Genomic DNA, 128,550 nt, shown 5'->3' with positions numbered 1-128,550 from the left:
GGAGTGATTTATATTCTCTCAAATAAGATGTCGAGTTGTAGTACTTAGAGATCGAATTCACAGGGAGCTAAGGAACCAATTAGATCTAAGAGTTATATGATTAAGCTAGGCTAATAGTTTATAAAGCAGTAAATAAATATAACAAAGAAGTAAATAAAGCAGTAAAAAAGTTGAACAAGACAATTGTTCAGCTTGGCAGAAAGTTGTTTGATGGAAGAATGGTTGCTAGATCTAGGGTTTCTATTCAGGTAATCAGGATTATAATGATATAGAGGCTAATTGTTGCTTGCAAGATATTATAGAACTCAACTGGGAGTACAAATCTAATAACTTCCGATGTATAGATAGTCTAGTATCCAGATCTTGGATCTCAACTCTCGTTTATTGATCACAAGAAAGTGTCGATCGATTATTCTATAGGAATATCGATCGATACACCTTTCACAATATCGATCGATTAATCTATTGGATCATCTTAAACAATATAAAACCAAAACAAATGGAGCTCCAAGAGGACTCTGATGGAGTTCCTCCCTTCTCTCCTCACTTAGATCTAGAATTAAAGAAAGCTTAAAGAGCGTGTAGCCGTCAACAATGGCTTATAAATAACATAAATAGGATTTCTGGTCGTCCAAGGGTACTCTGTTAATTTGGGATTGCTTCTGCGCTTCAGCGGTCATAAAATATGCTCAGCCCCTATTCTGGCATCACTGTCGACCGACACCAATGCTGTAACGTCGAATGACAGTCCTTCATCTCCTCGACAGCTTCCTCTCGCGAGGCAGACTGACCACTCTTCAGTAAAACGGGCATAACTTCTGCTACAGGATGCTGATTGACCTAAAACCAACGGAATTGGAAAGCTAACTCAAATCTATATCTTGTGGCAAAATATGGCTCAATCTAACAGTGGGAAGGTCTCCATCCATAGCTAAATATCTGACGCGTCTGTGCAGTTCTGCACCTCAAAAGGCTCTAAAATCACCATATTTCTCCAGAACGTACCTGAACCTGTAAATACTCTAGATAGAATCTATATAATAGTAATTAGTTATGAAAACACCTATATACCATGACCAATAATGGGTAAAATCCATGGTATATCAACTCCCCAAGACTTACCCTTTTGCTTGTCCTCAAGCAAAACAGGCGGACAGTCTCTCTGTAAGAGGTTTGAAAACAGCAGGGACTCCGGACTCACATGATTTAAAACTTAGAATCATCACCTCTGCAATATTGCAATCCACATCTAAGAAGTTCTAATCACAAAAGCACATTATACCATATCCTAGCTTAGCAACCAAATTCACCTAGCCAACAACTTAGCAAATTCTGTCTGACATTCCCCTCTTCCAACCTCATTTCTTAACATAAATAAAAGTGCAGACTTTACCTTAAGAGTATCAATCACATGATGCAAGGATTTTCAAACAAGTATCTGGATCTGCAGGTAAAAGTTAGTTCCTATCTTTTCTCTCTACTAATTGCTCTCTTTAGTCAAAGTATGCTTCCATTGCAGGATCATTGACCAAGATTGGACAGGCTTCCATGAATCAAGCCTTAGTGGTGGTTGCCACCAAGTCCTGTTCACTTCTTTTTGACCTATAACCAAGAATTCATGTGAATCGAACCTTGATGATTGCCGCCACCAAGTCCCGTTCGAATTTTTTTTGTTGGAATCCTTATGAAGCAAGCCTTAATGGTTGTAGCCACCAAGTCTTGTTCGGATTCCACCTAACTAACACCTATTATATATATTTTTTTTTATATATTTTTTCTTCTTTTTTTTTTTTTTTTTTTTTGAAAATAAATATCTCTACCTATAAATCTAGGGTCGAAATAGAGAGAGAAAATGTGATAAATCTACACAAGGTTTTACCTTCCAAACTTGTTTGAAGAATCCGATCCCATGGATACCAAGCCTCAAGACAAGCAGTTGTGTCAAGTTTAGTGTTGGAGGTCAGCTTTGGTTCCTTCAAACAATCTCAGCAAGTGTGAATAGTTGACAGGTTGATCCACTTTAGTATCTTTAGTACTATCTGCAATCAGTAAGTCTAGAATGATGCTAAAGAGTGGTTAGATAATAAGCAAAAATCTAATAAGTTCATTATCCCCTTCTTGACTCAATAAAACTCTTTTGAAAACATTTTTATAAGACTCATGAACACACGAATATCAGTAAACATCCTCCAGACTTAAATTACACTGTCCCCAGTGTATATCTAGTCGGAGTTATGGTGAGAAATAATCATAAGTACATAATTTAACAAGTAAGAACGATGACCTGCTCATTGTCGATCGACACAATGAACTGACAATTGAACGTTGTTGATGAAGTGTTGTCGACTGATAGCGACATGGTCTCATCGGTCGATGGCTAGAGCAATCATTCGACACAATGAAGAGACAATCGATCATTGGATCCAAAGTGTTGTCGATCGATATAGAGCTGGTCTCATCGATCGATGTGCTGAGGAATCGTCTACTCAGATATCTTTTTTTTTTTTTTAATTTCTCAATAGCTAACTAAAACACAATATTAGTAGAACTTCCCCCAGACTTAAACAACACTGTGACCAGTGTTATACAGTCTAAGATTGGTGGGAAAATAAATCATAAGGACAATATTAACAAGGTTTCGCAAGTATATCTGCCATTGATGTGAGTATCAATAAACACAGTTAAGTGGCGATCGATACATGTGATGCTCTGTCGATCGATACGCTGGCCAATCGTCGATCAATACTGGTTCAGAACTCATGGACCTTGGATCATTTTTTCTTTTTACCTAACATAAATAAAACACTACAAGTCAGTAAATAATAAAACCATTTATCTAAATAATTTTTTTTTTCCTGATGAACAGTGTTCTGCTACAGTAACACTACTACAGTAACTCCAGATTTTCTGCTACAGTGTCGATCGATTTGTTTGCTACAGTGTCGATCGATTTCCTTGCTACAGTGTCGATCGATACTACAGTGCGATTGCTACAGTGCGATTGCTACAGTGCCGTCGTTACTGTTCATCCGTCATTTTTTTTTTTTGACCTGCAATAAATAAAAACTTTAATCAGTAACAATCTAAACTAAACTGAAAGAAATTACCTAATACTGGGAGGCAACCCACTCAGCGCTTTGTTATAGTCATTTAGCTTGACTTTAGAGATCTGATTTAGTCCGGATGAGGATGAGAACTCGCTCCAAAATAAGTCTCAATTTCTACTATCTGAAGCTTTATCATTCTTGTGTGAAAGCCTCCTCCATAAACTTTTCTCCTTTGTCTATCATCTCAGCAATAAAGAGTGCTCGAAGCTTTGCAAATGGCTGTGAGAAGCATCTTCTGCGCACACTGAATTTCCTGACACCATCTGAGAAGCGAGGAATCAATGATAACTGAGAATCACCCATGATCCTTTTTCTCTTCTTCCAATTCCTCCTCTTCTTTCCCCCAGATTTGTCTGATCGCGTGGTGGTATCTCCATCCCTAAGATTTCCACACACATCGAATTCCTTCTGCTCTGATACACGTCCAGTGTCGATCAATGGTGAAGTGGTAATGTCGATCGACTCCGGTTTGTTGGTGTCGTTCGATGGTATCTGGTCGGTGTTGATCGATGCTGCTTCTGCTGGGCTCTTATCGACTTCATCTCTAAATCGCAACCCTCTATGAGAAGCTTCTATGTGCTGATGATCATCCAAAACCTCAATGTAAGAACTGAACTGCATACTTCTATTGGGTGGAATAGGAGATTCAGCTTTAAATACTGCGCATGGAACCACAATCTTCACAGGGTCATTTATCCTCTTCACTCTTTTGTAAAACCCATCAGCTTCTTCTGCGCAGATAAGTGGTCTCAGATGTTTGGAGTCAGCATTGTGTGAAGCCTCAGACTCGTGCACTCTTTCCTCAACTTGTTCCAGCTCGACTATGTAACCGTCCTGTTCGTCCAACAATGGGTGTCGATCGATGCAATCGGGTGGGTGTCGATCGATGCAATCGGGTGGGTATCGATCGATGATGGAGTGTGGGTGTAGATCGATGCTATCTGATGATTGTCGATCGATGATATAGGGTGGGCATTGATCGATGATGTGGGGTGGTTGTCAATCGATCCCATCAGGTTGGTGTCGATCGATGCTAGCCTTTGGTGAAGTTTCTAGATCTCCTCTCGAAGTATGTTGATCATCATCAAGCTTCTTCTTCGAATTCTGATCCATATCTTCAAGTCATTCCTCCAGCTCCAAAAAGTCTTCCATAATGACTTCTCTACTCGAATCCAAGTCTTCAAGCTTTTCTCCATCCTCCAACTCCAAGAACTCTTCTAGCTCCAAGAAATCTTCCATGGTGATTTCTCTGTCTCCATCTGAGGTAGGATCACAACTTGATATATCAATGCTCTTATGTGTCGAGTCTGTGATGTCCTGAGGACAACTCGAACTTTTTGGGATTTCAAGTGGTATCGATCGATGACAAAAGTTCTTTTCGATAGCTGCTGAGGTTTTGTTGATCGTTTCTGAGTTCGTAACGTCGATCGACGTTGAGGTTGTACCGTTGGTAGACGTTGAGGTCGTACTGTCGACCGATGTTAAGGTTGTAACGCTGGTAGACGTTGAGGTCGTGCTGTCGATCGACGTTGAGGTCGTGCCGTCGGTCGACATTGAGGTCGTGCCGTCGGTCGACGTTAAGGTCGTGTCTTCAGTACCAGCTTCCTCTACTCTGCTCAGCTCTCCAATTCCATGATGTTCATCCCTTTTTGCAATAATGTCGTCGAGCAGCTGTATTGGAATCATATACTCCTCATATAACGATGCCAAGAACCTGTCCCATTTATCATTTTTCTCCTTTTCTCGAGTTGCTTCAACATCATCAAGAAATTTGTAAAGGAATGCTCTTTCAATGTCCTCCCAGCTGGTTGGAGATCCTGGCTGTAATTGACTAAACCAGCTGAATGTATCCCTAGAGATAGAATAGGGGAAGATCTTGCAGAGCATGTGGTATTCAGACACTTCATTCTACTCAATCCTTGACACGAGATCCTCAAGCTCTTCGTTGTGGTTTCTAGAATCTTGGTGAGGAAGACCCTGGAAGGGGTCTTGACCTACCCAATCATACCACTCTCGGCTCAGGTCAAAGTCATTCATCTCAGCAACAGCAATCACATCAAGGATCACAGCACCCTGAGCATTAATCAATTGTCCTGCGCTGTTGCGAGTGTGACCTTCTTCGTCTCTTATCATCTCATTCTCGTCAACTTCAAATATTAGCACTTCGATCTTCTCTGTCTCCCCGAAAGTGGTGTCGTTTTTCCCCGGATGAACAGTATCAGGATGAACAGTGCTAGGATGAACAAAGTCACAGTAAACAGTGACGAGATGAACAGTGTTCCGATGAACAGTGTTGAGATGAACAGTGTTGGGATGAACAGTGTCATGATGAATAGTGTCAGTCAACGCATGATAAACAGTGTCGATAGAAGCGAGATGAACAGTGTCGATCGACACGGGATGAACAGTGTCGATCGACGGGAGATGAATAGTACCTCGATGAACAGTACCGGGATGAACAGTGTTGTCAGACACAAGTTGGATAGTGTTGTTCGATGCTTTGTTCACGCTGTCGATCGATGTTGCTTTGAGGGTGTCGATCGATGCTTCCCTCGTAGACTTCCGGATCGTGCGTGAATCAGCAAGCTCCTTCTTTGAAGAACCCAGAAATCATCTTTTCATTGTTGTTCCCGGTACTAAGATGTATGTACCTGAAACAGAAGAAAAACATTTATTAGTTTTTTTAGAACAATAGTAAAACCTAGACTAAATCTAACTAAACAAGATCTAATGGCGATCAAAACTCAAATTACCCTAATGAGTGATTTATACTCTATCAAATAAGAGGTCGAGTTGTAGTACTTAGGGATCGAATTCACAGGGAGCTAGGGAACCAATTAGATCTAATAGTTATATGATTAAGCTAGGTTAATAGTTTATAAAGCAGTAAATAAATATAGCAAAACACTAAAAAAGCAGTAAACAAGTTGAACAAGACAATTGTTCAGCTTGGCAGAGAGTTGTTTGATGGAAGGATGGTTGCTAGATCTAGGGTTTCTATTCAGGTAATCATGATTATAATGATATAGAGGCTAATTGTTGCTTGCAAGATATTATAGAACTCAACTGGGAGTACAAATCTAACAACTTCCGTTGTATAGACATTCTAATATCCAGATTTTGGATCTCAACTCTCTTTTATTGATCACAAGAAAGTGTCGATCGATTATTCTATAGGAATATCGATCGATACACCTTTCACAATATCGATCGATTAATCTATTGGATCATCGATCCATATCGCTTCTAGCAAGCTTTACGATCAGGTTGAATATGAGTTCACTAGGGTTCTTAAATCAACTCTTGTATGTTTCTAGCAATCCTAGCTCAATAGAATTTAGTTCAGAGAAAAAACCAAGCGTTCGCAATTGTGCCTGATGATTCTAAGATCAGGGTTCTAGTTCATGACTCTAGAACACAAGCAGTTGGAACAATCCTATGATGAATATCACAACTTAGTTGTTCTATATTTTGGGCTAATTCTTCATAACCTATCTGACCCTAAACCTAACAGGTAGATCTATTCACACATGAAGTTTGTCACAGAAATCATAGATGAATAAATGAAAAGCATAAATAATATAAAGCCAAAACCAAAACCAATGGAGATCCAGGAGGACTCTGATGGAGTTCCTCCCTTCTCTCCTCACTTAGAACTAGAATTAAAGAAAGCTTAAAGAGCGTGTAGCCGTCAACAATGGCTTATAAATAACATAAATAGGGTTTCTTGTCGTGCAAGGGTATTCTGTTAATTTGGGATTGCTTCTGGGCTTCAGCAGTCATAAAATATGCTCAGCCCCTATTCTGGCATCACTGTCGACCGACACCAATGCTGTAACGTCGATCGACAGTCCTTCATCTTCTCGACAGCTTCCTCTCGCGAGGCAGACTGACCACTCTTCAGTAAAACGGGCATAACTTCTGTTACAGGATGCTGATTGACCTCAAACCAACGGAATTGGAAAGTTAACTCAAAGATATATATTTTGTCAAACTATGGGCTCAATCTAACGGTGGAAAGGTATCCATCTATAGCTAAATATCTGACGCGTCTGTGCAGTTCTGCACCTCAAAAGGCTCCAAAATCACAATATTTCTCCAGAACGTACCTGAACCTATAAATACTCTAGACAGACTCTATATAATAGTAATTAGTTATGAAAACACCTATATACCAATGGCTAATTATGGGTAAAATCCATGGTATATCAATCAGGACTATAACTGATCAGAACAAGCTGAGAAAAACGAAGTAGGAAGATGTTGTGGTCAAATATAAGCCAAAGCTTGAGAGTGAGTATGGGGAGAAATGAAAACGTACATAGATGTAAATTTTTAATGAGTGCTTTGTTAAGGTGCTTTAAGAGACATCAGAAGCATTCTCCTTCTCAGCTCAATGGACTAGTTTGACACCAGAACACTAAACAAGGTTCATGCACGGTTTTGGGGACCCAATACTATGTTCTGATCATGGTGAAAATCAATATATACTGATACAGTAATGGCTGAGGTGTGTGTATGGAATAAATGGCGAGAAGCTCATTCAGAAGAAACTTGATCTGATCCAAGTAAAAGGGAGAAACTGCTTGCTTTAAGTGTTGCTTACAGTGAGCTACTTCTAAGGCACATGAAGGACTTGCGACACTTTGTATTCAATCCAGGAGAAGAAATGTGTTGTGTGAAAAACAGGAACCAACTCGTGATAAAAAGAGCAAGGAGTTTGGTTTTGAGTGATCATGGTTCTATTATCTTACAAGGCTCGGATTTGAAAACAAATCCTTTTGAAAGGATAGAGAATGATGCAATCCTGATCAGCTTCATACTTAAGGACATGAAGTAAATGCAGGAAGAAGATAAGCAATGGATCATGTCACGACCTAATGGGATTATTGGAGAGCTTATTGGCATGATTCATGAGGTACTGGACCAAGAAAAGGTTATGGACCTTAATGCAGCCTTAATCAAGCACGGACTGACTTTGGACAACCATGGAAGACCATTGAGAAACCGTCTTGATCAGGAAATGGGCTGGACAAACCTGAATAAACAGAAAATGGAGTGGTTAAGCAGACATGATCGAGAAATAGGGTGGTCTAGCCGAAATGTTCGAGAAATGGTTTGGAAATTGAAGATGAATATCCAGAGCTGGAAATGGAGCAACAAGACGATTTTAATAAACCAAATTGGCTTGAGGAGCAACTTGTTCAGATCAAATTTGAAGTGGAACGAGCCCAATAAGGAGTTGGTCGAAAGAGGCATTTATCGGCCTAAAAAATGGAAGGACAAGCCAGCTTGATTATGATTAACCTAAAAAGATTAGCCATGACCATTATGGTCTATGTTAAGTGTATTTGGTTTTATTATTTATGTAAACCTATTAAAATTAATAATTTGGCGTTCTAAACCCACTAAGAGTCGGTTCGGTTATTTTTAACCAATTAGAAATAGAATTAAGAATAGGTTTTCTTTAAACCCCCTTGGTTTAGGATTATGGTTTTCGATAGAAATTTTAAGCATCAGCACCACGCCCATGTATCTTAAACCATTATGGCTTGAGATAACACTATCTCTTTTCTTCACAAGTGGTGAACGTGTTTGTATTTTAAAATTGGCTACTTATAAAATATATACCAGGATAAGACATGCGCCTTGTGCAAGATGAATTTATATGAAAATTATTAATGAAATATCGTATAGAAAAATAAAATTTATATTCTTGATCGAATAAATATTTTTGGCCCTTAAAGAATTTTTTTTAAATTTTTTTTGTTAATTACATAATTTGTTTACTGATGAGCTGATCTCATTTTGAAAAATAATTTATGTCAAAAAATCACTTATCACATAAGAACCTAACGTTAGGCCGAAGAATCTCAGACATCTCAGTTTTATATCATGATTTAACAATTTAAAATTTAATTATGGTTATGAAAAGTTTACGTTCACGTGCCAATCATATATATATTCAATATTTTTCTTATTTTTGTGTCATTTTTTTCATTTTGTTTTTGCTCAATATAAATATTGATTTTTTAGTTTATTCTCATTTCGTTATTTTGTTTTGGCATGAGATTAAGAAAATGTGTAAGATTTAAAATTATTTTCGAGATACATACTTATGTTAAGATCCGCGCCTTGAGCAGAATAAATATTTTATATTTTATATTTTATATTTATTACTTATTTTATGTTTTTCTGCAGATTATGAAATAATAAAATAATAATAATATATTAAATAATTAAGAAATCAATTACTATTATGTAATAAATTGGCATCCGCATATAAATCAAACGACCGCTCTTGTTTATTCACAATCATTTTAGGGTAAATAAATCAAAACAATCAATCTTACCTATCATATATAATATATAATTAAATTTAAATGATATTAACATAGATATATATTATACTTTTACTATAGATATTTATTAAATGAGGTTTCTACTCATATGATTTTATGATTATTTGCATATTTGTGTAACAAAATTTTACACCAACGATTTTTTTAAATGTGGAATGTTTAGTGGTTTCAATAATTTATAATCATTTAAATGAAACAATGAAGATTTTAAAATTAAAATATTAACTTTTCAATATATGTTCAACGCAGATATCAAAATATAAATATGTATTTTCATATGATGTATAGTTTAATTTACACGATATGAAGTATATATATATATTAACATAAGCACCTATTAAAATAAAATTATTTATTCATATGATTTTATAATCATTATATCTTATTGTAGAAAAAAAAATTGAAGCTTGATCAAAAAAGTTTATGTGGACTTTTAACATTTTTAATAATTTATACTCGTTTTGATAAATTCAAAATACAACATATGCAAAAAAAAACTAAATTTTTATTATATGATTATTGTAATTGTGTAATTTATTTTAATAATAAATAATTAAACGAAAATGATAGAAAGTATACAGATTGTTAGCAAATCTTTATTATTTAAAATAATTAATTGTCTTATATATCTTATTCACATTAGGTAATTCCATCGGTTTTATTTAAGAGTAGAATATATAATAATTTCAATTTGATAAATGAATGGTCTATAATGGACATACTATATAATATAACATTCCCTAACAATTTAATTTTGGATTAACAAAATTCTTAATTGATTCTCAATCTGCCACGTAAGCAAAATTAACATTCAAATTACGTGACAACTCAGCATGACGTTTTTTTAATTAATATAAACTACATGTTATAACTTTTAAAATGTTTCTATATTAATATATAGGGGATTATATATATAATTTGTATTTTAAAAATTAAATGTGTAAATAATTTAAATAACTAATTTAATCAACCTAAAATTAGACAAAATTACAAATCATAAATACCCTGACCACCTAATTTTAACTTGAAACCTAATTAATCTAGCCACCTAGTTTTAGTTACAACCTAACTAGCTAATCTTAGATCTACCGAACTAAATTAATTACATTCTTATTAAAAAGCAAAATTTTAAGGCAGGGGGATAGCGATACAAAGTGCCTAATAATGAAGTCACAATTGATCAAAGAAAAAAATGAAGTCACTATAAATCATAACGATTTGGTTTTTCACTTTTAACTTGTAAACCTGAGCTAAATTTATTATATTGGCTTATTTCATTGTTGATATTTAACATCTACGGAATTCAAATTCCAAACTTGATTTCTTTTTTTTTGGAGAAAATATTCCAAACTAGATTTGTATTGTAATAACATTACAGATGTATAGCTGATACTAGATTAAATATTTAGATTTGATAGATGATTATATGGTATTAGATGAATATCATGACTAAGCATTAATTACTGTCCAGTTGAGGTTTACAGCAAAGTATGAATTTAGGGGTTTAACTCCACGTTTTTTAATATTATAATTTGTATCAAATTTATGACGCTTGTGTGTTTTTCTAGTTTTGGAATTTATTTGTTTTCTCTCATTATTTTTATCTACTTATCATGTCCTTATTTTTGTTGCTCAATGAAATAAACTTAGTATTTTCTGAACCTTTATGTACTTTCTATTATCAAGAAACTTGTGACAAAGTAATAGCGAATTTGGCCTGTGTTCAAAAACGCGGACCCCTAGCCAATTAGTCGACCGCATAGGCGCTCGGCGTAAGAGCTCCGTGGCAATTAAGCCCAAATCGATTTGTTTAAACTGATCACGTGTATAGGCTGTAATTAATTGATTTAAAAATGATTTTTAACCTATTAATAATAAAATTTCACAACTTTATGACAAATTTCTGGACCTTTCTGAAAACCCAATTCCTGAAATAAAATAGGAAAAATCCCCTATATATCAAAAGAGAAACATTTTAAAAGTTATAACCTTTAGTTTGTACTAATTAAAAAAGTGTCATGCTGAGTTGTCACGTAATTGAAATGCTAATTTTGCTTACGTGGCGGCTTGAGAATCAATTGAGAATTTTGTTAGTACAAAATTAAATTGCTAGGGAATGTTGTATTATATAGTATGTCTATTATGGACCATTCATTTATCAAATTGAAATTATTATATATTTTTTCCTTAAATAAAACTTACGGAATTATCAAATGTTATTAAAATATATACGGTAATTAATGATGTTAAATAATAAAGATTTGCTAACAATCTGTATACTTTCTATCGTTTTTGTTTAATTATTTATTATTTAAAAAAATTACACAATTACATTAATCATATAATAAAAATTAATTTTTTTTTGTATAAGTTGTATTTTGAATGTTTCAAAACGAGTATAAATTACTAAAACTGTTAAAAGTCTCACATAAACTTTTGTGAACAAGGTTTAAATTTTTTTTCTATAATAAGATACAATGATTATAAATTCATATGAATTATATATATATATATATATATATAAAATTTATATCGTTTAAATTAAACTATACAATATGAAAATACATACTTATATTTTGATATCGGCGTTGAACATATATTGAAAAGTTAATATTTTAATTTTGAAATCTTCATTATTTTTTTAAAATGATTATAAATTATTGAAACCACTAAACATTCCACATTAAAAAAATCATTGTTGTAAACTTTTGTTACACAAATATGCAAATAATCATAAAATCATATGAGTAGAAATCTCATTTAATAAATATTCATATTAAAAGTATACTACATATCTACGTTAATAACATTTAAATTTAATTATATATCATATACGATAGATAAAATTGATTGTTTTGATTTAGTTACCCTAAAATGATTGTGAATAAACAAGAGCGGTCGTTTAATTTATATGTGAATACCAATTTATCACATAATAATAACTGATATTTTAGTTATTTAATATATAATTATTTATTTTGCACAAGGCGCAGATCTTAATCTAAGTATGTATCTCTTTAATAATTTTAAATCTTAAACATTTTCTAAATCTCAGGCCAAAACAAAATAACGAAATGAGAATAAACTCAAAAATCAATATCTATATCGAGTAATAACCAAAATGAAAAAAACGACACCAAAATGAGAAAATATTGAAGATAGATAGGGTTAGCACATGAACGTAAACTTCTCATAACCATAATTAACTTTTAAATTCATAAATCATGATATAAAACCGAGCTGACATAGTTCATTGTAACCAAATAGTAGGCCTGAGATTCTTCAGGCTAAACGTTAGGTTCTTATGCGATAAGTAATTTTTTGACCTAAAATATTTTTAAAAGTGGGATTAGCTTATCAATAACAAATGATGTAATTAACAAAAAAGTTTTAAAAAAAAAATGTTTAAGGGCCAAAAATATTAATTTAATCAATAATATAAATTTATTTTTTTATACAATATTTATTAAATAATTTTCATATAAATTCACTCTGCGCAAAGCGAATGTCTTATCATAATTTGTTATAACAAATTATAGAGCATTTCATGTACAACTCATGTTTCTCTTTACCAATGTGGAACTTTTTTTAACCTTTTAGATTTTTGACTTTTTCTCGTGTTAAAAAAATTGCTAAGAGATTGGTTGGTAACAGAGTTTGGTGGGCTGACTGCTTAACTATCAATTACAGAAAAATAGAAGCTCTCAGAACATCATTAGTGGTAGGGATTCTTCCCATAATATCTAACCAAAAAAAGTTAGTATAATACAAATTTTTAACTAAATTTTAAAATTCAATGGCATTTAACCAATATAATAAAGACAAATGGTATAGGATTTAAAAGTTCTTTTACGAGCGTTCTTCGTTATTTCTCTTTACTATTCATTAGAGATCGTTATCCGCACCAAGGCGCGGAATTTTTGCATTTTAATCTATTTTTGTCTCTTGCTTACTAATCTAACATTCAGTTTTTCAATGCATTTTATCTTCACCATCTCATTTTGTCTTGTTTACATTTGTTTTCACGTTCTGTCGTTTGATTTGTCTTAGTTTTGGCTTGTGTAATAACTTAACCCTGCTCATTCTTCTTTCATTCTTTATTGATCGATATTTTTATCTCGCTTAGCTCTGTGTTGCCACTAATTTGCTCGAATCATTTTTCATCATCTGCTTCATATTCTTTTCATATTCATTAACTATTGTCTCCAATCTTTTTAAATCCTAAAAATCCTACATGTTCTTTTGTTTATTAAATCACATATTAAATATTGTTGAAACTGTTTATTTATTCTAATAAATCCTTACGATTATAACTAAGATGATATGGATAAAAGACTGATTATAATTTAGTTGAAATGAAAGTCTAAAGTAGAAGTTATTAAACTTGCAATCCTTCTTTTTGTCATCCAAGATAGCTTTAGTCAAATTAATTATATTGATTTAGAAAATCCATAAGCTATTTCAATCTCAAACAACCAAAAACAGGCGCATTTGTTATTGACGCTGCGGCGGGTTTCCTTTACTATAAACATAATTGCTTGTCACAACTGTTAATAAACCCAAATGTGTTTACAAAAGCTACCCATATAAGAGTTTCATACTCATTTCTCTTTCTCTAGTCATCTCCTATCTTAGTAGCTATCATAATACAATCATCAAACAAAGGACAAATCTCTTGGTTCCATATAGAATATGCAAAAGGACTGTTTTCTGCAGACTCCATGATCACTGAGTATTATAAATATCAAACTCTGTCTATGGTCTATTTATATGTTGAGGAAATGCCTCGAAATGTAGCTTCCAAATAATGATTTCCAGGTCAACACATTGCATGTTAACCTCCACAATGGGATCAGTGGATCTGCAGATACCGCTACATGTCGAGTCGAACGCAGCTACACATATGTTCCCTGCTTGTGCCTTTCATTCACAATCTGCAATTCTCCCAAGAACCAGAATCAATGTTAAATGAGGTAAAAGTTTTAGAGTCACAACAGACTTTGTATAGCCAAGCCCAATAAACCACGCACCCAACGTAACATCTCCACTTGCCTATTTGTGCAGAAAATGACTTGATCATTATATAGTAGCACCGAGAAGTTAGATGGAGAATGAGGTATGAATGCAAAGTAGACAAAACAGTTAAAATCTTACTGATTATAGGAAATATAAGAAATCAATTCTCTTGAAATGACGTATAACTGTCCAATAGCGTGACAGAAGTACTTGTTCCTATTCTCACCAAACTTCCAATTCTAAATGTATATATAAATCTATTAGAGTTATTGTCAGCGCTCTGTTGCTATATTTGTTAGCTAAAATAATCCATCCAACATAATAGGAAAAAGAAACCAACGAAATTGTAAAGCTAACCATCAGCTGAGATGCTTTTGTTGTCCTGACACATTGCAAGCTTAGTGATTTCACTGTCAAAAGCAACAAACTAAGCAGTCATATACATCCGAGACATTTATTTACAAACGGTTGCTAGCACAGAAAAAACATATTATTATGTTACGGATGATAAGTTTGATGCATAAATACAATTTAGATTTTTTTTAACGGAACATTTGTACCTACTGAATTACCTTAAGACATCCACTGCATTGTGATTTTGACATGTTAAAGCTGAGAATTAACATTGGAGCTTGCGTTAGCATTTGGAACATGAAATATAGCACCATTAATTTCCAGTGTTAATTCCATTGACAATAGATGTGCAAAAACCCTCTGCTAGTAAGGTAATCGTGATTAGTAATTCTTTACATCTTAGTGTCGTACAACTTCAAAACGATAGACACTTATAATCGACGGCTCTCAAAGATGGACCGCAAACCATCTAATGATATGCTTACCTCGTCGTATAAGTAATCCATGTCACTTCCCTCCCACGGGTAACGTTGCTGGTGCAGATCAATTCCCTCCACCTCTTCCTCATCATTAGGATGCTCTGCAATATATCTTCTGTAAGGTTCAAATTTATGTCGCTAGAATTATCAAAGAAAGAAATATAAAGTACCCTCCAAATCTTCAGGAGCATCGACATTTTCTTTATTCAATGATCTTCATTCAACCTAACAACCATCAAAATAAAAAGAATGTGAGGCACATAATCTTCAAAATCCAAGTTTAATGAATGGAAAAAAAATTCAGGAAGACAGAAAATGTCAAACACTCACTGGCTTCTTCTTCTATTACTTTTTGGCTCCCGTGAATGAACTGTCAAAGCCATCATTATTTGCAGAAAAAAAAGATTAAACAAAGCAACTGATGAAAAGAAACAAATATGTTTCACAACACATAAACTCTTCTTGAACAATCAGGCAACAGATAGTATGTCTCCCGTGTGACTCAGCTGAGTCCTCGATAGCATCTTGAACGACAAATGTCTTCTTCTTCTTCTTGGTTAGATTAAAGGGTGCAAGATAAGGATGACCAAAGAAAATTAAAACCACACAATCATGATTTATCAGGCAAAATAAAATAACCGATTATGAATTTATTAAAGATGGGGAGATGTAGAGACCAAAGAACAAAAACTGATTCATGAAACTCAAAGAGCCAATCTGTGTTTCTTAGATGAGTCATGAACCGATGATTAAAAATTGAAAGCCCTAAACTTCCACTGAAGAGAACGATTACAGACCAAAGAAGTTTATTGGGCTTTTTTTATAACGAATCTCATTTCAAAACGTGAGTTATAAAGTATTTATTAAATCATTAGATAAAATAAATAAGTGTGGGTCCCACAGAGAAAACCGAAGAAGCAAAGGTTTCCGACCTTCATAAATATATATTTGTTTTAGCCATCAATGTACAAAGAATCCTTTAGCTCAGTGGTATAAATGTTGTTTTTTAGGTATCAATAACCCGGGTCTGAGTCACAGACTTGACACTTTTTCACACTTTTTAAAAGTGGGATCCACATATTGCTGACGTGTCGTATCAGGAGTGATGCAACTGCCCTATTATAACGTAGATTTATTATCATTAATTTAATATTAAAAAATATATTGAGATACTATTGCTGCGCATGGCTTACCTGATATGCTCCATATCATAACGCTATCTTGTTGAGCTTTTAAAATCCCCTATATATTATTTGAGAAACATTACAACTTCTTTTTGTAGCCACGTGTCATCAATAAGATGATTCTTAGAATCATTAGAGAAATATGTTGGTCCATTTAATTATATAATAAACTTTTTATTAAACTAACAATAAATTCATTATTAATGTACTTTATTATTTCCTTAAATAAAATTTACGGAATTGCCTAATGTGGCTAAAGTATATATGACAATTAATGATTTTGAATAATAAAGATTTGATAAAAAATAGTGTATCTTCTATCATATTTGTTTAATATTAAACTATTAAATAAATTAAACAACCACAATAACCATATAATAAAAAATTTAGATTTTTCTGTATATGTTATATTTTGAATTTTAAAAAACGACTATAAATTACTAAAACTGTTAAAAGTCTCACATTCAAATGATTACAAAATTATATAAGTAAAAAGTATAATTTAATTAATTATTAAGATTAATATATATATATATATATAATTTTAAATTAAACTATAAACCATATAAAATACATAAATCTTTTAGTTTCAAAATTTACTTTGAACAATTTTTTGGTAAAAATTTTAAACGAACATTAACAGTTTATTTTTTTAAAAAATTATAAATTATTAAAACTATTAATCCCACAATTAAAATTTTATTATCAGTAATTTAATTTTTTTTCTATAAAAGATACAAATGATAAAAAAAAACTATATGAGTAGAAATCATCATTTAATAGACATTAATTTTAAAAATATACTATGTATGTTAGTATCATTTAAATTTAATTACAAATCCTATCAAATATTAAAAGAATATTTTTTAGATTAATAAAATTGATTTATATGTTCACACCAATTTAATTATATATTTAATAGTTGGTGACTTTTAATTATTCAATATATATTTATTATTTCGTAATATGTAAAAACATTTAATACATAAAATAATTTTTATATATAATATTTATTCCGCGCAAGGCGCGGATATTAACATAGTGAGCTTTTAAAAGAGCATTTAACCTATTAATCTATAACTATGAATCTACTCTTATATACTTGAATACAAACTGTAAAGATAATAACACAAGATATTCTAACCTAATCTTCACTACGTCTAACTTTATTATATATTTAGGTTATTAACAAAAGTTTTTTCTTCCACCAAAAAAAGCCGTCAGTGAATAAAAGCAAAGTATGTGCTTTTTTTATCTCGTTGAAATTTACCCTTGAATTTGTGTTTTTCAACATGCGTAAGAATTTTTTATATTGTAAAATAATGTTTCTAATTTAATGTTGCGCACATATATTATACATGTTGTTTCATGTTTTATGATAAATAGTGTTCATATGAATACTTCAGTTTTTCATTCTTTTTTATATTTTAAAATACATACTTATATATTCTAGTATTTGTGTAACTTATTAGAACCAGAAAAATGTCAGAGTCTGCAAGATGTTACCTAACCGAATTTTTTTTTTTGTCAACCATATATTAGACCACTAAAGGGCCAAATATTACAAGTGCATACAAAGCCATTTAACCCAATTTTTAAACGTCATCGTTTTTCTTTGTTTTTATTAGTTATTTTAATTATTATTATATCTATTTTAATAACTTGATATTTTAAATGTTACAGCTTTACCAATCATATAACTGCATTATAATTTATATAACATACTGATTCTACTACATACTACTTCGGCTGCCTACTCATATTGTTTCTACCAATCAAGGTCTTAGGTTTTTTATTGGTCTAGTTTTGTTAATATTATAAATAAAATTTAATAAATCTAAAAGGACTGGTTATGGTAATACTACATATCATATAATATGTTTGTGAAGTCAATTTAATTTGCGTTTCAATTATATGACAATCACATATGCTAAAAATTAACTTTTGTCAAACCGATAAATATAAATTTCAATAATAACATACAAAAAACTATTACATTCTAATATATTTATCTTATATATTTAATTTAAATAATAAATAAAATAAATAATAATTAAATTAATGTCCAAGTACTCTCTAGTTAATCTTTAAATTTTGTTAATTATCTAGCCTCACACCGGCCGCCCAACTCACATCTACCGTAATTCCAAACATTGGATTTTCGCATTCTTTGCTAAGTCAATACCAAAAGACATCATATGTGTATATGTCAAGGAAATTTATATTGTTACTTATCTACAATAATATTTTTTGGGAAATTTGGTGAAATTACAAAAAAAAAAGAAACCAGAATTAAATTTCTAGAAAGAGAGCAGAGAAAGATTAACTAGAATGCAAGAGGATTTTTGTTACTGTTTAATTTAGGTTTCTTTCATTATAGAGTGCAGCGTCCTATTTATTCACGCTCATAGAATCTTACTATATATTAATTGAGAAGTCATTTACGTGATTTTTGCTTAGGTGTAAATCATATGTAATGTGTAAGAAAAATGTTATAATATAATTGGCATAGTTTTTAATTTTATTTATTTTAATAAAGTCTATAAAGGCAATTCTAAAACCAATTAAGATTAGTAGCCAAACAATCCATATAATTTTACACATAAGCATTTATAGTAGATAATTGTATCAATTATAGAAAGTCAAGATAATATTTATCATTTTTTTCTTCATTAAATCATTTATTATAAATTATATATTTTAAAGTAATTTATAAAAGAAATATAATTACGTTATTTTGTCACGCCCCCAATCCTGAATAGGATTGTCGGAAGAGCCATGGTTCGAGGAAACGTACCAGCCGATCTTAGGACCTTAAGGAAAGCGTTCCATGGCCAAGATAGAAGGTTAAGGATGTCAGGATGCTGGGACTTAATCTTATGAAAGACAGAAGTCAGCTAGGACGAGTAAGACGGTAGCTGGACGAAGTGAACGAGTAGCTCGACCAGCTCAACGAAGCTAGGTTCAGTTCACTCCAGCTCGGCCAGTACTAAGTCAGCTCCACTAGCTGGACTACTAGCTCACTCAGTTGGGTCAGCTGGGAGCCAGCTCATCTCAACTAGACGGACTGTTCGGGTTACGGGCCGATGGTCCGGGTCAGTGGTGGGCCGTGAGGTCCGGCCATGAGGCCATGGGCTGTTGGGTCTTTGGACAAGGCCGTGGGCTAAGTCTAGAAGGATTTGGGAATGGTTTGGGCTTATGTCCGACCCAAACCCAATCGGTTTAGGCGATGGGATGCAAGTGGCCGAGAGGGCACAACCCTTGGCCGAAGGTGCCCATTCGCTACAAGTCAAGCCTGTTCGTGGGGCAAGGCTTACCCCTTCGTTTTCTATAAATATAGGGTCCCCTCTGTCGATTTCATTATCCAATTCCAGAGTAAAAATAATCATAGAAATCGTAGAGAGAGAGAAAGAGAAAGAGAGAGAGAGTTACGGTCAAGAGAAAGGCCGAGTGTGGTGGTGTTTGGTTCCGGCGACTCTGATCGTTTTGGTAACTGACTCCGATCAAGAATGGGAGATCAAGACAAGGAGAAGAACATGGAGAACCCAGACGTGGTTCATAAGGTATGTAATGGGCCGTGGCTCCATCAATCCGAACAGACGGTCCTTGTGATTGCACCGCAGCTCTGGTCGGTTCATTAGTCCCATCCGATTCTCCTTATCTATTTCAATCCGTTCTCTTCTCTTCTTTCGGGATATACACGAAAGTTTGTGATGGTTGAGTCCAAGGGATGCGTCCCAAGGCTTAGGCCGATCATAACCAAACCGCTAACCTAGACGCCTGGTCGGTTAGGCAGATGGTTCGAATCGCACCATAGACTGGGCGGTTGGTCTGAACGGTTGGGAATATACCAAAAGGCACGAGGTGCAAAAGGTCACGTGTTTCCAAAGGTTGTGAGTTGCCAAAGGGTGTAAGTGACCAAAAGGTACGAGATGCCCAAAGGTTACGAACATCAAGAGGTACGAGGACCAAGAGGTACCAATGACCGAAGGGGTGCATGTTCCAAACGGTGTCTGTTGATGCAGGTTCTGTCCGATCCTTATGGATTAGTCTATGACTTGTTAAGTCAAGATAAGTACACGGTTTATCTAAGCCAGGGTATGAGTCGCATGGTTTGACCGGTTGCTAAGCCTTCCGGATTGGGATTGAGGCTTACTCGGCCATATGGATCCAGGCCCAAGGCCGGATCAGGTAAGGAAGTCCATTGGGCCTTCGAGCCGAACTTCATTGGCCGGTCAAACCTAGATTCTGTCCAGATAGACGAACTGGTCTTTGGGGCGATCCGGATCTGTTTGTGTGTCTGATTTATTATTTTGGAACTGTCTATCTGTTCTAGGGCATGGGTGGTTGGTTGATTGACTTAGGATATGGTAGACAGGTTCATACTATCTGTGATTATATTGATTGAGGTTTATCTAAGTTCTAGGAACCAAGCCAAGCATTGTAGAATCGATCCGTTCTATCTTCGGTTATGATTAATGCTTATCTGGGTGTGGTTTCAGGAACTAAGGATGGTTCTGGTCAAGCCAAGGAGCCGTGAAGGCTCGGTCAGTGAGAGGCTGTGTAGCATGTGGTTAGATGATGCTAGGGAAGAACTAGTTATTGTCTATGAAACTGTTAAGAAGTTGTGTATCGGATCTCATGTTTCTAAGTAATACAAAGTTAACAAATTTTCATTCCGCTGTACTATCTGGTCGATTGTTATGAACCTCATATTCGAATATGACTTAGTAAATAAAAGACTTAAAATGAACCAAACAAGCAAAGACATTAATAAGTAAGCATTCGGATCCAGTTGGGTCGAGAGGCCAGGATCGGGTCTTACAATTTTCTTCTTAAAAACTAGTGTTAAGAAGTGTTATTTTCCTATATAGTTCATAATATATGTATATAAAACATAATGTTAACTATTAATGCATTATAAAACGGGTTTATAAGTTACTACGGGGAGTGTCCGCGCTTCGCGCAAAATATTATTTTATTGTTGTTAAGTATGATTTTTTGGATGATGTAATTATGTGGTAAGTTTTTATTTTTGAAAAGTATTATTTGTTGTTTTAATGTGTTATGTAATAATAGGTGATGGATAGGTTAATATATTATTTTTTTTCAATAATGTGTTGTTGTGTGTATATTAGTACTTATTAGTGGTGAAGTGAGCTTCTGATGTAAAGCATATTAAATTTCAATAACTTTGCATTCATACATTTGTTAATTTTAAGATTAACGATTTCAGCTTCAAAATTGTATTTTATTTTTTCACATTATTCTTTGAAGTTGTTTTTTGCCCTCTCTCCATACTTTGACCTTGAGCAATCACCATCTATGTATTTCGTTTTTCTTTCCGGTGTGCGGTGTTTCTCACTATCACCGGAAAAAGACTCACCTCTGTGCTCTTGTTTTTCCTCGTTTTCTTCTCCTGTGAGATTATCTGTTATTTGTTGTAGATCAGGTTTATAATTTTCCAGTTGTGCGGTTATTTCTCACGGTGTTGTAGGTTGATCTGGTCAATACTGGCCCTCTTCTTCCTTAGATTTTGGCTAATGATAGGAACTACATCTCCTTGGGTTGGGTCGATCTCACCATTTTGGGTCTTCTCTTTTCTCTTCTTTTGTACCGAATCCTACATATGAGAGAGAACGACAATGTTTGGCTCGCCGCTTTCCTCTGTGAATCTGGTTTCTCTCATTCATATGGCTGATTATTACCTGCATAAAATGGAGTCCCGCTGAAGATAAACCCTATCCAAATAGACTTGATGAAAGGTACTATTTCCATTATACACCTAATACTCTAACACATTAAAAAATGTATAAATTGATAATATTGAAAACGCTATTTTAACTAACCAGTCAAAATAATATCATCTTTTATATTTTTTAAAAACATATAGTAATTTAGTTTATTATATTTGTAAATATATATGTTAAAAAATAATGATAGTAATTTTACAAATAAGATCATTTGAGTTCCTATGATGTAAATTTTAGGAGGCACAAAATCGAATGGAAATTACATTTAAAATATAATGCGATTGTAAGGAATATATAAAATGGAAAGACGAAACAGTTGAAAAAATGTTCTCGTACCAAAGAGTTAAAATAATATCTGCTAAACCTTGATCCGCGCAACCGCGCGGATATATATATATATATATATTTAGTTTTTAGTTTATAATACATGATGAATTTTCAATAGTTAGTCGTATAACATTGAGTAATTTAGTGTGTGTGTTTACAATCTGTTTTATTACCGATATTTAGTATCAAATAAATAAATTAAAAAATATAAATAAAGAGAGTTATGTATTTGCATAAGATATATAGAAAACAAATTTTTGAAATTAAAATATGAAGAAAGAGAGAAGTATGAGTTAGTATGGTTTACGAAATTGATTTATGATTCAACAATAATTTTTTTGAAGAATATTTTATTTATGCAACTTCTATTGTAAGATATAAAAATGTGGATTAAGATTTGTTTAAAAAAAATGAAAGTATCAGTTATATTTAAATAGTTTCTAATTAGATATGGTCTTAATTTTATAAGAAAAATATAATCAATATAAATAATCAATATTTATATTTGTTATTTCAACAATATATAAAAATTGGTTGGCATAATTATTTTTCGAAATCTATGAGTTAGTTATAGTTAGATTTGGGTATATTAAATAATCGATATAAATGATGATTGACCCCCAAGTTAAAGGGCCAAAAATATTATGCCGACCAATTTTATATATTTTTGAAATAACTAATATAAACTAGATCTTGACCCGCACAACCGTACGGGTGTTATTTTTTATTTTTTATACTTCACAATTATGGTTATTCATATGTTTTGATCGTTTGTAAATTATATGCATTGATGAAATGTGTTATTGATGTTTAAACAACTAAGTCTAAATAAATCATTTGTAATTTGGAGTTTTTTTAACTTTACCATTTTCAAGTATATTTGATTATGAAGCATACAATTTGGATAATTTTTATATTAATACATATATGCTAATAAAGACACAATTTTCATAGTTTAGAATTTGATATTTTTTATATAGATCATAATTTATTTGGTGATAATGTAAGTAATATATTTAAATTGTTTATGACAATATCAAAGTTATATATTTATAATTTACTGTTTCAAATTATCCAGTGGTAACTCTGTATTAAAACATGAAGACTAATTAATACCTTAACTCTCAATTTAACATTAAATTAGATATTTTACTAAAGGTATACTTGTATTTTAGACTTAGTCATACGTATATGTTAATCAGATTATTTGTATGATTTAAATTTTTAACTCAATAACCTACACTAAATCTAATTCATAAAGTTCCACTTCATTTCAATTATTATATAAAAAATTGTAGAAATTATTATTTCTTATTCTATAAACAAAAAATAAATTAGTATTCATTTATAATAATATTTAATATTAACTACGAATTTTACTATTTAATAGTAACTTTTTAAATAAATAAAGATACTTAAATGAAAATGAAAATTTATTAAAATGTATTATTAAAATGTAATCTTAAAAAGATACTTAAAATATCTTTTTAGATATTTTATTTTAAAATTTTAAAATAATATGCTAGCTAGAGTATATTTAATAATAACTAAGTTAGTTTTAGAAAAAATAAAGGAATTCAAATAAATGTAGTGGTCCAACATTGTTATTAATTAAACTTTGAATTCTTGATTTTATGAGTGATTTTTATATTCTTACATTTAAATATTTTTTCCGAGTATATTTATATTAAAATTATTTAACATATTTTGTTTTAAATGAATTAAACTTTAATTTACATATATTAAATAAAGTTATTTGTTAATATTCTTTTAAAATAAAATATGCAAAGTTTGGAAACCATAATTCTATAGCTAAGATATTTTTTTACGATACCAAAATTTTGAAATTTTGCCAAAATCAAATTTTCAAAAATATTTATTTTTCCGTTAAAAAGTGATGAATGTTTACCATACATGTAAGTTGACTTTGGTGTATTGATTTATAAGCACACTATTTTGGAATTGGTTTACTTAAATAATGAATTGCTTGTGGTTATGTTCCTTTGTGCAGAGACTTCAGATATGATTGATAACATATAAATTTACATAATGTTGAACTTCTAGACCGCTCTCTGAGCTTCTTTCATTATTCTCAGTCACAAATCCAAACCCACGACTCTGGTCGGTTTTCCTATATATTATATATATCTCTTGAACTAAACAAATGTAAAAAGAAAGAATATTCAAAACCAAAAGTATGAAAGTTCCATCTAATGTTAACATATATAGATATATTCAATCCACATAATTCTAAACACTGCAATAACTATTTCAAACCAGAGATGCTCCGACTGTCCCGACTTTCTCAAAGAGCATAGCTAAAGCCTGGTTGTCAACATCGTAAGCCAAATTTTCAACGAACAGCTTTGCTTCTTCCAGTGGCTCCAGGAACTCGCCACCTTCACTCACATCTCCTTCCTCATTTGAAAACGTTGCTTTTGGGTCAATTATCTCCTCAACATGTAAATATGTTAGCTGATAAAAACTGTGGCTAAAGTTACCATTCATTGTCATTTTTGTAGCCTTTCTTCCCTGCTGGGCCATCACTTGAGCTATTGAACATTGGTGAAGTTTCAAATTTTGAACGTACAGAACCATAACCAAATCAGAAGACATCATGATTGTCTCCACAAGTTAGAATCAAAGAAAAAAAAAACAAAAAATGTTTCCTGGTGGAGCCTCCAACTCATGATTGTTGAGAAGGAGATTATCATGCTCTTTCTCACGCCTCTCATCTCGAGGAAGAAAGATAGCTCTTCATCTTCCTCTGTCATCATAGAAGCCCTAAGCTGTTGTCTTTGCCTCTGCTGAATATCCAGCAATAGAGACTCATGTGCCCTAAAGGTTCAATTCATCTCTCAACCAAATTTACAGAACACAAAGAGTCCTATCTCTTATTCCTTTGTTTTAAAATCTTCATTGATTGAAGAATTTAATTTTTCTTCTACCTGATCAATGGATTTCAAATTGATTTTCTTCAATCCATCTGCCTCCCATCCCATGGCAACATTTTCGCCTCTGGAAATATGAATCCCGTGAACTATTTTCTTTTGTACATCTCGGGCATTAGTTATAGGTTAAACCAGTTAATAGACTGATTATTGATTAATGTAATTAATTGGAATTGATTAATGATTAGTGATAGTTTACTTTCTAAGGAATGGTCCATTTTAAAATATCACACATGAAAGAAGTCATGACTTCTGTTTTAATATATAACTAGATTTTGACCCGCCCTTCGAAGGGCGGGTATATTTTTGTTCTAATTTTTTTTTGAAACATTTAATTTTTATATTTATGTTTTAATCATATTTGTGTTTTTTTGTAATCATATTTGTGTTTAATCTTAAATTAATTTCATTTAAATTTTGGTAGAAGTATTAAATATGTCAAGTTGCATAACTACACACTGTGCTATATGTATTTTAAAATTATTTTTAAACTTTATTCCTGTAACATATTATATTTTCTTAATAGTTACCTAACATAATTAGTCAAAAATATTCGTATAAATTTTTTTTTGGAATCGACCGGAAAATCAAGTCTTGTACTCAATTAGACATGAACTATATACCCGGATAATTTTTAAAATTTTATATTCAAAAACCAATATTAAATCCAACCCGTCCCAACCCACTCTGAAGAACGAACATTTTTTTTGAAAAATGTGAAAAAAATAATTTTAATTTATTCTATTAAATACATATATATATATACATTGTAAGTATATTAATTGTATACGTTTAGGGCCAGTGTATTAATTTCATTTTTAACATTTTCATTTTTTTTTAAAACTGTTTTATAAATTTAATTTAATTATTATGCCAAATTCTTGTGTAAGTATTAAGAAAGTTTATTCTTTACACCAATCCATATTATTTTATAATAAAAATGCGTATTTTTTAGTTTTGAAAACTTATTTTATTATTTTTAAAAACTTTTTATTTCTATAAATTGCAAGTTTCATTTTTTGTACTTTATTACATCTATACATTTATTGTTTGGATTTTTGATTATATAACAAAAATAATTTTAATTTTACCAGACTTGCGAAGTGGATTTATATCATTTGCTTCCAATGTAAAATGTGTTGTTTAAATGAGCCAGTGAAAAGCTATTCATTATTTAATGAAATATGAAGTTGGGTTCGCTAAACAGCCAAAAATTTGTCCAACTTTAGGTCAATTTATACTCTTTCCGTTTTGATTTAATTATCGTTGCAAGGAAAAATTTTCTTTTCAAAATTATTGTTGTTTATAGTTTCAATGCAAAATTTATAAATAAGATTCTCTACTTTATTTTTCTATTGGTTGAAATATGATTAGGTGTATAAGTAATCGTGTTTTTATTTTAGAAATTTACAAAATCATATGTTTCTTTAATCTGTATGTATAAACTTAAAACGACAAATAAAATGAAACGGAGAGAATATATCTTTTCCATTATGATGTTCGCATTAAAAGAAAATAGAAAAGTCAAATCATTAAAAAGTCTTCTTCTTTCTCTCTCCATGTAAACTTAATTCAGCCGCTCTTTCTTTATTCTTTTTAGTTTTCTCATCATTTTTTCTTCATAGTTCTTAAATTTATAAAAAAACCACAAACAATTAAGAACAAAAAAGATTTTACACAAACTAACACTATACATAATTTTTTCAACATTTTGTGTTTTTAACTGATTAGAAAGAAGTCACGAAGAACTACCCCCGTCAAAGATCTCTACACTGAGAATAAAATATAATTTTTACAAAATCTGCATTGGTTAATTAAACAAAACAATTTTAAAATGAAATAAATAAATTATAAGTTCTCATAGATGATAGTTATCAAAAAATGGAAGTTATGAGGGTTCCTAGAATATAGGAAAAAAAGAAGAGGTCACGTAAGAGGAAGAAATATGTAGATTTAGATGTAGTTATAAAAGAGTTGGTTTATTTTTTTTTTAAAGTAGGTTATGGGAAAAAATTGTTGTTGGACTGAATCTATATCAATTGGTCACACTGCTATTTTAATAGAATAGATATATTGTTACCAAAAATAATAAGTAATATTGCTGGATTTAAAGGATTTGGTTTACGTATATTTTGGATTCCAAATCTGTTGGTTACCTGATATGTATTGATGTGGAAAAAGATGAGGATTTAAAACAGCATTTTAAAATAGTAGTTGTTTATGTTGAAAGATATTTTTTATTATATTTGGAAATCTATATTATTAAAAGATGAGGATCTAAAAAAGATGTATATTGATAATCATTAAATCATACTAATATTGATTGCAAGTAGCTATCGTGTGAAACTTTTGTTTGTACAAAATGTGAGGATGAGGGTCTAAAAAGATGTATATTTTTAAGGATTGTATAAATTATAATTTCAAATATTTCGTTGATTGACCGCAAGGTATGACATTGGATGATTAGTGAAAATCATTGTTTATCATGATAATTAAGGTGTATACAGATAGTCAAAGTATGAAAGAGGTATTTTATATAACAATTGTTAAGTTGTTTATCCTTAAATGTGAGACATGGATATATCTGGTTGGTATGGAGTTAACGAAAACATAATATATAAGTATTTATATTGATCTTTTGAATTTTGTTATATACCGTGAATTTTTTTTGTATGGAAATGACAGAGATAATTGATTGTTAAGCAATGGAATAACTATAATAAGAAAGTATATATAAGGGTGATGTCGATTGTTTTTGTTTGGCAAGTATAAATTTAATTTCGGATAAATCAATTAATAATCCATTAAAGACAAAGAATCCATAAATATAGCTTTAATTAATACATCAGTGGCATGAAAGTGTAAATATATTGAAAAATTAAGGGGTAATCTAAACTTTGTACTCTTTTTTTAATAGATTAGATGGTTATAGTTTATATATTTAATAGGTACATTAAAGATATGACATTGAAGATATTTTGTTTTGATTAATAGAATATATTCGATTTTAAGTTTGTATTTATTGTGATATCCTCGTACGTTTTTGGTTGATTTTGGTTAAATGACATTAAGTTTCGAAGTTGTACTTAACCATTATGTAATCACTTGATTTAATGACATTAAATTTAAATTTGATTAAGGAAAACTTTTTAATCTAACTGGAATAGACGAGCAATAAAATATGTAGTTTAATTTAATTCTAATAAGTTGAAAAAATTTAAGGGTATTTTTAATGGATATTTTTTTTTTAATAATATAGAAGATTTATGCTCAACTTTAAATCAGTTTATTAGTATGACGGGAAAACCAAATCGAAAACCTAAAATAAAACCACGATATCTTGCAAACTGAAACTTATTTTGGAGGATTTTGAGGAGAGAAGATTATTTAAAGAGTCTACCATAAGTAACAGTTGCTGCACATGTGCACTTGAGCTGAAATCTTGCAAAAATATCTGAATCTCAACGTAACAAAACTTTCTTCCCAATTATCTTTTTATTGTTAAAATATAGGAAAATTGCGATAGATAACTATGAAATTTTTTTATTAGGCATATTGTGGTAGATAATTATGGAAATTCATAATGGCGATATTGTCCTTCTGTAACCGGTCACATATTGGAAGGGAAGAGTCAACGCAATGGCGATTTTGCTTCTGGGTTTTCGAGTATGTGTGTTGTAATTATTTTTGAACCCAATATTTTTTTTTAAATTTTAAAGTTGTATGCCAACTATTTAGTACATACACAGCTTTTTGACACGTAACGTGTTCTAGAAATATATAGCCTCATCTATTTAAATATTGGCTTAATTAACAATATTCATTGTTTTAGTATTTCTATATTAACCAAATTTAAACATATTTAAGTAGGATGTACTGTGTTATGGGAGGTGCTTTCGGTTTATAGTTTTTTGTTCTATTTTTACTTTTTAGTAACCGAACAAAATTGAACCTTTAAATTTATCTCACTTTCTAATACCAATCAAAGTGTCATTTAGATTATTAAATAAAAAAATATTAAATTAGAGAAAAATAGTTGAAAAAAAAAAAATGACGTCAATTTTAACGATGTTTATGCCGCCAGCTAAACTCTAAACCCTAAATTTTAAATCATAAATTCAAGATTCTAAACTCTATACTCAAATTCTAGAACTTAAACCCAAACCATATACCGTAAACCCAAATCATAAACCTTAAATCCAAACCATATATCCTAAACCCAAATCCTAGACCCTAATCCCAAACCGTAAACCTTAAATCCAAATCATATACCCTAAACCCAAATTCTATACCCTAAACTCAAACCCTAAACCCAAATCCTAAACCCTAAATCCAAATCGTAAATCATAAACCCAAACCCTATAGCGTTTAAGTTTAGGGTTTTGTTTTAGGATTTACAGTTTGGATTTAGGGTTTAAGATTTAGGTTTAGGGTATATAGTTTGAGTTTAGAGTTTATGGTTTGGGTTTATGGTTTAGGATTTAGGTTTAGGGTATACTTTGTGGGTTTATGATCTAGGATTTAGGTTTAGGGTATAAAGTTTGATTTTAGATTCTAGAGTTTGAGTTTAAGATTTAGGATCTAAAGTTTAAGATTTAAGATTTAGGGTTTAGCTGGCCGCGTTATCATCGTTAAAATTGGAGTCATTCGTTTTTTCAGCTATTTTTTTTTAATTTAATATTTTTTTATTTAATAATCTACGTGACACTTTTATTCGTCCTATAAGATAAGGTGAATTTAAAGGTTCACCCTTTTGGTGTTCTGGTAGTTTACCAATTAATATTTGCCATTAATTAACTTTTCTAAAATGTTTTACTTAGTCCGGTTAAATAGTTAAGAACATATTTTTAAAAAACTTACATACTAAAATGTAACAATCTGGTTTACTTTCTATGCAACCGAATATATTTTGATTTCTGGTTACGTATTAAAATACATATGGGAATTGGTGGTGGATAACCACAAAACCAAATTTAATTAGGTACATGTCCATGATCCTCTTGATTTTTCATAATGCTAGTAGTAACCTTGTTCGAAGTTGCCGATAGACGCATGCACAGGTCTGACACTCCCGTCTTTACTTTTAAGAATTTTTATGCACACACCTAAATTAGTTATGGATTGTTTTTGAAACGTATGCTAATTCTATAAACTCAACTTCATTTATTCTAATAACTCAATTTGGTCATGTACAATATTTTTCACATGGAATTTAAGATAATTAATTTTGTCCACCAAATAAAACCAGTTTAATTTTACAAAAGTAGGATGTAAGAAAAAATGATCGGATATTAAAGTTATATATTTTTCAATACCAAAAAATTGTTAATTTACCTAATCACACAAATAAATACATAATTCTACATGAAGATCACAATCGTGTCTTAGACACTAAATCCTAAACACAATAATTTAAATCTTTGGGTAAATCATAACCGCTATGGTTTAGGATTTCTAAAAAAGTCTAGGATTTAATGTTTAGGGGTTAGTGCTTTTAAGATTTTGTATTTAATGTTAATGATTTATGGTTTATGATTTATCAAAGAGTTTAAAGTTAACCCATGGATTTAGCGTTTAGGATTTAGCGGCTGCCGGCTAGTGTTTTGCTGACGGCGTTAACAATGGTAAAAAAAATAAAAAAAATAAAAACTATACAAATAAAGAAAAAAAAAGTTGTAAAAAACGGCATATTTTTAAAAAACTTGCATTTTAAAATGTAACAATCCGATTTCCTTCCTAAGCGTAAATTAATTATGGATTTTTTTAAACGTAATCTAACCCTACAAAATCTACTTCATTTATTCTAGTAACTCAATTTGGCATTGTACAATTTTTCGCATGCAATTTTGGATACTTAATTTTGTCCACCGAAAAAAAAAACCAGATAACTTTTACAAAATTAAGATTGAAGAAATGATTGTCGGATATTAAATATATATTTTTCAATACAAAAAAATTGTAAATTTACCTAGTTACACAAAGAAATACATAAATCTACATGAAGATCACAAACTCGTCTTATAGACTACATCCCAAACACTAAAATATGCTTTAAGATTTCTTTAAAAGTTTATGATTTAAGGTTTAGTGTTTTTAATATTTAGTGTTTAATATTTATGATTTATGGTTTAGAATTTCTGCAAAGGTTAATCCGAAGGTTTAGGTTTAGTGTTTAGGATTTAGGGTCTAGTGTTTTCTGGAGGCGTTAACAATGTAAAAACAAAGTTATTAAAATAAAAAGGGTAAAAATAAAATTATACTAGTTGCCAAATGAATTTTTTTTTATTAAATATTCTTAACCCTGTCAGCAACACACTAAATTTTAAATCCTAAACACTAAATCATAAACACTAATATCTAAGGTTTAGAGTTTATGGTTTATATTTGGGTTTAGGATAATGATTAGGGTTTAGAGTTTCTGGTTTATATTTGGATTTAGGGTTTAATAATTATACTTGGTTTTATGGTTTATGGTTTATATTTGGATTTAAGATTTATGGTTTATATTTGAGTTTAGGATTTACTAATTAGAGTACAGTGGTTATACAAGTTTAGTAGGCTTCAAAAATATAGCCCATGTCTTATGTTCAAAAAAATAAAAATAATATATATATATAGCCCATGTCTTATCTTTATCTGGTTAGAAGGAGACATAGGGTTTTAATTTATTTTTTGAATGTTTGATAGTTGCCCACGTAAGATAACATGATACTATGACATGATATTATGACATTTTGTAATTCCACATTATTCCATATGTAGATGTCGTTGTCTAAATACATGCGTGTGGCAAAAGATGACAAAATGAGTGGCTACGGGAAAAAGAACAATGATTCTAAACGCTGCGCAAGGATATGTTAATCATTTTAGCGAGTTGTTAAAAATTCGACATAAATTCGGAATATACGCTGGACTTAGTTTTAATAAGCTTTTAGTCTTAAATATACAAAAAATTCATCAAATACCAAGTTAGATCATATATCACAACTGTTGTTTCTTCAATCACATCTAATACAAAAACAAAACCTACTTCTCAATTTTTCTGTTGCCACTAGAAAAATCTTTGCCACATGACCTACATCTCAATTTGTCTGAAAATCATGGATCACATAGCAAACCATACTCATAGCCTACTCATTTGAGTTTCGTTTCAGTGGTGTATATGTTGTTGGATTGTCCATTCTTTCCCAAGCTAAATCAACAATAAACATCATTACGAGACAAAAACATGTAAAACGTGAAATGATTATTAACATGGCTCAGGAAAACACTTCCAAAGTTTTGATTGCTAACATACAAACATCACTACAGTACAATCTATATTAATAAAGCACAGTTTTTTCTCATCTTAGCCCTCCACGTCCCTTTTTAGGTGTGGGCATTTGTTGACACGTGTCGGTATTTAATTGGTTGCGTTTTTTTCTTTTCTTATTCGGTTTGGGCTCCGGCGAATGTGATGTCTATTTAATTTTTATTTCGCGGCCCATTTTGGAGCCCGTTCATATGAACTGACGGAGCCTAGGGTTTTCCCGTATCGTCTTCGTCTTCGTCTTCTACCTTCTCATCCTCGACCGCGAGACGCAGAGATTCGAGCCTGTTCAATATCCCTAACGCCTCCAATTTCAATAACTCTGCAAGTTAACTCCACCTCACCCCTTTTAATCCACTCCTTCCACTTGAATTGCTCAATCAATACACCTCTTCGTATTCCACCGTACCCGGCTTAATCCTCAGCTATAAATACGACATCTCACCATCTTACGATGCACACCTCAAATCAGACGAAATTTAGAAGTAAACTCTTTTCTCGCAACCGATTTCGATGGCGTACACTCTTCTTAACGACTTGAGAGCCGACCGATGCTCCAATACCGTCAAGGTCCGTCTGCTGAGGCTTTGGGAGGCTAGGAATATCAACAAGGGCGGGGAGCTTATGAGTGTTGACATGTTGCTCATCGATGAGAATGTAAGATCCGCCTTTATCTTCTAAAACCTCTTTATAGTTTTATTTTCTATAGATTCTAATGTTTTATCTTCATTGCTCCATCAGTCTACTGTTGTTCACGGATCTGTCTCTGCCCTTCTCCAGCTTAGGTTCAGACCACGTATGACCGAAGGCTCTGTATACACACTAAGCGGCTTCGATGTGACGCGTAGCAGCCCGAAATATCGGCTATCTGATGCGCCAGTTGCCATTCGTTTCAATGATGGCACCTTATTTGAAAAGCTAGCAATGATAGCTCAGACGATACCGACGGAGCACTTCCGTTTCCGACCGTACGACCAGATACTTGAACTAGCAAACACTGGCAGACAACTCCCTGGTATAATAATTTTGTTATTTTATTATGGTCGTTGTTTACTTATGCCATGCTCTAACGTGTTTCCAATCCATAATATGTCAGACATAATGGGAGAGTTTTGTGCAATTAGGAGCACAATAACTGACCGTATCCCTGGGCTCAGCGCGTAATGCTTAACTTGCGTCTTGGAAGGTATTGTCAATCTTCTGAATTCCATTTGTTATACTTTAAAACTATTACGTATCACTGACTTACTTTCTAACATCGTTTATGTGAAGGGATACTACTGTCTGTGTTAGTATCTTTGACTCCTTGGCCCTTGCATTCCATAGCAAGCTCGATGGGTACGGAAGAGAGCCAAGGTTCGTTGTTGTAACAGCCGTGAATCCTAAGTTGGTTTCGGGTAAGATTGCGTGCTATCATGTAGTTGATAATTTTTTTTGTTTGGTTGCCATCAACTTATACACACTCCCATGTGTTTTGGCAGGAAAGTTATATTTGAATGGCACTTCTGCGGCACGTATTTGTTTTTTACTCCGAAACTGCTGTAGGAGCAGATGCATTTGCCAGGCAAGCATCCTTTCACTTATTTGATAACGCAAATTTGACTATTTTGCTATTGATTTGTCATAAGCGTTTACATGTTATTATCCTTGCAAATTGCCAAGTGGTGATACAGACCAGTCAGGGTCTTCATCAAAGGTGGTTCACGCACAAAAGATTGAACCCATGACGGTTTCTGAGCTTAACTAATTTATTATCACGGCCGATCCTCAGGTTTTTTTGTTTACATGTTCTTAATTTTACTCCTTCTTAGACTGCACTTAAGATTGTGAGTTTCTCTTGACTTGACAGATAATTGAGTTTCTCTGTACGGCCAAGATGACTGAGATTCATCTTGATGAGGGTTGGTGTTACATTGGCTGCTCCACTTGCTCCAAGAAACTCATCCGAGAGGAGACTTCATTCAAATGCGTCCCATGCAATGAAACCAATGCTGTGGCTAAAGTCAAATAAATTATTTTCGCTTTGTGCTTCTGGGTGGTGGTAAAAAAGTACTAAAATTCATTCCAATCTGACAGGTATCGTGTGATTCTCTCCGTGTCAGATGGCACTGGTGCAGCAGCTTTCCTTGGTTTTGATGAAGAGGTTGCTAGCCTGACTCATGTTCTTGCTTCTGATGCTGCACAGATCGTGGTATGCCCGCTAATCAGCCTCTACGTCTTGAGCGTGTAATCTATTTTTGTATACTTAATTTATGTATATTTTTCCTTCACATTGCAGGGGATAGCTACTAATGGCCAAGTTGACATCGACCTACCTCGCTCACTCGCTAATCTGGTGGGGAGCACCTACACTTTTCAGCTCAGGTTAAAGGACTTCAATTTTGGTCCAAATCACCGAACCTTTACCATATCTCACATTTTCCCCGCACGTGATCTTGCGCCAAAGCCAAATTTTTCTGTTAGTGTACTTGAGTTCTCCTTATTTGTAAGTAGTGCTTATATATAGATCTGATATAAAACTTTGGGGTGTTGCTAGCAGGAGGGTGGCGAAGTTACCGATCAAGCTCTCCCCCAATCTGTGGCACCAGGATCAGATGTCAGAGCTGGTATCACAAACAATGTTGCAGATCAACTCACCGAAGCTGATGGTGCACGTCTAGCACATGAAGCAGTAGCATCGGGTGAAGACGCTGGGGAAGCAACTGCACGTAAGAAAGCACGTGTGGAATGAGTACTAGCTTGGAACCCAAACAACCACGATTAGACTATGTCATTCTCTGGTTTTTTTTTTCCTATCTGGATTTGCTTTTAGTTCCTTTAATTTCTGGTTTTTTTTTAAAGTCTTTGCTATGTCGTTTTTTCCAAATATTTCTTAATGAAAATACTATGGGTCGTGGTTGTCCTAATTCCTATTTCTCATGCGCCTTGCAGTAATTCTATTTTTCCTTAATTTTATCATGGTTATTATTATAGATTCAGTTATGTTAAGTTTGAACAAGCTAACTTCACCAGTGTATGAACCATCATCATTCATTTTTTTGGGAGTTCTAATGTAAAAGCATATATTAACCAAGTTAAAACATTTATTTACGTAAAATAATAAAGTTTTCTTTTAGAGTTAGTGTACACGGGAATACCATGTTCGCCCTAGAAGAAACCTCCCAAGCCCGAGTCCCGATGTACGCCGCTTGGATGGATCTCCTCTACTCCTCCACCTCCGCCTAGCTCTCCACCACGTGAAGCAGCTCCTCCCTTTCCTCGTGATGATGATGGTGACTGCTCCTCTCTGTCTGCTGTTCAGGCCTCCTCCTGACCCACCACCGTGCAAGTTCCTCCCCTTGGCTTCCCTCTCTCTCGTCACTCCGCCGGAACCACCAGATCCTCCGGATGTACCCGCCGTCGTTGCTCTTCTTCGCTGCCTCAACACCTCTTCCAGTCTCTTTCCTCTGGCGATGACTCAAAACCCAGATCTGGATTTCCTAAGTTTGACGCATGAGTCTCGAGGCCGTGACGTTCCCTTCTTGTTATTTGGGGTTTCATCAGCCGTCTGTGGCTGTCTCTTCTCCATACCATCTACTCAAGCTTTTACCCAGATCTCAACTCTAAAGCCTCCATCTAGGATGGCGACAAAGAATGGTGGTGGTGGTGGTTCCCCTGTGTCCGCTAGTGACACTTCATTAACCTACGGGTTTCTTTCTCCTGTGATATACAGGTTTGTGTTTGGGTGTGTCGACTGGCCTTCAATCAGTTCTTGTTTCGACCTCCCTACCACTCCTTCGTGTAAGGTTTTTCAGGGTCATCTTAGCTCCTTTTACTCTGCTAATATAGAATATTGACAGTTATTTGTGTGGGTGACATTGGAACTGAGGTATAGGACTTTAGTTGGTGATATACCGATGGATTTAGTTTTATTAGGTTCTACCTTTGCGACCTCTAGTAGAATTTATATCGCCTTGGCGCGATCGTCTGCAGTATGCAGTTCTTGTACGGGTTCCATGACGGATGTTGGTGTTGGGCTTGTGTATCTCTCTTCTTTGTGGCAGGTGGAAGAGAAGTTCATTGTCATCTTCAGGCCGTGGAATATGGATGTGGCGGGTTATGGTTTCCCGCTTGTTCCTCAGTTGAATCAGTCTTCTTTCCTAATATTTCCTCCTATATGGAGTGAATTGGATGAACATGTTTCGTTGGTATTGCAAGGATCTTCCTCCCATCGAATGCTCTCTGCGTATGGTGCAGTGTGTGTGGTCCTACGGGTTACACTAGATGCGATCTTTGAAGAAGCTTATGACATTGTTGTGATACAATTTCATATGATTTTTTTTTTATGATTTGTATCGCCATTTTATCCCTTATGTTATTGTTGTTGTCTGCTTGGCTGTTAATAGCCCCTTTGTATCCTCCTCCTCTGTTGGAGCTTAGACATATTTAAGATTAATGTAAGTATGGTTTGATCAAAAAAAAAAAAACATTTATTTACGTTATATTGCATGGTAAAAAAAACTATTAAAAAGTGCCCTCAAATTGGGTGTTAAATTTAGTCTCTCTTTCCTCCTAGCACATTGGGAAAAATAACTATAAGTGATGGGAAGATCCAACTAAACCTTAAAATGATAACATGTAATTACCTTGACCAGCTACTTTCCACGGCATCATTTAGGACCTAATGGGGATAAATTTTCCAAAAAGTTAAAAATGATTGGGTTTGTGCTAGGGGTTATTCATGTATTTAAAATTAAACAAAATTTAGACTAAGTTTGCATTGTAGAGTCATATATTACAAAATTAAAACATTAACATATAAATAAATCCATTACAAAAGTGACTTCAGAGGGGGTATTAAAATTTTCCTCCCTTTCCTCCTAGGTCAGTGGAAAAAATTAATAAGCGTGATGGAAAGATCCAAGTGAACCTAAGAGGATTGCATGTATAAACATTGACCAGCGAATTTCCACAGCCTCTTCCAAGACCTAATGACAAGTACTTTATGTGAAGAACATTTGACAACATTTAAGCTTTCACATACTTAATATTTCCGTTCTCTCTTGCTACTATATGATTAATATTAATATTAATATTATGTTAAATTAAATTAGAACAGTAACAATTGTATGCTGCCTATACGTCTCCCATTAATAAAAAACTACACGCACATCTTCAATACAATGCACATAGCATGAAACAGCCGTTACTAACAAACCTCATAATTTTCTCTGTAGCTTCGTTTCAGACTCTGCATCTTTGATTTCTGAAATATAATAAAAAAACTTTGAGTACATCTGCATTGCAAGAAGTCATGGTTAAGTCCCCAGTACCAGAAACAGATAAAGGACCTTTAAGGAGATCAAGGAGAACAGAAAGTGTTCCTCTACTATCCACATCATCATCATCAACTGCAACTAAAAGAAGCCGGAAAAAAAAAGTAAGTCGTAGCGAGACACTAATTTACACATACTTATATATTTTGACGACTTCTTCAAGTTATTTACTCTCTGTTTCATCAGTATCTGATGAACGCCAGCCTTGGTTGAAAGAGCAATTTCTACCACTCACACCCCCAACTTTGCTCGGATGCAGACGAGACGTAGATCGTATTAAAGGTATAGCACCCCTAATTCTGAGACTTATTTATCAAGTCAGATCTAATGTGTTGGCTCTGACTTTTTCCGAGGCGATTACATTCTCAGAAACTAATGGGCGGCTTGCCCGACAGAACCGAAGAAACATCCGCGCAAGAAAGAGAAACAACGCACTACAACAAGAGATACAGCACAACGCAGACACTATCTTAGCTGTTCAAAATAACACTATAAATTATGCAGCTAGAACATCCATAATTTAATTATAATTCGTAACTCACCTTGCATTATTAATTTGAATTATAGATAACAGAAGGATAGCTCGGGCTCTGCGGATGGAGAGACTAATCAACAAGAGAGTAGCCACTACAAAAAAATGTAAGCTCTTCGTTAAGACTTTATAATTGCAGTCAGTTTACAAAGCGTCTTGAGCTACTACGGTCTTTCTATCACTAATATCATACTTTAACATTTCTAAAAGCAGCATTAGTGTGTACGAGTGGAAGCCGACCAGGTATGAATCAAACAATCTATGCATATGAAATTAACAATATATGTTGCCAATAAAACTTTCTGAACTGAACTGGCAGGGAGGTACCGGCGCCCAGTTGTAAACAAGTGGGAGTTAGCGACATGCCCGGACTGTCAAGCAATTGTCTGGAATGCAGAAGCTGTTCGTTCAAGAGACACGAAACTCACCCAGAAGGTTCAGCATATGTTGTCAGCAAGGGCGTGTAAAGCTACCACCTAGACGACAACCACCTTCACCTCTGAAAGAACTTCTCCAAAAATCAAGCTTCAAAATTATGATCCGAGTTGCTAATGGAATGTTAGCCTTCACATCCATGGGTGGCCAAATTGACAACTCTGTTACTAACACTCCTGGACCCTTTTCATTTAGACTTCATGGGCAAACTCACCACAGAATATGTTCTCTATTCCCACCAGAGGGAAAACCTCCGCAGTTCTCACAGCTTTACATAGTCGACACAGACAATGAACTGGCAAACAGAAAGAAGGCATTCAGCAAGGGTACATCCGCTCTAACAGTAGATGATAATGTGATGGCTGGTTTGATCAAAATGTTGGATGAACATAATCCACTCGCCAAGACTTTCAGACATGCACGAGACCGTATCTTATCTGGTGACACGGTTGAATTCAGTGTAACTTTAGTGAATCAGAAACATCGAGGACGCCAATATGACTTGCCAACTGCAGGTGAGATAGGTGGTTTGTACGTTGGCGACTTCACGGCTGACTCTGCAGGTAAAGATTTAGTGCTCGAGTACAAGTCATCTAAGCTGCAACGGATCAGTGATTTACACCCTCTGTACATGAGTTTTCAGTACCCGCTGCTGTTCCCATACGGATACGATGAGCGCATACCTTATCAAACCTCTGAAAACTCGAAAATAAAACGAGAATATATGACCATGAGAGAGTACTACGCTCATCAGATCCAGACAAGACCATCCGAGGGTATGACAATCATTTTCTCTGGAAAATTGCTTCATCAGTATATTGTGGATGCTTTCACTGCGACCGAGCAGGAAAGATTGCGCTTCATTAGACTTAATCAAAAACAACTGAGAGCTGATTTATATCAAAACGTCTGCAATGCTATGGAAAGTGGAGATACAGATGCTAGAAAAACTGGAAAAAAAGTCATTCTACCTTCTTCTTTCACATCAAGCCCTCGATATATGTCTGAGAAATATCAAGATGCCATGGCTATTTGTCGTTGGTATGGTAATCCCAATTTGTTCATCACATTCACAGCAAACCCAAATTGGGTTGAAGTGAAGGAACACCTAGAAGTTTACGGAGGTGACTCACCGAACAATAGGCCAGACCTTGAATGCAAGGTTTTTAAACTCAAGTTGGAAGAGCTCATGTCAGACTTCAAGAAAGGCGTCTTTTTCCCCAAACCAGCTGCAGGCAAGTTGACACTATACAATTTTAAGCACTTCAATCTAAACATACAAAACTAATTTATTAATCCATCATCTTACGTTTATACTCATTGCCTTATACAGTGGTCTACACAATTGAGTTCCAGAAGCGCGGCCTCCCACACGCGCATATCCTTCTTTGGTTCGAGGGGTTTAAAGGAGAAGACACAGCTGAAGTCATTGATAAATATATATCAGCCGAACTACCTGACAAGGAAACAGACAAAGAGGGTTTCGAGTTAGTTTAGTGACACATGATCCATGGGCCTTGTGGCAACCAGCGACCTCTATCACCATGTATGGAGAAAGGAGAATGCACGAAGAACTACCCCAAACCATACTCAAGCCATACAAAGATCGACAAATCAGGTTTTGTTGTTTACAAGAGGCGCGTTAATAGCAGAGCCTCTGTTTTCAAAGGTGATATAGAGTTGGATAGTCGATACGTGGTGCCTCATAACCTCTCTATCATCAGAAAATACAAAGCACACATCAATATTGAGTGGTGCTGCAAGACAGGTGCTATCAAGTACCTCTTCAAATACATAACTAAAGGGGTTGACCGAGCTATGGCTCTACTTGAGCATACTGGTAGTCAAGACAGAGCAGAGCTAGAGAAAAAGAAAGAACACCTAGAGATGGATGAGATTGATAGATATCTGGAGTGTCGGTACATCTCAGCATGTGAAGCATCGTGGCGTCTGTTTTCTTTCCACATTCACCACAACCAGCCTTCTGTTATGAAACTCACATTGCATCTACCAGGCAAGCATAGGTTGGTTTACGATCAGGATAAAAGCTTAGAGGAAGTTCTGTCACAGGAGGATATTGAGAAGACAATGTTGACAGCATATTTTGTGGCAAACCAGAGGTATGAAGAAGCAAGGGAACTCACGTACATCCAGTTTGCTGAACACTTTGTGTACCACAGTGACATAAAAACTTGGACACCACGGAAACAAGGGACAGCTATAGGCAGACTCATCTATGTACATCCAACTGCAGGAGACAAGTACTATCTCAGAATCCTTCTCAACGTGGTCAAAGGCGCTTTCGGTTATGATGACCTCTACACAGTAGGTGGTACGAAATTTAAGGAGTTTCGTGATGCTTGCTATGCGCGTGGTTTACTAGACGACGATAAGGAATGGCATGATGCAATAGTTGAACCCTCACACTAGGCAACAGGTCGCCAACTAAGGAGCTTATTCGTCCTTTTCTTGCTCTACTGTGAAGTTGGAAACCCACTGAAACTAACCTGGAAGATTTTGGCTGAAGATATTCTATATATGAAACAGAGAGAATTCAACTTTCCGGGTTTTATTCTTCAAGATCAGCAGCTGCAAGAATATACATTGATAGAGATCGAGCGGCTCCTCAAAGAGAATGGCAAATCTTTAGCTGATTTCGCTGGAATGCCTAAGCCAAACCCAAGTGTTCTTAAGGAAATCTCAAACACTGTTTTGCGCCAAGAGCTGAATTATGACACTGAGAAAGAAGCTATTGAGCATGAGAGTCTGTTTAGCACCATGAATGAAGATCAAAAAACCGTTTACAGTGCTGTGGTTGACTCCGTTTAGAAACAATCTGGTCAGTTGTTCTTTGTCTATGGTGGTGGAGGGACTGGAAAAACTTTCTTATACAGGACAATTATAGCAAAACTGAGATCAGTTGGTAAGGTTGTCATCCCTGTTGCATCAGCAGGCATTGCAGCTTTACTACTACCAGGAGGTAGAACAGATCACTCCCGTTTCAAACTTCCTATAAATTTAACGGATCAGACAGTGTGTGAGATAACGCCTAGCTCTATGTTAGCGAGTCTTCTTTCAAAGACTGACTTAATCATATGGGACGAGCCCCCTATGGCTCACCGCCAGGCATTTGAAACTCTGGATCGCACACTTAGAGACTTACAATCTCTACAAGATCCATCAGCAGCTAATAAACCTTTCGGAGGGAAAACGGTTGTCCTTGGTGGTGATTTTGGGCAAATTTTGCCGGTTATACCTCTTGGCTCTAGACAAGACATAGTTAAAGCCTCGATCAGCAAGTCATACCTCTGGCCATTTGCTGAGGTTTATACTTTAACCATCAACATGAGACTGAGACAAGCTGACAAGGACTTTGCAGAATGGATTTTAAAAGTTGGTAATGGAACTGCACCCACCGTGAGGACAGAAGGAAGAAGTCATGAGGATGGCGAGCAGGTTATAATAGGAGATGAATTCATGTTACCAAGATCTGATCATCTTCACAAGTCTATATCAGATGCTGCGTACCCAGATTTTGTTAAGAACTACTTGAACCGGACGTACTTACCAGAGCGAGCTATCTTGGCTCCAACAAACGCCAGTGCCCATGAAATAAACTCATACCTTCTGTCTAAGGTACCTTCTCTAGAAAGAGAATTCTTGAGCTCAGACAGTGTTGCTTTTGAGAGTACACCCGAAGATGACTGGACCAATAACTACACTCAGGAGTACTTATACTCACTTGAGTTTCCAGGTTTGCCGCCACATAAACTGTCTGAAGGTTGGTTCTCCAGTTATGATGCTGCGTAACCTGAGCCAGAAAAATGGGCTATGCAATGGAACACAGATGATGATTTCACGTCTGGGACACAGAGTTCTACAGGCTGAGCTTCTAACAGGTACTCATGTCGGAGATAGTGTATTGATTCCAAGGATTCAGCTGTCCCCAACCGACACTATCTATCCTTTCACGTTTCGAAGAAGACAGTATCCAATAAAGCTGTGTTATGCGATGACTATTAATAAGAGTCAGGGTCAGAGCCTGAAGCAGGTAGCTCTCTATCTCCCAAGACCTGTTTTCAGTCACGGGCAACTGTATGTTGCTCTCTCGCGAGTCACATCACCGGAGGGTCTTAAAATAGTAGATGATACAGAGGGTGCAACTAGAAAAGATGTTGTGACAAATATTGTTCACAAAGAGATTTTTGGTAATCTCAAGACACGTAAGTCACATACTAGCCTTCTCTAATAATAAAAGATCTATCCAATTACCAATAGATAGCAACCTTAAATCGACTTTGTTCATTTCAGGTACCCCATACCAGATGTTCATGTACCCTAAGACAGCAGCACTGTTAGAGAATCGGTGGAGTTACAATAGAGATTTTATTTTGATACAATGTCAACCGCTTTTAGATGTTTAAGAACAATGACTGCTCATACCTTGCTTCATAATTCTTTCATATGTTAATGCCCTGCTACTCAGTCAGAAATGTTCTGCTTCAAGTAGAATATAAAATGAAAATATTAAAACATTCAGATGCTAAACAATCCCTTCTAAATTAAGTTTGTCACATGATTCATTCAGTTAATGCCTTGTCAAGCACGCAAGGCAACGTTGCTGTAGTATGTATTCAGACTTTTCGTTTAGTAAAGCATTTAAACGCAACGACAATAAGAGTTAAAAGAAAACTAAGAAATTTAAAAGAAAAGAACAAAAAAAAAAAAGAAAAACAAAGTAGTATGAGTACAACAATACAAATAATGGATTTTACAACCTGAACAAATTATTTAATGGCTTTATTTACTTTATAATATGTAAAACAACCCGATAATATCATAAAATACAACACACTATAAACAAAAAAAATTACACACCACTATTATTCCTTACTCTATAGCATAACTATAAAAACAATGCATTAATAAATCAAATCAAATCCTCAATACTTAAGCACCAGTCTAAACCATCTTCTGCATCAAAAAATAGAAAAAATATAAAAGAAAACCGTATTCCAAATGCATCAAAAGTTTAGCATTAAACTCCAACACCCACTATGTTTTCATTGCTTATTCGCTTTAAAAGCAATTAAAAAATAAACAATCGGTTACAGACTTACAGTCATGGAATTCAAAAGGCACCAGAAAGATATCGTTACACGATAAAGCTATCGACGTCTGGACCTAAAAACAAATAATCTCTCAAACATAGCAGCAATGTCTACTCAAAACAGTTTATCTCTAATAGAATCTCTACCCCAGGAACTCCTTGCTGAAATTCTTGCCCGGGTTGCTTCATCTTCCGTTGAAGATATAAGCCACTGCTTACAGGGGCGGATCCAGCCACATAACTAGTATGGGGCACACATCATATAAAATGTTTAAATCAAGGGAATTTACATAAATTGTATGTTAACTATTGAAGGAAAACAAAATTTTGCGTGGGGCACTTGCCACACCTATGGCCTTCCTGCGTCCGCCCCTGACTGCTTAACGGTCTCACGCACAATTTCTTCGGCCGTGCAAGATGATCATGTCATCAAACGTCTCAACCTACGTCCACAGACAATGAATCCCATGCTAACGTTTCATCGTTATCAGCATCTTATGGTGAAAGCTATCAACAGCGACATTCCAGCTGCTCACTACACTGAAGGTATCAAGCAGTTCTTCACCTATGACAACAGGACCATTTGGTTACTTCACCTAAAGAAATCAGCTGAAGGTTCCTATGACAATGGTGCCTATCTTTATAGCATCCTTATGTCATGCATGGAAACATTGAAGAAGGTAAAACTATATTACGTACCCTTGGGTGGGAGGCAAGCAGACGTCGAACTAATTGTTGGGGGTGGATTTACATCTTCCCTCAAAGTCCATTTAGACAACAAAATTAGGCCCATCTTACCATGAAACCCTACATCTCTCTTCTATAAATAAGGAACTATCTCCCTTTGAGAAGGGGTCTTTTTCTCTCCATTTTACACTTAGAACACTTCTTACAAAGAGTTTATGGATTCTTAGATTTACTTTACACTTGTATTCATACTTGTAATACAATCTTAGATCAATAAACTCTTTTGATGTTCATTTTTCATTTGATTTCAATGTTGATTTCTCTTAAACCTCAAGAATCTAAGGAATCTATTTCTTAAATTCTTCATTGTATGAATCCGACAAACACACCATTTTCGGTTTAAACAGTTGGCGCTAGAAGGAGGGGGTCCAAAGAAAATATCATCAAAGCAAATCAAACTTGGGAGAAATTCCTAGATCTGTACTCGTCGGTTTCCATTCATTCGATCTTGGCCTAAAATAACCTAGGATGTTTGGGCTCAAAGAAAAAGAGTAAAAGAAGCCCAAATGAGATCCAACAAGTTAGAGAATCACCCGGTCCTCATGATTCCCTAAGGCGGAACCCCGACGACGGTGCCGCACACAAACGGTGGCAATCTGCTCCAAGTCATCAACCTAAGCGGCGGAGGCATTATCGGCGTCTTTTGGTTCGGTAAGAAGAGAACCGAGTTAAGATTTGGTTCATACAAGACCCAAAAGTCTCGACTTTTTTCTTTGGATTTATTTCTCTCGGTGGAATGAAACGGGAGGAGTCGGCCGAAACTGTGGAAGAAAGAAGCGAGCGAGACAGGAGACGACGACGTCGATACCTAGGCTGAGACTCTCCATGGATTGCTCGAGTAAAGCTAAATAGCTGACGTCTGAAGAAGAAGACGATGTCAGAGCGATCTCAAGAGATGAAACTGGTTTGATTCTCGAGAGATGAAAGCTGGCCGAGATCAAGTCTTCAGCTTTGACGACCAAGCCACACACGAACAGATCTGCTCCAAATCGTGAAAGCCGATGGTGAAGAACCTAAACGGCGGAGGAGTATCTCGCCATCTTGTCGCACGACGAGGAGCCTTCGGGGATTCTCATCAGCTTACGGTCTCATCCTTCTGCTCATGAAGATACTGCAGCGCTGCTTCAGTCTGGGTCCGCCGGTGAAGCTCTCAGGACTGCTCGAGCTTCTTCCAGTCCATGAAATACAATTTTTCGAGATGCCTAAGATAGACTGGGTTTGTCGAAGTCAAGCCAGAGCCTTGGAAGGTCATCGGGATCTCGTGGCCACAGGAGAAGATGATGACAGAGATCAACGACGTCGGAGCCGCTACTTTCTGGTACGAAACATTGAGAAGGACGATCATAACCGTTATGATACGCTTGCGACCAAGGTCAAGTCTCTGCTCGATCCGTTAGCTCCTTGCAAGTTCTCCCATCCGGTTTGGATCAAGACTTCGATGCTCTCATCTCCTATGCGTCTTCTTCTCGTCAAAGCTCGAGGCTTGAACTCGCAAAAACCACCTCATCACAAGCTTGCTGTCTCGGCACGAGCTCCTCTCAACTCTCTCTCGCCCTATCTCTTCTTTGGAAGATGTTGCTAGCTCGGTGACGATCTGGGAAGTGAAGTGAGGTCGTCTCTGTTGATGTTCGTGGAGATGTCTGTGAGTAGCTGACCACTTTCTCCACAAAGGAAACAGCTTCACTCTGTTCTTCAGACAGAACCCATTAACAAGAGACCATATTGCCGAATAATTCAACACTTGAGCTCACTACCGAGTTCTATATGTTTTGGGAGTTAAGTGAAGCACAGTTCACACCAAGATAAGCTCGGGGACAGCAAGGCTTTGTTACTTGCGAATATGCCGCAACCGGCGCAATCTTCACAAGAACAAAAACGAGATGGAAATGGTGAGACGTTGCCGATAAGGAAGCTCGTGCCCAGTAATGGAAGAGGCTTTGATGGAGGAAGACGTGTTCTGGATTTAGTCTTTTGTGGAGGATTCCGGTGAAGCCATCTCTGCATCATAAGAATACAAGACAAAAGAAGTTGTTACAACAAGAACGAGGTCTTGAAATGATGTCCACGACAATTCCTTCACCAAAGATACAAACCAGCTTCAACTCGTCACGTACATCCACCTCTTCACGCTAAAGATAAGCTCTCTTATTAAATTACCACATGCTTTAATGACTTTTAAATTACACACATGTGTTAGACATTATAGCTTTGGTTAGTTATTAAACAACTCTAAGCTGCTCACTCTTATAACTTTTATGAGATGACTCTTGTAATTGCTTTGCTGTTGGTGGACAATTATTATATGATCACATTCATTTGAGAGCACTAAGCAAAAACAAGTTCGATAGCTTGCATATTAATTATGCAACAGTTGGTTGTTTCTTTTCGCTTATATTAATCATGATCATGCTTTTTGCTGTGAACCAGAGTTGATTAGATCACTGAGCCAAAGAGAATCAACAAGTGACTGCTACTATCATGTCCTCATGCTTCGAATGGCGAGCGAGCTTGTCGGAAGCGGTACAAGCGGCACCAACGTCATCATGGCCTGACGAACACACAAGCCAACAACTTGCTCGGCACACACGATCTCAGCACGAGACTTCGGGTTGGTAATAGTTCGGTAAACTTGTATCCTAGGCACGAGTTTAAATTGAACTTGCTTGTTACTAGGTACGAATTTGCAGTCGACTCGTTTATCGTTAGACACGAGTTTACAAAAACTCGTCTTTGGCTAGGCATGAGTTTACAAAAACTCTCCTTCTACTAGGCACGAGCTCTCAGTAAACTCGCCTTTGTCTCAGCATGAGTTTAGTAAACTCGTCTTTCGCTAAGTACGAGCTTAAAGCAAATTCGCCTTTTATTAGGCACAAGTTCAAAGTAAACTCGCCTAAATCGTCATAGGCATAAATTTGTCCAATTGATTGTCTAATAAACTCTATTCGTAAAATTCATAGAGATCGACTTCATATCTCTCTACGAACTTAGGTGGGGGGGGCTTACTGTTGGGGGTGAATTTACATCTTCCCTCAAGGTCCATCAGACAACAAAATTAGACTCATCTTACCATGAAACCCTACATCTCTCTTCTATAAATAAGGAACTATCTCCTTATGAGAAGGGGTTTTTTTCTTTCCATTTTACACTTGGAACACTTCTTACAAAAAGTTTATGGATTCTTAGATTTACTTTACACTTGTATTCATACTTGTAATACAATCTTAAATCAATAAACTCTTTTGATGTTCATTTTTCATTTGATTTCAATGTTGATTTCTCTTAAACCTCAAGAATCTAAGGAATCTATTTCTTAAATTCTTCATTGTATGAATCCGACAAACACACCATTTTCGGTTCAAACACTAATCGTGCCTGGAGAGAAGTGAAGAGATCAATGAGGTTTGTTTTTGTCATTGTGAAGCCTGAGCAACTTTGAAGAACAACCAGCCACTGCTCAACTGCCACAAGAACGACAAGGACAACATCTGTCCAAGCTGTTTCCACTACAAGATGATGCGGAAATTCATCGGATTCGTTAGGCAAAATATCTAAGAAGGACTAAATCAGAATCAAGTGTGTAAAGCAGCTACGGGCGAACCACTATCAACGTTGCGCACATGCGAGACTGGACTTAGTTCGTTTTAGACATTTCCATTTCTTTTCCAGCTTTTGATTACATTTCGAATTATGTTAAGTTTTTTTTTAAAATAAACCACTTTCTCATTTTACGATACTCGGAACTAATATTAAAAGCCACACCAACACAAATATCCCATACGCTAAATCGATGTTAAAAAAAAAAAGAAAAAAAAATCCCAAACGTTAAACCAGCAAAAACCAGCACAAAAACCAAATCGATTCAATAAAATGCTAAACTTAACCATCACAAATCAGCCCATGCAAAGCTCAAAAGACTCAGTCAAACCAAGCTATTTAAAATTCCTAGAGGACGATAGCTAGAGATCGTACTGGTCGGGAGCGAGAGGAAATCGGATGGGAACCATCCCCACTAAACAAATATTGATGATAATGAACGAAACCCTAGCTCCGGCGAATATTCTCAGATCGGTCTTCTTCTTCTCCTTCTCCACACCGATGATATGACTGCAATTGGAAAAAAAAATTGCTTTGTTTGTCACATACGTTCGACGACGTCGTCCACAAATGGTAAGTCACAAATATTCTCCACCATTCCTTTTGGGCTCAATACAGGCTACTAATGATACAACCTCGACCCAAATAAAATACGAAATTTAGTTGTGTATTTCTATACAATCTCAAAAGAAATAAATATGTAAGTATGGTACGCTTAAAATATGTTGTTACTGATGTGTAACCAAATTGACTTTCCTAAATAATATTACAAAACGATCAATCATACATAAAACGTCCTAATTATATAATGCATCAAATTAGGGATTCCCCGTAATCATTACATTAACTCGACGAATATTTCATCAAATCAACTCAATTTACCCGAGAAAAAATTCAAAAAATCACACATAATAACTCTACAAAGATCTAAAACCCTAGCCTACTTTAGCTATAAAAGATCAATCAACGCAACCACAAATTCATAGAAAACCAAAAAAACTTCTCAAGTTTTCCGATGGCAAAAAAAAGATCTCTCTCAAAGCTTGAATTAATGCCAATTTTCATCCAGATACAAATAATTCTCTTTCTAGCAAAAGACTCAATCGAAGCATTCCACAATGTCCTCACAGCATTCCCTGGTCTTGGCACAGCTGCGAAAAGCCCCTTGGTCTTAAAACACCTTAATCTCCAATTTCTTACCGTGCAATCATTGTCATCGCTTAACATGTACCAAAATCTGATGAACCTTTGCGTTTCTGCCGGTAACTTGGAGGCGCATTACTTACGTGGAATGCAAGAATATTTTCAAAAAGAGAACATAGCTGATGGGTTGGCACATCTCCAGATCACAGCCCAAGGTTTGTATGATAATGCTATTTACCTTTATGGTATAATAATGTTATCTAGAGGAGATCCGGCAATCGGAAAACCACTATTGGATTGGATGGAGAGAAAACAAAGCACGATCCGACGCTTGCTGGCAAAGCATCAAAACATCTATCCATGGAGTAAGAGTCAAAAGGTTTGAGATTTGCATCACAACTTATAAGGCCACAAGCCCTACAATAAATTGTCACAGAAACAACATTGCTATCCGATGTGAGACATGTTATTATTTTAAGCAAATGAAAACAATTGTTTTTCATTAGATAAACAAATAATGTAACTGCTGCATACCCTATATCGACTCCAATATTATAGTTTTAATAAAGTGTCCCTTACTAAAACATCGTTTCCTTATGCGAACGGATCAATGATACAGATTTCTACATTTATTTTCATCTTAACTTTGTAGCTCTATGCTCACGAGCTGAAAGGAACTCTGAAGCAAACACTGGGTATCCACAAAGAAGGAGGAATGGGCATGTACCTCGGACTCCAAGAAAAGATATGTGGCTCTAAGCGACAAGTCTTTGCCTTCGTACGAGATCGACTAAATGAACGGATTAACTCTTGGTCAGCAAAATTCCTCTCCAAAGGAGGGAAAGAAGTCCTTTTGAAATCTGTAGCTCAAGCGTTGCCTACGTATGTGATGTCATGTTTCATCCTACCCAAAGATATCATCAAGAAACTACAAGGAGCAATAGCAAAATTTTGGTGGAGTACAAAAGCAAATAACCGCGGGTTACATTGGATAGCTTGGGAAAAAATCTGCAAACCATATGACCAGGGTGGCCTAGGCTTCAGAGACTTGAGCGACTTTAATCTGGCTTTACTGACCAAGCAGTTATGGAGATTGCTACAACATCCCACATGGTGCGGCCCTGGATAGGCTGTCTAGTCCCTGAATCACTTGAAGGGGCGTGGGTGAAAGGATCAAGAGATTGTAGGTTTCTTGGATGGCGGATGGACTTCACCTTCGAGCTATGGATTGCTCAGAGGTTGTTTAAGCTACTCCTGAGACACATGGGCGTCCTGCTTGATGTCTAGGATGGATCACAGAAGATTAACTCTCCCTTAGTGTGATATAAACGTTCACCACTTGTGAACAAAGGAGACAGTGTCGTCTCAAGACTGGTTTGCACCAAAAAGAAGTTTATTGATAAAAAGAATGATTGAAAGTTACATGGACGTGGTGCTGCTGTTTAAAAGCATAAAACATAAAACCCTAAGCCTAAACCAATGTGGTTTAGGAAAACCAAAACCAAATCCTATTGCTAATTGATTTAAAACACCAAACCGACTCTTAATGGGTTTATAAAGCCCAAAACCTCTTCCTAATGAGTTTACATAAATAATAAAACCAAATACACTTAAAATAGACCATAATGGTCGTGCATAATCATATTGGGCCAATCATAAACCAAGCTGGCTTGTCCTTCCACTTTTTGGGCCGATAAAGGCCTTTTTCGAACAACTCTTTCTTGGGCTCGATCCATCTTGTTCCAGGTCCGACCAAGCTGCTCCTTATGCTCATTTGGATGATAAAGGTCCTCATCATGTTCCAGTTCCTGCTCTGGTTCTCAATCTTCCATTTCCAACTCAATTCTCGCATATGTCGGTTTGACCAGTCCATTTCTCGATCAGACTGAATCTCCCATTCCATTTCCTGTCTAACCAGCTTCATCCTATCCATTTCCTTGTCAATCAGGGTTGTCACAGGTCGTCCATGATTGTTTAAAGTCAGTCCAAGCTTTATAAAGGCCACATCAAGGCCCATAGCCTCCAGTACCTCATGGATCAAGCCTTTTAGCTTTCCATAAAGCTCATCAGGTCGTGTCAAGATCCATTTCCTAGCTCCTTCTCTCCTTGACTTCATGTTCTTTAGTATAGAGCTGATCAGGGTCACACCACCACATCTCTCCTTGCAAGAGTTTTAAAGAGCAGATACTATCGACATACGAACCCTATGGAGGTGAAAACCTCTAACTCCCCATCTTTTGGGTGGAAAAGTATCATGGCAGCCAAAGACCTCCTATCAGAAGGCTTAAGAAGAAGGATTGGATCAGGATATAATACTCGAGTATGGTCGGAAAATTGGATTCCGACGATCCCACCACGACAACCCAAGGACAATGGCAGCCATCGAGATCACGACCTGTTCGTCAACCAGCTGATTGATCAATCCTCGAAGACGTGGAAGCTGGATAACCTTCTTTCCCTGTTCGATCCTGGGGATATCCCGTTAATACGGAGCTTACGACCCAGCCATAACTTCAGTGATGATGGATTTTGCTGGATCTATACGAAATCAGGGGCTTATACAGTAAAATCAGGGTACAAACTTGCAGGCCAAATAAAGGAAAGGAAGAGAGGAGGTACGAGGCCAGGAACCTAGTCTGAACGGTCTAAAAGAACATTTTTGGCTTCTAAAAGCACCTAGGTAGATCCAGCACTTCCTATGGCAGGCTATCTCGGATAGTATCGCAGCATCTAGCTGACTAGTGGACCGACATTGTGGCCAAGATCGCGCATGCCTGAGATGTGGTAACGAGAACGAAACAGTAAACCACATTTTGTTTACCTGCCCCCCAGCATTACAAACTTGGGCCTTATCGTCGATTCCATCAGCTCCGGGACTGTTCCCGAGTAACTCCTTATATGAGAATTTCGATTATCTCCTCTGTCGAGCAAAACGGAATGGAGCGACCAATACGATGCTTGCGTGCTTCCCATGGATCGCCTGGTTTATATGGAAAGCAAGAAACGAGAAAGTCTTTAATGGGAAAGACATTCTACCGCCAGATACGGTGAATCACTCAATGTAAGAAGCCGACGAATGGAAAGTGGCACAAGTGATACAACAGATAGCGCCAACGACGGAGACCTCGGAAGCTAGAGGAGACGACCAGAGCAAGCCATGCTTACCAAGATGCCAAGTGGACGCATCCTGGATGGCAAACTCCGACGTCTTTGGAGGTGGTTTGGTGATGGAGACAGAGCCGGAGAAACACTTATACGGCTCGACCGGGAAGGAGCAGGTCCTCTCCCCCCTGCATGCGGAGTTCTCGTCCCTCTTATGTGCAATGATGTACTCCTTGCATCTGGGATTCATGTCAATGAATTTTGAATCAGACTGCCTCCAAATGGTTAATCTGATCAACGATGAAGAAGAATGGCCATCTCTGGTCTCGGAATGGAATGAATTCGTTCATTTACGCTCCTATTTTACTGGTTTTTCACTTTCTTATATTTCTCGAAAATCAAATGTAAGAGCCGATCTCCTTGCAAAGGGGTTCGTGCTCAGAACCGAAACTTTTCCCATGTAAACGCTCTGAAACCGGTATGGTTGGCTCCAAAGGCTAACTTGTTTGGATCATCTTAATAAAATCATGGAGTTTGCTGTCAAAAAAAAAAAAACTTTGTAACTCTATGCTTTGTCTCCACCTTTATTTTGCATTTCCATCTAATCCCACAACTTTTTACAACAATAACTTATCTATTTTGAGATTTCCGAATAGATAAAATAAAAAAAAAAACCAAAAAAACAATGAGATAAATTCCAACATACAAACTTATGTAACACCCGTCTCATCCTCTCCCGGGAACGGTGTGCTACTAACCGAAAAATACCAAATTAAACCGATTTATAAAACCGAATAAAATGTCAAACCTTTTAATCAAATAATTTTCAAATAAAACAAGTTTATAATTTAAAACCAAATACATTAAATCAAAAAGTTAATTAAAACCGAAATAAAATACAACGATCCCAAGACACCAATCCGTCCACATATCCAACTACTCGTCATGTTCACCTGCAAGGAGAAGAAAGAGGGGTGAGTAACAGGGGAGTTACTCCGTGACGTATGAGATGCTAAACCGCAAACCACTGACTCAGTACATAGCACTACAACTATGTACGCATAGCTATAGCATGAAACAAACACAATGTCTAATACACCACATAAAACATCCAGTGCGCTGATAGTACATGCTACTCTATGCACCCTGCATTTCCTCATAAGGATATATGTATATCTCCAGGCGTACAATACTCCATCTCTGTACTTCCAGAATCTTCGCGTCGGCGACTGACACAAACATCTTTGTACCCCCGCAATCTCACTGCTCGTCGGCGGCTTACACAAACGTCTTTGTGCACCCGCAATCACACTGCTCGTCGGCGGCTTACACAAACGTCTTTGTGCACCCGCAATCCACACAAACAGACTTATGTATTTATATACATATATATATATAGCAGTTTTAACATCACTCAACTCATTCAACCGTTGAATCCTCTATTATCCTATTTCTGGTTTAACAATCAATAATAATAATAAATAAACAAGACTCTCAAACAGACTCGATTCACATAGACGGATCATGGTTTGAAACTAGACTTTCCATAATAGTAGTACTAAACTAGCTCGAGATTTAACGGAATAGCCCTCACCTTAGCCAATTATGTAGAACCAAAACCAAATCCGACAATAAACGGAATGACTTGATCAGCAAGAAAGCTAGGGTTTCGCCCTGGATCTCGACTGCTCACCAAAGGTACACCAGATCGAAAAAGAACATATAAGAACAAGAGACATGATTAAAATATAATAGATCTAGGGTTTAATTATGAAACTTGCTACACAAGCAATTAATTATAACACATTAAAACCTTTTTGTTCACGTTCTCCAAATCACATTGGATATGTGACGTCAACGGATCAGCGTCTATGGTTCTCAGACAGCACGGCTCACATCCCGTAACCAAGAGATCAAGTGTTGTGTGTTGATGGTCGGTGGTGGCGGTGACACTATACGGCTCCGGTTACAATTGACTCCTCTCCACGTCTTATGGCACTATGCACTTTCCGGCAACATGACTACATCTCTGGTGGTGATGACATGGTTCTCCGGTTACAGTGGCTGACATGGATAGATGGAGAGAAAGCATACATGAGAGCTAAGGAAGAGAATGATATCGTCGATGGTTCTTTGCGGCTAGGTTAGATCGAAGAAGATGCACACATTTTATATATACACGTATGCGGTTTGGTTAAACCAAAAAGGAATATAACTGGTTTGGTCCAAATTAATTAAAGAGAAAAATCAAGCCTGATCCGGTTAAGAGAACTGGGTCGTTACAATTCTTCCCCACTTAACCAGAATTCGTCCCGAATTTCAATATGGAACCCGAGAAAAACTTCAACGGCTACGAAAGAATTAATAACAAGAGATAAAAACATACAATGGAAACGAATTGAACTTCGCCTTCTCCTGCGAACATAAAAGAGTTAGATAAGCTAATAACTACCCGAGTGATACTAAAGAAGGGTGTCATCTTTTTTTATTTTTTATTTTTGAAATTTTTCTTATCCCCGTAAATATTAAAATTTACTGAAATCCGAGTCCCATTAATCGCCGTCCCGGGTCAGAGCCGGGACGGAACCCCGCTCTGATACCAAAATGTAACACCCGTCTCATCCTCTCTCGGGAACGGTGTGGTACTAACCGAAAAATACCAAATTAAACTGATTTATAAAACCGAATAAAATGTCAAACCTTTTAATCAAATAATTTCCAAATAAAACAAGTTTATAATTTAAAACCAAATACATTAAATCGAAAAGTTAATTAAAACCGAAATAAAATACAACGATCCCAAGACACCAATCCGTCCACATATCCAACTACACGTCATGTTCACTTGCAAGGAGAAGAAAGAGGGGTGAGTAACAGGGGAGTTACTCCGTGAGGTATGGGATGCTAAACCGCAAACCACTGACTCAGTACATAGCACTACGACTATGTAGGCATAGTTCTAGCATGAAACAAACACAATGTCTAATACACCACATAAAACATCCAGTGCGCTGATAGTACATGCTACTCTGTGCACCCCGCATTTCCTCATAAGGATATATGTATATCTCCAGGCGTACAATAGTCCATCTCTGTACTCCCAGAATCTGCGCGTCGGCGACTGACACAAACGTCTTTGTATCCCCGCAATCTCATTGCTCGTTGGCGGCTTAAACAAACGTCTTTGTGCACCCGCAATCACACTGCTCGTCGGCGTCTTACACAAACGTCTTTGTGCACCCGCAATCACACTGCTCGTCGTCGGCTTACACAAACGTCTTTGTGCACCCGCAATCCACACAAATGGACTTATATATTTATATACATATATATATATATATAGCAGTTCTAACATCACTCAACTCATTCAACCGTTGAATCCTCTATTATCCTATTTCCGGCTTAACAAGCAATAATAATAATAAACAAACAAGACTCTCAAACAGACTCGGTTCACGTAGACGGATCAAGTTTCGAAACTAAACTTTCCATAATAGTAGTACTAAACTAGCTCGAGATTTAACGGAATAGCCCTCACCTTAGCCAATTAGGTAGAACCAGAACCAAATCCGACAATAAACGAAATGACTTGATCAGCAAGAAAGCTAGGGTTTCGCCATGGATCTCGACTTCTCACCAAGGGTACACCAGATCGAAAAAGAACATATAAGAACAAGAGACATGATTAAAATATAATAGATCTAGAGTTTAATTATGAAACTTGCTACACAAGCAATTAATTATAACACATTAAAACCTTTTTGTTCACGTTCTCCAAATCGCATTGGATATGTGACGTCAACGGATCAGCGTCTATGGTTCTCAGACAGCACGGCTCACATCCCATAACCAAGAGATCAAGTGTTGTGTGTTGATGGTGGTGGCGGTGACACTATACGGCTCCGGTTACAATTGACTCCTCTCCACGTCTTATGGCACTATGCCATTTCCGGCAACATGACTACATCTCTGGTGTTGATGACATGGTTCTCCGGTGACAGTGGCTGACTTGGGTAGATGGAGAGAAAGCATACATGAGAGCTAAGGAAGAGAATGATATCGTCGATGGTTCTTTGCGGCTAGGTTAGATCGAAGAAGATGCACACGTTTTATATATACATGTATGCGGTTTGGTTAAACCAAAAAGGAATATAACTGGTTTGGTCCAAATTAATTAAGAGAAAAATCAAGCCTGATCCGGTTAAGAGAACCGGGTCGTTACAACTTATTCCTGATCCGGTTAAGAGAACCGGGTCGTTACAACTTATCTATAGCCTAAGCACATCATACAAACTTATCTCATGTTCACCTTACAACTCTATTAATTCCATAGCAAAATATAAATTACAACAATCATATTCATAAGTAATAGTTGTGGATTAAAAAAAAATATATATTAACCATTGTTAATAACTCCATTCAAAATACATGTAACGTCAAAATCCAGAGCCGTGCTTCAAGTGTATCCAAAAAGGCTTTCGCCTAGGGCCCCCAAAATATATAGTTTTTTTAGGGCCCCAAATTTCCAAAAATTATTAGTAGTATATTGGTTTAAGTTTGCCATTTATTATTCAATACAAGTTCAATTATCTACATTGCTTTTTTAAAAAATGAGTATTTTATTTTATTGTCAATTTTCCAAATTGAAAAAAGGAATATATGTTTTATATGTCAAACTCCTAAATAAAAAGGAAAAAGTGCAGTTATACTTAATATATTTGGTTCGTATATATTACTAAGTATTCTACGTGCAATGTTCACATCAATCTTTCTCAAGCAAGCACACACGTCTTCTTTCTTGGTTCTCAATCCTGTGCTACAGGTGTCTCTTATATTATCATCAGTTTTGTTAAAGTGGTGAATTTTTTTATTTTTTTATTTTTTTAGTTTTCAGTCTTTGTTGATTTAAGTTTAATTATTAATTTCAGAAAATATGCCTCCAACGAGATCATGTGCATCAGGAGCCAAGAAAAGACAAAAAAAAGACAGAGTTGATGCATTGGTGAAATCAATGCAAGGTTCTATGGACAGATTTCTTGTAAAATCAGCAAATCTTAATGAATCCGGTAGAAGTGGTGATGAGTTTGATGATCCAATGGAAGATGAGAATGAAATAAATGATGAGGATGTCAATGAAGAAGATAAGGAGGTTGAAGATGATGTTACTGATGTCACTGAAGAGGATGATAATCTAAGTGAAAAGGAGAATGAAGACGTGAATGATCAAGTTCAAGATAATACTGATATGGGTAGAATCTTAGATATCTATGATCCTGGAAATTGGGGACAAGTCAAACCTGCATTAAAACTTGTTATGGTTGAAAAAGGTCCTGCTCAAAGACTACCGAGTGATTTTATCTTTCCAAGAGAGAAAGCAAGTGGTCGACATTTTTCTCATGCATACTATACACGATCTTTGAGTAATGGAAAGAAGCAAGACAGACGTTGGCTAGTTTACTCAAAAACATTAGATAAAATCTTTTGTATTTGCTGTAAATTGTTCACTCACAATCAAAGTCACTTGGTATCTAAAGGATTCAATGATTGGAAAAATATTTTGGAAAGGTTAAGGCATCACGAGACAAGCCACGAGCATATCAAATGCATGAGCCAGTGGATGGAATTAGAATTGAGGCTGCAGAAAAACCAAACAATTGATAAGCATATTCAAGAAGAACTCAGCAAAGAGAGGAATCATTGGAAAGATGTGATGGTCAGAATTTTTTCATTGGTAAAAACTCTTGCTAAACAAAATTTGGCATTCCGTGGGAGAAAGGAAAAGCTAAAAGTAGATGGTAATGGAAATTTCTTAAGTTTTATTGACTCAATGGCTGAGTGGGATCCGGTAATGAGAGAACATGTTAGAAGGTTTGAAGATGGGGAATCTCGTTATCACTATCTCAGTAACAGAATTCAGAATGAGTTGATAGGAATGATTGCTGATAAGATCAAGGGTATGATCATAAAAAAGATTCAAAGTGCCAAGTATTTTTCAGTCATTGTTGACTGTACTCCAGATATTAGTCATCATGAACAGATGACTCTTATCCTTCGATGTGTTGATGTTTCATCTGCAGCTTCAGCTAAGATAGAAGAATTTTTTCTCACATTCTTGATAGTTAATGATACATCTGGAGAAGGGCTTTTCCGTGAGATTCAGAATGTATTGGTTTCTCTAGATTTAAATATTGATGATGTGAGGGGACAAGGATATGATAATGGATCCAATATGAAGGGAAAACATAAAGGAGTACAAAAAAGGTTTATTGATGTTAATCCACGTGCATTTTATACACCGTGTGGGTGTCACAGTCTTAATCTTGCTCTTTGTGATATGGCAAGCACTTCTGAAAAAGCTAGTTCATTCTTTGGGATAATTCAGCGTATTTATCGCGTCTTTGCATCTTCAACGAAGCAGTGGAAAATTTTAGAAGATATGGTGGGAGGTTTGACAGTTAAATCTTTATCGAAAACACGGTGGGAAAGTCATGTTGAATGTGTCAAGGCAATAAGGTTTCAAGCTCCAAAGATAAGAGATGCTTTAATTTATATAGCAGAGACTACTAAGGATCCGACAACAAAAAGCGATGCTGAGTGTCTTGTTACAAGCGAGACACATGGGATTGGAAATTATGAATTCTTGTTGTCTATGGTGATTTGGTACAAACTGTTATTTGCTGTTAACACCGTAAGCAAGAGTTTGCAGTCAGAAAAAATGAACATTGAAGGTGCTGTTTCCCAGTTGGAAGGACTTCTTTCTTTTTTTCGGAATTATAGAGAGAGAGGCTTTGAAAGTGCAAAAACAGATGTTAAAAAAATTGCAGAAGCTATGGAGATTGAAGCCACATTCCCAACACAGAAAAAGCGTGTCATCAAAAGGAAAAGGTTCTTTGATGAGGAACCAGAGTTAGTTGATGAGTCTGTAGATCTATCTCCGGAAGAGAGCTTCAGAACTTCTTATTTCCTCCAAGTCATGGATCAAGCTCTTTATTCTCTTGAAACAAGGTTTGAGCAATTTCAGAAGTATGAACAAACATTTGGTTTTCTCTTTGATTTGGAGAAACTGAAATCAGCGAGTGAAGATAGTTTGATGGCATCTTGTACCAATCTTGAAGCAGCTTTAAAGCATGTACATCATTCTGATGTTATTGGGGATGATTTGTGTTTTGAACTGATGGTTCTAAAAGAGGCATTGCCACAAGATTACAAGAGACCTCTTGAAGTTTTGAACTTCTTGAAAGGAAGGGAAGAGTGTTATCCAAACTCATGGATTGCTTATCAAATATTATTGACGATTCCAGTTTCTGTCGCCACTGCTGAAAGAAGCTTTTCCAAGTTAAAGCTAATAAAGTCTTATCTTCGATCAACCATCATAAGAAAGGTTAAATGGTCTAGCAATTATATCGATCGAGAGAGAATTAGTTAGGAATCTAGATTATGATAATTTGATTAAAGAGTTTATTGAAAAAGAGGGAAGAAAAATTTTGTCTTAGTTTTTTAAAGTTATTGTCTTAATATTTTTTTTTTCAAATATATATTGTACTATGATAAAAAAAAATTTATAAAGGGGCCCCATTTTTATATTCGCCTCAGGCCCCATTAAACCTTCGCACGGCTCTGTCAAAATCATTTAACCAAATACATTTATATGTCCAATTATGGCTACCACTAACTCCATGAAACAATTATAAGCGTTACAATCCAATAACTTTATGAAAACCAAACAACACACTTTCTCCTTGGTGCTATATAAACAAATGCCCAAAGCAAGCAACGTACGGAAACATCCTTAGAAAAAAACAAAACCCTACAATTTTTCATCATTTCCATGAATCCAAAACAACCTATTATGCTTACACTTGAGTCCATGCCTGAAGACATGCATCTTTTAATTGTTTCGAAAGTAAGCTCCACCTCCCCCATCGACTACTTCAATACAATCATCACCTGCAAAAGCCTCGGCTTCAGTTCTGAGAACTTCTCTGTTGCCAACGATCTCAACCTCTCGCGTTTGGTAAAGAAGCCTGCTCTAGCTAACAAGTACAAAACGTTGGTGGAAACCTGCATCAAAGCCAACAATGTTGATGCTCACTTTGTTAAAGGTATGCTTGAATACTTCCAATCTCAAAATCAGATCCTAGGTCAACATCACATCCACACAGCCTCAGAGGGTGGTCACCTCCAAGGAAGGTATGTTTATGGGGTTCTTCTGATGGCCATCGGCCAGACTGAGAAAGGGGTTAAAATAATCAACAAAAGCAAGGTATTTCAGTGGTGGTAGATTGCATTGCAAATTTCCAGCGGTCTCTGGAACACCCTCTTCTTCACATGAAGGATATCTATGTGAGCTCAATTCTTAAGATGTGGCCAGATCTGAACTGCCATTCTCAAGAGGAAGTGGACAACACAGTCTGCGCCAACTGTTTCCACTTCTTTTTGCTGACCAAGTTCTACAAGATGATGCTGGGTTTCAATGATCTCCAGGATTAAGTAACTTGCTATCACCAAACGTTTTTGGCGTTTACATTTTCATGTTCCCCGTTACCTTTTAATTTCTCATTTCCGGTTTGTGGTACAAGTTAAAGATTTATGTTGATCTTAAATTTGTAACCGTTGCTTTGTTCTAGTTTCCCTCTTAATTTAAAAAAAAAAAAAATTAACAAAATAAAGCTTCATAGCTCCAACACAATAAAACTATATTTTTTCCCATGCAATGAAATTTGAATGCTTATCACAATCGATTAAAAACAATAACTTCGTTTTTGCTTGACATACAAGCTAATACTCACGCAACTTTACCTAATAAAAAACCACACATATCCACCAGACTTTTCCACATAGAACGAAGACCTTAACCACAACGCACACAACTAACTACAGACACTCCTAACTACTACGTACAAGAACACAAAGATTTTGATGTTTCAATCGAATAAAATATCCGAAACCGGCGCGTAATGCCCCTAGTTTCCATTAAAGTAAAGATCCATTATCCTTAATAAAATTCTTTACTGAACTATAAAGACAACACTAGCAACTTTACAAAAAAAAAAAGAGAGGTGTTTTTTTGAACCTTCTTACGGACACTCTAGGGCAGGTGATGAGAACCAAGATAATATAGCAAAAAGCTTGGTGTGTGATATACGACAAAGCTCTAAATCAAGATTTAAGTTTTAGTCAAAACAAAAAAAAAGCTAACAATAAAAAGGATACGAAACTGAAAAAGCTTCAATAACTTAAATCATCAACAAAGCTTCCACTAAACGTCAACGAACTTCGCTTACAACCTTTATCAGCTCTTGATTCACTCTGAACATCAAACCTTAACAAGCTTCACTAACAACCAAGCTTTGGTAAGAGATTATTACCGTGAAATGACTTCAGTAAGGGTGGAAATGATGATCAGACATGTATGAGCTCTTGATTCACTCTGCCTCACTTTCGATTAACAACAAAAATCACAAATGAGAATTAGGTTTCCAAGTAGGGGTGTTCAATCCGGATATCGGTTCGGTTTCGGTTCATTTTTTTCGGTTTTTCGGTTAGTAAAATATAACTACCATTCTAAATCTATTAACCATTCAATCTATTAAAAAAAAAAAATAGTTAAGTGAAAGTTATATTTTTAAAAACAAGATATTTGAGAAATGAAAAATTTAATTTTTTTTTCAAAATCTAAATATCCGAACCCGATCCGAAATAACCGAACCCGAACTAAAAATACCCGAACCCGACCCGAAGTACAGAAATATCCGAACGGGTTCTATACCTCTATACCTCTATACCCGACCCGAACCCGAACGAGTACCCAAACGCCCACCCCTAATTTAGTATAAGATTCCACTTTACCTAGACGCAGGAGGAAAATGTTACCCAAAGGCCATGAAATGTTTAGGCATGAGGAGAAGGTCAGGATCCTTCTGTAAAAAGGAGGAAATTCTTCTTGGATTAATTATATCCAAAATTTCCCTTTATCTTCTAATTTCATGAGTGAATTCGGAAGATAACATGTGCCTTACGGTAGACCGGAATCATACATTTACAGAAAGTTTGTGGGCGGGGTGAGAAGGACATCCCTGATTATCTGGGAATGAACTGTAAGGAAATCAGGTAGGAGATGCTCTATTGAGAATGTAATAAAAGGACATAAACAAAGACAAAGAAATGGTCGAAGAGAAAATGGTCGAGGTATGGCCACGAAAATGGCCAATGGATGGACAAATAAGGAAATTCGATCCAAAACGGTTTTGATGAGCAATCATGATTCTAATGGGTGAATAAATATGGATAAAGAATTAGAATTAGTTTGGCACAAGTAAATACTGCATGAAGTAGAATGGCCAGTAGAGGATTAAAGATTTTAGAAAATTCAAGAAGCACCGGGAAGCCAAAAATAGAAATGGAAGTGTTCGAGAATGAGAATTCAAAGTCCAAAGGACAAAGGGCTTCAGAAAGTATTGGTTCTGGAGTACACATTGAATCGGTCAGATTATCAATTGCATTGGTCGAGAAATTGCTTCTTCGATATTGGAAACAATTGTGAAACGCTAGAATGGAAGGACTGCAAGTGATGTCGAGAGAATAACCAAATAGCATGGTATGGAAGGCCAAGTGATGTTAAGCTGATCTAAAGGTGCTTCAGTTTTAAGTTTAATTTTGAAAGAAAAATGGTTTGGGAAGATTCTTGGAGAAGATTCTTCAGGAAATTTAACGGGTCGAGTTTTATTGATCACTAGAGCATGAGTACCATGTATTTGTTCAGAAACCGTAGTTCTAGCTGTATGCATTTCTATAGTCGAAAGTGAACAATAATTGATCCTTTCTTTTAGGGTTTAGTCAACCCATTTATAGGTCTTTGTAGTTGAAATCTAAGTTAGTATCTTGAAATATATAAAGATCTTTTTTAGTACAAATTTTTAATTTTATCCGGAGGCGGGAGAAAACGTGACCCAAAAACGTTATTAAACTAGTCGTAATAATAATTTAGAAAAGTTCTTTTTATCATAAATTTAAGGTATTTATGTTTTTTTTTATCTTTTAAATGTAAATTTAAAAAGTGATATCAAACTTAAAGTAAAATTGAAATACAAATGAATCAAAGTCATATATATCAATTTCATGCTTGATGAAAACTAATGTTTTTTTCTCAACCATCTTTGTAATGGTCACATGCCGAACATAACTTCAGACTTTGAATTTAACCATGCCATCTTTGAATGCCCACCAGCCTTACAGACATGGGTCTTAGCAGCAACCCCACCATTGGCTTTTCCCAATGCAAGCCAATACACAAATATAGACTATCTATTCTGGCGAAAATGATTTTGAAGATCCTGAACTGGATAGAGATCTATATCCTTGAATTATTTGGTACATTTTGAAAGCGAGAAATGAAAAGTTATTCAGAGGGATAGATATGGGCTCATTGGAAACTGTCTGACACGCTGAGTCATAGTGTCATGCTTGGTTTGAAGCTAATCAGAAACAGGAAGAACCACCAACAGAAATACAACATCATGTAAATGTATCAATCTCTGAGAGATGTGTGATAGATGGTTCATGGACACATGACGCACTCTTCAGTGGTTATGGATGGACATGGATAAACTCTAGAGGAGAAACTCAATTATTGGGAGCAAGAAACCAACGTAGAAGAATCTCACCACTTCACTCGGAGCTCGAGGTCCTTTCATGGGCAATGGAGTGCATGCTACATATATCACGTGTCAGACTTTTGGCACCTATTCACTACAAGAAAACACAAATTTAACGACGGCCAAAATCGTCGTTATTTCCTCGGAAAAGAAGGCTTACGAGGAAATGGCGATGAAAGACGTTTCGTCGTTATATGATTGTTGTAAGAGAAGATTCGTCGCCATTTCCTCGTTAATTAGCGAGGTTATATTTTCCTCGTAAAGAAGAATTAAGTTTTCGTCGTAAAGACCACGTGGGGTTTCCACGTAACGCGGTCGTTGTGCTTCCTCGTAAGAAACTCGTAAATGATTCGTCGTAAAAGACCCGCAAAAATCTCTAAATAAATTCGTCGTAATAAAAACGTAAGGAACACGGAAAAAATTCGTCGTAATAGAATCGTAACTAAATCCACGTAAAATCCTCGTTAATTGTTCCTCGATATTTCGTCGTTAATTTTCCTCGTTAATACATCGGGAATTAGCGACGCAATTACTTTGTTTTCTATTTACTGAATTTATAAATAAAAATTATATTTATTTAATTTATTAATAAAATTTTAATTGAAATTAAATCGAATAGAAAATTTTTTTTTGGCCGAATTAAAATGAAATTATATAATATATAAATAAGTTTTGAATTTTAAAATACAATAACAAAAAAAAAAACTAATGCTGCATTGCCGCGTCGTAGAATTCCTCGCTCCTTCTCGAGAGATCTTCCTCGTTGACTTGCACGGATGTCTCGCCTGGAATGGGGTTTTGTTGTCTCATGGTCCTGAACATGGCCTCCCATTCCGGATTTGTGGCCGCTATGACGTCCAAAAGTTCTCGAGACCAGTCATACGAGCTGTGAACGACGATTTTGTCGAGGCCAACTCGTTTTGTGTCGACGACAGCTGATGTTGTGTCGTCTCCAACACGTCGCGCAGCTGAGAGACTTCATCATCCCGTCTCTGGCCATAAGAGGAAGTCGCTCTCGGAACATCGTTGACGGAACCAATCCCCAACACACGTCCCTTTTTCTTGGGAGCGACCTTAAAAAACAATAAAATATATATTAAAATTTAAATTTTAAAGTAAAATGGAATTAATAAAAAATTTATATAAAATTTACCTCCTCGTAAATTCTATCCACTTCTATTGTGGATAAGACGACGGGTGATCCGTCGGCGGACTCCTGCGCCAGCTGGGTCTCACGCTCGTCAATACGAGCTGCCACATCATTGTAGATCTTCTCAGACTTCTCATCTACAAATGCGCCCGCCTTGTTCTTGTGGGTCCGATCGAAAAGTTCCATAAGAGTCGGTAAACGTCCCAACTCCTTGGCCTAAAAATAGTTAAGAAAGTTTTTATTATATATATATATATATATATTAAAAATCAAAAAGTTAAATATTTAAATTACGTACCATTTCCAAACGGACGCGAGCGTGTGGCTTTTGGCCCGTACTATGTTGCATCGCCCTGTGGCCGTGCTCATCTACCGAATTACGGGAGGCGGAGCAAGACTGGGCGACTCTCATGGCATCAGGATCCCTCCAGTAACGGATGAGGCCATCCCACACGTCCGTGGTGATGGTTGTGGGTTTGCCCCGCTCATAGCCCTTCACGATCCAGTCACCCTTCCAGTTGGAGACCGTGTCCAACAAACGTTTCTTCGCCTTGTCGATAAACTCTTTCCGCACCTTCTCAGTGACCCCCATGGACCAATTAAATTTTTGCTGCAAAAAAAAAAAAAATATTAATAATTAGTTTAGAAAAATAAAATTTAAAAAAATATAAATCAGGAATAAATTGTAAAAACTTACAGCGTAAATCTTGAACCACGTCCTTCTGATGTAGATCGGAGTGGATTTCCAGTTGGGATGTGCCATGGAGAAGTAACCTTTAATCGTCTCGGTTACTTCTGTTGCATGGTAGTTATCAACCCCAAACCTGGAAAAAAAAAACAAATTCAAAGTTTTAAATATTTATTTAAGTCACAAATGAATTTTAAAAAATAAATGTAACATACATACCAAAGTGTTCCTTCAGGTCGGTCGGGGTCTATGATCGGTAAGCCTTCTCTGCCTGGCAAACCGAGAATGTCCTCAACAGTGTACTGAGAGTAAGGACAACTCGCTGGCACCATCAAATCAGCATGAACCTGATGGGCGGGCATCTGAGGAGGCACATGAGGAGCTGGCATCGGAGGAGGAGCTACCGGAGGAGGCACATGAGGAACTGATGGCGATGCCGTAGAAGAAGGCGAGACTCTCTGAGAAGATTGAGTCTCGGGGACGGTCTCCTGCTGACCCGAAGAACCGGGAGCTGAAGAAGAACCGGGAAGTGAAGGCGGGTCTAACCGACTACCCGGTGGACCGAACATCTGCGAGTAGTGAGCACTACGCTGGTGTCTACGAATAGTCTGCAAAATTTAAATTTCTAAATTAAAGTCAAGAGTAAATAAAAAATTATGAACAGTATTAACTACTTAATTAATAAAATGAGGAAACCTAAATTTTGTAAACTAATTTCGTAAACTAAATTCCCTAAACTAACCACCTAATCTAAATTCCCTAAACTACTTAGAGAGGAAAGAGAGTTACCATGTTGAGAGGAAATGGAGAGGCTGTAGAGAGGAATTAGAGAGGAAATGAAGAGGGCTGCGGTTTCGCCTATATATAGGATTAGTGTTCGTCGAAAATTCGTCTCAAAATAACGAGGAAAGACAGAGGCCCGTCTTTCGTTTTGTCGCAAGGCCCAAGAAAATTAACGAGGATATACAGAGGCCCGTCTTTTATTTAACGTCGTTCTTGCGATGATTTTTGTTTTATCATCGATTTTACGTGGGCCCGTCTTTCGTTTCGTCGCAAGGCCCAAGCAAATTAACGAGGATATACAGAGGCCCGTGTTTTATTTAACGTCGTTCTTGCGACGATTTTTGTTTTTATCATCGATTTTACGTGCAAATAGCGAGGCTTTTTTTGCTAACCCCTAAAATCTTAAACCCCAAACCTCAAACCCTATCTTTCTTATCTCCAAACCTCAAACCCTATCTTTCTTATATTTCTTATCTAATACTTCATATATTTCTAACCCTTTAACTTCAATATATATATTTTTTTGAATTTGAAAGGTTTAATACGTTGGAAAACAATTTTACAAATTTTGAATTTGACGTATCACACAACAAATCAAACACACGCTACAAATCATATATGAAAGGTTTAAAAACCAAAAAAAAAAGAGAAGAAGATATTTGAATACAAATGATGTAGATTTATGTGGGCTACACTTACGTATCTCGTCATATGTGTTTCCAATATCTTTCTTCTCTTCTTTTTTTAAGTTTATATAAAATTGAAAATTAATTTTTTTTTTAGTTTATATGAAGTAGGATGGGGAGTTTTAGGGTTTGCACATTTGGGGTTTAGGGATTTGGGTTTCATTTTAGTTTAGGGTTTATATTTACCGACGAATTAACGACGAAAAGTAAAATAAAAAAGCTAACCTCGCTCAACGAGGCTCTTACGACGTTTTGGTCTTACGTGGAATAAGCGAGGTCCGCTTTTTTAATTATAAATCGTCGCTTAGTCCACGTAAGTTACGAGGCTCTTACGACGTTTACTGTTACCGTGGAATATGCGAGGTAAGGTATTATTAATCGTCGTAAAATTCCCGTGAGATAACGTGGAAAGTACGACGACTGTCTCTAAACCCCTAAAACGAAACCCCAAATCCCAAACCACATCTTCTTTATCTTCTACTTCATATATCAAACACTTCTATCCTTTAACCTCAAGCAATTCATTCTAATCCATACCGAAAATTATAAAAACACAATTCCTTTACTTATAATTAATGTCGATATCTTATTTATAAATAAACTCCCATTATCTTTAATTATATATAATAAATCAAACTCATACAAATATGAAATACATTAATCGGATTCATCGACATTCTCGTCATCACTTGAAACATCATCATTTACATGAAACTCGTCTTCAACAGCTTCCTCCGTGGGATCTTTGGTAAGATCTTCATACTCGTGATTATGCGGATCAATGAGAAGGATGTCATCAATTTCTTGTTCCGGCAAGTCCAACCTCGATTTTATGTTGTCTTTTGTCTTCCCTGGGACATTCAATATTGTATTCATGATGTTCTCAAAGAAATTCTTCTCTATATGCATCACATCAAGGTTGTGGCGCATAAGAAGATCCTTCCAATATGGTAACTCCCAAAATATACTCTTCTTGTGCCAGTTGTGATGAACACCGTAAGAATCAGGCATATTACGAGGGACATGCCAATTACCACCCCAGCGAACTGTTTCGTTAGCTCCGTAGTAGTCGATTTGCGCTTCAATTTGTTCTCCAATTAGATATGGAGGAGGAGTGTCTCTCACAACCTTTTTGTGCCTAAACAAATTCTTGTTTCTTCGGTACGGATGGCCAACTGGAAGAAATCGACGGTGACAATCGAACCAACTTGTCTTTCTACCATTCTTCAGTTGAAATGCATCTGTCGTTCCATTACAATATGGACAAGCTAATCTCCCATGTGTAGTCCATCCAGACAACATCCCATAGGCAGGAAAGTCACTTATGGTCCACAAAAGTAGCTCGCATCGTAAAATTCTTCTTCGTTGAGCAGTCATACGTCCTCACCCCTGTTGACCACAAATCCTTCAACTCTTTTATCAGTGGTTGTAGGAAAACATCAAGTGACCTTTTTGGATGCTTCGGACCGGGTATTAATATGGTCAAGAATAAAAACTCCTGTTGCATGCACATCTCCGGTGGCAGGTTGTATGGCGTAAGAAAGACAGGCCACAATGAATATTGTCTCCCTGACATTCCAAATGGACTAAATCCATCTGTGCATAATCCGAGGTACACATTCCGGCTATTGCTAGCGAAATTCGGATGTACTTTGTTAAAATGTTTCCAGGCTCTTGCATCTGATGGATGAGTCATCTCACCATCCGTCTGAGTATGCTCGGCATGCCACCTCATCTTTCCAGCAGTCAGCTCCGATTGGTACAATCTTTTCAATCTATCTGTAATTGGTAGGTACCACATCCTTTGGTACGGTACCCTATTACGTCCCCTTCCTTGCGGCTTGAATCGTGGTTTCTTGCAGAATCGACATTCTTCCAACTTCTCATCATCTCCCCAGTAGATCATGCAGTTGTCGATGCAAACATCTATCATCTCCGAAGGCAACCCAAGACTATAAACCAGTTTCTGAATCTCATAATAAGAATCAGCAGACTCATTGTCTTCCGGCAAATACTCTTTAAATAAATCTGCCCATTCGTTCATGCAACTTTCAGGTAGATTGTGATCAGTTTTAATATTCATCATTCTAGCAGCCAATGACAATTTAGAGAGACCTTCTCTACAACCACTGTAAAGTGGTTGATTTGCCGCATCTAACATTTCATAAAAGTTTTTTGAATCTATGTTAGGTTCTTCATCTTCATCATCATGAGCTACGAATGCATCAGTTACCATATCATGAACCCTATCATAATCTACCATCGGCTGATCCTCCTGATGGTAACTATGTGCATTATGCAATTGATGATCAACCGGTTCTTCTTGAAAGTTGCTATTACTACTACTAGCTTCATTCTGATCATAACTATAACCTTCTCCATGTTGAAACCAGATATAATAATTTGGCGTGAAACCTCTATTTACTAAATGCTTCCAAACATTTTCACGATTTGCCAACTTTGAATTGTTACATTTCCTACAAGGACAGAATATTTTACCGCTTTCTTGGGCGAGCGGTGTAGAATCTGCTTGATGCATAAAACGCTCCAACCCAGCAAGATATTCTTTCGTCACTCTCCCGTTAGCATCTCTATGCATATACATCCACCTCCGCAACTCGAAAATATTTCCCAAGCCCGACATTTTTTTCACGTTTTTTTTCTTGTTGGTGTGCTTAAAATTATGTTCAAACCTCCATATATATAGAAAATTTTCGAATCTGGTAGTTGAATTTTGCTAGGAATTTACGACGAAAATTAGGTTGGTGGCAAAAAAAACGTGTTAAGTTGGTGGATTTCTCGTTCTTTCCTCGTAAGTTATTTCCTCGTAAAAATCATGCTAAAATTACGACGAATTTGCGACGAAACACATTTTTCTCGGAAAAACCACGTCAACTTACGACGATTCTACGAGGAAAAGCTTTACTCGGTATTTTACAAGGCCATTACGAGGAAACTTTATTTCCTCGCAAATTCATCGTTAAGTCATCGTAATTTCACGAGGAATAGTTTTCCTCGTTAAATTTCCTTGCTAAAACTGTGTTTTCTTGTAGTGATTGTAAATACCTAGTCTTGATGATTTAAGATCCAGGAGCATGGCTTAACTTTTCCACTGAATGAAGGAGATGGTGAAGATGAAGAGTATATTCATTGAGTTATTACTTATATTCCTCATAAGGAAAATATATCGTTTGATTCATTAGTTAAGATAGAAAGATCCGGACCTGTACTACCTTGGTTATTTTGTTCCAGTTTAGTTTTTCAGGTCTCCTCAAATGTGAGTAATAAAGTAGTCGTTTGAAGAGAAAAAACACTTGGGTACTTTAAAACTAAAAGAAGGAAAAATAGATGTGTTAGAAAAATCAATAACCAGAAAGTTCATGGCTCCAGATTTGTAGTGATGAACGTAATCCGGTCTTTTCTCCCTTGATATGTATACAAGATGAGGGACTTCTTTCTCGTCTCCTACACCTCCCTTATTCTCCCATACGACCTTCACATACACACATAAAACAAGATTTGGATATAGTATGCTAACGTAACTAAAGTTCTTTAATATATGTAATTATGTATTATACCTTAACTATAGTTGAATGATTATTTTGTTTTGCGTTTGAGAAGGTTTCCAATTCATCGTCCCCGTCCAACAAGTGGGAATCTCCGGTGGAATCTTCAACTTTCCGCCTTAACTTCTCGTACTCCCTCTTAATATTCATTACAAAAAACATAGAAAGACATTAACAAAAGGACAAATCTCCAAAATAGCACATTTCTAAGTTTATATCACAAAAATAGCACTCAAAAACTAAAATGACCAAAATAGCACTTTTCTAGGTTTATCCTTTGAAAATTTTAATTTTTTTATTTTTCAAAATTTGAAATCTTATCCCCAAAACCTCATTTCTCAACTCTAAACCCTAAACCGTAAACTCTAAACCCTAAACCCTAAACCATAAACCCTAAACCCTAAACTCTAAACCCTAAACCCTAAACTCTAAACCCTAAACCCTAAACCCTAAAATCTAAACCCTAAACCCTAAACTCTAAACCCTAAACCCTAAACCTTAAATCCTAAACCCCACTCTTTAACTCTAAACCCTAAGTTTGTGACTTTTGATAAAACATTAAGTGCTATTTTTGTGACTTTTGACCTTGAGTGCTAGTTTGGGAACATAAACTTGATTTAGTGCTATTTTTGTCTTTTTCTCTTAACAAAACATTAAAACGTTTTACGGATAGCACTAATATATTAAAACTTGGTGATCCGCATGTGCTCATGCATGAATATAATTATTTATAATAATTAATTTTTAATTTTATTTTTAATTTAAATAAATAATAATTTATAATTATTATATATAATTTATATTAATTATATTATGTTGTTTTGATTAGATATATGGTTTTATATATGTAACTAGTCGATTTAGTCATTGTATATTAGATTGGATTTACTTCTTTAAATTCAACCATGATATTTTTTTTGTTTTAAATAGATTAAAATTTTTATAAAATTTGATGTAATTTATTCAGGTTATGTAAAACATATTTTCTTAGAATCATATAGACAAAATAAACTAAAGTGTTAATATACTAAAATTACACAAAGATAACATTTTGAAATCTCATGCATATATAGTTTACAAAAGAAACAAATTGTAAAAATTATTTATTTTATTATTTTTATTTAGTAATATGTTTTGAGGTATCCCCGTAATATATATGTATAAAATAAATAATTTTTCTTGTAAAATAATATGTTTTATTTTAGTTAAACCTTTGATTTTGGATATAAAAAATGGATTAGCCCAGTTATTTATTTCGTGAGTATATTGAGTATATTTTGATAATATTTTTCTTCATATCAAGATTATTTTTGTAACAATTTTTTAGTTAGACCTTTAATTTTGGATATAAGAAATTGGATTATTTCAGTTACTAAATTTTAGCTACATATATTACATCAGATTAAAGTATAATTTCTTTTTACTGAACCAAACGATATTGATTTTATTTATTGTATTAGCTCAGCTTTTCTTCTTAGATGCATAAGTATATTTTAATAATATATTTTTAATATTAAGATTATTTTTTGTTCACTTCCCTTTTAAAATTTATAAATATTTTCTTTTTATTATATATGTTAATTGTAAAAAATTAAAAAAATGAAAATAAATTAACATCTAATCTTTTTATTATATATGTTAGATTAGATGTAATATTTTTAATTCATTAAAGATACATCCGTAATTAACCATCGTAAGAATTTATGTGAGCGCGACACATAGGAAACTGACTTCTCAAATGATATTATAGATATCGCTTCTTAACTCTATAAATATATTTTTATATTATATATGTTAATAGGAAAAAATTAAAAAAGAAACTAATTAAAATCTAATTAACAGAAACAAATAAATAAAAATGAATTTTTTAATAAAGGTAATTAAATTAGATGTAATATTTTAATCTTAATACATCCGTAATCATGTATCATAAGAATTGATGTGAGCGCGATACGTAAAAAACTAATTTCTGAAATAATATTATAAAGATATAGTTACTTTGTATTTTCATGTGAACGTGTAAATTTGGATACAGAAAAAAAATATATTACAAACCCTAAGTAATCAGAATTTTGACAAACTTTCGAACCGGGTTTCACATTTTTTGAGATTCAAAACCATCTCATCGATTTTTTGGTGTCTTTCTGTGTTTGTTTAGCTGTCAAGTAAAATCCAATTTTTAACCCAATATATCGGCAAGAAAAATGGGTTAAGAAAAATGGTAAAATCCAATTTTTAACCCAATAACCCGGTCTGATTTAATTCTCCTTTTTTGTTTTAAAACAAACTCATATGCGAACTAAAACAACCACACTCATTACCTTCGTCATTTTCCAGTCTTTACTGAACTCTGAATCGTATGCTGCGACCAAAGGGTTTAAGAAATATCTAAAAGGAGCTCTAACTCTAACGTTGTATTAACGCAAACACATAATCTAAAACACAATAGTGTAATGAAAGAGACAGGATGATTTAACGAAGGTTTCTCTCTCCTAAGGCGAAAAAGGGCGATAAAGAGCGATTTAGGTTTCCGGAGCTTTTTCGCCGTTAGTTGGCCTTACGCCGGCTAGCGAGAAGGCATTCCTAAGCGTTTTTCTCCCGCAAGATGAATCCAGTTACTTCTCCTTCGTCGAGCTCCCCTATTGACCCGGGTGGGGCCAGCCCAACGAAAATCTCAGATCGCGAAAGTCGTCTCCTTAACCGCGATCTAGAGATGAAGCTCCAATCTCCGTCGGTCCCAACGGCGATACCAGCTGCTAAGGTTCCCTCTTATGCGGCGAGGTTCAAGTCTTCGTTGCGGAACCTTCGCAAGATTCAAGCTCCGTCCTTTCTGGAAGACGGTACTCCAGTGGTGCAAGCCCCGGAATCTGTACCTCTTCAAACGTCGGAGTTGTGGAAAGATCATGTGGTGGCTCATTTCCATGGTCGTCGACCCTCGGCATCAAAGATTATCACGGACCTCAACCCAGTTTGGGGGAAGTTCGGGAGCATCACGGTCCGTACGGTGTCCGAAACTTGTGTTTTGATCTACATTCCATCGGTTCGGACGAGAGAGTGGGTGTTGCAGGTTGGGTATTGGCAGGCTGATAGATGTGCCTTCTCGGTGTATCCTTGGACTGCTGATGGGAACTTATCTGTGCAGGAACTTCTCTTTGCTCCGACGTGGGTAGTTTTAAAGAATGTGCCACCTCAGTTGTATTCTTTGGATGGTATCAGTGTTGTTGCTAGCGGCATAGGAGATCCGCTCCACACTGAGAAGTCTCGGTTAGATCCTTACCACTTTGGAGATACGAAAGTCAAGGTGGAGATTGATTTATCCAAAGCTCCTCCAGAGGTGGTAGAGGTTAGAGATACTCAAGGCAATTCTGTTAGGATTAATATTGAGTATCCAAGCCTCCCCCCGAAGTGTATAAACTGTGGGAAGTATGGTCATTTGATCAATCGGTGTCATAAACCTTGGATGAAGAGACCTCAGGTCCAGAAGAAAGAGAAGGTGGTCAGTGTTGTGAAGTCCGGTGAGGAACTCCCCTTATCAGCATTGCAGCAGGGAGATGTGACAGAAGTTCAAGGAGTGGATTGTAAGGGAGTGAGTAATCGTGCTCGTTCGAGGTCTCGTAGAAGATCTCTGTCAAGAGCTAGAGCTAGAGCAAGGGCTCTGAGCTCTCCTCCGGAAGGCACTGAAGTCGGTACAATTAGAACTCATCTAGGTGAGGAGTCAATGGTAGCGTTGAAAGGGTTAGAGGAAGTGGGTAAGTCTTTGGAAGTTAAGGTTCTGAATATGGAGGAGGAGACAGTAATGGAGGTAATCTCAGGGTTAAAGGAAGAGTCTATTTTGGAGGAAGGTGAGATTGAGGATAAGAGTTCGAAGTGGAGCCAGGAGGGTTCCTTTGAGACAAGAGAGGATGATTCAGTGTGGTTTACTAAACACTCGAAGAACTTTCGACGTGCTATGAGACAGCAGGAGCTTTGGAAAGCTTCCGGAGCAGTTGGTACTCCACCAAAGTCATCTAAGTTTCTTATTCGGGGTTCATCCTCGGGTAGGAAGCTAAGATAATAATACCTGGTTTCTCCAAATTTGTATATATGAAGATATTTAGCTGGAATATTTTAGGCATTAACGGAAGTGGTCGTCAGAGGGTGGTTAGTAGTTGGTTGCAGAGTTTGGGTTCTTCAGTTGGAGCCCTTCTTGAAACACATGTACATGAAGAAAATTTTCTTAGTGTTTTGGGGGAGGTGGCTTCAGGGTGGAGATTCGAGAGTAATTATTCAGAAGTCGCAGGAGGAAGAATTTGGTTTCTATGGAGACCGTCGTTATCAGTGGTGGTATATTTGAAATCTGATCAGTTTATCTTGTGTGGGGTGATCGATCCGGCGACAGGAATGGAGTGTACAGTGGCCTTTGTGTATGCTCACAATACAGAGGCTGAACGGCGTAACTTGTGGAGAGATCTAGTCACTTTATCTAGCAATCATTTGGTGGCTGAGTCGCCATTTATAGTAATGGGGGACTTCAATCAAATAGTGACGGCAGCAGAGCATTATTCTCTGCTTCCCTATGATCTACCGGTTAGAGGTATGGAGGAGTTTCAGGAGTGTTTGCAGCAGAGTAATCTTTCAGACTTGGATATCAGGGGAACGTTCTTCTCATGGTCCAACAAACGACCAGAAGACCCAATTCTCAGGAAGTTGGATAGAGTATTGTGTAATGAGAAGTGGAGGGAGAGATACCTGGAGTCGGTTAGTATTTTTGAAGCTCCGGGAGATTCTGATCATTCGCCAGCAGTGGTAGAATTCTCCTCAGTCAATCATATAAGGAAATGTAGCTTCAAGTATTTTTCCTTCATCTCGTCGTATCCAAGGTATTTGGCTTAGATATTAAAGTCTTGGGAAGAGCCAATACCGGTGGGTTCAAAACTGTTTTCCTTGGGGCAGAGACTTAAGAAGGTGAAAGCTACTTGTAGAAAGCTGAATAAAGAGGGATTTGGGAATATACAACAGAAAGCTAAAGACGCTCTTAACTCTTTGAAAGAGATTCAATTACAGTTGCTAAATTTGCCCACAGACGCTTTATTCCGTCAAGAGTTTGTGGCTCGTAAGAAATGGAAGCTTCTTGAAACAGCGCAGGAGATCTTCTATAGTAGGAAGGCAAGAGTGAGGTGGTTGGACTGTGGAGATGCGAATACTAAGTTCTTCTATAAAGTTGTGGTGGCTCATCAGATGAGGAACTGCATTAGTTATCTAATGGATGTAGGAGGTCACAGGGTTTTTAATCAGCTACAAATCAAAGAAATGGTGGTGGCTTACTTCCAGAATTTACTTGGATCTGAAGAAGGGGTGTTGCAGGACATTGCAGTAGAAGAGTTGAGAGGGCTACTCTCGTACAGATGCCCTCAAGAGGTTGCATATCAGCTTATCTCAATTCCAACTGAGGCAGATATCAAGTCAACCTTTTTGCCATGCCTAAGAATAAAGCTCCAGGCCCGGATGGATACTCAGTGGAATTCTTTTGGGAGACGTGGGAGATTGTTGGAGTAGATGCGATCGATGCGATAAGAGAGTTCTTTACAGCAGGTAGACTACTATGACAGTTCAATACCACTGCTATTTCGCTTATTCCTAAGGTGGTGGGAGCGGATAATTTGTCTCAGTTTCGACCTATTTCGCTATGCTCAACTATTTATAAAGTAATGGCTAGGCTGTTAAAGAAGAAGTTGAAGTTGTGTGTTTCAGAGATAGTTCAGAGGAATCAGGTTGGCTTTGTTCAAGAGAGGTTGTTGTGCGAGAACGTCCTATTAGCGACAGAGCTAGTTAAGGATTTTAATGACCAAGGACCTACGAGTAAAGGCTGTCTTAAGATTGATATCTCAAAGGCATATGACAACCTCAATTGGAAATTTCTTCTTAAGGTCTTAACTGCACTTGAGCTGCCTGAGAGGTTCATAGAAAGGATAAAAGAATGCATCTATACTCCCTCTTATAGCATTGCCTTCAATGGAGAGTTACAGGGTTTCTTTCCGGGAAAGAAAGGACTCCGACAAGGAGACCCCATTTCGTCTCTCTTGTTTGTGATAGCGATGGATGTGCTCTCGAAGATGTTGGACAGAGGAGCCACAGAAGGAAGATTTGGGTTACATCCAGAATGCAAGGAGCCGTTGATTACTCATCTCAGCTTTGCCGATGATGTGTTGATCTTCTTTGATGGATCTGTAGAATCTCTCAGAGGCATTCTGTAAATTCTGGAGGAGTTTCGAATGATCTCGGGGTTGAAGATAAATAGACAAAAGTCAGAGCTACTGTTGGATGGGGGCAGTTCTAGTAGATGCCAGGAGATGGCGAATGAGTTGGGTATTGCTCAAGGAGCTCTGCCTTTAAAGTATCTGGGAGTGCCTATATCTCCGAAGAAGATGACTCGCTCGGATTTTCAGGCGCTTCTGGACAAGATAGCAGCTAGATTTAATTCTTGGACGGTGAAGCATCTATCGTTTGCTGGGAGGTTCCAGTTAATTCAAGCAGTAATCTACTCGACCATATCCTTTTGGGCTTCTATGTTCATCATTCCGGTGGAGTGTGTGGGTATTTTGGAGCGTATGTGTGGGGTCTTTCTATGGAGTGGTGCTCCCAATTCAGCTAGAGGTGCAAAGATTAAGTGGGACTCAGTATGTACTCCTAGAGAAGCTGGTGGTTTGGGTTTGAGGTGACTAGCAGATTGGAACAAAGTGTTGGGACTGAAGCTGATATGATTGATATTTACTGCAGGAGGCTCACTATGGGTCTCGTGGGTGCGGAGGCATTTGATTGGAGGTCAGAACTTCTGGGTTTTGGATCCGGCAAGGAGAGGAAGTTGGATTTGGCGTTCCATTTGTAAGCTAAGGCAGCTGGCGAGACCTATGGTTTTATGTGAAGTTGGCTCAGGGACTACTGCTAGTTTTTGGTATGATAACTGGTCCTCTGTGGGTCCTCTGATCGACTTGGTAGGAGAAAGAGGGCCGCAGGTGTCGGGACTTAATATAGAGGCAGTGGTGGCAGATGCCCTTACTACTGATGGCTGGTGGTTGGATCGAAGCAGAAGTAGGAGCCCACTGATTTCCTTACTGAAGGCGTGTCTGCCTAATGCACAGGAGTTCATTAGCTCTGAAGTGGAGGATAAGTACGTATGGTTCCCGGAGCCTGGGAGGGGTACATGACATTTCTCAGCAAGTGAAACGTGGAGAGTTTTGTATCCTTGCCCAGTAGAAGTGTTCTGGCATAAGGCAGTCTGGTTCTCAGGAAGAATTCCGAAGCATGCCTTTATTTCTTGGGTTGCCGCAAGAGACAGGATGGTTACGAGGGATAGGTTGTTGAGATGGGGTTTGAATGTGCCCTCTAACTGTGTGCTTTGCGTTGGAAATCAAGAAAATCGACAGCATCTATTTTTCGATTGTGCGTTTAGTAACCAGGTCTGGAACTATTTTGTATCACGATTACAGCTTAACCCCCTCCCCCCCCCCCCCCCCCCCCAAAGTGGTTTTGAGGTGGTTAGTTGAGGTGGTTAGTTGCTCCGTCGAGAGACAGCAATGTAACCTTGATGATTAGACTCATTTTTCAGGCAGTTGTATATTTGGTGTGGAAAGAAAGGAACAAGAGAATTCACTCAGCATTGGAGAAGCCGCCATGTACTCTTATTGGAGAAATTCAGCAGATAGTGAGACTCAGATTGGATTCTCTGACCCGTAGACAGATTATTCCTCCGGGACAGAACTCAATGCTGGCAACATGGTTCTTGTTCTTTGATTTTTGAAGTAGAAGCTCTTGGTGGAGTTAGGAGTTAAGTTAAGAGTAGTGGTTTTGGTTTTTGTCGGGCCTGTTAGTTCTCTTTATTTTGCAGGGCCTTCCCTGTCATTTTGTATAAAGTTAAGATGAATAAAGATCCAGTTAAAAAAAAAAGAAAAAAAAAAACTCTAACGTTGTATTTCTTGCAGAAGGGACCCCAAATCTTGGCGAACTTAGAAGTTTCCTTGAGAGAGAAGTAAGTGAGAGGTGAACATCCATCGTCCGACACATAACACGCTAGCTTATTCGCTGGATAATTCAAAGCTAACAGCGAAAGCACGGTGTTCGCAACGATTATTGGCGGTTCTCTAACAGGATTGGCGGTGGGCACGAACATATCTTACATATCTACCGAAGGAAGGTCACAAATCCTGAAATTAAGAATTGGTAGGCCTGTCAAAATAAATAAAAAGACAATACATACATGAATACTATTTCTTGATAGAGAAACTGAGAGCTAAGTCGTAGCTAGTTAGGCTGTTAGGGTGATACAAATTTAATGAGAATATTGATTTTTACGAACAATAATTTCCGGAAATATAAGTTACTAATTAAATAATAAATTTTGACACTCTGATAATTTATTATTGCACATAAATTTGTATAAACTCGTACATATAAATACGTATATACGAGAATGACTTGCATTTCGGTGGTCTCCCTTCTCACAGATGACTCCCAGAGCTCAAATGTTTGATTCTCTGTCTGCACAGAGGTACTATTACTCTCCAAAAAAGTTCTAAAATTTTTTTTTCGGATTTGAAGCACCGCTTGCGCTGGAGTCTAGTCACTATAAAAAGTTTACCTTAAACAGTAATTGTGCCGAAAAATATGTATATACATAATAAAAATCTACTTAACCGGGACTTCTAACTCTGGTGGTAAAAGGCTCACAGCTTTGAATTTCGTCTTCTTGATTCGAAACCCGACCACTGGGGATTTATATGCGTACCCTCCAGCGCCCGAGACCGAAAACCGTTTACAGTGAATCACATGGTGACGTTCTGGCAGTGTCCTTGCTCGCTTCGGTTTCTAGTCTGGACCACTTCGGCGAGGACTGGACACTCGGTTATTAAAAAAAAAAAAAAAAATCTACTTTCCAATAAGCCAAATGTGGGTTTATTGGATAGTCGGTATTAAGAAACAAAGTTTTGTCACGTGTATATACATTTTTCTTTTGTGAAACAGAGTCCAAATCTCACGCCGAACTAGACAGATGATGACGCGCGTATGTGTGGGGAACCACATATGACCTCTACCGATACACAATATATCATATATATTTCAACTCACTACTATATGTATCTATATATATACTAGTGAAAAAATTGACAAATTTCTAATGTAGAACTTTTATAAACTTTTATAAAAGTTCTGTCACAAAGGAAAAATGTTTCTGGACCATATTAGTATATGTTTTTTGGTCCATTTCCTTGATCGCGAATTTGTTTTTGACAACGAAATATTTGTTTCAAAACGATTTGAATTATTCTTGGGTTCACCCCTAGGACGAACTTCTAGGTTTATCCCTAGGATGAACCTCTAGGTTCACCAACCAATAGGATTTCGTTATTTCAAATTCGATATCTTAAAAAAAAAGAAACAAAATATTCTCAAGTTATATTATGTTTTTAAAACAAAAAGGTAAAAACTAAATAAAAAATAATTGTAGTTACAAAAAAAAATTAAAAAAAAAAGATTCAAACATCGTCAGCAAAACAATAAAATCTAAACCCTAAATCCTAAACCCTAAACTCTTGGATAAACCCTAAATCTTTGGATAAATCAAAAACACTAAACACTAAATCCTAAACCCTTGAGTGTTTTAGTGTTTAGTGTTTTTGATTTAGAGTTTAAAATTTATCCGAGGTTTTAGGGTTTACTCAAAGGTTAAAGGTTTATGATTTATGGATTAGGATTTTGTGTTTTGCTGACGATGTTAGAAATATTTTTTTAAAAATATTTCTTTTGTAACTACTATTATGTTTATTTTTATTTTTGTACTTTTTTATTTTAAAAACATAATATAACTTGACAATATTTTTTTTATTTTTTTAAAATATATCGAATATAAAAATAAGACAATTTTATTAGTTGGTGAAGTTAGAGATTCATCCTACGGGATGAACCCAAAAATAAATCAGACGACATGCGTTCTATTTGTTCGCCCAATATATCCCTGTTTGAAAATGCGGACGCCTAGCCGCGTAATCGTCCGCGTTTACGTGAAACGTGAGGCAGCCGTTGCGAGTTAGCTCAACTCGGTGACATTATACGGGGCTCCGATTTTATTCCGAGTAGCGTGTTAAATTTGATAAAGCGGCCGCCTAATGGATAATACAGTTGGTTCAAAAATCGTTTATTATGTGAGTTTTGATGTTTTGGCCCATTTTTTTTGGTCCATTTAGATAAAACATTAAAACCTTATCGTGTCCCGAGAGTAAATTTGGGTTTCTTTTTCTGCCATTTTCACACGGAAGTCTTCTGGTCAATGATTTTGCAATTGACTTTTAAATGTGTTTTTCTAGATGATTTACGTGGAAGCCGTGCATTTTTGTTTGTTAAAACAAAAATTCGAGACGACTTCCATGTAAGTCAAATCGTCTAAGGTAAACAGGTTAGTTTTGCATTTGACCGGATTGTGTCAGAAATTTAACTTTTCCTGGAAGAATTACATGTAAGTCGTCCAGTAGAAAATTAAAAAATCAATATTTTGTTATATATAGACGACTTCTATATAAGTCGTCTCAGGTTAGTTTTGCAATTGAAAAATAGAACAAGAAAAATTATTTTTGTCTAGAAGTCGTCCATCAGACGACTTACACGGAAGTCGTCCATGATTTTACTCCGAGATTCTGGTCAAACCTTGGTTATCTTGGACGACTTCTATGTAAGTCGTCGGACGGACGACTTCCGCGTAAGTCGTCTAGAAAAAATAATATTTTTTGTTTTATTTTTTAATTGCAAAACTAACCTGAGACGACTTACATGGAAGTCGTCTAGGTTAAACAAACTATTGATTTTTTAATTTTCTACTGGAAGAATTATGTGTAAGTCGCCCAGGAAAAGTCAAATTTCTGACACAATCTGGTCAAATGCAAAACTAACCCGTTTTCTCTAGATGACTTACATGGAAGTTGTTTCAAATTTTTTTTTTAACAAACAAAGATGGACGACTTTCATGTAAGTCGTCTAGGTTAAAATCAATTGCAAAACTAACCTAAATGGACGACTTGCTAGAAGTCTACCAGACGACCTCCGTGGAAGTCGTCTGCGTCAATGTTTAATAAACTTTCATTTTCTCTAAAACTCTAAAGACTTTTTAATTTTTTTTGTTAATTCATGTATATAGTCAATATTGGGGCTACTGAATTAAATTTATAACTTAATTGGTGACATTTATGAGGTTACCAACATTCATGCTTAGTAAAGTTTCTTGCTAATTGAGAAGACTTTAAGATATATTTATAACGTGGAAGTCTTCTACGTTAGTTTTTGTAAATTTGTCAAGTAATTTTAAGATATGTTTATTTAATTTTCAAAAGTCTTAAGTAACTTCAAGAATATCAAGTAACATGTTTTAATGTGTCTTCTTAGATCATAAGATATACTTTTTACTTATGTATCTAATGAAAGTGTTCTATCTTTGAACTTATGTAATGTTTTATCTTTTGTGAATTTGACTAAGTTTTCTTGAGAATTCTTCTCCCTTAGTATAATAAATTTGATTAGTTTTTTTGTGTTATTGTGTTTTGCTATTGAAGTTGTATCAATAACTTCAATTATGTCAAGTAATTTTGGCAAGATAATATTGTTGAAAATTAACATATTTACCAAAATTTTTCATTAATCTCTTCAAATTTACAAAAAAAGTCACAACTAAAGTAGTACACATGCAAATCACACCATAAACAAAACTATTATAGATCATTCCTCTACAAAGAGAAACTTAGACTTCACTTGATATGGAAGAAGACTCCGTCAGAAGACTTCCTGGAAGTCGTCTGGAAGACTTCTTTGAAGTCGTTTGGAAGACTTCCTGGAAGTCGTCTGGAAGACTTCCTGGAAGTCGTCTGGAAGACTTTAGCACATTATATTTTAGAAGACTTCTGGGAAGACTTCCCATAAGTCTTCCAAAGTCTGATCCAGATCTGAAAAACATGTATATCAGACCCATATCTAAAAAACCTGCATATCATATAATAAAACGTTCAAATGGTTTAAAAACAGAGAAAATATGTGAAAAGTTAGATAGGTATACTTTTATAGAACACACAAAGTACATATCCAAGTGGAAGATGAGAACCATCTGATTAAAAACCTGCAACAAAAAGATAGATTAGTGAGAAAGACATGAGATAAAAAAATGAAAAATTCATATAAAATTTACTGTTTTCGAGTCAAAGAAGTTACAGTGGGTTTGGAGAGTTTTAGTTTGGGAAAAAGGTATGAACTTTATGCAATAGGAAGTTACCAAATGAAGAAAAATCAGACATAAAAATTTATCAAAACGATCAAATCTGTTATGAAAGGGAGACATGAGAGAAGACTCCGCCAGAAGACTTCCTGGAAGTCGTTTGGAAGACTTCGTGGAAGTCGTCTGGAAGGTTTCTAGCCCAGAAGTCTTTTAGATCTGAAAAACCTGCATATCCAAATCCAGATCTGAAAAACCTGCATATCCAAAAATGTTCAAATGGCTTAAAAACAGAGAAAATGAGTGGAAGATTAGATAGATCTACCTTTATAGAACACACAAATATACATATCTAAAATTAATAGATTTACCTTTGAATGAGTGGAAGATGAGAACCATGTGATGAAAAACCTGCAAAACAAGATAAATTAGTGAGAAAGACATGAGAAAAAACAATAAATTGATATAAAGTTTGATGTTTATAAGTTCAAAGAGATTAGAGAGAGGTCGGAGAGTTTTAAAATGAGGAACATTACATTTTTGTTGCAGCCATTTGAGAGGAGGAGAGAGAATGTGTAAATTTTTCTTTATATATGGAGACAAAAAATCCAATTAGGTTAAATATTTTTGATTCAGAAGACTTCAATATTTTTAGCGGGAAACTAAAATACTTTTAACGGGAAACTAAAATACTTTTAGCGGGAAACTAAAATAGAAGACTTCATAGACGACTTCATAGACGACTTGCCTGTTAGTCGTTTAGACCCTAAACATAACCTCTAAACTAAATTAACTAACTAAATACTTCAAAAAAAAAAAATTAAACTTAAAAAGTGTTTAATATACACATAAATAAACACATATAGATAAAAATTTAATTTTTCAAAAAAACATTTAAGCTTTCCAAAATCTAACCCTAAGAATACATACAATACTACAATATATGTTGCCAAACCCTAAACCAAAGAATATCATGATTAACTACTTTCACTCATCTATGTTGAAAACTATTCAATTTTATTATATATTAATTTACATCACTTAAAATTGTTTATAATTACATGATTTTAATTTTTCACTTGTCAAAATATTTTTTAAACAATTTATAAATTATTTTTAAGATCAACAACACCAGACGACTTACCTGGAAGTCGTCCAGACGCCTTTCAGTGTCTCAGAAGACTCAAACGACTTACCGGAGCTATATTCATAAAAATGAGTTCTATTTTTTTGTTTGGTCAAAGGGGGTTGAGTGTCTTTTCACAAGGCTTTTAGATTAGTTTTGCATTTGATTCAAGTTTGGGTATATGCTTGCATTTCAAATCAAGTTTTGAGTCATATTTGGCAAATTCCCCTAATTTTTTTTATAATTATTTTACTACTTCATTATTTATTAATTAAAAGACTATACTGATAAAATATTTTTTTTCTAAACCAATTATTATTTATGTTTTCATTTTAGCATTCTTACATAAATTTCTTTGTACATTATGTTCATTATTAATAGTTTATATAACTTTTTTTAACTTCTTTATGAAAAGATATTTTTAAGATAACAACACAATATGTATATGAATTATCTTCTTATTTTTAAATATATTATTTAGATTTTGGATAGTTCTTGTTATTATTATTAATTTTAATTACTTATCTAATACAAATAATTTAAATTCATTTGTATTTTTATAGGTAATTTATATATTTTACTCATTAAAGGTATCAACGATATTAACCACTCTAACTTTTAACGTGATAGCTCGAATGCGAAAAATCACTTTTCAAACAATATTATAGATTTGAAAATTTAATCTATTTAATTTATCTTAAGTAAATAAACACAAAACTAAATTTATTAAAACACACACACAAAAAACTAAATATATATATTTGCGTTTCGCAATAAATATTTTAGTTGAACGATGGTATGATTCATTACATTAAATAATAATTTGAAAATTTATCTATTTAATTTATCTTAAGTGAATAAGAAAAACACTAAATTTATTAAAACATATATATATATATATATATACATATATTTAAAATAAATATATTCTATTTTGTTAAAAAAGTAACTTTAATTTTTGGAAAGTAATTAAATTTAAATCAAATTTGAAATAAAAAATATCAGTTTTAAATTAATTTTCAGTGAATGGGGCAGAAAATCTCATATTTCCATTTTTTTTTTTATTTTTATTTTTTCGTCAAAAAAATATTATATTACTCAATTTTGAGGTCGTCTGAAAAATCAGATCGGAACAGAACAACCAATATAGTATAGATCCCTATGAAAAGATCGCATATACATTTTATTATTTCTTTTTGATAAAGAGACAATTTATAATATATATATATATATATATATATATATATATATATATATGCATAGTATTAAACAGTGACAGCGACTATACATCTCATCTTCGTATTTTCATAGTAATTGTTGAAATGAAAGGGAGTCACTATATTGAATACATAATGATGATTGTTTTAAAACTTATATTTGATTGAAATATTATTGATCCGCTTATGAATCCAGTTACTTTGATCCCGCATTTGTTAGAGTATAATAATTAAATTTGATTGAAATCGATGTTTAGGCAGTATTAATTAAACAACTATCAATGTCTTAAATCTTTTTTTGTTACGATAGTAAACAATGTGATGATTCATGAATTTGAACAGTTAAGAGTATCAGGATTGATGACAAATGCACCATACATGTTGAATGTTGACTGCGACATGTATGCCAATGAAGCAGATGTGGTGCGACAAGCAATGTGTGTATTTTTTCAAAAGTCAAAGAGTCCAGACCGTTGTGCTTTTGTTCAGTTCCCTCAAGAGTTCTATGATTCTAACTCCAACGAACTAGCCGTCGTACAATCAGTAGGATTTGTCCTTTTGGCTTTCATTTATATTTTTGGTCAATTCAGTGTAGTTTATCGACTACTAATTAATCTTTTTTTGTTATTTTTCTTGTTGAAATTAGTATTTGGGAAGAGGTGTTGCAGGAATCCAAGGACCGCTATATTGTGGCTCAGGATGCTTCCATACTAGAAGAGTTATGTACGGCTTATCTCCAGATGATTTGGAAAACAACGGAGATCTTTCGTCGGCTGCTACAAGTACGTGTTTTCATCATTCTAACATTCATATTTATATCAAACATTCACTTCAACATAGTTTTGTTATTCTACTACCTGTATTCAGTTATTTCAGTAGTCATATTCTTATTGTTCATTTCTTCTATTGTTATTCCATTAAGTAGAGTTTTTGGATGAGGATAGTTTAGCGAGGAAATTTGGGAGTTCTAAAGAGTTGGTCATATCGATTGTGGAAGCTTTTGCAAGGAAAATCAAATCCCAAAACTAGCCTTACAGACTTCATAGAAGCGGCTCAAATGGTGGGCATTGTCACTACGAGCACCAAACCAATTGGGGGAAAACTGTAATTTCCTTCTCAATTTAATAATTATATTCAAAAATTAAACTTCTTTTAGAAACGCGATGGTTGTATCATTACGCATAACAATGCATTTTGATTTTTGAATATAAAACATGCAGCTCGGTTGTTTATACGATTCTGTGGCGGAAGATATGAACACAAGTATTGGAATCCATTTGAGAGGATGGAGTAGCTCATACATTTGTCCGGATCCACCTGCGTTTCTTGGATCTACGCCGTCGGTGGGATTTGAGGCGATAGTACAGCAGCGGCGATGGGGGACGGGAGCGATCGAAGTCCTTTTTAACAAGCAAAGTCCGTTAAGAGGAATGTTTAGCAGCAAAATAAGATTCCGACAACGATTAGCTTATCTTTGGGTTCTAATGTGTCTAAGGTCAATCCCTGAGCTATTTTATTAGTCATGTTCGTTTGGTTGCCGCAGGTTTCGGCGTCAGCGGCAGCGGCAGCGTCAGCGGCGGCGGCAGCGTCAATGAGGACAGTTGTTGTTCGTTTCGCAGACGCTGACGCTGCCGCTGACGCTGCCGCATACTATATCGCGACCGCAGATTTTATCGGCGTCTGCCGCAGGACGCGGCGTTCGGACGCGGCGTCAGACGCAGTTTTCTGCGTCAACGAAACGAACAAGAGTTGACGCAGAATGTTGACGCTGCCGCTGCCGTCGGTACCTGCGGCAACCAAACGAACAGCCCTATTGTCTCTTGCCTGCGTATTGCCTGCTCCGCAACACGGCCTTATATCCCAAGGTGCTTTTCTCTCTATCTCTTATCATGGTTTTGTATAATTTCATTTAGTTAAAAAAACATAAAATTTTTAACATTTTTAATTTTTTTTTTTGTGACTTAATTTAGGGACCTTGTCTAGCCATAACTGTCACAATTGTGGCGATGCACTGCCTCTATACTCTATGGCAATTTATCAACAATGGTTTTTCAGTACGATCGTGGTATGTCTCCCAGTCACTTTGGAGGATTCTAGCCACTTGTGGTTGGTTATTTAGCCTCCATGATATCCTACTTAAACTTCTTGGAATCTCGAATGTCGGATTCGTAGTTGCTAAAAAGACTATCCCAAAGACCACGCCAATATCCGGGTATGTACCAATCCAAAGACAAGATGAATATGGCCTCTCTAGCCAGTAATATCGTGTCATTTCGTTCCTGGCACATTTATTATGTTGGTGAATATGGCCTCTCTAGCCAGTAATTTTGTGGGTCTACAGCGGTCAAGTTGTCATCATGAAGGAGGTCGTTCGGGTTTGGCAGAGAATTGTGCATGTATTCTGGTGATTTTGCTGTTCCCGCCATTTCTAAAGGGTTTATTTGCGAAGGGAAAATATGGGATCCCGTTGTCTACCCTTTCAAAAGCTGCCGTTTTAGCAATGATATTTGTTGTTTTTGCTGTGGGATATTAGTTAGCTATATGGTATATTATGCAAATAAGCTAACTTTATCATGACATTTTCTCAGTTTATAATTAATGATGTTTATTCTCTATTATTATAGAACTGGCATCTTCCTGTCTATAAACTTTTAATTTTTGTGTTGCAGTTGACAAATTCTTCACTTCATTCTAGCCAATGGCAAAGCTGAGGGCTATTCCTTAATTTCTTAGACATGGCCTAAGACTTTGAATACATTCCAATAGGTTCCGAATGCTTGAATTGAGTCTGTTTGGAGCATGTGTGTTTAGGTTTTGGGTTCTTTCTTTAATTGGAGATATGATGTTAATTAGATGATTCAACATTATGTGCTTTGTTTAGTGAGATAAATAGTTGTTAGTTGGATATATAGACGTAGTGCCATATGCTCGATGTAGACATTGTGGTAGATGATACAGCCAGCTAGCTTGAGTCGACATGTTGAGTCGTAGTCTAGAGGTTGATAAATCTTCTCTGAGCGGTTAGTGTGGGAACTAGTCCCATACATGAATCCTCCATCATGAATATCTCTATTGAGGGTGTGCGAGCACTTACCTCGTAAATAGGATACTTGCTTGTTCTTTGGGCGCTATTAGGTGATGAGTTCGTTTTATGTTAGGGTTAAAAAATTTATATTCGAAGTGCTATGCTCGAGTCTATGGACTTCGGGTTTAATATTTCATACCTTACTGAATGACTCACTACTCTTTATTTCCCATTTCAGGTGTGATAGACGAGTTGATGATTATTTGGATGGATTGGTGCTATTGGACAGTTTTTTCATTCAGTGATTAATACGAGTCTTAAAATTTTTATGGATTGTGAGTTGTGAAAGTAGAAAAAATAATAAAAATAAAAGAGATACTTTCATAGTGCAAAGTGTCACGAAATAAGGACTCATGCACTCATATGTCGCCTTGGCCATCCTTTTTGGTTGGTGGAACTCTTTGCCTCCGAAAGTTCTTATCCTTTCAGTTTAGGCTTTTGTCGAATATGGGGTGATGTGGTATGCCAATTCTTTATCTTATTTTGGGGGTGGGGTTGGCTGTTGGTGTAGCGTTAAGCTGGATAGTCTCGAAGGACGTTGATTCCAAGAGGAATATTCGTTCGACAAGAACTCAATGATCCTTGATTCTGAAAAATGGCCGCTCAAACGAGGATTCTTGGTAATTGTTGATTCTGAAGAATACCAAAGGCAAGAACTGAAAAGTTTTAGGGTTTATATTTAACAATCAAACTAGAGCTTGACCCGCACGGATGTGCAAGTGTTTGATTTAGTCTTTATATAAATATTTATATTATTTTAAATGTTTAGTGTTTAATATTTTTAACATTTTCCATACATTTAAATGTTTATATGACTTTTAAACCATAAAAGTTGAATAAGTTACATGCTTTAATTTAATTTATTGTTACCATAATTAAATTGGTATATATATATATATATCTTATTATATTTGCATTTAATTATCAGATAAATGAATATATGTGTGAAAGTAGAACTCTCGAAGGAAATGCCAAAATCTATGAACTTCACTTTTCAAGGCAAGGATACATTGGTGGAATACACATACCCATGTTTGCCACCAAAATGCACAGCTTGTGGCAAATGGGGTCATTATGCCATAGCTTGTCACAGAGTTAAAGAGAATGACGAGGAAAATGAGGGGTTAAAGCTGGAACATCTGAAACAAATCAGAATGAGGAGGTAGAGAAACAACAAAGGAAGGAGCATGAGGAACAGAATAACAAGGAGGGTGAGAAACAGGAAATGGAGGTAAAGTCGCAGAATGTGGAGGATGCAACGGAAAACCATAATGGGGAGTTCTCCGAAGTTCAAGGAATGGAGAAAGTAGTAAATACAACTCCTGAAATAAAAACACAAGAAAGTCAAAAAGGCAAGGAGAGAAACATTTCATCTGAAGCTTCAAGAAAGGTCAAATCAGTGAGTGAGAAAAAAACAAAAGAGGAAGAATGGCAGGATGTTTCTCCGGGAAAAGCTAGTAGATCGCCAAACATGAGTAAATAATTGAAATTTGGCCAGGTATAGATCTCTAGATTTGCAATATTGGATCATGAAGAAGAAGAAGAAGAGAGATAATGGAGAAGAATTTGGGAAACTTGGGAAATAAAAATGAGGTAGAAGAAAGAGATGAAGCTACAGATTTGAGTCTAGTAAAGGAGAAGGAAGCCATTATCTTGAGACAATCTCTACCGAGTGAATCAAAAGATAAACATAAGTTCTAATCAGAGGTGTCTGTTTAGAAGGCTAGGTGTGAAGATCCTAGTAATCTGAACAAAAAGAAGAACCGAAGAAACACATAATCTCAGGTTCTTTTGGAATATGCGTGGTTTTAACAAATCAACTAAGCATGTTGTAGTCTGTGACTAGATAAAAAATCATTCTCTACAATTTGAAAGTTTATTGGAGATGAGAGTTAAGAAAGGGAGGGCTGAAAAGATTGTATATTCAGTAGTTCAAAATTGGTCTTTCATGTCAAACTATGAGCATCACCGCCTTGGTCGCATTTGGGTAATATGGGGGCCTTCTGTTAGGATGACTCCAGTATTCAAGGGCAGTCAGGTCATTAGTTGTTCAGTGTTGACTGATGGGAAGGAAGAAGAGATGTTTTGTTCTTTTGTACGAGAAATACTTAGGTTCACCCTCTAGGTGAACCTTTAAATTCACCCCCTAAGTAAACTTTTAAATTTATCTTTCCTCTAATAACTAATCAAAGTGCTACGTAGATTATTAATAAAAAAATATTAAATTAAAAAAAAGCTGAAAAATGATGGTAATTTTAACGATGCTAATGCTGTCAGCTAAACCCTAAATTCTAAGTCTAAACTCTAAATCCAAACCCTATACCCTAAATCCAAACTCTAGACCCCAAAAACCCAACCCTAAACCCTAAAGCTAAACTATATATCCTAAATCCCAAACTCAAACCCTAGACCCTAAACCCAAATCGTAAACCCTAAACCAAACCCTTACTCTATATCCTAAAGGTTTGAGTTAATGTCTACGTTGTTATTTTAAGGTTTAAGGTTTGAATTTAGAGTCTAGGTTTTGGATTTAGGGTCTAGGGCTTGGGTTTAGGGTTTAGGTTTTACTGTTTAGGTTTAAGGTATAGGGTTTGGGGTTTAGGGAATAAAGTTTGGGTTTAGGATTTAAATTTTAGGTTTATGGTTTAGGGTCTAAAGTTTGGGTTTAGGGTGTAGAATTTGGGTTTAAATTTAGATTTTAGGATTTAGGGTTTAGCCGGCGGCGTTAGCATCATTAAAATTGACGTTATTTTTTCAGATATTTTATTTTAATTTGATATTTTTTATTTATTAACCTATGTGGTATTTTGATTGGATATTAAAAGTGTGGTGAATTTAAAGGTTCACCTATGGGGTGAACCTAAGTATTTCTCCTTTTGTATATGCTGCGAATAAGATAGAAGAAAGAAGGAGCTTATGGGAGGACTTTAGGAATCATAGAGATTCACCAATGTTTGGAAATAAACAACCCCTAGTACTTAGGGGATTTTAATGAAATTTTAGAAGGAGGAGAACATCCTTGTTATGTAAACTCACCAAATATACACGCGGGGATGAGAGCTTTTCAGAATATTGAACGTGTATTGCTCCCTATCAGATATGGGATCACATGGTCCACTATTTACCTGGTGTAACAAGAGAGTGGAGGGGTTGATATGTAAAAAGCTGGACAGAGTATTATTCAATGATACAACAATGCATAATATGCCTAATGCATACAGTGTGTTTGAATAAGGAGGATGCTCTAACCACCTTAGATGCAAAATTCATTTTACATAAGAGATGCAGAGGAAAAGATGACCATTCGAATTTACAAATGTGATTGCTACAATGGAGGAGTTTCAGCCATTAATGGAGGAATACTAGCAAGAAACTGAGAAGCTATATCACTCGACATCAGCTTTATTTCGATTGGGGAAGAAGCTCAAAGGTTTAAAACCAATTCTTAGATTTTTGAACAACGAGAAACTTGGTCAGCTTCCTAAGAAAGCAAAAGAAGCTTACATGTTCTTGTGTGAGAAGCAAAATGAAACTCTAAATTGCTCGTCCCCTGAAGCAATAAAGGAAGAATTTGAAGGTTAGAAAGATGGCAAAGAGTGGCTGATCTTGAAGAAAAATTCTATAAGCAGAAATCAAAGATGCATTGGCTGGAGGTTGGTGACAGAAATAATAAATTCTTCCACAATGCAGCGAGAATAAGGGAAGTAAGGAACACAATCCGAGAAATTCTATGCCCAGATGGTACCATTTCCACTTCAGAAGAGTCAATTAAAACAGAGGCAGAGAAGTTTTACTCAGAGTTCCTAACTCATATGCCAACTGAATTTGAAACACCAGAAGTTGAATGCTTGGAACAATTGTTACAGTTCAAATGCAGTGAGGAAGATCAAGATATGCTAGTAAAAGAGGTTACAGTAAAGGAAATTAAAAAAGTTGTGTTCAAAATGTCATTCAACATACCCCCTGGACCAAATCGATATACAACAGAAATCTTCAAATCAGCATGGCCGACGATTGGAGAAGATGTGATAGTGGCAGTGCAATCATTCTTCATGAAGGGATTCTTACCTAAAGGTATTAGTTCCACTATTCTTGCTCTTATTCCTAAGAAGGAAGAAGCTAAGGCGATGAAGGATTATAGGGCAATTTCATGTTGCAATGTGATATATAAAGTGATATCGAAGATCTTAGCAAACCGACTAGAAGAAATCATGCCTAGGTTTATATCAGCTAATCAGTCAGCATTCATTAAAGATGGATTGTTAATAGGGAATCTCTTTTTAGCTACAGAATTAGTTAAGGATTATCACAAGACTGAGATCTCTCCTAGAAGTGCTATGAAGATAGACATCACGAAAGCATTTGATTATGTTCAATGGCCCTTCCTCTTAGCAAACCATGGAAGCTTTGGGATTCCCGAGAAAATATGTTCATTGGATAAGATTATGCATCTCTACTGCATTTTTTCAGTTCAAATCAATGGTGAGCTAGCTAATTACTTTAATAGTAAAAGAGGCTTGCACCAAGGCTGTGTATTATCGCCGTCTCTATTTGTGATCTGCATGAATATCCTCTCCAAACTTATTGATAAAGCAGCAGCAGACAAGTTAATAGGATATCACCCAAGATGCCAACATGTGCCTTTGAGTCATTAATGTTTTGCAGATGATATTGTGGTTTGTACTGATGGACAGAAGAGGTCAGTAGAAGGAGTGTTATCAATATTTGATGAGTTTGCAAGCATATCAGGTTTAAAAATATGTCTGGAAAAATTTGCACTCTATATGGCAGAAATCACCACAGCAGATCAGAATGCCATCTACATAATTTATCCTTCGCAGCAGGTCAGCTACCTATAAGGTATCTCGGGTTGCCCTTACTCACAAAGAAGATGACAGTTTCGGATTACACACCATTGATGAAAAAGATAAGAAGTAGGATGTGTACTTGAAACAGGTGATTTCTATCTTATGCAGGGGCCTGCAATTGATTAATTCTGTAATCATGAGCTTGACAAACTTCAGGATTTCTGCATTCAGACTACCACGACAATGTATTACAGAAACAGAGAAACTGTGAGCAGGTTTTTTGGGGTTTTCGTGATCCATGCTTCAATCTTAGTATTATTGGATTTACGAAAATGAATAAGCATCTCGTCGAAAACTTTTTAGCGTTTAGGAATAGCCAGGAACGATCGAGAGATGCCAAGGATGATCAGGAAGACTCGCCAGGTAATGAGGTTTTGGCCACAGATCAAGGCGCGAGATGAAGGATGGTGAGACCGTGGAGAGAGGTGGATGGGCAGATTTTTATTCTCGGATTTCTCTCTATCTCTTTCCTTAACCGAGACTCATTTTCTACGATCGTTGTTAGATTTTTGAAGGTTGTCATATGTTGCCAATTTTAGTTTTACGAAAGTTTTTCGGAAAAATAATATCGAGTTTAATTTTACGACAGTTATTCCGCAAAATGTTATCGATTTTAATTTTACGAAAGTTGTTTCGTAAAATGTTGTCGAGCTTAATTTTTACGAGATTTGTGCCGTAAAGAGATTTTCAAGTTTTGGCTGTACGAGAGCCGTGACGAGGTTAATTATTGCAACCAAACTTAGTCAGAAGTTTTTCTCTTATCCGTGGGATTGATCCGTGGAAGTTTCGAGTAGTTTTTTCCGAAGTAAGATTTAGGTGACAAACATTGAGAACTCGCGGAATTTGTTACTATGGAAGTGATACTTGAATTCTTACGAAATCTTAGGCTTCAGAAAACGTTTTAGCGGTGGGGATACGATCTCCCGTTTTGCTTTATTTAGTCTTCGTCAGCCGTTTTAGGTTTCGAGTGATTCTATAGAAATCAACTTCGTTTCTCTGAAATTTATTTGGAAGAAGTACATCCGTGGGGGTTTCGTAACCAATTTGCTGCGCTCCCTTTTTCTACGATTAATCTAGGGTTTTTCCGAAAGATATTCGGAAGAAGTACAGCGGCGAGTTATGTACCCGATTTGCTGAGCTTCCTTTTTCTGCGACTAACCTAGGGTTTTTTCCGCAAGATATTCGGAAGAAGTACATCGGTGAGTTATGTACCCGATTTGCTATGCTTCCTTTTTCCGCGATTAACCTAGGGTTTTTCTGCGGTTTTGGGGAGAACAAGTTTTACTTTTCCGAAAAGTTTTCGGAAAACGTATTTTGGTAAAACCCTTACGCATTGAGACTTCTTTAGCTCGGTGATGTGCCAAACTTACGGGGTTTGATAAAATTTATCGTTTAGATAGAGAAATCACGAGCTCGTTTCGTAGCACTTCGTGTGGCGAAAAGTCGCGGCTTGATTTTTGATTTTTTTCGAGCACTACGGTGTTTGCGCAAGTGTTGGCAATAGGAGCAGTCGCTGCTGGAGTTGTTTTACAGCATTGTTACGAACTGCGATTTTGTCTTTCGTATTTCCAAACATCGTTTTGATCAAGCGTTTTGCGGCTATGAGTTAGAGTAATCCGTACTCCCCCTCCTTCTAGCGCTAAAATGTGGGAACCGAAATAGGCACCGTCGATTTCCGTAATCGAAGGAAATTCAGGAAACCCTAACTTTCCCTGAGGTCCCGGATTCTCTGCGAGAGCCAACGACAAGTGACCAAATAAATGCGGAAAATATGAAAAAGTTAACAAAACGAATTTATAGAAAATGTAGATCTTATTTCGAGCCCGCGTAAGAGTGTTACGATCATTACAAGAGATTATAAAAGCTTCGGCCACAAGAGCTGTCAGCGAATTACCTAGTTCTAAAAACCTAAAACCTTAAACCTAGTTTAGTCGCACCTTGATAACAGAAGACAAAAAAGATACGAAAAAAGTTTTGATTGTTTTGGACTGAACCTTATGAAAGGCTGCCTACGAATCCCTTTCGAGGATCAAGCCGAACGTAGTTCATGAGTGAACCAAGAGATCGAACTGCTTGTGCGCGTTCGTCTGGTAATAGGGTGCCAGTCATTGGAACATAGCATGTCGAGAATAATGCCTAAAAGTTTCTAAGTGCAGAGAGTTCTAAGTCTCTCAGAATTGTCCCTCTCTTGGTTCTTCTCATATATCCCTCCTAAGTCGGCTCGTGCTTTCTTTTTCTGTCCTCGGGCCATAGTTATCTCTTCTCAGGAATATTCCTTTTCTCGCTCCATCTTTATCTTCATCTCCAAGGCTTAATATTTATCCTTTCCCACGTATGCAAGTTAAACTGTCATGATATCCTTGGGATCTTTTCTTTGCAGATGGGCTTGCTTCAGAGCTTTGGACCTTTGTTGGTTTGCTTACGGATGATTTCCCGAGAAGGCGTTCTTGATACCGCGTCGTTTTGTTGAATACTAAAACCGGCGATGCGGCCCACGCGGTTTAAGTTAACCATTGTCGTTTCGAACGGTCCATTTGAATTTGTAGAAAGACGTACTTTAGTGGTTTTATCGTAATTCTCCAACGATAACATCAACGGGACGTTGAACATGACTGACGGGTTATCCGTAAGCGTTGCGCCAACCGCTCCATGCCGGCCCGGAAGAACGAGGAGCTGATCACCTCGTGGCGACCCGGAGAGGCGAGAACTGGTCGCCCATGGCGACCGCGAGGAAGACGCGTGCCGGTCGCCCGTGGTAACCGAGAGGGAGGCGACGTAGGTCGCCCGTGGCGACTGCGAGGGAGATGACGCCGGTGGCCCGTGGCGATCGCGAGGATGGCGTGCTCGGTTGCCCGCGCCCGCGGCAACCGTGAGGGCGGCGAGTCAACGGTCGCCCTGTGGCGCACATGTTAATCTTCGTAGGCTCGGGCCTGGTTGTTGCGTATTATCTTGAAACCTTGATCGTATCCCGATCTTGTTCTGAACGTCTTTATGATCGATCGTGCGAGTCGGGGGATGCTTTGGTTAAGTTTATTGCATATATTTGAAGGCTGTTTTCTTTTTCCAAAGGTTTTTGAATGTTAATCCTGTCGTAACCGGTTTTGACCCCAACAGACTTTTAGACATTGATTCCGTCGTGACCGATTTTGACCCCAACAACTAATACGACATATATATATATATAATACTGTTTGCTCTCTCCTGGGCGCGCCACATCAGTGCCAGGTCAGAAAGTCGAGGCCTGTAATGTCGATACATATCCCCTCACCATGATCCGCAGCGTTTAATTTAAGTCTAGGCAAAAACAATGTGGGCTTTCTGTTAGTCTTTAGAATTAGAGGCCCAAACCGAGCAGCCCTTTATTCTTCATCTCCTCGATCCCGCATCTAGGGTTCGTGTTATTTGATTAGCGATATCTAAAAAAAATTCACTATATTGGCCGCCTCATTTAGTTCATCAACCGGAAGTAGATTATTTCTGGAGTTACGAAATCATTCGAAAATCCAATCGTGGACTTAAACGCAAGCATTAACACTCATCCCAAGATTTATCATTGAAGACATCCCACCATTACTCTCTTGCACATGATCTCCTGCTATAAAAATGTATGTTCTACACCCCTAGATTCATCACTTCAATCTTTTCGATCATAAGATTTCCAGAAATAAATCTACCTCCTAACGACACGCTACTTCTGTGTTTGGCCGGAGACATCGGAGGAAAGACTGTCGGAAGAATCTTCCCTGAAGTAGAAGTTCTCACTGGAGAGGGAGAAACACCGGAAGGAAGAAGACTTGATTAGCCATATCTCTATTGCTTACCAGGTTAGGACCCGTTTCTGGGTTGCTTCGTTTCCATCTATCAAGGACTTATCAGTCGTTGTCTTCTCGAGAAACTCTTTACGTTCCTTGACCGGGTCTAACCCATACCCGTAAAGTTGTCGAATTCAGTTTGGAGTTAGTTTGGTTAACCCAAATCCAGTAAGATGATACTAAAGTTAACTGGCTATGGAAGAGATGCAAAAAGCTTTAGGATTTGTGTCTGAATCATGTGAAACCATCAGAGAAACAGAATTCTTCTGTGTGTGCCTGTAGAATTTTGAAGACATTGAGCTTAGGACATGTAGAAATATATTGTTGATAAAAAAATAAGTATTGTTGATGCGTTTCTGCTGAAAGTTTTAGAGTTTTGTGAGTCTCTCAAATCTCTGTTAATATATGATGGAGGTAACTATGGGAACCGAAATTCGCACTGTCGATTTCCGTTTAAATAAGGAAAGTTAGGATAACCCTAATTTCCCAGAGGTCCCGGATATCTGTTAAATCACACGCCAAGCAATCAGAACACGCAATCAAAGACGAAAAGAAATAAGAAATCGTAAAAGAGAGCAAAAGGAGTTTTATTCCGAATCCGCGTGTGAGCGTTACAACAAGGTAGAAGCCTTGGCCACGAGAGCTGTCGGCAAGATTCCTAGTTCTAACAACCTAAGACTGCAAAACCTAGTTGAGTCGCAGCTCGAAATAACAAAAACGGAAAGTTGCCTAATTGCTCTAAGTGCTAAGTTCGCTCTAAAAGTTCTCTCCCCATGCCTCTCGCCTAGGACCCCTTAAATACTGACTCCAAGGTCGGTTTACGCCTTTCCTCTTCTGCCCTTAAGCTGCCATAGCATAAAAATGGAGATATTCCATTTTTTCCGATCTTCGTAATTATCTTCAAAATTTCGTATTTATCCGCGGAAACTTGACATTTATCTTCCCTTGCGGACCAAGCGTAAACCGTCATGCGGTTTACGGGCTTTTGGTTAAGAAATCGTAAGTTGGGCCTCGAGTCGTGTCCTAGGTCCCTTTGGGCCGTCTTTCGACTCGAAGCGTTTATTACGGCTTCTTTCGATAAAGAATGAACTTTCCGCGGTTTTTACGGTAAAATTTGATTGATTACTTAGAAATGGCGGGGAACGTGAGATGGGTTCGCTACGGTATTCGGGTGGATAGCATCGAAGGGTAGACGAGAATGCATGGACTGATGTCGTATCGACGTTTTGGAAGAGCTCGGTCGCTACGTAGCGACCGAACTTTGGTTCGAGCTCGGTCGCTACGTAGCGACCGAGCGGAATGGGCGTTTGGTTGTTATGCAGTGACTGAGCTTCGGCTCGAACTTGGTCGCTACGTAGCGACCGAGCGGAGCACACGTTTGGTCGCTGCGTAACGATCCTTCTCGAGCTCTTGTCCGATGTTTCGTGTTTCTTCCGCAAAGGTTTTTCGTAAAGAAGAATCTATTTCGAAAGTATATTTGTCGAAGAATTCTTCTACGTTTTTCTTTTTCGGGAATTTGGATGTTAACTTCGTCGTAACCGTTTTTGACCCTAACAGTTAGCCCCCCAGCACACTGGGAACGTGGATTTCTAGCGAGGTCCTAATGCGTGGTACGGCGAGTTTTGACGAGATTGGTGTATTTGGGCGAAGTTCATGTCCAAAAATCCGCAAGTAAATAGTAATTTCTCATGCCTATAAGAAGGAGGTAACTTCTTCATAATCTTCACACTTACTCATTCTCATACTCATTCTCATAGAGAGGTTTTTCTTGAAAAGTTCTTTCTCTTTCTCTCCGTCATTTCTTCCTTGATCTTAAAAAAGAAAAAAACGAGATGTCGAGTAAGAAGAGGTGTTCGAAGAAAGGGTCTTTGCCCGCGAATGTTTCTGAAGAGCTTCGAGTGCCGAAGATGGAATTCGTTCCTCATTCGGTAGACCCCGCCGAGAATGAGGCATGGTGGGTGGCGTGTTACGGTTCGATCACGCCTCTCTTAGAAAAATCGTTCCCGGTCATGAACCGTAGTCCGGTGGAGGAAGGCGTGCCGTTTATGGTTTCCGATCCCCGAGATCATCGTCCGTGTGCTGGGTCGTTTCGGGGTGGCGATAACCAACTGAATCCTCTTAGCATCCAGCATCTCATAGGGATCCTGGTCCTAAGCTACGAACACGGTCTCTCTCTCACCGTTGATCATTTCGAAGCGCTTCTTCGATTACAGATCATCCGGGACACAAACACGTACAGGCTAGTTCCTCGGAACTTCATGTCGGCGGTAAAGGGGTTCACTTCTAACTTTAACTCGTGGAGGAAGTTTTTCTTCTTCGTTCGTGTAGACGCAGCGTCCGTTGAGGAGAGTTGTATCCCACTATTTCGGAGGTTGCCGAACGATCGTCCCTCTATCAACCCTCTTGCTCCGTTCCCTGAGGACATTATTGCGATGAGGGACCTGCTCAGGAATGATCTTTTTTTCTGGACTTCTTTTACGCCGAAGAGAGTTCGTAGGGCGTTGAGGTTTGTGCATCCTTGTCCTGCTTTGGGTGGAGAAACAAGGAGTGATTCCGAACCTGAAGACCAAGGTCCCAACGCCGCTCCCACTATTGTGACGGGGCCGAATTCTTCGAAGGGGAAAGATATTGATCTCGGCGACCTGGAGTTTTCGGTGGACGATTGCATGCTTCCAGGATGGGATCCGAACCTTGTTTTTGGTGATGGAACTGGTACGAGTGAGGTCCCTATTTCGGACTTCGATGATTTCTTCGCTGGTCTTCCGTCGGGTTTTGACGCTCCTCAGGCCACGAGCGAGTCAGGGAGGCCGAGAGTTGTTGCGGAAGGATCTCGCATCATTAACGGGGTATAATTTTTAAGAATCCCGACGATCGTTATTATCATTATTTTTTTTTGCTTATAACGTGTCAATCGGTTTTACAGGTTTTGAACTTGCTTGGATCGGCCATTGAGGCGAGTCATAGAGAGGCCATGATCTATCGCTTTAAAGCGGAGAAGGCGGAAAAGGATCTTGCTCGCATGCGAGACGAGATGTTGGCTCGAGACGCTCAACTCGCTCGTGATCATGCCATGGCTGTTCGCAGGGCGGAACGGAAGGGCAAGAGGGAAATTGTCGAGGTGATGAAGACTCGCGCTTCTCAATTTCAGGTTGAGTACGGGAATCTTAGGGGTGCTTTCAACTTGCTGGGCGACTTCCGTGAGTGTCGCGGTTCCGTCAGGAGCCTTTGGAGGACGCAGGATGATGACTACGTCTTCGAGAGGGAGATAAAGTTAATGAAGGGTGGCATGAAGGATCATGCTCACGCTGAGGCGACCATTCCTCCGATCGACGAGAAGATCCAGGGATTCTGGGATCCCATCCCGGTTTCCCCTGATACCGTAGAGACTACGGCTGATTTTCCTGGTGATGATGAGGAAGTGAACTTTCCCGCGGATGCATTCGGGGCTTCCTTATCTGGGAGTTTTAACTTTGACCTGTGAGTGTTTTGGCGGGAAGGAGTTTTTCCCTTTATCTAGTATTTAGCGGCCGAGTGTGGCCTTTGTTCATATATGTCTGGCCAAGTGTGGCCTTGAACTCTTACCGCTATGCGGTTTATATAATGGATGTCCGTTTGGGTTTACTTTATTTAGAGTGGGTTTGAAGTGAACATGAGTTGTCGTCTCATATTTATCTTCGTTGAGGCGTTCAATCTGTTAGTTCGTTCGAGAGGTGAGTTTTCGTAGAAATTATTTACGATTTTTCGGGAACGTTGAGTTATGAACGAAGAGACATGTTTTAGGAATCTCGTATCGTTTAGATATCATGTCTTTGAGATGTTTGAGACCAATGCGATGGGTTTAGGGCAAGACCTAGGTTTACTCTCGGTTTTAAGGTTTGTGCAGTGACTAGCCGGCTATTGGTTTTCCTGTTGCGATTTCTACCTGATTCGTACCGATTTAAAGTCCGCGATAGGTTCTCGGCTTATACGACTTGTATGGTACGAATCGAGCATCTTTCCAGAGACAATTTTTAAGCCAACTAGAAGTGCTAGACCAAAATTTCAGATATTTTTTTGTAGCGCGCATTCGTCCTTGTGTTGGACGTTTGAAGATCAAAAGAGTGATCAGGTTGCGTTTGTTTAAGACGGCTGATGTGTTCGTCGGGGCCAATCGACGAATGGAGTATAAGATTTGTAGTGGTCGCGTTTGGACAATTTGTTCGTATTATCTCGATTTTTAACTTGCGACGTCTCGCTGTTATTTCGAAGACTATACGTATATTTTTGAAGTGAGATTGTTTTGCGATCTTTTTCTCAAAAAGAGTGACGCATATTTCGCAAAAAATTTCGAAGTCTCGATAGAATTCGATTACAATAACGCATCTTTCCCTATGTGGGAGTATACGAGTATACGCACCCACTCCCCCCCCCCTTTTGGATAGGGGGATAGCTGAACTCGTCCTTCGACGAGCTGCCTATGTACCTCTTTCGAGGATCAAGCCATCTCATAGTTCTATTTTATGCCGCGAGCATTTTTTACTCGGTGGTTGTCGCCGTGCTGACCACCTTGATCGAGATGATCGTGGCAGGGTCAGCGTTCTCCTCCGGATGTTCCGGTTGAACTGTAGCGTTGGCTTCGGCCTCGCATTGAGTTTCAACGCCCGAAGCGTCTGCGTCGGCAGACGATATGAAATCGTCTTTTCTCGAAACGTTGTTGGTTTAAGATTCATCGATCTTCGTGCGTTTGCGATTTGCCGTTGCAGAGGTTGTCATCTGTCTTAACTTGTGTTCTGCGAGGAAACATAGTCGCGACTGTTTCTGACATCCCCAGATAGCTGCGACTCCGTTTGGGGTCGGGAATTTGACGCCCAGGTGGTACGTCGATGGAACGGCTTTCATAGCGTTGAGCCACGGGGTTCCCATGATCACGTTGTAGATGGCAGGATGATCGACTACCGCGAACTCTACGATTTTTGTGACCTCCTTGGCCATGACAGGTAGCTGAATTGATCCGAGGGTCATCGATACTTTGCCAGAAAAGCCTGTGAGCGGTTTCGGAGTTGGTGTTACTTCTCCGAGTTCAACGCTCATCCGTTTGAGAGTGTCACGGAAGATTATATTCACCGTGCTCCCCGTGTCGATGAGTACTCTTCCAACCTCCAGATCTCGTATGACGAGGTCTATGACGAGCGGATCACAGTGAGGCTGATCAATCCCGCTGGCTTCCTCCTTTGTGAAGGTGATTGAGCAGTTCTGATCATCTTTGGTAGGAGACCATGTAGGCCAGTTTGCGCTCGACTCCGCCTTCCGCTGGTAAGCCTTGATGGCGGAGACCGTGTCGTTGCAGAATTGCGATCCTCCAATGATCATGTTGACCCTACGACGATTGTTATCGTTTCCTTTGTCGTCTGGCCTCCTGCCGCGTTTATCCCCGGATTGGTTTCTTTGGGGAGATCTCTCTGCGGGTGGATTCCTGTCCGGCTTCGGGGGGCGATCAGTCTCGAGGATGAGATCTTTCACGCTGGTTATTTCCGAGAGTTCTCCGGCTAGTAGCTTCGCGGCCAGCTTCGCTCCCAAGACTTTGCAGTTAGTCGTGGAGTGTCCTCGGGATTGGTGGAACTCGCAGAAGGTTTTTTCGTCATATCCTTGGTTGCTAGTCCACGTATTACCCGTGGTTTGGCCCTGGTCTGAGCCGATCGCGTAATTATGTGCTCCTTGGAGTTCTTCCCCCTCGTGGTGGACATACTTGTCGTTACGAGAGTTCTTCTTCCTTGTCTTCGGGTCTACATCTTTCGAGGATGATCTTGCCGACTTATGCTTCTGCGATAAGAGTTTCGTTTCTTCCTCGATCATGATGTAATCCGTTGCCTTGTGGAGGGTGTCTTGGATCGTTCGTGGTTTTTCGAGGGATATCCATTTTCTGAATTTCGACTTGTACCAGAGCGCCTTTCTGAGCGCGTCGATGGCCACCTTGTTTCTCTATCTATGAACATAGAGTATTGCTTGAGAAATTCTGATGCGAGCTGTTGGAAACTCCCGATAGAGTTTCGTTTAAGGCGCGCGAACCATTCGAGGGCAGCTCCTTCTAGATTCTCGACGAACAGGTGGCAGTAGCCGGCGTCTCTCTCGCCGTCCTTCAGCCTCGCTCTTCCCATCGTGATGTGGAAAGCCTGAAGGTGCGCTCTTGGATCGGTCGTACCATCATACTTCGGTACTTTGATCTTTCCTGGATCGGACACCCTCGTATCTGAGATGTGAGCGGTGAAAGGGGTTTTCCGAGCCCCTTCCAGCAGTCTGTCGATCTCGGGGGCTGCGCTCGTAGCATGATGGATTTGAGATTTTACGGCTTTTACTTCTGGCGCAGTCTTGGTGATATAGTCGCGAAGATCGCGTATATCCGACGTCTCGTCAGCAGGTTTTCGCGCTTGTCAGCGTTTACTGCGAGTGAGCTCGGTTTGTTTTTCAGCCAGCTCTTCCTGTTCATTCCAATAGAGGATTTCCTCCTCTTCTGTCATTGGTTTGTCGAACGGAGAGCTTTCCCGAGTGAATCGGCTTCTGGTCCTTCTTGGATGTTTGTCAGCGTCTTCGTCAGTATTGTTGGAGACATCTCTAGGATCCAGGTCGACCTGCTCGACTCCGTAGTCCTCTGAAGCCTTCGCGGGAGGCGGAGGGCTTTCGGAGTTTCCTTTTTCAACGGGAGACTTCTCGCTAGGGTTTTGACCCGAAGGTCGTTCCTGGGCGGCTCCAGGCCTGTTGAGTGGGGTCGCAAAGTCGAGTCTTTTCCCGCAGACTTTAGTGGTTCCACGGGGGCGGATTGCTCGAGTCCTTGCCGTTAAAGTTTCAACTTGTTTGGTCAAGGTGCTCACGAGCTTATCCTGTTCTTCCGACCTTTTTTCGTAGGTGGCGAACATCTTTTTAAACTCCTCGAGCGCCGCGGCGTTAGCTGGTGCGTTGGCCGCGGATACGTCCGTTGCGGGAGTGTGGAGATCAGTGCCGCTGCCTCCGTTAAGAGGAGTCTGCACGTTATCCGTGTCGTCAGTTGACATGTCTGGTTGAGCGTGATGTGGTTGTGAGTTAGATAGATCCGCACCCCCCTCCTTCTAGCGCCAAACTGTGGGAACCGAAATTCACACTGTCGACTTCCGTTTAAATAAGGAAAGTTAGGAAAACCCTAATTTCCCAGAGGTCCCGGATATCTGTTAAACCACATGCCAAGCAATCAGAACACGCAATCAAAGACGAAAAGAAATAAGAAATCGTAAAAGAGAGCAAATGGAGTTTTATTCCGAATCCGCGTGTGAGCGTTACAACAAGGTAGAAGCCTTGGCCACGAGAGTTGTCGGCGAGATTCCTAGTTCTAACAACCTAAGACTGCAAAACCTAGTTGAGTCGCAGCTCGAAATAACAAAAACAGAAAGTTGCCTAATTGCTCTAAGTGCTAAGTTCGCTCTAAAAGTTCTCTCCCCATGCCTCTCGCCTAGGACCCCTTATATACTGACTCCAATGTCAGTTTACGCCTTTCCTCTTCTGCCCTTAAGCCGCCATAGCATAAAAATGGAGATATTCCATTTTTTCCGATCTTCGTAATTATCTTCAAAAATTCGTATTTATCCGCGGAAACTTGACATTTATCTTCCCTTGCGGACCAAGCATAAACCGTCATGCGGTTTACGGGCTGTTGGTTAAGAAATCGTAAGTTGGGCCTCGAGTCGTGTCCTAGGTCCCTTTGGGCCGTCTTTCGACTCGAAGCGTTTATTACGGCTTCTTTCGATAAAGAATGAACTTTCTGCGGTTTTTACGGTAAAGTTTGATTGATTACTTAAAAATGGCGGGAACGTGAGATGGGTTCGCTACGGTATTCGGGTGGATAGCATCGAAGGGTAGACGAGAATGCATGGACTGATGTCGTATCGACGTTTTGGAAGAGCTCGGTCGCTACGTAGCGACCGAACTTTGGTTCGAGCTCGGTCGCTACGTAGCGACCGAGCGGAATGGGCGTTTGGTTGTTATGCAGTGACTGAGCTTCGGCTCGAACTTGGTCGCTACGTAGCGACCGAGCGGAGCACGCGTTTGGTCGCTGCGTAACGATCCTTCTCGAGCTTTTGTCCGATGTTTCGCGTTTCTTCCGCAAAGGTTTTTCGTAAAGAAGAATCTATTTCGAAAGTATATTTGTCGAAGAATTCTTCTACGTTTTTCTTTTTCGGGAATTTGGATGTTAACTTCGTCGTAACCGTTTTTGATCCCAACAGTAACAAATATGGTTTAGTTCATTTCATGAAAAAATCTTGATGCAATAATACTTTGAAGACGTTAGATTTACGTCAATGTATGGATTTACTGGACAAACATCATATCTCTCTAGCTGCGAATTTTAAAATTTTATCTACTCTTAATCTTGCAAGATGTTAATTTTTGACAGGTTACAGTTTAAAAGTCTTAGCTTTTGTTCGAGTCCTGAAAGGCTTTGTTTGCGTAGCTGCCACGCTGTTGGAGAACCAGGTTTTATGGCGATGTTAGTACATCACTTGGGAGAGGTAAAGGTAACTGAAAATGACGTTTAACTGAGTGGTTATTCCACAAACAAGTAGTTTTGATGTTAGCTTTTTGCAGTAGTTTGGCTGAGTTGGATTTTAGAGGATGCAAGAACTTGACAGATTTAGTTTTGGTTTCTGTAAACGAAATCTGTGTGAAGTTGAGGAATCTAAACATTGCGAGTGTCGATTGATTCTGGCTGATGAATTGAAGGCTTGAAGAAGATTGTAGTCGCAAAGAACAAGTTTATTGATGCTGCCATGAAATGAGCTTCAAGTAAGTTAATTGAAGTTGTTGCTCTTGATTCAGATGTTCCTTGGTGGTTACTTGGGTTATTGTCTGAACAAGAAACTTATGCCACACACAACTAGAACTGTCTATGTGAAGTATGCAAGTCATTAAGTGTAAATTACACTATCCTTGGTTTTCAATTTGCTTAACTCTGCTTTGTTTCAGTTTTCCTTTTTAATACTACTACAACGTTTAAAAGATTTGGTCGTCTTAGTTATAAACAGCTTCAGCAAAGTGCATATTTGAAACGAGTTTAAAGTTATACTAGATGATAATCCGCGTGCAAGCGCGGAGTGAGTTTTTATAATAATGCTTATTTATTAAATGGTTTTGACATTTTGCAACACTACAATTTTTATCGACTATAAAATGACGAATACAAATGTTGGTCTCTTAAATATATTATCGTTGTTGAATAATTAATGTATTACATCTCATTTTATTTATTTTTAAGACTTCATATGCACAAAATGAAATTAAGTTTTGCGGCTGACACAAATCACCAAAACCAAATAGGCAATATCAATTGTATAATAACGAAAAAGGATTAGGTTTTCTGCTCTCGATTTGTTTACTATTTACTTTCCATAAGTGATTTCATTTTCTACCTCTTAAAAATTGTGCTTTCGTTCCCGTCTTTATTTCACTGATATGAATTAAGTTTCTTTTTATAACTTCTTCTATGAATTCGGTGAATTACATAAGTGTCAATTTAAAAAAAATAGACGTCTATAAAAATTAGTTTCCCTTCAGATACATATGTAAGAATCAACATTTTGAAAAAAATCGCCGGCAAACTATATTAACAGGTTAGTATTCAATTCTAATATATCAAGTTGTTATATAATATAAGTGAATACTCGATATATAAATGTCTGTCTAGTATATATTCACCAGCTCAGTCTAAAAATCATCTAATTCAAGAATAACAAAACAAATTACTTATTTCACCAGTGCGGGTAATATCTGAATCTGAACGGGTAATATCCGAACCCGAATGAATATCCGAAGATAACCAAACATAAGTATATTTAACCCTATATTTCTAGTTTATTTCTCTCATTTTATTCAAAATATTTGTATTAATGATGTTTATTGCTTAAAATTAGATAATATACATATAATTATGGACAAAATCATTTGCTACTCACTTAAAATACATATCAAGCTCTTGTTTCTTGCATTAACAAAAGTTGCATCTAAAATTTCAAAACCACTAATAAATTAGTGTCTTTCTAACCTATTAATAGTTTACTCTTTTAAAAATTAGAAAACCAGTTAAGTTAAAATATATTTTAAATGCAAAAAAACTTAAACAATGAATAATTTATTTATTTTTCTTCAAAATTTAAATATCCGAACCCAACCCAAAATATCTGAACCCGAACATAAAATACTCGAACCCGGCTCGAAATGTAGAAATACCCGAATGGGCTCTATACCTTTATATTGAAATATGCGATACGAACCCAAATGTGTATCCGAACGTTCACCCTACGATACATGTTTATTTGTATGTTGCTTGAACAATAAAAAATTAAACCATTGATGTGGCATTTTTACCATTTTTAGTAATTTATAGTTGTTTTTAAAATTTTAAAATATAACATATAAGAAAAAATCTAAGTTTTTTATTATATGCTTAATGTGATTGTTGAATTTCTTTTAATAGTATAAAATTAAACAAAAAAGAAAGAGGTTAGAAAAATTGTTATCAAATATGTATTATTCATAATCCTTAATTGTCATATATATGTTAACCATATTAGGTAATTCCGTAGCCTTTATTTAAGGAAATAAAAAAATATTTTTTTGTACACTACTAATTAATTTGATAGTTTGTTTAATAAAAAACATAGTATAGGTTTATATGACCAACTTATTTTTCTAACAATTCTAAAAATCATTCTCGTAATGACACGTAACTATGAAAATATGTCCTCCAGGATTAACATATATTTAAGAATTGTTTTTTGGCGGGTAATTAAAAGCCCTAACTTGGACCCTTTTACATTAAAAATGAAGTACACACCCACAACATTAAAACAGATCGTTAAGCCAAGATAACGATTAATAATAATTTTACGCTGATGATAATGCTACAACTGAGAAAATTGCAGCAGCGTTAAAGGAACTCTCGGATGTTCTTAAGGCAGAAGAAATGTTTTGGAAACAGAAGAGTCGAGTGTTTTGGTTAAGAGAAGGAGACAGAAATACAAAATTTTTTCATGCCTTAACAAAGCAAAGAAGAGCAAGGAGTAAGATCACGCAGTTTCTAGATGCAAATGGAAATACAGTTGAGGATGAAGAAGGACTAGTGGCCATGGCTAGTAGCTACTTTAGGCAGATTTTTGAATCATCTAACCCAGAGGACATTGAAGAGGCACTAGCTCAAGTTCCTGCGACGATCACTGGGGCAATAAATGACAACCTTACAGCTCCGGTCTCTGAATGGGAGATCAAATTAGCGTTGTTTGCTATGCATCCAGAAAAGGCCAAGGACCAGATGGGATGACTGCGCTTTTCTATCAGAATTTCTGGGATATTGTAAAGGACGATTTAACTCTTATGGTTAATAAATTCCTTTTTGAGGGGACGGTGGCGAATGGACTGAATGATACGAATAGATGTCTCATCCCAAAAACAACAAATCCTACCGAAATGGCTCAATTTAGGCCCATAAGCTTGTGCAACGTCAGCTACAAGATAATCTCTAATGTTTTATGCCAGAGATTAAAGAAAGTGCTTCCAGGTTTGATATCAGAAACCAAGTCAGTCTTTGTTGCTAGAAGACAAATCTCAGATAACATTATGATTGCTCAAGAGATGTTCCACGCTTTGAGAACTAAACCAAGTGGACGTAATAAAAGGATGGCCATTAAGACGGACATGAGCAAAGCATATGACAGGATGGAATGGTCGTTTATTGAAGCTGTCATGTGTAAGATGGGCTTTTCAGAAACATGGATTACCTGGATAATGCGGTGCATTACGTCGGTGAAATATAAGGTACTCATGAATGGACAGCCAAGAGGAAATATTGTACCTGGTAGAGGCCTACGCCAAGGAGATCCTTTGTCTCCTTTCATTTTTATTCTAAGCATGAAAGCGCTCGCTAACCTTCTCAATCATGCAGAGAGCCAAGGGAAGATAACGGGGATGCGTGTTACACGCGCGTGTCCGTCGGTGTCCCACCTTCTCTTTGCTGATGATAGCATTTTCTTCTGTAAGACGGAGCCCCGTGAATGTGAAGAAGTAATGGAAGTAGTCAGGAAGTATGGTAAAGCATCAGACCAATGTATCAACTTTGATAAATCGTCCTTACTCTTTGGTAAACGGATTAATACAATAAGTAGACAAGAGATTAAAGATGTGCTGGGAATTCAAAACGAAGGTGGAATGGGTACTTATCTAGGGATCCTGGAAGATATAAGTGGCTCCAAGTGTAAACTTTTTGCGTTTCTAAAGGATAAGCTGATGCATAGAGTGAATGGATGGACAGGAAGGCGGCTCTCAAAAGGAGGAAAGGAAGTGTTGATTGAATCTATTCTGCTAGCTCTTCCGACATACGTTATGTCTACTTTCATGCTCCCTTTGGAGATATATGAAAACCTTGCAAGTGCCATTGCTAAATTCTGGTGGAGTTCAAATCCACCAAAAAGAAGAATACACTAGGCAAAATGGGAGAAAGTCTGTTTACCAAGGGAAGAGGGTGGGATTGGTTTTCGTATGATCCATGAGTTCAATTTGGCATTATTGACAAAACAACTATGGAGACCAGTTCAATTTTCTGACACTTTGGTGGCCCGGGTTTTAAGGGAAAAATACTATAGAATGAGTTCACCACTCAGCGTTAACTCTGCTAGCAGCCCATCATATGTGTGGTCTAGCAATTCTGCTGCGAGAAAGTTGCTATTAACGGGAATCAGACAGAAGATACATTCAGGCTATGAAGTTAAGGTGTGGGAGGATCCATGGATTCCAACGACCCCTGCGAGACCACCTCTCCCTATAGCGCCGGTAATGCATCATAATATGAGAGTTAGTGACTTCATTAACCCGGTAGCGAAAGAGTGGGATGTTGGTCTTTTGGAGAATTATGTCAATCCGGAGGACATACCACTTATAAGGAGTTTGGCCACAAGTTCAGCTCATCGTCATGATACATTCTGTTGGAATTACACAAGGAATGGCCAATACACGGTTAAATCTAGATATTGGGTGGCTCAGAATTTGTTAAAGACAGAGGAGGAAAAGGAAGTCCTAGAACCGAGTATCACATAGCTTCAAGCTTTCGCTTGGAAGTTAAAGGCGCCTACGAAGATATGTCATCTTATATGGCAGTTGTTAACTGGTCATGTGGCAGTAACGAGGAACTTAGCAAGACGTAATATGAGGTGTGATAACTACTGCCCAAAATGTGGAGAGCTAGAAGAATCTGTAATCAATGCTATATTCGAGTGTCCGCCAGCTCTACAAGTCTGGTCCTTACCATCAACTCCATCAAGCCCAGGTTTATTTCCAGTACCAAGCGTTTACACAAATATGGATTACCTATTCTGGAGGAAAAACAACATTATCGAGCCGGAACAGAACATGGATCCTTATCCCTGGATAATTTGGTACATTTGGAAGACTAGGAATGACAAACTTTTCAGGGGGATAAACAGAGGTCCTCTGGAGCTAGTTCGACATGCAGAAAATGAATGTCAAGCCTGGTTTAATGCGAACGAAGTGGAACAACTTGTGGTACAGGAAATCATTTATGAGGAGCTCCAAGTCATAAGCTTGGGTAATATTTGCTTGTTAGATGGATTTTGGACAGCCTCGGCTCAGTTTAGTGGATGTGGATGGGTCTGGAGGGACAGTGGAGGAAACATTCAATTCTTGGGGACAAAAAATTTCAATCGACGTGAATCAGCTTTGCATTCGGAAGTAGAAGCTCTGCGGTGGGCAATGGAAAACATGTTTCAACACTCAACTTGCCAGAGTTTTGGGACAGACTGCAAGGACCTGTTAGCAATGATAAAGGAACCTCATGCCTGGCCAAGCTTTGCGACGAAATTGGAAAGGATAGAGACGCTGCTGGTATGCTTTCCGGATTTCAACATCATTCATGTTCCACGAGCGCGCAATCAGTTTTCAGATTTTTTAGTTAAGACTGTTAGATATTCCATAAGAAGTTACATGTTACTGGTTGTTCTATTCCGGTCTGGTTACCCAGTCCACCTCAAGCTTGAGTAATAGAATGGCCGTTTGACGTCAAAAAAAAAACGATTAATAATAATTTAGAGAAAACACATGTGGTTAACGTGTTTACTAATGGGTGAAAGAGACGAAGCCTTGCTTGGCTTATTAGGGGCCTAAGGCAAAACTAGAGAACATTTATCATAATTATTATATAAATCTATAACAAATAATTGTGTGAAATTTATACAATTTATTATGTTAATATTTAATTGTAAATAGTTTCTGTAAGAGCATCAAATAGTGTTTGTGTATTATATTTTTTCCTTTGAAACTATATTATTAGTTAAATTAAAAAATATTAAAACTTAAGTATTCAGATTATGAGAGTATATAGTGAATTATTTATCTGAATTATTAAGTTTAATATAAACTATAAAATTAGAAATTTCTAAAACGATTAGAAATAAAATAAATATATATTATAAAACTTTAGTAATAAGCGGAAAATCAATCTATATAAAATTTTAAAACAATAAAAAAAAATCATAAGAAATCATACCTTAGAATATCCCCTATAGCTTTATGGAAAGTAAACTAATATGCCTCAAATTACAAAATCACAAATAGCAAAGTGATCAATTAAGCCAATTAATATTTAAAAAATGGGGACCTAAATGATACGATGTCTTACGTGCGGTAACTGAGAAGATCATTACATTTGCGGAATCCAAAAGTATTTTCATATCAACGATGATATAACACATCTTTGCATATATAATAGCCGAAGGCTATTTACCCATGTAGTAATGTTATTCATGTGAAAGTCCAAGGTTGGTCAGCCAATATTGGATAAACTTGGATGGAAACTAAACAAACAAAGCTGACAATTCTTAGAAGCGCATTAAGAAATCACTCCGTAGAGTTAGAGTAACTAGACTTGAATGTTACATGGCAAATTATAGGAAAAAGCAACAATCACATGTCACCACTACAACTTTGAAAATCAGTGTGACACCCCTTCTACTGCAAGAAAATGATAAATTTTGTTTTCATACAAAATATTAGTGCCGTCTTAGATTATTTGTTGGCCTTCTTCAAAAAATATTAACAGTATATTTGACGATGTAACAGAGTTTGAAATTTAGTAGTATATCTAAAAATTTCAACTTTAAACCATAATTTGTATATTTAATCTCAAAAAAAAATTATTTTTTTATATTTTTGATTCAGACCCTATACGACCGCTCTACTTACTCATGTTATTAGACGTCTCTGCAAAATATGTTAGCAAATTGTCTTGGAGTACTATTTCGAAAATCATAAGTAATATAAACACTACAAGAAAACGTGCCCATAACAACGAAGATTTACGACGAAAATATTTCGTCGTAAATTTACATGGTGTTTACAACGCAGTTACGAGGAATCCAACTTTCGTCGTAAACTCTATGTAAATTTACGACGAATAGTGTTCGTCGTAAAATCTATGTAAGTTTACGACGAATGTACGTGGAATGAAAAATATGTCGTAATCATTACATCGACATTACAACGAAACATGTTATCGTTATATTTAGGTGAAAACGTGTATTCAATGTGCTTTAACTTACCTAATTTCGTCGTAAAGTCGTTGTAAATATTATGTTAAAACCATGTAAAATCCATGTAAAATATTCCTTGTAAAATCGTTGTTATATTTCAACTACCCAACTCAAAAATTTCCCTATATATATGTCATTTCCCACAACTCTCTTCCTCACAACACACAAACGGAAAAAAAAATCAGAAAAAAATGATTTCAAAAAAAAATCTAAGAAAAAAATGGCCGGTGGCGGTAGCATTTACGAGTTACGGAGTTAGATGTATTTGCACAAAGATTCCGACGGGAGGGTGACGAACGCATTTCTGAGCGGGCTAGAGACATTCATGCACCAGGCGGGCTGTACACCGATCACACAGGAAAGCGGTAAGATGTTCTGCCCCTGTCGGAAATGCATAAATTCAAAATTTGCAAGTAGTGAAACTGTATGGAAGCATTTAGTAAACAGAGGATTTACACCACAGTACTACATTTGGTATCAACATGGAGAGGGTTATGGGGGAAATGAAGCTAGTAGTAGTAATAATAATTTTGAGGATGGTCATCATAGTGAAGAACCGATTCATTTGCATAATGAATATAATTATCATCAAGATCATGAGCAGATGGTAGATCATGATAGGGTTCAAGATATGATTAGTGATGCATTTTTAGAAACAACTACAACAATAGCTGATGGAACTGGAAATGTAGAAGAACCTAATTTGGATGCAAAAAGGTTTTATGAAATGCTAGATGCTGCAAATCAACCAATCTACACTGGTTGTAGAGAAGGTCTCTCTAAATTGTCTCTAGCAGCTAGGATGATGAATATTAAAACGGATCATAATTTACCTGAGAATTGCATGGATGCATGGGCGGAGTTGTTTAAAGAGTATTTGCCAGAAGACAACGTGTCTGCTGAATCTTATTATGAGATTCAGAAATTGGTTTATAGTCTTTGGTTGCCTTCGGAGATGATTGATGTTTGCATCGACAACTGCATGATCTACTGGAAAGAAGATGACAAGTTAGAAGAGTGTCGATTCTGCAAAAAACCACGATTCAAACCGCAAGGCCGTGGGAGGAATAGGGTACCGTACCAAAGGATGTGGTACCTACCAATTACAGACAGATTGAAAAGATTATATCAATCTGAGAGGACTGCTGCGTCGATGAGGTGGCATGCGGAACATGTCCAGAGAGATGGTGAGGTTCACATCCATCAGACGGAAGAGCATGGAAACATTTCAACAAGGTACACGCAGATTTTGCTACAAATATTCGGAATGTCTATCTTGGGTTATGCACCGATGGATTTAGTCCATTTGGAATGTCTGGTAGACAATATTCTTTGTGACCAGTCATTCTTACGCCGTACAATTTACCGCCGGATATGTGCATGGAACAAGAATTTCTATTTTTGACCATATTAATCCCTGGGCCGAAGCATCCAAAACTGTCTCTTGATGTTTTTCTTCAACCGTTGATAGAAGAGCTAAAGCAATTGTGGTCAGAAGGGGTGAGGACGTACGATTCTTCCTTGAAAAACAATTTTACGATGCGAGCAGTTCTGCTGTGGACGATAAGTGATTTCCCTGCTTATGGGATGTTGTCTGGCTGGACAACACATGAAAGATTATCTTGTCCATATTGTCTTGGATCGACGAATGCTTTTCAACTGAAGAATAGTAGGAAGAGTTGTTGGTTTGATTGTCATCGTCGCTTTCTTCCACTTGTTCATCCGTACAGAAGAAATAAGACATTGTTTCGGCACAAAAAAATTGTCAGAGACGGTCCTCCTCCATGTCTCACCGGCCAGCAGATCGAAGCAGACATTGATTATTATGGAGCTCAGGAAATAGTTAAAGTTGGAGGAAATTGGCATGTTCCTGGAAATATGCCTGATGGGTATGGTGTGTCTCACAATTGGCATAAGAAGAGTATATTTTGGGAGCTACCCTATTGGAAGGATCTTCTCTTACGCCACAATCAGGATGTCATGCATATTGAGAAGAACTTTTTTGAGAACATCATGAATACATTACTTAACGTCCTTGGGAAGACAAAAGATAACAAAAAGTCAAGGATGGACTTACCTGATATTTTCTCAAGAAGTGAGTTACATATCAAGAGCAATGGAAACGTTCCTGTTCCCATCTTCCGGTTGTCATCAGAAGCCAAACAACCTTGTTTGACTGGGTTGCATCAACTGATGAAATCCTTTTGATCGACCCACAAAACTTTCAATATGAAGATATTCCCGAAGATGCCCTTGCAAGAAGAAGACGCTATCAATGAAGTTGAGGTACCAGAACAACCAACTGATTAAATCCTTTTGATCGATCCGCAAAACTTTCAATATGAGGATATTCCCGAAGATGCTACAGATGAAGCACGTGAAGACGAATTCGAGAGAAGCGACGATGATGATTGTAATGATAGTGATGAGAACAAAAACGATTTAGAGTGATGTAATATTGATGTTAATGAAAACGATTTAGAGTGATGTAATATATGTAACAAATGTTGTATTTCTCTATTGTAACGTATGTTTAAAGAAATATTGTTTTATTACCATCTTAATGTATGTGTAACAAATGTTGTTTTATATAATATGTATTTCTTTAGTTTTTAAAAAATTATTTGGAGTTTTAGGGTTTTAGAGTTTAAGTTGGAGAAAGAGCACAAAGTAGTAGAGAAGAGATATGATGTTAGATGATATGTGACTTTGGGGTTTAGGGATTTCATTCTCGTTGTTTAGGGTTAAGCGTTGTAAAATCATCGTAAATGGTTATCTATTCCACGTAATTTCGTCGTAAATGGAAAAACGTGGGCCTGGTAACTTCGTCGTAAACGCGGGCCTGGTAAATTCGTCGTAAACCGACGTTTCGACGTAATTTCGTCGTAAATCGAAAAACGCGGGCCTGGTAACTTCGTCGTAAATGAAAAAACTCGGGCCTGGTAACTTCGTCGTAATATTACGTCGCGTTTACGACGAATCCTTTTCTATATATTGAGACGCCGAGACGAGGCTTCCTCGTTCATTCCTCCCAAACTCCTCTCCTCTCCCTCTAAGGTACACTCTCTTTCCTCCTTTTTTTTAAGTTAGTTTACGTTATTAATTAGTTAGGTAATTAGTTTAGGTGATTAGTTAGATAATTAGTTTAGGTGATTAGTTAGATGACGGAATACTATAGTTTAGGTGATTAGTTAGGTAACAGAATAATTTTTTAATTATGTCGTCATAATTGATTAAATTTATTTAAATTTTTTTTAGATGGCTCCTAGAAGGAAACCAGCAGCACCTACTTATGCCCAGTTGTTTGGCGATGGTTCCGGTACATCTTCTTCCGGTACATCTTCTTCCGGTCCATCGTCTTCCGATGCAGTTCCAGACTCTCAGACTTCTCAGAGAGTTTTTTCGAGTCTTCCTCTTCCACCGCAGATGCCTCCACCTCCTCCTCCAGCGGCTGCACCTCAGCCTGTCCCAGAAGGTGCAGTTCATCCGGATTTGCGTGTGCCTTCATATGCTCCCTTCGCGAGATATACGGTGGAGGATTTGCTTGCCCAGCCTGGACGGGAGGGTTTGGATGTTCTAGACCCCGATAGACCCCGAGGAACTTATTGGTAAGTTATTAATTTTTATTACATTAAAATTTAATTGATTTTTATTTTCTAACGGTGAAATTGTTTTTTTCAGGTTTGGAGCTAACAACCGTGTTAGCCGGAGCGTTTCGGCGACGATTAAGGGTTACTACGACGGGGCATACCCGAACTGGAGCAAGACACCAAATCACGTTAAAATCACGTGGTTTAAATGTTTTGCGCTAAAATTTTTAAATTTAATTAAATTTTCACTTTTAAATATATATATATATATATTTTTAATATTTATTATTAATTGTAATTTTTTCAAAATTTTTATGTTTCAGCAAAAGTGGCATTGGTCTTTGGGAATCACCGAGAGGGTGAAGGCGGAATTCGTTGCAAATGCGAAGATACGCCTCTGCAACACAGTCTCTGATTGGAAGGACAAGTGGGAGATCTACGGGTTTGAGGGAAAGCCCACTGAGCTCACGACGGATGTGTGGGATGGCCTCATCGCCTATTGGGAGCACCCCTCTTCGATCAAAAAGGCAAATTCATGCTCGGCTTCTCGAAGGACGAAGGATAAAGATGGTCATTTGCCCATGCTTCACAGAACCGGACAAAAACCTCATGCAGGAGTCCGTCTAGTTTGTTTTAAATATATATTTTAAAATATTCAATTAATATAATTTATAATATTTAATTTTTTTTTTTTTGTAGTTCGAGAAGACGGGAGTCTTACCTTCTCTGTCTGACCTATTCAAGATGACTCATGCCACATCCGACGGAGTTTTTGTGGATCCTGTGATACGCCCAAAACGGGATCACTCTTTCGGTAAGGTTGATATGAACTCAGATCCGAGAGGATTGAGAACTGATGGATCGAGGGGTGACACTAAGGGTTGCGGAATAGCCCAAAGATACTACCAGACTTCGATCGTTGCCGGATGTGACGCACCGGTCCAAAAAAAGAAGGATCGAAACTTGGAGATAACCTCACCAAGAAACTAAGAAGTGTTCTAAACAAAGAACAATGAGAGAAACTCATAAAAAAGGAAAAACAATCTGTTTTATTTCGTGGCTCTAAGGCCTTATTTATAGGATTACAAGTTGTAGAGATCCAAAGAAAAATGTGCTAAAAACAAGACATTGGAAATAGAAACAAAGACTTGACTAAATAAAGTCTTTGACTGAAACTTGGACTACCTCTTCATATAGCCACGACCAGGACTTTGAAAGGTGAAGAATATACTCCTGATATGGGCCAAGACATGTCCCTTTGAGGCCTGGTCGAAATTCATCTTTTTCCTTAGCCAATATTTATCGGTTTCTCCATTTGGCCCAAACAAGTTCGTTTTTGAATCTTTTTGAAACCATCAAGCCCAATGCTTTCTTGAACATTTAGAACATGAATAATAACCTTTGTCATGATTGAATTGACCGTTGGTTCATCAGAAAGAAGGTTAGCCATTTCGAGCTTCTCGGGTGGTCTGAATTCGCGAGAACTGAAGATCACCTGATTTGTAATTAGCATAACTATCACATATGAACTCCGTTTGATCTGATTCTTCTTCAAGGAGCTCTGTAATTGAGTTGAGAACATTCTACAAGTGATTTCATGCGTAGAAGCCTCGTGGTTTGGAAGATATGAGTCAAACAATGAACATATATCTTTACTGCTTTCCATGATCAAGCTGTGCATGCCTGTTTTGCCCGGTGCGCTACCCCACGGCACATCATTCTCTCCCTCTTGAAAAGGATTTGACCTCAAATCCATTTCACCTCTATCAAAAGGAAATGAATAAGAGAAAACGAATTTTTAAATCATATAAAATTCAATGAAGGAAAAGTATGGACAGAAAGTTCCTTGGAGTTTTGGACTTGTTTTCCTCAAGTACTTCCAGTTCCATGTCCCTGATACATAAGAACTTTGGCGTTCACCAGTGTTTTCTCTCCTTGGGAACGGATCATACTTATCCTGTACTTTCAAAACAACTAGGAAAACCACATCAAATCTGCGAGAGAAATAATCAAAGAGTTTCTCTATCCTTAGGACATCAAGAACATGATCCAAGCTCTTAGGATAAGCATCAAAGAAGGTGCTGTAAACCAAGATGACATCAAAGCTCAAGACAACACAATTTTCAAACATTGGTTTCAAATTATGCCAAGGTTTATCAGTTTCAACACACAAGTTATCAAGCTTCAAAACATAATCAAAAATAAAATCGGTTTCAGCTCTATGTGATTTTTGTTTCAGCAACTTTTTAATCAAAAATTCGTCCAAGGCACAAGTGGATTGAAATAAATTACCAGTGATCAGTTCATGTCTATAAGGGCTCAGATTAAAGTCATTTTCTTTGAAGACAGATGAATCAAACGATTTTCTAGCACAAAAATCAGACTGTTGCAAATCAAGCTCAAATGACTTTTCAAGATGATCAAAACTTTTGCTATGTTTCAAAAACTGATCAAGACTCAAAACAAATCCAAAATGGATGTCATTGCCATTTTGAAAACGTTTTTGATCAAGAATTCCGTCAAGTTCAAATTTCTCAGAAGAATGAATCATGTTATCAAAAACAGAATTTGAAACACAAAATTCTTTAACTTTGTCAAAACCAAAACGATTTACAACAGGAGAACTGATCTTAACAAACATTTCAGGCAGAGAATTAAGTAAATAAAGTTTCTCACAGTGCTTTTTAGGCAAAGGCGTAGAAGTTGTGCCTAGATCAAAGCAAAGATGTTTCTCTATGATGATGGATGATGTGCTTGGTGCTTCCTCATAAAAGATTGGATCAAGCTCGTCTTCTTCATCAAAGATGAGACTAAGATCATTGTCCAAGGGTCTCCTAGTCTCAAGACGTGGTCCTTGATGTTGGTAGTTCAATGGTTCTTCCTCAAAAACCTGTGAAACTAGAACAAGACTACTCGGATGCTCCGGTTCAAAACAGGTTAGTCCATTAGTCTCTTCATTATCAATATCAAACATAAGATCATGTTTTGGAGAAGGAAGATCACATTCATCCTCACAAGTGATCCAAATTTCCATTAGCTCTTCATCATACTTATCAAAAATTGGTAAAGAATCTGAAAAATCTTTTAGATCTTCAAGGTTGTTTTCAGATTTACCTTTGGGTTTTTCACTGATGAAAATTGATGGCTCAGCTACTGGGGCACGTGTGGGTGTGCTCTTCTTTTGCCTCTTGCTGACGTCCTTGAGGGCTTTGTCCACACCCTTCACAAAGTTATCACAAAATTGTTGGACATCAAACTGAAAATGTTTCCTTTTTGGATCAGCTTCGCCTTTGGACGTTTTGAACTGCTCTTTGCACCTCCTGTTCGGCATCTTATGTGGTCTTCTTTGGGCTAGTGTTTCCTGCACAGGAACAAAATCATCAAAAACATTCAATGAATTTTGAGATGAAGATTTAAAGTTAGCCTCTCGCTGGAATTTCTTCTTGCTACTTCCCTTGTGAAGACCAAACATTTTTATCCTGAAAAATTACTTAACACAAAAGGGTTTACAGATAAAATAATCCTCACACTCTCAAGTGTTTGATCTCACCCACACAAGTGTTTCTCTAAGATTTTAGTGGTCACTCAAGAGTCTCCTCAAGGTTCTAAGAGAACAAATCAAGAATCCCAATGGGTAGATCCAAAGCGAACAAAGGGTTTTTCTCAAGATAGATAGATAAGAGATTTTTGATTTTTGAAATCCGTTTTAACCACCTCAAAGGCTGGATTTCTCCTCAGCCAGCAGGCTTTCTCTTCCACCACCAATCCACAAAACAAACTTTGAACTTTTCTTTTTTTTTTTTTTTTTGAATCAAATCGTAAATCTTTTTTTTTTTTTTTATAAATGGATGGTAATGAGGGGCCCGGATTCAAGAAAGGTAGAAGAAGAAGTGTTTGAAGAAGATGGAGAGATGAGAAGATGGAATGATAATACAGTTACCGGAAGAGTGGCTCTGATACCACTTTGATACGCCCAAAACTGGATCACTCTTTCGGTAAGGTTGATATGAACTCAGATCCGAGAAGATTGAGAACTGATGGATCGAGGGGTGACACTAAGGGTTGCGGAATAGCCCAAAGATACTACCAGACTTTGATCGTTGCCGGGTGTGACGCACCGGTCCAACAAAAGAAGGATCGAAACTTGGAGATAACCTCACCAAGAAACTAAGAAGTGTTCTAAACAAAGAACAATGAGAGAAACTCATAAAAAAGGAAAAAGAATCTGTTTTATTTCGTGCCTCTAAGGCCTTATTTATAGGATTACAAGTTGTAGAGATCCAAAGAAAAATGTGCTAAAAACAAGACATTGGAAATAGAAACAAAGACTTGACTAAATAAAGTCTTTGACTGAAACTTGGACTACCTCTTCATATAGCCACGACCAGGACTTTGAAAGGTGAAGAATATACTCCTGATATGGGCCAAGACATGTCCCTTTGAGGCCTGGTCGAAATCCATCTTTTCCCTTAGCCAATATTTATCGGTTTCTCCATTTGGCCCAAACAAGTTCGTTTTTGAATCTTTTTGAAACCATCAAGCCCAATGCTTTCTTGAACATTTAGAACATGAATAATAACCTTTGTCATGATTGAATTGACCGTTGGTTCATCAGAAAGAAGGTTAGCCATTTCGAGCTTCTCGGGTGGTCTGAATTCGCGAGAACTGAAGATCACCTGATTTGTAAATAGCATAACTATCACATATGAACTCCGTTTGATCTGATTCTTCTTCAAAGAGCTCCGTAATTGAGTTGAGAACATTCTCCAAGTGATTTCATGCGTAGAAGCCTCGTGGTTTGGAAGATATGAGTCAAACAATGAACATATATCTTTACTGCTTTCCATGATCAAGCCATGCATGCCTGTTTTGCCCGGTGCGCTACCCCACGGCACATCATCCTGCATCTGAGAAACTCTTCCAAACAGTGGCTGGTCGGATTGAAGAACGGAAGACGCAACTAACCCAGGAGTCTCCCGATGGATTACCAGTCACATTGTCCACCGAAGAGGTCGACAGAATCTTCGAAGAGGTACAACTTAAAATTTTTGTTTACATTATTTTAAATATTTTGACATAATTAACTATATTAATATATGTTTTGATTTTATAGGTGGCTCCTAAAAAGAAGGGACGGATAGTCGGTATAGGCTCTGTTAACAACGCTCTGTTAACGAAGTTGCAAGGGCAACTTCGTCATACACTTCGAGACGGGATGAAGAGACTGCTCAGATGAAGGCTCGAATGGATAGCCAGCAGGTTCGTTTAGACTCTCTTGAGGATTTTCTAGACGTGATGGCCGTGGTAAACCCGGTTATGCAGAGAATGTTGAGTGAGAGACGAGCCGCTCTTGGAATGTCACCACGAGATCCCCAAGAGTCCGATCCAACCCGTCAACAGCCGAGCAACCCCACCAACTACTTCGAGAATATGTAGTTTTTATTTTTCTGTTTGTATTATGAATTTAAATATTATTGTATGACCTTTTAAAATATGTTTTTCAATTTCATATTTTGTTTTAAAATTTAAATTATTTTAAATTCTGAATGTTAAATATAAATTAAAATTTATTATATACTAATTAATAATAATATAATAAGAAACGATGTAAACTCCTCGTAAACATTACATGGAGTTTACATCGAATGCTTACGAGTGATTAACATCGAAAGATTTACGAGGGTTTTACATCGAAATGTTTACGAGTGATTTACAACGAAAGTATTTACGTGTGCTTTACATCGAAATAATTACGTGGGCTTTACGATGAAAGCTTACGTGTCGTTTACAACGAATCCTTTCCCTGCGCTTTACGAGGAATATATTTCGTCGTAAACTTAACGAGTCGTTTATGACGAAACCTCCGTTACGACGGACGTTTAACAACGAAACGTCTTTCGACGTTAATTCGTCGTAACACTCCGTTTACAACGAATTTACAACGAATACTGCCCTAGTAAAAAATATGTTTTCTTGTAGTGAAAATTAATTCAACTCCTTTAACAATTACATAAAAATAGTTAACAAGTTTAGAACATAACAATTACAGAAAATAGTTAACAAATTTAGACGAAGGTAAAAAAACTAGCATCCAATCTTACATAAAAATAAACAATGACATATGCCCACACTCTCCAAAACGTATCTACGAAACTATAACATTCCTAAAAGAATTATGCAACATATGGGTCCAAACCAAAGAACAACACGACCCAATACACTTACAAACAAACTTCAATTTTTTTTAACAAAATATTAAATCCCGTGCGTAGAATATATTATAAGAATACATTTTTTTTTTTTGAATTATGCAGAAGTATCCAGGCCCCACAAAAGTGATCCAAACTAGTCACGTGTTGCCACGTGTCGGTCCTCTGTCCTTGACGATGCCGAAATGTTAATTCTCCAGTGGCCGGGATTCGAATCCAAGTGGCGGTAGTCACAGCTGTAAGTCATTTACCACTAGAACTAGAAGCCCCAGTTATAAATATACATATTTATGTTTATAGCACAAATCAACCGAAAAAAATACAAATTTTCATAACAAATATAGTCATTCCGCGCGTAGCGCGGACCGATCCTAGTAATATGATATATCTAAGAAAGTGTTGTTTCTTTCTCCCATTTTTTAGTATAGATAATATAATGAGTCAATTGCACCAAGATTACGTAATAACTTAAAAATTTGCAAGAATGGAAAAAGAGGAAAAACATGTTGAGGCCTAGTGTTTTTAGAGGCAAAAAGACTATGTTAACCCTATCTATCGTTTAAACGAGTTGGAAAGAGAGAAGTTTGTGACAGAATAGTACTAGATAGGATAGGCTAGCTGTAAATCTATTATGACTCGATAAATTATATAATATTAGGGGAGGTCCGCGCTTCGCGCGGATTTGATGGATCGATTTTTATTAAATATATAATTTGGTGTTAATTTGATTTTATGTTAAGTTCGGTGTGAATATGGTTATTGTGTACACCAAATTTGAATTATATAACCAATGATGACCGAGTTGTCAGTATTGTTTGTTTTTAATCCCGAATTTTAAGATTTTATAGTTTGTTAAGTTATTATAGTTGTTTTGGTGAATGTTAGTGATATTATTATCAATTGTTGTTGTTTTTTGGCTTTTTGTGATATTTTTGGTTTATATTTTTTATATATTGTGTAATTAATCGTAATAATAAGTAAAAAAATGGAAAAATAAAAAAATAAATTGAAAAAGCAAGAAAGGCGAGATATGTATTATTTTAAATGGAAAAAATAAGCACAACTTCTTGTAGGCGTAAATAAGCATCATTTTGACTAAAATATTGTATCTCGACATGTAAGGCATCTTATGTTCATTCGGATCCAGTCAATTACGCATTGGTGATGATAGATATGGTTGCATTGCAATAAATTTATAACATCACCTTTTACAATCTTGTCAATGCATATAGTGCAAAGTTCATCCATTTTTTTTTGCTTACATTCTTCTTAGAATCCAATTTACGCACATAAACAAAATATTCTTTGACCTTTTCATCGACAAATATTTGATATAATATTTAGTTATTTAATATCATTATGGGTTTACTACTTTACTTTTAAAAAAAATTATTACTATTATCTTAATAGGTTTACTAATTATTTTCAACAAACACGGTCGCTGACATGGACCACCGTCCATTGTTTTATGATAGTTATCCACCAAATCCTGGCACACTACAGAACATGCCTAAACATTTCTGGATCAGCTAGCTTTCTGATTGTTATGTTCACAGTACTTAAACATTTCGGGATCAGCTAGAAGAACCCGAAGTGCAAAATTATGTTGCACCAATGATACCAATTGTCGTTGCAGGCAACTTCTTTGACGGATTCCAATGAGTTCCGTCAAGTTCTTCCATCAATAAAACAAAAAGATAAGTTTGTGAGTGTAAAAAATATTTGTAACAAAACACTACAAGAAAACATAAGCTTAACGAGGACGGTTTTTCTCGTGAGTTCGTCGTAAAAGAGGCTTTACGACAAATTAGCGAGGAAACACGTTTGCTCGTTAGTCATCCGTCGTAACACATATTTCCTCGCCAATTCGTCGTAACTTAGCGAAGAAAATATTTCGTCGTAAAGACGAAGTACATCATTTCGTCGTAAAGACCACGTAAATATTACACGTAAGGGGGTCACTGTATTTCCTCGTAAATACCTCGAAACGAGTTCCTCGTAAACTACACGTATATACCTTGAAAGTGTTTCCTCGCAAAATACACGTAACTACCACGAAAGTATTTCCTCGTAAATACTCGTTTATCTTTCCTCGTCATTTCCTCGTAAATGTTTTCTCGTAAAATACTCGTTTATTATTTCTCGTCATTTCCTCGTAAAGTTTCCACGTAAATAAGTCCTACATTAGCTACGAATTTACTTCGTTTTTATTATTTTACAGAATTTAAAAATATAATTAAAAAAATAATTAAAATTATTTAATTTATTAATAAAATTATAATTTAAAATAAAAATAAATCAATACAAAAATATTTTATATATAAATAAGTTTTGAATTTAGAATACAACAACCGGAAAAAAAAGAACTAAGGGTCGTTCATCACCTGGTAGAATTCATCACTCCTCCTCGAAACATCCGCCTCGTTATGTATGTCGGATGACTCGCCTCGAATTGGATGATGTTGTCGCATGTTCCTCAACATGGACTCCTATTCCGGATTTGTGGCCGCTATAACGTCCAAGAAGCCCTCAACTCCACCCATATGAGATTTTGTCGCGGCCAACTCGTTACGCAGCTCAGTGACTTCATCATCCCGTCGCTGACCATAAGACGATGTCGCTCTCGGAAAATCGTTGACGGAACCAATCCCCAACGTCCGTCCCTTTTTTTTAGGGACAACCTTAAAAACAAAAAATAAATATTGTTAGTAAAAATTTAAAATTAAATTAAATGAATAATAAAAAATTAAAATTTTTGAAAATTTACCTCCTCGTAAATCTTATCCACTTCAAGTGTGGATAAGGTGACGGGTAATCCGTCGGTAGACTGCTGGGTCAGCTGGGTCGGCGGTCTTCAATCTGAGCAACCACGTCGTTGTAGATTTGCTCGGACTTGCCATCTACAAATACGCCCGCCTTGTTCTTGTGGGTCCTCTCGTAAAGTTCCATAAGAGACGGGAGATGTCCCGTCTCTTTGGCCTAAAAACATTTAAGAAAGTTAGAATAAAAATATATATATTAAAAAATTTATTTAATAAAATATTTAATTACCATTTCCAAACGGACACAGGCGTGGGGTTTTTGGCCCTTAGTGTGAAGCATTGGCCTGTTTCCGTGCTCATCGACCGTGTTACGGGAGTTAGAGCAAGACTGGGCGATTCTAATGGAATCAGGAAGACGCCAATAACGGATGAGGCCATCCCACACATCCGTGGTGAGCTCAGCGGGTTTGCCACGCTCATACCCCTTCACGATCCAGTCACCCTTCCAGTTGGAGACCGTGTCCAACAAGCGAACTTTCGCCTTCGCATTAAACTTCTTCCTCACCCTCTCAGTGATCCCCAAGGCTCAATTATACTTTTCTGTTGGAAAAAATAAATTAACAATTAGTTTTTTAGAAAGTATATATATAAATCATGAAAAAATTAAAGTATATATAATTAATTAATAGAAACTTACAGCGTAAATTTTGAACCACGTCTTTCTGACGTAGTGAGGCGTCTTACTCTAGTTCGGATGTGCCATGGAGAAGTAACCTTTGATCGTGTCGGTTACGTCCGATGCAAGACATCCGTCAACCCCCCACCTGGAAAATACAAATTTAAAATATAAATTATTTTTTAATGTTATAAAAGAATTTTAAACGAATTAAAAAAAAAATTAATGCAACTTACCACAAAGTTCCGTCCGGTCGGTCGGGGTCGATGACTGGTAAACCTTCTCTGCCTGGCAGACGGAGAATGTCCTCTACAGTGTACTGCGAGTAAGGAGGACTCGGAGGCACCATCAAATCGGGATGAATATCGGCGGCCATCGGAGGTGCCATCAGAGGAGGCACAGAAGGAGGCATCGTCGGATGAGCCATCGGGGAAGGCACATGAGGAGCCGATGGTGCACTAGAAGAAGTAGACCCAGAGACTCTCTGAGTGTACTGAGTCTCGGGGACAGTCCCCTGACCCGAAGAACCAGGAGCTGAAGAAGAGGCCGGGTCTAAACGACTACCCGGCTCACCGAACATCTCTCTGTAATGGGCAGTAAGTCTTCCTTTTCGAACCTGGAAAAAAAATTTAATTTTTAAAATTAACATTAACAGTATATTTCCCAACATTATCCACCTAATCAACACTAAATAACATAAAATCCGTAAACCTATCTAAATTCCCTATACTAACCACCTAATCTATCCTAATCTAATCAAATTAGAGAAGAATTAGAGAGGCTTACCATTGCTACGAAATGGAGAGGAAGTGGAGAGGAAGTAGAGAGGAAAGAAAGAGTGAGCGCTCGGGGGTATATATAAGATTACATATCGTCGCAAATTTCTCGTAAGGTTACGATGAAATAGCGAGCAGTTACAAAGGCCCGTGTTTTTTTGTACGAGGAAATTGCGAGGAATTACAAAGGTCCGTGTTTTTATATACGAGGTATTAACGACGATTTTGCTTACGTGGAATTAACGAGCCGCGCTTTCCTATAAATATACCCACAACTCTCATTCTCAAACCACACACAAACTCCCAAATCACACCCTATCTCAAATCACATTCCTCAGCAAAATACTATTCAAATTATAAATATTTGAAAAAAAAGGAAAAGAAGAAGATATTAGAATTCATGTGGACGAGACTTACGTATTATAATTGCTAGAAGTCTTGCCACATGTGAATCTGATATCTTTCTCCTTTTTTTTTCTAGTTTTTACACTACGAGGTATTTACGACGATTTCTGCTTACGTGGTGTTTACGACGATTTCTGCTTACGTAAAATTATCGAGTGTTATGTTTAAATCCCTAAAATCTGAAACCTCAAACCCCATATTCCTTATTTTCTATTTTTAAATTTCGTCGTTATTTCCTCGTTGGCTTACGTGGTGTTTATGACGATTTCGCATACGTGGTATTTACGACGATTTCATCCTACGTGGTGTTTACGACGATTTGCGCTTACGTGGAATTAACGAGCCCCGCGTTCTTTATTTTTATATTTCGTCGTTATTTCCTCGTTGGCTTACGAGTCCTTTACGACGATTTGTACTTACGTGGAATTAACGAGTGTTATGTTTAAATCCCTAGAATCTGAAACCCCAAACCCCATATTCTTTATTTTCTACTTCATATATTCCAAACTCCATCTTTATTTCCATTCCAAACCACAATTTCCACATTTGCTTATTCATAAAACAAACTCCAACATTACCTTATTCATAAAACAAACCCGACATTACCTTATTCATAAAACAAACTCCCACATCATATTCATAAAACACACTACACAAAATCAAATACATCAATCGGATACATCGACATTCTCGTCATCACTAGAAACATCATCATTTTCATTAAACTCGTCTTTTAACAGCTTCGTCTGTGGCATCATCGGTAAGATCTTCGTACTCGTGATTATGCCGATCAATGAGAAGGATGTCATCAATTTCTTGTTCAGGTACCTCGACTTCATTTATCTGTTCTTCTTGCAATGG

At 36.8% G+C, this 128,550-nt stretch overlaps 3 protein-coding genes, 2 long non-coding RNA genes and 1 pseudogene across 5 annotated transcripts; 5 read left to right on the top strand and 1 right to left on the bottom strand.

Moving 5' to 3' along the window:
• Positions 1-14,229: 14,229 nt before the first annotated feature.
• Positions 14,230-16,452, bottom strand: LOC125591451. The gene is made up of 3 exons (XR_007327460.1): positions 15,489-16,452; positions 14,843-15,419; positions 14,230-14,403 (listed from the first exon to the last, which is right to left on the bottom strand). It is a non-coding gene; the product is annotated as an uncharacterized LOC125591451 (long non-coding RNA).
• Positions 16,453-22,704: 6,252 nt separating this feature from the next.
• Positions 22,705-25,702, top strand: LOC111208867. Its single transcript, XR_002660761.2, has 2 exons — positions 22,705-25,024; positions 25,105-25,702. It is a non-coding gene; the product is annotated as an uncharacterized LOC111208867 (long non-coding RNA).
• A 14,925-nt stretch (positions 25,703-40,627) lies between these two features.
• On the top strand, positions 40,628-57,526 carry LOC125591450. The gene is made up of 2 exons (XM_048765709.1): positions 40,628-46,299; positions 46,379-57,526. Exon 1 carries the CDS (start codon positions 40,628-40,630, stop codon positions 41,552-41,554), a length of 927 nt encoding a protein of 308 aa, XP_048621666.1. The 3' UTR covers positions 41,555-46,299; positions 46,379-57,526.
• Positions 41,663-42,934, top strand: LOC106412730 (ATP-dependent DNA helicase PIF7-like). The gene is made up of 2 exons (XM_013853634.1): positions 41,663-41,923; positions 41,969-42,934. Exons 1-2 carry the CDS (start codon positions 41,663-41,665, stop codon positions 42,932-42,934), a joined length of 1,227 nt encoding a protein of 408 aa, XP_013709088.1.
• A 305-nt stretch (positions 57,527-57,831) lies between the features above and the next one.
• Positions 57,832-62,329, top strand: LOC111208866 (zinc finger MYM-type protein 1-like). The gene has a single exon (XM_048765708.1). The coding sequence runs from the start codon at positions 57,832-57,834 to the stop codon at positions 60,244-60,246; it is 2,415 nt and encodes an 804-aa protein (XP_048621665.1). The 3' UTR covers positions 60,247-62,329.
• A 23,944-nt stretch (positions 62,330-86,273) lies between these two features.
• On the top strand, positions 86,274-88,581 carry LOC106411588 (annotated as a pseudogene).
• Positions 88,582-128,550: the final 39,969 nt, after the last annotated feature.

The sequence above is a fragment of the Brassica napus genome, chromosome C8 (assembly GCF_020379485.1).
Source record: "Brassica napus cultivar Da-Ae chromosome C8, Da-Ae, whole genome shotgun sequence".
Taxonomy (NCBI): Eukaryota; Viridiplantae; Streptophyta; class Magnoliopsida; order Brassicales; family Brassicaceae; genus Brassica; species Brassica napus.
This window is presented reverse-complemented; position numbering and strand designations above follow the sequence as displayed.

Coding starts and splice junctions, on each gene's coding strand:
- LOC106412730 (XM_013853634.1), top strand. CDS start 41,663: ATGAAACAGAGAGAATTCAACTTTCCGGGTTTTATTCTTCAAGATCAG. Junction 41,924..41,968: donor TGAATGAAGATCAAAAAACC/GTTTACAGTGCT, acceptor CAATCTGGTCAG/TTGTTCTTTGTCTATGGTGG.
- LOC125591450 (XM_048765709.1), top strand. CDS start 40,628: ATGATCCATGGGCCTTGTGGCAACCAGCGACCTCTATCACCATGTATG.
- LOC111208866 (XM_048765708.1), top strand. CDS start 57,832: ATGCAAGGTTCTATGGACAGATTTCTTGTAAAATCAGCAAATCTTAAT.